We start from the raw sequence: 120887 nt of genomic DNA, 5'->3' as shown, positions 1-120887 counted from the left end.
TGCAGAATTACAGCGGCACGTGCACGCTCAGATTTATCTCCGGAGCGCGACCTCTGGTTTGTTGTGTTAAAGATTCGGGCCTGTCTCTCAGAGCTGGAGGGACGTCTGATGGATGAAGGGAACAGCCGAAGGTTTGAGCTCCTCTCAGCGTTTCAGGGACGGCTCGTTTAAATCGTCAGTTCTTACGTTTAGCAGCTCCGTTTATCCTCGCAGGCAGCAGATAAAACGCATCGTGTCGTTCTCTCCCCTCAAAGGAGTCGGACTCTCCATAAAGCTCCAAAAGTTTGTTCAACACCACAAAGAGAAAGCTGCCCCCTCACCAGCTGCCGGTAACCCGACGCCTGACCAGAGGTCAGAGGTCGCAGAGCAACGCAAACATGGCCGCTGACGGCTCCTGAAAAATGTCTGTTGGTTTAAACCTTCCTGAGGCCGAGTCCATCGGGCTCGTAATGTGTCCGAGGAGCAGAGCCGCGTTACGGCGGGTCGGACCGTAAAACATCTGCAGGCCGATCCTGCTTCCTGCACCTGCTGACATCACACATGATGATGATCTCATCTTCCTCTGATTCTAATTATATCTGATCATCTAATTAATCTCATTTGTACGCAGAATCCAAAAATGAATCCAAAAGTAGCGTATAGCTTTTAGCATTTAGCTTTATTTTAAATGTGCTGCCATATGAATGAAAGTGCCATAACATTTGTTGTGCAAACACACTTTTAACATCAGCATCTTTCTGTAGTTTTTATGTAGAAGCCTCGCTCCACTGTCTGTTTCCTTGAATGACTTGCTGCTATCAGTTGTGTGTTTTGCCTTTAAGTGATATTTTAGACTGGAACTACTACGCTGAGAAGACAATTCAACTTGGCAGTGTTTACAGATGACTTTGGTTCTGTCGACTCCGCCGTCTGGAAGAACTTTAACATGAAAATGGCCGAGTAAAAGTTCCGTACCCTTCTCCATGTTTGGTGGATCCGCCGATTACTTTCTTTTCCTGTTCCACAGCAGACAGCAGCAGACTTTTACAAAATAAAAGCCTGTGAGCAACAGACTTTTACAGAATAAAAGCCTGTGAGCAGCAGACTTTTACAGAATAAAAGCCTGTGAGCAGCAGACTTTTACAAAATAAAAGCCTGTGAGCAACAGACTTTTACAGAATAAAAGCCTGTGAGCAACAGACTTTTACAAAATAAAAGCCTGTGAGCAGCAGACTTTTACAAAATAAAAGCCTGTGAGCAACAGACTTTTACAAAATAAAAGCCTGTGAGCAACAGACTTTTACAGAATAAAAGCCTGTGAGAAACAGACTTTTACAAAATAAAAGCCTGTGAGCAGCAGACTTTTACAAAATAAAAGCCTGTGAGCAACAGACTTTTACAAAATAAAAGCCTGTGAGCAACAGACTTTTACAAAATAAAAGCCTGTGAGCAACAGACTTTTACAGAATAAAAGCCTGTGATCAACACACTTTTACAAAATAAAAGCCTGTGGCTGACTCGTGAACGCTCTTCATCGGGCTTTGACTGAAAAGTTCTTTGAGCCTCAGTACTGACTGTATGTTTAAATCCAGGCTGAAAACGGTTCTATTTCGCTGTGCATATGACAGCTGAAAGTGTTTATCTGCACTCTTTACTTTCAAATCAATTAATTAATGATTATTTTTATGTTTTTTAATGATTTCATTGCCTTCTTGTGATTGTATGTAGCTGCAAAGCACTTTGAATAGTGCTCTACAGATAAATTGCCTTTGGAGGCCCCGGCTGTGGGCTTCCTCCTGCAGTGGCCCTGCTGAGGTGTTAATGAGCCTGCAGTTAATGAGCCTGCAGTTAATGAGCCTGCAGCGGATGCTTTCAGTGTTAATCTCGCCGCTCGGTCCAGAGGAGGCCCTTCTTTTCTAACCGGCCTGCTCTCTGATCCCACTTTATAAATCTGGAGACGTTTAGAGCTGGCAGAACAACATGTGGTCAGAGCTGAAGTTTGTATTTCAAATTCCTCCACAGATGTTTTTCTCTTTGTTTTCTATTAGCTTTGGAGCTTCAGGACTCTCAGTTTCTGGGTTTGTTTCGCTCAGTTGTGTCTTCCGGTGAGTAGAAACAGGGACGTTACGGCAGTGAAATGAGATCCGACTGCAGCAGAGACCAAACTAATTAAAGTTCAGTCTGATTTACACAAGCATCTGCTGTCCAGCGCAGCTCCTCTTTTCCTTATATGGATCCTGTTTGATGGTTAGAAAAAACAGAGAAACATTTATCAAATCAAATCAAATTTATTTATATAGCACATTTCATGTCCAAAACAGTTCAAAGAGCTTTACATAAAATAAAAGCATTGCAGCAGGGAGTGGAAGAAGCATTAAAACATACATAAAAGAATATAAAGAGAAACAAATAAAATCATTTAAATGATTAAAAACCAGCAACAGTCCAGATAAGTTCAAAGATATCGTGCAGATTTCATGCATAGACACATGAGAACAGAAATGTCTTTAACCTGGATTTAAAAATGTCTCCATTTGGTGAAAGTTTAATCTCCACTGGCAGTTTGTTCCACTTGTTTGCAGCAGAACAGCTAAATGCTGCTTCTCCATGTTTAGTCTGGACTCTGGACTGGATTTACAGGAATGAAACCTTCCCATCCGACTCTCTGATGAAGACGTCCTCACTTTGGTTCAGCTTTTACCGTTTTTACTCTCCGGTTTTCAGGCGGATTCGTCCAAAGTTTCCTGAAGCTCTTCACACACGTGATAGCAATCATCATGGTTAAACTTTTCAGATTCGACCTCCTTATTAAACGGGATTTTATATAAGCTGCTGAATGATGCTGATGGAGTTTTATTTGGGAGATTTATGAGAGCGGAGTGCCTGTTTGGCTGCAGTTTGCAGCTCAGAGGAGCGTTTAATGACGGAGTAAATGTGCTCAGGGGGAGACGTCGGTGAAATTACAAATGTCCTCCATCAACATGACGAAGCCTCGGATTCAGGAGCCAGTTCAAGTTGTAAAGCAGAACAAGTGTTGATGGAGATGTTTTCTGCACGGAACTAACGATGTTCTGCTTCCTGGGCAACAACGCCACCTGGTGGACAAACAGCACCAGGGCACAAGATAGATGAGTACTTTATTCATCCCAATTTGGGAAATTATTGTGTTGCAGCAGCGTACAGTAAAATATATGTAAACAATTAAAGGAAAAACAAGCAAATAGAATAGAATAAAAATTGAGAATAAACATCAGCTATATACAAATCTACAGTATGAAAAGTAGGGTAAATAATAATAATAATAATAATAACAATAATAACAATATTAATAATAATAATAATAATAATGATAATAATAATAAACATCAGTAAACTAAATAAAAACAGATTTGTACATTTAACAATAAAAGGTAAAAATAAATTTAACTGAGTAGACTGAACTATAGAAATATAGGGTATTTGGATAATTTACATTATATTGTACTGATGATGATATTTGTGCAAATGTTATTAGTGCATAAACTGGGAGAGCAAACAGAAAGATGATTTAAGTTTATGTTTCAGAGGATGGCAACGAGCAACAAGTTGATCCAGTCGAGGGTTCTGGATGTCCTTCTGAATTCAATATGAGAGTATCAGAGTAAACATCAGCCTCAGCCATTATGATTCGTGTGTGTCACACCTCCGTAATGAACTTTATTTACACAGCCCTTTACAGACGATCCTTACGGTGTACCAAAGTGCTTTACAGCAGGTAATAAATAAAGAGAAGAAGAAGTCAAAACCAAAAAAAACAATAAAAGAATAAATGAAATGAATGAAAGCAATAAAATACAACAAGATAAAATAAGATAAAAGTGTCATCATACTACTGGGTATAAAAGCCATCCTAAATAAGCAGGTTTTTAGCCTAGAGGTAAAGAGGCCCAGGTCAGAAATAAGATGCTCTACCAGGACTGTTAAAAGCTCAGATAAATACGATGGGGCGAGGCCGTTAAAGGGACAGTTCGCCTCTTCTGACATGAAGCTGTATGACATCCCATATCAGCAACATCATTTATGAGCGTACGAAGGGAGAGAAAATAGGGCCAAGAGATTGTGAGCTCTGACTTTGTCCTGGAGAACCATTTTGTGATGCAAATGTATTACTCTGTTGAACGCATATTGTTCTGAGAAGCAAAACGCTTTATTTTTTAAACCCCAGCCAACTAGCCGGACTACCTTCATCAACACCAAAACGAGGCTGGAACTCTGCTCACAGGACGCAGCAGGGGGTAAGAAGATGTTCAGAAATGATGCTGCTGATATGGGATGTTAAACAGCTTCATGTCAAAAGAGGCGAACTGTCCCTTTAAGGAGGCGAACTGTCCCTTTAAGAACAGGAGTGATGTGCACACGTCTGTTGGTGTTGCTTAAAGACGGGCAGCAGCGTTCTGCACCAGCTGAAGGCGGCTGAGAGAAGACTGGGAGACGCCCACATAAAGAGCATTAAAATAATGTCACCTTCCACCTCAGTTATGGATCTGAACACATCAACATCTCCCCTACAGGACACACTGAAACATCTGCCCCCCCCCCCCCCTCCAGCCTGGTGAGAATGGACCAGAACCAGGCTGCAGGTCCAGATGGGGTCGGCTCCAGGGTCCTGAGGACCTGTGCAGAACAGCTGTGTGGGAACCTTAGCCTGAATCAGTTCCTCATCCTGTGCTTCTGCAGTGACTACAGACCCGGTGCCCCGACGTCCCGGGTCCTGAAAGTCCTGCAGAGTCTGTTATGGACTCCCATGGATGAGCGAACACCTCCCAGGACACAGTCCTACAGTTCGCTCATCGTCTGTGTTTGGTGTTTCAGGTGCCGTCACATTCCTGCTCCAGAGGCCCGCTCCCATCTGGGCAGAGCAGGCAGCACTGTAAAGTGGATTTCATAAGTCACTGTATAGATAATAAAGACGTGTTTTAATATCTAAACTCATTCAAATGTTTTTTTTTCTAATCATGCAGTGGACTGATAATTAAATAGTGATTTTATTTTAAAGTGTGATTTAGAGGCTTGTAGAACTTAATTCTTGGAAAAAGGTTTGTTTTTTAAAATGATTTTCAAAGTTAAAATCATCCTTTAATCACTTAAATGTTGAAAAGATGGTCCAGAAGAAGCATCGAGGTTAAATTAGGTGATTTAAATGCCTGATTTGGATCTAAAACTCAGCATTTATAACAGTTTCTTTGACTAGTTTCATATCTAAACTATTTTACAAACATTTTTACCAGAACTGAATAAATAAACCGACAGGAAATGCATTCTTAAATATTCTGTTCCTGTTATTTATGTTTCCTCTTTGATGTAAATAAAGCTAAAATTGTTCGTTTTTAGTGTTTTATTAAAGGCCTACAGAAAGGTGATGTTTTGCACAAAACTGAAATGGCAGATCGATTCCTTATATAGCATGGAATTGTTTTATGATTTTAAAATAATTTTAGGCCCCTGGATAGTCCTGATTAGACCCAATAAACTATCACCACATTTGATTCGAATTTTGGCAAACCGACGATAGGTGCGTGACGTCACGAGTGCACTAAACAATAAACATGTCTGATACCAGTAGTTCCAGTAGCGAAGCCAGCAGTTTGCCAGACCTGGACAGCTTCTTCACGGCAAATTTCGATGTGTGCCGCGGGACGTCGCTTGGAAATATAAAACGTTGGGTTCAGTGCAGTTTTTATTGCGAGTAGATGTACGAAGTGCGTGTGTTGCCCTCAGCAGCAGCAGCTCACACCACCGGGGACAGAGGAAGCAGAGAGACCCAGCCGGCTGATTTCAGGACAACCATCCCGCGGTGTGTCCGCTCTCCGCCAGGTGGATTCCCCCTGAGTGTCCGCACCGCAGGGAGCTGAACACGGCGGGATGGCTCCGGCTGATTTCACCGGAGAGGAGGCAGGCGGACAGGGAGACACAGACACAAGACCGCGGGTCTCTCTGCTTCCTCTGTCCCCGCAACATTTGAAACTTTTCAGGTGAGAAAGTAGTCGTTTAGATCCCCAACGTGTTGAAAACCTGACAAAATACCGGCTGTTTACCATTTTGTTCCCACGAATTCGGCGCTACTAAAGCTAGCCGCAGTGAGCTAACGCACTTCCTGTTATTTTCACAAAATAAAATACCCGTTGCCTTTTATCACAGGGAAAACAGGAAGTGAACCTACCCTCGTTGTAGCTAGCTTGAAACTGCCGTTTTGACAGGAAATGACGGTATGCCGGGTTGCCGCCGTCCTGCAGTGCTTCTGTCTTCTGACAAAGTCGCTAAATTGGCAACACGGCAGCCAGGAAAAACCATGGCACTTGTGACGTCGCACGGAAGCCCCGCCCCCAGTCTGGAATTCCAGGAAGGTTTCCTAGCGGCAAATTCAAAATCGCAAATTTCATGCGTTTATGAAATGTTTTGGTGTAGAGTCCAATGATCATTATTGTTCCTCTGTGTATGTATTATCATTATGTATTGGGTGTAGTGTCAGCTTTCTGTAGGCCTTTAAGTAGCGCTACATGTTTCAGAAGGAGGCGACTGCTACTCCTGCTGTCGGGCCTTTTTGGAATCGCTTTCAGATTAATATATCTTGGAAATTTACCTGGTTGGTCCCAAATCACTTTCTTCTCACTAACAAAGGAAATGTCCTTTAAACTAATTCACAGGATCTACCCTGCTGAAGACCACCTAAAGAAGTTCAACTCTAACATTAATGTAAACTGTACCTTCTGTGACCTTTGCCCTGAGTCCATTACTCATTTGTTCTGGTTGTGTCCTCATTGTAAAGATTTCTGGCAACATTTTTGTAATTTTGTTGACTTAAAAATATCAGCAACTTGTACTGGCAACATGTCCTGTTTGGGTTTCAACTAAGTGGCAAAATGAATCCTGAAGGTTTTCTTTATTCATTTATTAATTATCAAAGCTAAGTTTCACATACACAAATGCAAATTTTTGAAAAGAAAACCAAATTTCTATGATTTTTTTGATTGAATTAAAGCAATACTTGCTCACAATTAAACCTTCAACTAATCATAAAGCAAAAACAACAATATGGACTTGTTCCCAACTTGGGATTATGGACGAACTGTTGTCCTAAATCTTTGTTTTATTTGTTGTTTTTTCCACGAGACTCCTTGGCAAGAGTTTTGTGACTGTCATTCTCTTATTATTATTCTTTTTTTTATAGACTTTCTTTATTGGAAGCAATTTCACAGGTAGAAATGTAGCAGCAGTACAGCGCAACAGAGAAGCCTTCCATTCTATCATTTTTCCCCAGTTTTTATTATCGCTCCCACAGTCCCACCCCACGCAACAGAACAGTTCTACGAATTCAATATCAACATATAAACAGTACACACACAACAAACACATGAATATGGAAAATGACGACGTAAACTAGTAAATTTAAATAAAAATGTTAAAAAAAATAAAATAAATTAAAAAAAATGAATAAATAAAATATAAATAAATAAATATAACTTATTATTATTATTATTTTTATGCTCCACTTGGTTGGATTTTTTAACTTTATCTACACATTTATATCTCGTTATTTTGCTTTGTTGCAAATAAAGTTCTTAAAAAAATAATTAAAAAAAAATTCAAATTAAGTCGCGCTACATTGTTGCACATCCGGGTTACAGGCGCATCTATTTCCGGTGGCACGCGGCGTAAACAAACCCCACGCGGAGACGCGTGAGCGCCCGCAGTTAAAGCAGGAGATGAGCTGTTAAAGCCGTTAGAGCCGTTAGAGCCGTTAGTCCGGAGGAGAAGCAGCAGCCATGGTGAAGTGTGCCGTGTCCGGGTGTCCGAACCGCATGGTGAGCTACAACCGGGGAGTGTTCAGCCGGCCGCCGCGGAGGTTCTTCAGCTTCCCCCGGGACCCGGACCGCGTCAAGGTGCGGAAACAGGCGGCCGGAAAACGTGCCGCCTGAGCGGCTTCTATGGCGGGTTCCCTCCGCTGTGTGGGCGCACTTCCGGGTCTTATTTCAGTGTTAGAAAAGTCTTAGAAAACCTTAAAAATATCGCCCTAAAGTTGTTCCTGAGCGACTCACAGACTGTCAGAAGTCAGATTTTTGTCGTTTTTACGCTTTAGTTCCGGTTTGTTTTCTGCCTCCAAGTGTTTAAAGTTGAACCAGAACAACCAGGAGAGGTTTCCAACTAGCCTGGATCATCCTCTTCATATCATTGGCAAGCATGCCACAGGTATTAACTGCAGGGAAATGGAGACTGTCCAGAATGCGTACAGCATAGAAAGGTATTCAGCCAGAGGTCAGAGACCTGGGGGACACCAGGCTCTCTCTACAGGGACTACTTTCCCTTTCTGTGCCCTCAGCCTGGAGATTTGTGTTTAATTTCTTAAAGACTAAAGGACTTTTTGAAAGGATTTAGTTTATTTTTTATTTAGTGAATAGTTTACTTATTTGTCTATTTATTTTCTTTTTTTTATTTGATTTTGTCACTCCTTCGTCGACGCTCCACACCCGCAGTTACATAATTGTACCGTTGGTGGCGGTAATGCAACATTACGGATGCTAACCGCCAATAAATTACAAGAAGAAGAAGAATGAGGAGAGGTTTCCCCCAGAACTGGGAGTGGGTTCTGTGGTGTTGGGTCAAAGCGTCGTTAGAAATGCGTCTAAGACAGATGCAGTGGCTGTTTCACTTGGTTTAAATTGGTTTAAACCGGTTTCATTCCAGTTTCACTCCGTTTCATTCGGTTTCACTCCAGTTTCACTCCCCCAGTTTCACTCTGTTTCACTCCGGTTTCACTCCCCCGGTTTCAGTCAGTTTCACTCCGGTTTCACTCGGTTTCATTCGGTTTCACTCGGTTTCATTCGGTTTCACTCGGTTTCATTCGGTTTCACTCGGTTTCATTCGGTTTCACTCGGTTTCATTCGGTTTCACTCGGTTTCATTCGGTTTCACTCGGTTTCATTCGGTTTCATTCGGTTTCATTCGGTTTCACTCGGTTTCACTCGGTTTCACTCGGTTTCATTCGGTTTCATTCGGTTTCACTCGGTTTCACTCGGTTTCACTCGGTTTCATTCGGTTTCACTCGGTTTCACTCGGTTTCAGTCAGTTTCACTCCGGTTTCATTCGGTTTCACTCGGTTTCATTCGGTTTCACTCGGTTTCACTCGGTTTCACTCGGTTTCATTCGGTTTCACTCTGGTTTCACTCCCCCGGTTTCACTCTGTTTCACTCCGGTTTCACTCTGTTTCACTCCGGTTTCACTCGGTTTCATTCGGTCGGTTTCATTCGGTTTCACTCGGTTTCACTCAGTTTCATTTGGTTTCATTCGGTTTCATTCGGTTTCACTCGGTTTCATTCGGTTTCACTCCGGTTTCATTCGGTTTCACTCGGTTTCACTTGGTTTCATTCGGTTTCACTCGGTTTCATTCGGTTTCACTCGGTTTCACTCGGTTTCACTCCGGTTTCATTCGGTTTCAGTTGGTTTCATTCGGTTTCACTCGGTTTCACTCCGGTTTCATTCGGTTTCAGTTGGTTTCATTCGGTTTCAGTTGGTTTCATTCGGTTTCACTCCGGTTTCACTCCCGGTTTCACTCCCGGTTTCACTCCGGTTTCACTCCCGGTTTCACTCCCGGTTTCACTCCCGGTTTCACTCCCGGTTTCACTCCCGGTTTCACTCGGTTTCACTCCGGTTTCATTCGGTTTCAGTTGGTTTCAGTTGGTTTCATTCGGTTTCACTCCGGTGTCACTCCCGGTTTCACTCCCGGTTTCACTCCGGTTTCACTCTGGTTTCACTCCGGTTTCTGCAGCCTCTTTTGGTGCAGAACAGTTAACATGATGGATGCAGTCTGAGACTTTATCTGTCCTTTGGAACGACTTATAAGTTAGTTCAGTTAAAAACTAAATCCTGCAGCCATGACTAAATATTTAACTTTAAATATTCTGACTATAAATATTTAACTTTAAATATTCTGATAAACTCTGAGATCCTCGCTGCTGAGAAGTCATGTGACCCGGGTAACCAATGGTAACTGATGTTCAGGTGTGGCTGGCGGCGCTCAGGGAGACGGAGATGGACGCTTCAGAGCAGCATGTGATCTGTGAGGACCACTTCCTGCCCGAGGACATCTCCAGAAAGGGGCTGGTCAGCGACGCCATCCCCCTCATGCCCCCTTTCCTGGACCGGCCGCTGGGTCTGATCAGCCCTGGGGGGCCCGGGACCCCCGAGGAGGAGGAGGAGGAGCAGTGGGTCGCCGAGGAGAGCAGTGATGAGGAGGAGGAGGAAGAGGATCCAACACAGCAGGTCTGGAGACGAGTTTCACCTTTAAACAGTCGCGTGGAAAAGAAAGTGAACCCTCTGATGCTGTTCCTCAGGTGTTAAAACTTAGTGAATCCAACCTCACATGAACATATTCCACTGAGTCATAACCAGAGGTGGGTAGAGCAGCCAAAAACTGTACTCAAGTAAAAGTAAAAAGTAGTCATATAATTAATAAATAAAGAAATAATTACTTGAGTAAGAGTAAAAAAGGTGAAAAAACTACTCAAGTACTGAGTAACTGTTGAGTAACGTCTGATTTATTTGTTAACACAAGCATTCAATCAGACAGACAGAAATACTAAATAATCATCTTTAGGCAAATTAGAGTTCATCCAATTGATAAAATAAATTAAAATGAATTAATTAATTACAAAATAGCTTAAATTAAAATAATCCAGGTAAATTCAAGAACTTCAATAAAGAATAAAAGAGACTTAGGAAATGTTTAAAACATATGTAACCCATATGTAACCTAAAAAACAAACATTCACCTATCCATGGGGGAAAAAACGAGTTTAGGAAACTTAGCGCTACATGTTTCCTCAAGTTAGATGTTGAGTTTCTGCTGAAATGTGCGTTTGTTTTGGTTGAAACAGAAGACACATAATGTAGCTGCTGTTTCTCACTCTTTGTAAGGTAAACATGCTTTCAGTATGAGGCCTCGTCTGCGTCTTCATTTCCCACCGTTGGTTCTGACATTTTTCATCTGTTTCTTTCTTTGTTTGCTACGACTGCTAATGCTAAAGCTAACCCGTCCCGCCGCTGAGATCGAGTACGGTCACGTGACCAGACCGCACGGCTGCGTCTGATTGGTGGAACACAGTCAGGTGGTAGAGCCTTTGGCGGAAGTCTCTCTCTCTGTCAGAATAAAACATTAAAATGAGGCGTACGCGGGGGGATAAAAATAATGAGGCGTAGAATACCAAAGAGGTAAGAAGAAAAGTAACCAGCTCATTGTAGCCTAATGTAGCGGAGTAAGAGGACAGTTTCTGCTGCACACATCTACTCAAGGAAAAGTAAAAAGTATAGAGATTTAAAACTACTCCTAGAAGTGTAATGTTTTCAAAAACTTACTCAAGTAAATGTAACTGGGTACTACCCCCCTCTGGTTATTATTTATGGAATCTCTCTGTGGAGCGATGGACTCCAGATAGTTTGGAAATGGCCTTTAACCCTTCCCAGGTTGATGGGCAGCAGCAGCTGCTGGTGTCTTTCCTCCTTGGCATCGTGTTAACACACCTGGGTGCTGACAGAACTTCTGCTTTTATGGAGCTGCTCACACTGAGTTTTAACACCTGCTGAGGAACAGACTGAACAACAGAAATCTTTCACATGGCTGCAGTGAGTCTGAAACATCTGTACACATCTGTCTCTAACATGCTCTGCCTCCATCTCCAGGATCCAGAAGCTCCGGAGAGTCCTTCAGACCTTCAGAATATCTGGTAAGGCTAATAATGAGTTATATCGCAGCATTGTTGCTCCTTAATGAGTTCCAGATGTTTCAGAGGCGTTTTCTAATGCCTTTTGTCTCTTTTCCAGTGTTGGTCTGCAAAGGAACGAAGCTTCCAGGGAGGATATTACGACAGGTGAGTTCCAGGAGGAGGAGAATGAGGTGTGGTGGGATGAGTAGCACATAAATCTGCTGATATTCCTTCTGAGGGTTGGTGCTATGACCCAGTAACATTAAAGAAAATAAAAAAAATAGTAATAAAAATACCCAGATGCTTTAAAGGTTATAAATAGTTAAGTTTTCATTGTTTAGTTTTCTTTTACAATAATCCACAAGTCAAAAGAGGGTCTTAAAACAACACCCTAAATAAAAGAAAAACTCCAAAACAAATAATTACATCTAAAAGTTAGAGAGGGAATTCAAAACTCCAAACAAAACCAGAACAAAGCCAAAACAAAAATGAAACAAACCAAGAAGCTTCAAAAAACAGTTTTAGTCAAAATAACTTAAAACCAAAAACACAGGACTCTTGAAAAACAACCGATCTACAGACGGGTTCTGGTAGCACATTCAGAACATGAAAAAAAGCGTGTGAGACGGTCCAGAACCTGCAGAGAACGCTGGTTAAACCGCTCTGCTAACCATCAGTGTTGTGTTCAGGCACGCCTCTGTCCCTGCATACTACATACTGCATACTGCATACTGCATACTACATACTGCATACTGCATACTGTATACTGCATACTGCATACTACATACTGCATACTGCATACTACATACTGCATACTACATACTGCATACTACATACTGCATACTGCATACTACATACTGCATACTGCATACTGTATACTGCATACTACATACTACATACTACATATTACATACTGCATACTGCATACTACATACTGCATACTACATACTGCATACTACATACTACATACTGCATACTGCATACTACATACTGCATACTGCATACTACATACTGCATACTGCATACTACATACTGCATACTACATACTGCATACTGCATACTACATACTGCATACTACATACTGCATACTACATACTGCATACTACATACTGCATACTACATACTGCATACTGCATACTGTATACTGCATACTACATATTGCATACTACATACTGCATACTACATACTGTATACTGCATACTACATACTGCATACTACATACTACATACTGCATACTGCATACTGCATACTCCATACTGCATACTACATACTACATACTACATACTGCATACTACATACTGCATACTACATACTGCATACTACATACTGCATATTGCATACTACATACTGCATACTACATACTGTATACTGCATACTACATACTGCATACTGCATACTACATACTACATACTGCATACTGCATACTACATACTGCATACTACATACTGCATACTGCATACTGTATACTGCATACTACATATTGCATACTACATACTGCATACTACATACTGTATACTGCATACTACATACTACATACTGCATACTACATACTGCATACTGCATACTACATACTGCATACTGCATACTGTATACTGCATACTACATATTGCATACTACATACTGCATACTACATACTGTATACTGCATACTACATACCGCGTACTGCATACTACATACTCATCGATCAGACAGTATGCAGAGCGTTTACCCACAATGCATTGCGCTCCTGCCCGAGCTGAAATCAGCCGGCCTGAAGCTGATTTCTCTTAAGCTCTAAACTCTGTAAACTTTAGCAACATTTGAAACATTTTCAGGAGAGAAAGTAGTCGTTTAGATCCCCAACGTGCTGAAAACCTGACAAAATAACGGCTGTTTACAATTTTGTTCCCACGAATTCGGCGCTGCTAATGCTAGCTGCAGTGAGCTAACGCACTTCAGGTTATTTGTGTTCAGGCACGCCTCTGTCCCTGCTGACTCGGGGTCTCCTGGAGCTGCTGCTGGCGGCGCCCGGCGGCGCGGTGGACCTCCGGCGGGCGGCCACGAGCCTGCAGACCCGTGCGCAGCGAGTCCACGGCATCGTGGACGTGCTGGAGGGCATCGGCCTGGTTCAGAGGGAGGCGGGCGGCAGCATCAGCTGGATGTGAGTAAAATAAAATACCCGTTGCCTTTTATCATAGGGAAAGCCATTACCATACAATTGGTGCTTTTGTTTTGAAAACAGGAAGTGAACCTACCCTCGTTGTAGCTAGCTTGAAACTGCCGTTTTGACAGGAAATGACGATCGGCGACGTCACGTTACGTTGCATCTTGGGTAGTTTGAGTATGAGTAGTAACCTCATGATGCATACCCAACATTTAGGAGAATCTAGTATGCATCCGGGAACTTCTGCTTACTCAAACTGCATACTAACTCAGAAAGTTAGTAGGAGTAGTGGGAGAAATACGCGGTTTCGAACACAGCCAAAGTGTTCACTCTGAAAGTAACAGCTGAACTGTTATTAATTAATTATTTAATTATGTCCCTGCTCAGAGGCAGCAGCCCGATCTGCAGCTTCCTCTGGAGGAACCCTCTCAAGTTCCTGACGGCGCTGGAGAAGCTGAAGCTGGTGGAGCACAAGCTGGACCGACTCATCAGAAGCTGCTCGCAGCAGCTGTTCCACCTGACCGACGACGTGCACAACTCTGCATATCCTTCCATGAGGCCCTGAGTTAAAGGGACAGTTCGCCTCTTTTGACATGAAGCTGTATAACATCCCATATCAGCAACAAATACCTGCCAGCTCGGGATTATTTTTGGCAGAAACTTGTTTTGGTTCATTGTAGCAGTGATGAGCAGCAGAAAGGTGTTTTCTTATTGTTTTTTTCAGTGTACAGTCAAAGGTTTAGACCCATGAACCCATCACACTGTGATCTAAATGCCTTACGTTTATGGTTAGGCCCCCTCTGGTGGCCGGAAAGAGAATTACACAAGCAAACTGTGTGAAATATGGAGCATTTAGATAATAAAATGTTTAATGGCTGTAAACTGTCAGGTTAAACTCGTCTTTAAACCTCTTTAACTCGTCTTCACGGCGGCCTACGTGACCTGCGAGGACGTTGTTCGGCTCACGAGCTTCCAGGACCAGACGGTGGTCGTCATCAAAGCTCCGCAGGAAACTAAACTTCACATTCCTGAACCTGAAGAGGTAAACGGGACCCGCACAGCGGACTGAAGTGATGAAATGATATCACTGCACGATTAAAAAGCAGCGTGTGTGTTTGTTGCTTCAGAACAGAATTCAGGTCCACCTGACGGCGGGGAAGGGTCCCATCACGGCGCTGACCTGTGAGGTGGGGGCTGGAGGCGTGGCGACCTCCGACCCCAAAGAGAACGGCGCCGTCTTTTCTGAGCTGCAGGACGGTCGGGTTGGCATGCGCACGTTGATCCCAGGTAACGGGAGGGTGAGCTGCAGATGCAGTCGGGAGGAACCAAAGAAACGGCTTCAGTCACCAAGTGAAGCTTCGTCCGCTGAAGGCTTCACTGGAGCTCCAACGTTTAGATACAAAGCCTGTTTAAAGGGTTTCAGTAATAATATCGACTCATCTTTAATCTGATGGCAGCAACACGTCTCATAAAAGTTGGGTCGCAGACACCCAGGGCTGAAGGTCACAGTGGGGTCACATGGCGCTGAAAGGATCGGATTATTGGCTAAATTCCAATCAGACTGAGTTATTAAGTGCATGTAGACACCTTAATCTGACTAAGAATTGGATCGGATGGGATTCAGACCCCGAGATAACTGGGCTGAAAGTCACTCTAAACCTGCTTGTAGACGCTGAAGCACGTGGTGAATCAGACTTTGCGTTCTGCGCATGCTCCAGATGTTTTCCCGGGGTCGTGACCCGGAAGTCAAAGGAGACGATATTCCTGTTGTTGTCGCCGTCAGAAAGAAACAAACAACGCGATGGAGAATGCTCCGTTGGGCATCGAGTTTGTGAAACAAGCAGCTCATCACAGAGCAAATGTAGAGGGACGTAGCTTCATCTGGCTCTGCGTTCTCCATCTTTCTCCAATGCCTGAGTTTGTTGTTGTTGTTGGTGGTGCAGAGGTCAACAGGAAGTGGCTCTATTAGCAACAGCTGGAATGGGTACAGCGCCACCTATCATACCGGGGTATGGCACGCTTTGTGCCTCTGATCCCATTCATTCACCGACATATATCCAAGGAGAATTACCCTCGCTCAGCTCATTCTTATTGTAATTTAGCCAATAATCTGATCCTTTCAGAGCCATGTGACCCCACTGAGTGATACCCAGGTCTGATGTTCAGCTGAGTCATAGCATAAGATGGTCCATATGTGTACCAGGCCACCTCAGGCCAAAGGCTGACCAGCGTACCTGTGAGCAGACATCGTAGTTTTTCCTCTTGAATCAGGAGGGTGAGATCAGAGGTGTTTGGTTGCAGTTTGTAATCCGCGCCACTAGAGGTCACTAGGGCTCGGTAAAAAAAATCGATTCAATCGATTTTGGATCAATTTCATTTTAAATTTTGCAAAATTGATTTGTAGGGCATGAGATTGATTTATTTATTTATTTATATATATTTTTTTTCTCATGAAGTTAACCCCAGTAGTCTCGTATGTATGTGTGTGTGTGTGTGTGTGTGTGTGTGTGTGTATATATATATGTATATATGTGTATATATATATATATGTGTGTATATGTGTGTGTATATATATATATATATATATATATATATATATAGTCACTGCAAAAAGGAGCTGCCTAACCCCAGATCAGGTCAGTGAGCTCACAATTACCATATGAGAAAAAAGTTACAATAACAGGACTTGACTTTAGATTGTTTAGAAGTTTACTTTTAGTTTTGTTACCATTATTATTATTATCATTTTTGCACATTAAGAAACAATGCCTTAATGCAATTTGCAGTGATGGAATTTTGTAGTTCAAGTACACTTTCACTTGCAATTCCTTTATAGTTTTAAAACGGCACTTTTGAGACAGTTGTGTTCACAGCTGAAGTTTAAACTGTCCAATTCACAAGTTTGCACTTAAAACCTGTTGTTTATGGTAAAAATAATAGATAAAATAAAACACATTAGTATTTTGTAAAACAGTTGAGCCATTTTCATTATTTAAGAGCAGATTGAATTGAATTGAATCGTGATTAATCGATTCAGGACCTTATGAATCGAAATCGAATCGATTTAGGAAATTGGCCATGATACCCAGCCCTAGAGGTCACTACGTTAAAGGATGGGATGAGGAGGCAGCATCAGAATGTGTTCATGATTAAATCTTTAGAAGAATTGATATGAAACCATCTTAAACAAATGTCCCTTTTTCCAGACTTCGTTGACTGTGCTGAGGACTCAGGAGGAGGAGCAAAGTCCAGCTCTGAGCAGACCAGGAGGGCCCAGGAACCGCCGCCGCCCCGTGAGATGGGGCCGCGCTGCCAGTCGCCGGCGTGCCACAGGTCCTCCAAGCATCACTGCAGGAGCATCGGCGAGGCGGAGCGGGAGACGATCTTTAAAAGCTTCTGGGAGAACATGAACCTGGAGCAGAAGAAACGCTACGTGCGCAGTCTGGTGGACATCACCCCGGTGCAGAGGAGGCGGGGCTCCGGGTTCTCAAAAAGGGAATCCAGTCTGGTTTTCTTCCTGAACTTCGGGGGGCAGAGACGGAGGGTGTGCAGGGGTTTGTTTCTGGCCACACTGGGAATAAAGGAGTGGTCCGCTCTGAGATGGATACGAGACAGGTGACGCACGCCCGAGGCTGCTGTGTGGTCCAGGTGGTCCGGAAGAAGGTTTCCTGACTGAGTTATACCCCAGTGAGTTATAACTGACTTAATACCATACTTATACCCGAGTCATACCCCAGTTCTACCCGACTTATACCAGAGTTATAGCTGAGTTATAAAGTCAGACATCAGCCATCGGATGCTGCGTTTCAGAAGCTCTTCTCCCCGTAAAGGCGTCGGTTTGCTTCTCCTCTCTCACCTTCCTCTGACTCACTTCAGCAGGTTCGTTAACCATCTTCCTGAGAGTCGGTTTCCGTGTTAACTCAGATCATGAAGAGACGCTGGAGCTCACAGAGGAAACTCGCTGACTCTGAAAAGTCGTTTAAAGGCAAAGACTCTGAACTTCTGATGGAACTGGAGCCACAGTGCGCTCATCCAGCAGAGGCTGAGAACAGCCGATGTTCACGTCTCCGCGGTCAAACGCCGAAAGGCTTCTCTCAAACATGAATCCTGCTCAGGCAGCCGGCCTGTAGGACACACGAACAACTTATTCTAAAAACTAAGGTTGCTTTTTCTTTGGGACACTAGAACTTCCACCACTTTGGATGTTTTTATTATTCACAATCATGTTTCTGGATTTTATTCTGTGAGGAAACAGTCGAGTCTTCCAATCGTCACCTTGAGATGTGAAATATTTTACTGTTTAATGTGTGAAAGTATCCGCTGCTTTAAAATAAAAACCTTCAAACATTCCTGCTGGTTGTTGGTTCTAATCCCTGAAGAGTCGGTGCTGATGAGGCGTATTCAACTCAAACACGGTTCTTTCCCGTTAAAGACAGACAGGGTGACCTGTCCTTAAAAAGTCGTAAATCAATTTTCCTGAAAATAAGACCTTAAAAAGTATTAAATTGCCTTAACACATTGACTCACGTAAAACTACGTTTTTACTGCCCATGCGTTGGCTCCCACATGGTAAAAATACGTTTTTACGTTTTTTTAATGGATTCTGAATCTATACATTCTTAGAATCCCTCCACCTACCTGGTGGTTTTATGAACATGTAAACTCTGACACAAGGACACGACGCAAATCCTCTGACCCGGATATGTAAGTATCTAAAGTGCGACAGGCTGAAAGAGCGCACGTTTCACAAAAGCCCCGATATCTCAGTTTGTTGTTGATTTTGGTGGATACCCGCCTTGGTGTAGCTAAGGATAGCTCGCTAATGGCGGCACCTAGAGACACGCAGTTTTGACCCACAAAGAGTTTAAAGTCTCAGCTTTCAAACGAGCCATAACATGTTTCAGTGGCCCTATCACATAATATGCTGTGACTGTACAAAAAATGGTTTAGAACGCTGGGATTCCACGACATAATTCCGTAAACACCGCCGGTATTCAATGTGTTAAATTCAGATGGCATGGGTCTTAAATATTTGTGTATTTTTCTTTTTGCTCTAAAGGAACTATTTTTTTAAAAATATATTTACTTGATTTTATAAGCATTTGTTCACGGGACTTAAATGTTCTGAAAATATTGTAATAAATTTAATTTAGGACAGTGATGACACTTTTGTGATCTTTTCGCATGACACACATTTAGCCGATGTTCTTAAACTCAATTGTCATTTTACCATATTACTGTCAGTGTGTTTACTTGGTATTTCCATCGTACGTTTGGTCTTAAATTTAATTTAGAAGTGGTATTAAAAGGTCTTAAAAAGTCTTAAATTTAACTTGTTTATACCTGTATACACCCTGGACCGAGGAAGCTCACAGGTTTAGGTAACGGCATCACTCTGCTGTACAGGAAGAACACCTGAGGAGGAGGTTCAAAGGTCCAAAATAAAACAGGAACTGGACCAGACGGGCTCGGTGAAACCTCATCAGGAACGTTAAAGCCTGCAGGGCGACTGACCCGGCCTGAAACTGTCTTACGGCTGTAATGTTCCATCAGTCTGTTGGTGTCCTCTTTAAAACCAGAGAAGGTGGAGCTGAGCTGTATTAAACATAGTTTGGATTTGATGTGATTCACAAAGACAAAATGTTTATTGAGCTGAAATGAAGCCGTTATTATCACAGAGGCATCCTGCCTGTTTTCAGCCGGTTTGTTCAGCCTCAGCCAGCAGGGGGCAGCAGAGAGCCGCCAGTCAGGTCCTCTGGTTTCCAGTTGCCCCAACAAGCCTCAAACCTGCCTGTTGGGGTAACTCAGTGTTTCTCAGTTCCGGCCCTCGGGACCCACCGCCCGGCATCGACTCGTCATCAAGCTCTGCAGGGTCTGATCAGGAGCCATTCATCTGAATCAGGTGTGCTGGAGGAGGGAAACATCGAAAACATGCAGGGCAGTGGGTCCACAGGTGGGTCCAGAGGGCCGGAACTGAGAAACACTGAGGTAACTGGTGATTGGTGCATGCAGATCTGTTTCTCATCTGTCTCTGCGTTGGACCGCTGACCCGACCGGGTGGACCCACCTGTCGACCTGGGTAAGTTGTCTTCCCATGTGTCTCGGTACCTAACTTACCGCACTTACTCTAGCACTAGTTATGCTCTTAGCTGTTTGGTTTTGGAAGGAAATGCACTTATGATTTCTTGTGACCTGAAGTTCTTTTGCCTCCCGATGTGGAACGCACTGATTGTAAGTCGCTTTGGATAAAAGCGTCTGCTGAATGACCGTAATGTGATGTAATGGACCCACCTGTGGACCTGCGTGGACCCACTTGTGTTCGAGTTCTACCCGAGTTATACCCCACCAAGTTATACCCATCCAAGTTCTACCCGACCGAGTTCTACCCGACCGAGTTCTACCCGATTTCTACCCGACCGAGTTCTACCCGACCGAGTTCTACCCGACCGAGTTCTACCGGAGTTCTACCAGACCGAGTTCTACCCGAGTTCTACCCGACCGAGTTCTACCCGACCGAGTTCTACCCGACCGAGTTCTACCGGAGTTCTACCCGACCGAGTTCTACCCGACCGAGTTCTACCGGAGTTCTACCCGACCGAGTTCTACCCGAGTTCTACCAGACCGAGTTCTACCCGAGTTCTACCCGACCGAGTTCTACCCGACCGAGTTCTACCCGAGTTCTACCAAACCGAGTTCTACCCGATTTCTACCCGACCGAGTTCTACCCGACCGAGTTCTACCCGACCGAGTAATACCTGAGTTCTACCCGACCGAGTTCTACCCGACCGAGTTCTACCCGAGTTCTACCCGACCGAGTTCTACCGGAGTTCTACCCGACCGAGTTCTACCCGAGTTCTACCAGACCGAGTTCTACCCGACCAAGTTCTACCCGAGTTCTACCAGACCGAGTTCTACCCGATTTCTACCCGACCGAGTTCTACCCGACCGGGTTCTACCCGACCGAGTAATACCTGAGTTCTACCCGACCGAGTTCTACCCGACCGAGTTCTACCGGAGTTCTACCCGACCGAGTTCTACCCGAGTTCTACCAGACCGAGTTCTACCCGAGTTCTACCTGACCGAGTTCTACCCGAGTTCTACCAGACCGAGTTCTACCCGAGTTCTACCTGACCGAGTTCTACCCGAGTTCTACCTGACCGAGTTCTACCAGACCGAGTTATACCCGACCGAGTTTTACCTGAGTTATTTTGTCGTTGAACACTCGCTTCCCTCCGGACTTTTATCAGGATGCTTGTTTCCTGGAACCAGGAGCTAACGTGCACTGACTCGGACCTGTGGCCGTTCTTAGGTCAGTAAACAATGCAGAGGAGGGTGTTCCTGAACCTCTCTGGCTGAGTATTCCTGCAGCAGGAACACGTTATCTGACTGAAACTTTGTGAGGATTTAACCCGCTTTATGAACTACGATGTCATAGATGATGTCATAGATGTTGTTCTATGGATCTGAGAGGTTTGGTGTTGTGTAACCGGTTAAATAAGCACTTTGTTTTCCCTTCTCAGAGGTGTGGTCTGCTGCTGGTCCCAGTCCAGCCGGAGGACTCCACCCTCCTGCTGTCAGGAACACGAGTCCGACTCAGCCTCCCCACAACCAGAGAGCAGCAGAGGAAACACCAGCCGGACCGATCGTCCCGGGAGGTGAGTTCCTCTTTCTGCTGTTTACTGCACTGTCCCCTTAAAGCTGCTCATGTTCCCTTTGTTAAAGCACAGCGTCTGCGGCTACTTTAGGAATTTCCTGGGATCTTACTGAGCTCCGTGTGGGTTCATCTGGCCTCAGTGATAACTAACACACCAGATCCTGCAGTAGTGTTGTTTCTGCCCCTTATTGGAGCCTTTCTGCCCCTTATTGGAGCCTTTCTGCCCCTTATTGGAGCCTTTCTGCCCCTTATTGGAGCCTTTCTGCCCCTTATTGGAGCCTTTATGCCACTTATTGGAGCCTTTCTGCCCCTTATTGGAGCCTTTCTGCCCCTTATTGGAGCCTTTCTGCCCCTTATTGGAGCCTTTCTGCCACTTATTGGAGCCTTTCTGCCCCTTATTGGAGCCTTTATGCCACTTATTGGAGCCTTTCTGCCCCTTATTGGAGCCTTTCTGCCCCTTATTGGAGCCTTTCTGCCCCTTATTGGAGCCTTTCTGCCCCTTCTTGGAGCCTTTCTGCCCCTTCTTGGAGCCTTTCTGCCCCTTTCTGCCACTTCTTGGCGCCTTTCTGCCCCTTCTTGGAGCCTTTCTGCCCCTTTCTGCCACTTCTTGGAGCCTTTCTGCCCCTTCTTGGAGCCTTTTTGCCCCTTCTTGGAGCCTCTCTGCCCCTTGTTGGAGCCTCTCTGCCCCTTCTTGGAGCCTTTCTGCCCCTTCTTGGAGCCTTTCTGCCCCTTCTTGGAGCCTTTCTACCCCTTCTTGGAGCCTCTCTGCCACTTATTGGAGCCTTTCTGCCCCTTATTGGAGCCTTTCTGCCCCTTATTGGAGCCTTTTTGCCCCTTTTTGAAGCCTTTCTGCCCCTTCTTGGAGCCTTTCTGCCACTTATTGGAGCCTTTCTGCCACTTATTGGAGCCTTTCTGCCCCTTATTGGAGCCTTTCTGCCCCTTCTTGGAGCCTTTCTGCCCCTTTCTGCCCCTTCTTGGAGCCTTTCTGCCCCTTTCTGCCACTTCTTGGAGCCTTTCTGCCCCTTCTTGGAGCCTTTCTGCCCCTTTCTGCCCCTTCTTGGAGCCTTTCTGCCCCTTCTTGGAGCCTTTCTGCCCCTTTCTGCCACTTCTTGGAGCCTTTCTGCCCCTTCTTGGAGCCTTTTTGCCCCTTCTTGGAGCCTCTCTGCCCCTTCTTGGAGCCTCTCTGCCCCTTGTTGGAGCCTCTCTGCCCCTTCTTGGAGCCTTTCTGCCCCTTCTTGGAGCCTTTCTACCCCTTCTTGGAGCCTCTCTGCCACTTCTTGGAGCCTTTCTGCCCCTTCTTGAAGCCTTTCTACCCCAAACAAAGCCTTGTTGTGTCGCTCTCAGCTTCCAGCTGCTGCTGGACTCGTAAACTTCCTGCTCTGACTGAAACAGATCTCTGATTCTGTGCTTCAGGAGTCCCAAAGAGGCTCCCAGATAAGAATGAGTCCTTTACATCTGCTGATGCCGTAATTAGTGGCCACATTATGAGCTTTGGTCCATGTGTCTGATCAAGCAAAACACTTTAATTCTGCATGAAGTTCACCTCAGACGTTTGCTTTGGGAGCTGGAAAGATGTTCAACGAGTCACTGATGTGTCATAGAGGCGATAAAGTTCATAAAGTTCTCCTGTTGGCCGGTTTAACAGAACCAATAAGAGGTGACAGGACGCTGCCCTGGTTCTGTTAAAATGTGTTTAAATGTGTTTAAATGTGTTCAGGTTGAACTTCATCAGCTCCTCTGCTGCACTCAGCATCCTTTCTTTTTTTAGCTCTTTAAGTAAAGGAGTAAAGAGTGTAAAAAGAGTGTTAAAAGTGTGTATAAAGAGTGTATAAAGAGTGTATAAAGAGTGTTTAAAGAGTGTTTAAAGAGTGTATAAAGAGTGTATAAAGAGTGTATAAAGAGTGAGGACAGGCAGTTTCCCCTCCTTCCTGCCGCAGGACGACACTGATGAGTCGGGATGAGAAAGTGAGCTCTCAGCTCTATCTTCAGTTTGATAAAAGCCGACCGTGTTTCAGCTTCTGTTGTTGCTGCAGCCGCTGAACTCTGATGGAGTCGCTCCTGAAGTCTTTATTTCTGACTGAGGGGTTAACGACCTCTGTGGGTCACATGACTTTAACTGGAGTTTGCGGGTGTTTGAGTGAGACAATCAGAGCGATCAGCTGCTGGTTGTTCAGGTCACATGCACACTTACACACGCACGTACACACGCACGCACATACACACGCACGTACACACGCACGCTTACACACGCACGCACATACACCCGCACGTACATACACACGCACGTACACACGCATGTACACAGGCACGTACACACGCACGTACATACACACGCACGTACACACGCACGTACACAGGCACGTACACACGCACGTACACACGCACGTACATACACATGCACACGCACGTACACACGCACGTACACACGCACGTACATACACATGCACACGCACGTACACACGCACGCTTACACCCGCACGTACATACACACGCACGTACACCCGCACGTACATACACACGCACGTACACACGCACGTACACACGCACGTACATACACATGCACACGCACGCTTACACCTGCACGTACACATGCACGTACACATGCACGTACACAGGCACACTTACACATGCACGTACACGTACACATGCACACAAACACACACACACACATGCACATGCACAAACACATGCACACAAACACACACACACACATGCACATGCACAAACACATGCACACAAACACGCACACACACATGCACAAACACATGCACACAAACACACACACACACATGCACGTACACATGCTCACAAACACGCATGTACACATGCACACTTACACATGCACACATGCAAGTACACGTGCACACTTGCACACTTACACATGCACGTACACGTACACACACATACACATGTAGGTACACATGCACACACGTGCACACAAACACACAAACACACACATGCACACGCACGTACACATGCACGTACACAGGCACACTTACACATGCACGTACACATGCACACAAACACATGCACGTACACATGCACACAAACACACACACACAGATGCACGTACACGTACACGTGCACACAAACACACACACACACATGCACAAACACATGCTCACAAACACACACATGCACGTACACGTACACGTGCACACAAACACACACATGCACAAACACATGCACACAAACACACACATGCACGTACACGTACACGTGCACACAAACACACACACACACATGCACAAACACATGCACACAAACACACACACACATGCACAAACACATGCACACAAACACACATGTACACATGCACACTTACACATGCATGTACACGCGTGCACATGCACATACACATGCACATGCAGGTACACGTGCACACACACGTGCACACAAACACGCACATGCACTTGCAGCTCTTTCTTGGTCGTGATGCGTTCAGGAACCACCCAAACGTTGTCAAACTGAGATTCTTTTCCGTTCGACCTCCCAGTTGAAGCATCTTCTCGGTTGCTATGGTGACCGTCCTGCTGCAGATTTATTCAAATTCAGACTTCTGAGTAAAGCAAACAGGCCGCCGTGTCAGCTCCCTCCTGGGTTTGTGGTTGTTTGTGTTGTAAGCCGAGCGGGGTGCGTGTGTACATGCGTGCGGCTCAGGTGCGGCGCGGCGGCGGGGAAACGCCCGGAGGCGTCCAACACTGCCCGCCTGTGTCCAGTAAACCACACGGAGCTGCAGAGTCTGTGGAAATGAAACCCAAACGTGTTTTACTCAAACACAAACAAACATTCAGAGGAACCCTGAAGCTGAGACGTTTAAAGATGGCCCCCAGAACACATCCCACCGTTTGATTCTCATTCGTGTCGCATGCTGAACACGAATGGTTTCCACCTTTTTAACCCGTTCTGCTGCTGCCTGATGGGAAAATCCACTCTGTTCCACAGTTCTGAACATCCTGAAATCCTCTCAAAGAAGACATTCGTCTCTCTTTTGGGACGCAGACCTCTGGACTCAGAGCCTCAAACGTTCAGCTGGACATGCGGATGCATCTTTATTAGTCTTCTGTGTGTGATTCGGGTTTTTATGGCAGGTTAAAGAGACCCTTCACCCACAAACCTGAAGAGAAAACTGCCGGCTCAGGTTTGAGTTTGGGCTGTTTGAGAGAAAACTGTAAGATGGAGGCAGTCTGGGTTAAAGAGCACTGTCATCTCTAAAATGTCCACGCTTTGATGCATAAACTGTGTGAATAAGATCAATTGTGCTTTTATTTTGTAAAGTCTGTCGCTCACAGGCTTTTATTTTGTAAAAGTCTGTCGCTCACATGCTTTTATTTTGTAAAAGTCTGTCGCTCACAGGCTTTTATTTTGTAAAAGTCTGCTGCTCACAGGCTTTTATTTTGTAAAAGTCTGCTGCTCACAGGCTTTTATTTTGTAAAAGTCTGCTGCTCACAGGCTTTTATTTTGTAAAAGTCTGCTGCTGTCTGCTGTGGAACAGGAAAAGAAAGTAATCGGCGGATCCACCAAACATGGAGAAGGGTACGGAACTTTTACTCGGCCATTTTCATGTTAAAGTTCTTCCAGACGGCGGAGTCGACAGAACCAAAGTCATCTGTAAACTCTGCCAAGTTGAATTGTCTTCTCAGCGTAGTAGTTCCAGTCTAAAATATCACTTAAAGGCAAAACACACAACTGATAGCAGCAAGTCATTCAAGGAAACAGACAGTGGAGCGAGGCTTCTACATAAAAACTATAGAAAGATGCTGATGTTAAAAGTGTGTTTGCACAACAAATGTTATGGCACTTTCATTCATATGGCAGCACATTTAAAATAAAGCTAAATGCTAAAAGCTATACGCTACTTTTGGATTCATTTTTGGATTCTGCGTACAAATGCGATTAATCGCGATTAATCAGGGAAATCATGTGATTAATTAGATTAAACATTTTAATCGTTGCCCAGCCATAGTTTAAAGCTTGAATGATGCAGATCTGTGATGCTGTTCCTGACGGGGTTGGAGGAAAAACAACCAAAAGGGTTAGTTTGTGTTTTATAAAACACATACATACATATCCACGGAGGACATCTGATCCCAACATGCGTCTCTTTGTGAGGAACCAGGAGGAATCAGCATCTGCAGGATGAGCAGCAAACACAAAGGTTTATTCTCTGAGTCTCTGAGGAAGCTTCAGGGATCAATAAGTGTTCCAGCTCAGCGATCAGCGGGACGCGTGGGAGGCCAGAGATCATCTCTTTGTTCCGGCCGACAGGAGCTGGTCCTCAGCTCGCCATATGTCCCGGCCTGGTGTTAATGACTGCTGGTGGAGCTTCACTAATGAGGGTCCGGGCAGCTCTGAGGTCCGACAAACGGCCCGAGGAATAAACTTTATTATATTTAAGAAACAGCGATTCATATCAACCTTTAAAGTGTCCTGATCAGCGGTTCTGCAGCTTCCTGAAGCTCTCTCAGAGTTTCTCTTTGGACATTTTCTGCTTCTTCCCTCATCTTCAGTCCAGTCCTTGTACCTGAGCATCTTCAGAGGAATGTGTTTTTCTTTGTTCAGCCACTTAACTCTGAGCTGTGAACCATTCAGGCAGGAAAAAGGCTCCTAACTCAAGGGATGAACCAGTGCTGTGTCCACACAGAGCAGACAACTTAGTCTAGTGACCCAAAGTCACCAAATAAACCAGAAAAAACACCAAAGAAAATAAATAAAACACAAAAAACACAAAAAAAAATAAAATAAATAAATAAACAAAAACACAAAAAACAGAAAAAAAAAGAAAAAAATAAACCAGAAAAAACACTGCTCCTCCCTGCAGCAGAAACCCAAACACTGAGCAGGAGACTAAGGGTCGTCCATTGTTCCGTCACGTCAACTTAACTCGCCTGATTGGATGCCTAGTGTCGCCGTGTTGCCTGTACAGTGGGCGTGTACAGTGGGCGTGTATACGAAGTTGTAGATAGAACATACCGTAGAATGGCTCCGGGGGAAAGTAAATAACTTGTGATTTTAACCAACCGGAGTTTCTCCCTCTAAAAATTTGAGTTTTGGAGGGAAATTAATGTGTATAAATCGTCAGCAATGGAACATTATTTCATATTGCACCATGGATCCGGATCTGCGAGCGAGGAGAGCTCCTGCTGCTGCTCCTGCTGCTGTGCTGCTGCTGCTGCTGCTGCTGCTCCTGCTGCTGCTGCTGCTCCTGCTCCTGCTCCTGCTCCTGCTGCTGCTGCTGCTGCTGCTGCTGCTGCTGCTGCTGCTGCTGCTGCTCCTGCTGCTGCTGCTCCTGCTGCTCCTGCTGCTGCTGCTGCTGCTGCTGCTGCTGCTGCTGCTGCTGCTGCTGCTGCTGCTGCTGCTGCTCCTGCTGCTGCTGCTGCTCCTGCTGCTGCTGCTGCTCCTGCTGCTGCTGCTGCTGCTGCTGTGCTGCTGCTGCTGCTGCTGCTCCTGCTGCTGCTGCTGCTCCTGCTCCTGCTCCTGCTGCTGCTGCTGCTGCTGCTGCTCCTGCTGCTGCTGCTGCTCCTGCTCCTGCTCCTGCTGCTGCTGCTGCTGCTGCTGCTGCTGCTGCTGCTGTGCTGCTGCTGCTGTGCTGCTGCTGCTGCCTGCTGCTGCTGCTGCTGCTGCCTGCTGCTGCTCCTGCTGCTGCTGCTGCTGCTGCTCCTGCTGCTGCTGTGCTGCTGCTGCTGTGCTGCTGTGCTGCTGCTGCTGTGCTGCTGCTGCTGCCTGCTGCTGCTGCTGCTGCTGCTGCTGCTGCTGTGCTGTGCTGCTGTGCTGCTGCTGCTGTGCTGCTGCTGCTGCTGCTGTGCTGCTGTGCTGCTGTGCTGCTGCTGCTGTGCTGCTGCTGCTGCCTGCTGCTGCTGCTGCTGCTGCTGCTGCTGCTGCTGCTGCTGCTGCTGCTGGTGCTGCTGCTGCTGCTGCTGCTGCTGCTGGTGCTGCTGGTGCTGGTGCTGCTGCTGCTGCTGCTGCTGCTGCTGGTGCTGCTGGTGCTGGTGCTGCTGCTGCTGCTGCTGCTGCTGCTGGTGCTGCTGGTGCTGGTGCTGCTGCTGCTGCTGCTGCTGCTGCTGCTGCTGCTGCTGCGACACAGGAGATCACATGGTCTACTGTCATTGGGTAACGCACTACAGCTGCCGTGGCAAATTTGCATAAACTTCGAGCCCAACTTTTTGACGTGCCGCAGGTCCCCCGCTCGCCGTGCCGGAATCCCAGCATGCTTTGCGAGCACGGCGATAACGATCAGCCGGATTTCATTGAAAATGAACTGAATGCGTTGGATACGGCTTGCGTTGACGGAACAATGGACGACTAGCGTCACTCAGGTCGCCGTGCCCGCCGCCGCCGCAGAAGAAGCCGTTAATTCTACCTAATTAACCTCCGTGTTGGCGTTCTGGACCGCCACTCTCTGCCCCCCGGACAGAGGGGGGTATCTGGGCCTCCCTGAGCCGCTCGGCTCTGAGCGCTCATACAACCGAGAGGCTTAGTTTGAGCATGAGGCCGAGCGCAGCTCCATTAGAGCTCAAAGTCCAGCAGCTAATTAGAGCTAATGCGGCTAATTAGAGCTAATGCGGCTAATCAGATCAGAGTCTCACCCCGACAGAGTCGCATTATTGCCCTGGAGCGGGGCAGGAAGGCAAACTGAGTGTTTCAGATGCTTTAACTGCTCACTGAGACCGTGATCAGCCCTCATTACAGGAGCTGTGTGGGAAGGTCAAAGGTCAAAGGTCACGGACACGATTAAAGACCAACTGTAAGCTCACAGAAAACATGTTTCTTCAGATGCACTTTCTGTATGAAAGAATAAAGATGCAGAGCATGGAGCTCTGGTGCTTCTTCTTCTCTGGTTAAAGCTGCTGCCTGCAGACGAAGAGTCTTCTTCTTTATCACAGGAAGTGGACAGAGTTCTGACCACGTTTCCAAGGCCAACGCTGCTCTTTCTGAACTCTGCTTCTTCTATTTTAAACTGAGGGAAAATCCTGCTTTAGCGTCTTTAATAAAGCAGGAATAAAGAAAAAAATAGCCAGAAAAAAAGAAAAAATTACCCCGAAAAACAAACCAAAAAATAAATTAGACAGAAAAATCTGAGGTTTTACACACTTGCAATACACTTCCATAGATTACAGACCTCAGTGCTACACCTTAAATTCACTTGTTTACCGTCATTAACTTCTAACCTTTGGACTTTTTTGGGGGGGGTCCTTTCTAACTGTGGCTTCGGGCCCTTTCTATCTTTGGCCTCAGGTTTTTCATATGAAAGCTCTCCCGCTGTGCCTCCTCCAGCTCTTTCCCTCCTGAACAGGATCTGTGGAGCTTGGAAAACTTCTATCCTGCCACCCTGTTTCCCAGATCCTGGATGCACCTTTCCCCTCCCTGCAGCTCCTGGTCTTTAGGAAAATCCTGATGCGTTGTGCTCTTTATTTCCACTGCCGCTCGGCCAGTTTTCCGCCGCTGCTCGGTGGGTTTTGGACTCTGTTGGGCTGGAAGATGACGGCTGAGGTTCAGTCACATCTGGCTCGGACTCTAAAACCAGTTCTGAAGTGGAAAAGGAAAATCAGAGCGGCTCGGGGCTTTACTTTGTGCTTCTACGCACCAGAACACCTTTATTCTCCCAGAGATGCCGAGGCTGTGACGGACCTGCAGGCAGGGGTGGAAAGAGTACCAAAACAACACTAGAAGATTTTTTATTAGCCAAAACTTAATAGCTTTTTGGTGCATTTTTCAATGTTTTATAATACACTCATAAGCAATTGTCAACGCATATCATAGCAATATTAGCATAAATTTGTGTGAAATTAAGAAATGAGTCAAATTTGATTGTTTAAAATTAAGCTTACTAGCTTACTACCAACTTAGCTAACGTTAATTAGCACGATAAAGCTGGCTGCTAACACTGACCATACCATGGTTGAGTAAAGTTATTAATTGAATGGATCAATGATTAATAACTTTTTTACTTTTTTTATTACTTTTTTATTTATTTATTTTACTTTGTAACGGAAGCTATTTAAAATGTAGTGAAGTGAAATACTTCCAACAATATTTACTTAAGTAAAAGTAAAATTACTGATTTTAAAAATTACTCAAAAAAGTATGAGTACACAAAAAAACTACTCAATTACAGGAACGAGAGTAAATGTAATTTGTCACTTTCCACCCCTGCCTGCAGGGTAAATAAGTCTGCTGGAGTCAGACATGTTCCCAGGACTGAAAATACTCTGCTTTGGATGTGAGAAGCAGGACGAAAAGTTCTCTGTGGTCACGTAAATTAGTCGTTAACAACCAAGTGCAGCTGCTGGGTTTTAGCTTCGTCTCCTCACTTCTGCAGCCGAACATGCCGAACATACGACCTCCCGCCGAGCCTGCGCTGAAAAAAGTGACTTTTTGGTGCAGTAAACTCGATCAGAGTAACTCATAATCTCTACCTTGTGTTTTTAAGATTCAGTAAGAACTTGAGCTTCTAAAGTAAAATTAAACATTTTATTAACGTAATACATGAATTATGGGGAAAGAGTAAGTTTTACTTAGGTTTCCTCATACAATTTAAATGTTTAATAGTTTTATGTACATAAACCTAGAAATACTACATAAACTTTACTCTGAAAGTGTATCGTTAAAATCTACTAAGTTACTTCATAACAGCAAATACTACAGATATATAACATTTACTTAAAATTCTGAGTAAAATGATGTTCCTGCCTATGTAAAACAAGTAGACTTTACTTCATTTGTTTAAATAAATATAACTTAAAACTTAGATGTAATTAAGTAAATGTTACTTAATATCTTATAAACTGTTATGTTTTATGGGAAGTAACATTTACTTGATATTGCAGCATTAAATATTACTTAAATCATTTGAGTGCAAATACTTTCAAAGGGTTTTTAAAGTAAATCTTATGAGTTATTTTTTTCAGTGTGCAGCAGGAAGCTGGCGCCCTAACGCTGTGGAACAGCTTCTCTCTGATTGGCTGTGGAGCTTCATCGAGTCCTGAACCAGCAGACCTCAAAAACGTTTGGAGTCTGTAATTTGGTTTCTGCAGGATTCTTCTCATACTTGCTCTCCTCGCAGCCTTCCCTCCTTCATTGTTTCTTGCTGTTGTGTAACGGGCGCAGTCGGTCCCAGGCTTCCTGGGCTCTCTGAGGACTCTCGCCCTCTTGGCGTTCCCGGCCTCGCAGCAGCTCTTACGTAAGCTGACAAACCTGCTCTGGATTTAACAAGTTTGTTTTCATGCGACAGCTGCTGTGAAACTGGAGCTCTGAGGAAAATCCAGACTTCATCTGAAGGAACAAAACAACAGATAATCACATCAATGTGAAAGTTTTAGAGGCTCTGAGGCTCCGCTGAACAGGCTGTGGAGCCGATTCATGAATCAAGTCATTTCTAAGGTTTCTGAGGTCACCAGCAGGTGTAAAACTCCTCCTTCCTGTTCCTGGGAGAATATATCAGGGCGTCTGAGGTGTAAAACTCCTTCTTCCTGTTCCTGGGAGCATATATCAGGGCGTCTGAAGTGTAAAACTCCTTCTTCCTGTTCCTGGGAGCATATATCAGGGCGTCTGAGGTGTAAAACTCCTTCTTCCTGTTCCTGGGAGCATATATCAGGGCGTCTGAGGTGTAAAACTCCTTCTTCCTGTTCCTGGGAGCATATATCAGGGCGTCTGAGGTGTAAAACTCTTTCTTCCTGTTCCTAGGAGCATATATCAGGGCGTCTGAGGTGTAAAACTCCTTCTTCCTGTTCCGGGGAGCATATATCAGGGCGTCTGAGGTGTAAAACTCCTTCTTCCTGTTCCTGGGAGCATATATCAGGGCGTCTGAGGTGTAAAACTCCTTCTCCCTGTTCCTGGGAGCATATATCAGGGCGTCTGAGGTGTAAAACTCCTTCTCCCTGTTCCTGGGAGCATATATCAGGGCGTCTGAGGTGTAAAACTCCTTCTCCCTGTTCCTGGGAGCATATATCAGGGCGTCTGAGGTGTAAATCTCCTTCTTCCTGTTCCTGGGAGCATATATCAGGGCGTCTGAGGTGTAAAACTCCTTCTTCCTGTTCCTGGGAGCATATATCAGGGCGTCTGAGGTGTAAAACTCCTTCTTCCTGTTCCTGGGAGCATATATCAGGGCGTCTGAGGTGTATAAACTCCTTCTTCCTGTTCCTGGGAGCATATATCAGGGCGTCTGAGGTGTATAAACTCCTTCTTCCTGTTCCTGGGAGCATATATCAGGGCGTCTGAGGTGTAAAACTCCTTCTTCCTGTTCCTGGGAGCATATATCAGGGCGTCTGAGGTGTATAACTCCAGAGCTATCAGAGCCCAGTGGATAAACTCTATCTGAGGCTAATGTTCCAGCAGAGTTAGCTAAAGACTGTGGTTGTGCAGCAGCCACTTTTCATCCCACCGTTTTAACAACTTGGTGTGTTAACATTTACATTATCTGCATGTTTCTGATGCTCAGGGACTCCACCCAAAACAGAGAACCACTGTGCTTAAACCAATAATTATTCTGACCAAAGTCTGTCTCCTAAATCTCAATAAAACCTCAGAGAACTGTGTCAAATTGTTAAAAAAAAAGGCAGAATATGTGTGTTGGCTTCAGAGACCCGGGGGATGGTGATGTGTGGTCGTGTTTGGGAGACGGTTTGTGCTTCAGGATGCAGATTTCTGAGCTGCAGTTCTTTCCATCAGGAAGGACACTGGCAAAAATCTAAATCTTACCAAGTATATTTGTCTCATTGAGTATCTCATTACACTTAATATAAGACACAGCTGCCTAACAAGTACCATTTCAGCCAGATATAGGAACTTGTTTTAATACAATACATCTGGAATATCTTGTTAAATGAAAAAGTCTTGAAAACAAATTGTTTTGAGTCACATATCATATGAAACAAGCTTTTTTTTTACATTTGAAGAGGTTTTTAAGCTAATTTCAAGATCACTTTTATCTCAAAAGTCCTAAATATCACATTTTATTTCAAGAAATCTTGACAAGCCGATTTTCACTAGTTCCATTGGCAGATTTTTTTGCTTATTTCAAGCAAAAACGTCTTTTATTTGTTGTGTTTTTACTTATTTTTGGAGGGGCATTTTTTCCAGTGGAGATAAATCTAAATAACTGAGGGACGGTTTGGAAACGTCTCAGCAGGAATGGAGACTTTTTTAATGTAAAACCTGAAAACCGAGGCGTGTCTCTGTTCGTGTCTGTTGAGCGACGGCAGGACAGGAAGAGTGTGACGGGATGTTTGACCCTGCAGAGCTCTGTATCTGAGGCAGCTCAGAGGAAGTCTGCCTGTCCTGGGAGTGTTGTTGACGTCACCTTGTTTACAGCCAGGGTGGGAAATTCCTGCCCCGGCAGCCACATGTGGCAGCAGTTAGAGTGCAGGTCGCTTTGGCAGGAAGCCCACGGTACTGTAGGATACTGTTCTGTTTTTAACCATCAGACAGACTGCACCGCCTTTAATGTAGCAGAAGAAGAAGACACGGATCAGCAGATCCTACGAGGAGCATCTCTTCCACTGTTCAGCTGATCTTTGAGAAGCTCTCCAACTTTTTGGGGGCTAAAGCTGAGCTAATCGGTTTCAGCTCCTCGATGCTTCCACACCTCCTGTCTTTAAAGGGACAGTTCGCCTCTTAAAGGGACAGTTCGCCTCTTAAAGGGACAGTTCGCCTCTTTAAAGGGACAGTTCGCCTCTTAAAGGGACAGTTCGCCTCTTCTGACATGAAGCTGTGTAACATCCCATATCAGCAGCATCATTTCTGAACATCTTCTTACCCCCTGCTGCGTCCTGTGAGCAGAGTTCCAGCCTCGTTTTGGTGTTGATGAAGGTAGTCTGGCTAGTTGGCTGGGGTTTAAAAAATAAAGCCTTTTGCTTCTCAGAACAATATGCGTTCGACAAATATCTTTTAACAATATTATTAGCAGCCAGAAAGAAAGCTGTAACCCGGAAATGGCTGTGGGCTTCACCCCCAACAGAGACTGACTGGATAGATGTTGTGACAAATATTCAAAATATGGAAAGGAGGAGCTTTTCGCTGAGTCTACGGAGCGATAAGTTAATACTGGGAAAAATGGATTGTGTTTGTGGCCAGAAGACATGCTGACTGAGCCATTACTGTATGAACTGACGTGTATCATCAGCATAATGTCTGTATGAATGTGGAGGTGACCAACTGTTTGCTCTGTATATTGTGTGTTGTTTCTTTCTATAAAAATAAAGTACAAACCCCCCCCCCAAAAAAAACAATATGCGTTCAACAGAGTAATACATTTGCATCACAAAATGGTTCTCCAGGAAAAAGTCAGACCTTACAATCGCTTGGCCCTATTTTCTCTCCCTTCGTATCACTGCCTGCTGTGCAGACCGAGCAGCAAACACCGTAACAGGCGCGGCTGTCGGCAGAAGTCTGGTCTGTGTCCAAGCAGCCAACAGAAATGGGAGCAAAGAAGCTTTTCTCTGTGAAAAAGCCACTAAAACAGAAGCCCTGCAGCTTCAGACAGGTGCTGCTCTCCTGAAACTCCCACCGGTGGGCTCTGGAGATAATGAGACAGCCACCAATAAATTAGCATGTCATGGTTTAGAGAAGTTAGTTCGGCTTGGGCTGATGAAATGATGCGGTCTGTGTGTGTGCACGTGGTCACACGGAGAGTTTGTGGATGAACCCGTGAGGTGAGATTCTGATGTTATCCGGTGGAAAAGTGTCCTGAAAGCAGCTCAGTTTAAAGGAAAGGTTCCCCAGATGTGAATGTGTGCATCCATCAGCATGTTTCTGGCTGGTGTTTGTTAAGGTGGACTAACTGAAAACAGCCATGACACAACGTGGATAAACTGTGTGAGTGTGAGGAAGCTGGATGTGAGATAAACATTAAGATGGAAGCCATGAAAGACGGGGTTCATGTTTGAACTGCTGCACCTTTTCTGTGTCATAAGATGTGAAATTTCAGTAGAAAACATACGAAGGGAGAGAAAATAGGGCCAAGAGATTGTGAGGTCTGACTTTTTCCTGGAGAACCATTTTGTGATGCAAATGTATTACTCTGTTGAACGCATATTGTTCTGAGAAGCAAAACTCTTTATTTTTTAAACCCCAGCCAACTAGCCGGACTACCTTCATCAACACCAAAACGAGGCTGGAACTCTGCTCACAGGACGCAGCAGGGGGTAAGAAGATGTTCAGAAATGATGCTGCTGATATGGGATGTTACACAGCTTCATGTCAGAAGAGGAGAACTGTCCCTTTAAGTCGGAGGCTTCTGCTCAGAGTTCACTTCTTCCTGATGGAGACGAATGTTTGATGTGAGAGATGCCTTCAGGGCCCGTCAGAATCTTAATCCTGCGTGTTTGCGTCGGCCTCTCTTTGTGTTGGAGGTGTTTTCTCAGCCTCGGCCCGGCTGCTCTGACGGATCAGGATCATTTCCACAGTTCTGCCCACAGAAAACACAGCCGGCCTGTGTTCTGCAGGCTTTGCCCACCTCAGCAGGTTTACTGTAAAAGCTTCGACATTCCTGTGCGGCTCAGCGGCTGCAGGCTCAGACCCGGGCCGGTACGGAGCGCTCAGCCATGGGCGTCAACTGGGTTTGGCAGCTGCCACACCTCGGTTCCAGGGGAAAATGTAAATGTTCGTTTTTGAGACTGCATTTGCACACAGATAAGCTACATAGCAGACTTTTGTGGTGATTATTGTATATTTATTGATTTATTGATACTGTAGTCATGTGACTGTAGTGACCTCGCCGTACCTTAGCTTTGGCTGAACTGACGCCGCTGCGCTCAGCGCCACCTGCTCCCACCCAAACGGGCCTTTCTTTTCGGCCTTTCTCTGGTTTTCAGATCCCCTTCAAAGACTCTGAGCTTGTTTACAGCCGGGAAAAAGCTCTTTAATCAGGGACAGCAGCAGAAACTCTCATGAAACAGACTCAAACAGAGGGGGGAGGTGCCGGGCTTTCTTTAAATAAGCAAACCCAAACAGCCCGAGGCCGTCCGAAGACAAGCTGCACTTAGACTCTGAGCTTTTTCCTTCTCTTTTTCTGCATTCTCTGGGCTTAATTGTGTTCTGGCAGGCTCTCCTATCAGATACGCTGCGGTTTGACGTAACAGCCCCAATGAAACAATGTCTTTAAGAGGTTGGGCGTGGACCGCACCAACGGGCCTTTTGTCCAAAGGCTCGTTTTTTTATGGAGACGAGCTCTGAGTGCAGCCAGCGCTACAGCTTAGATTTAATCAGAAAACAGGTCAAAACCTACACGATTAGACAAAAATAGACCTTTACGGTACCGGTCAGCTTTTAAGAGGACTTTGCTTCACAGTAACTGCAGCAGAAACACTTAATTATGGTTTAATTCTCAGGTTTTATGGATCAGAACTTTATAAAACCCACCATGAGGTCTTGGAGTCTGAGATGTAGCTTTTGGGTTTCTGACCTTGGGGTGACCTTTAACCTTTAACATGCTAACTGAGGCCTGCAGAGTCTGAGATGTTTCCAGATGTTTTTCCAACAATTTTACCATTTTCCCTTTTTTTAATGGACTTCAGTGATTTAAACTCCCATAAAAACAGTCACCTGACCCAGAACATCGTTTCTGCCGTTCTGCCCTCAGGTTGAGCTCCTTCTGCCTCTGTTGACTCTGTGGTTGGATGCTGTTGACACCAGCTTTGGGCTAACCGCTGAATCCTGAGCATTTCTGTGTTTACTTGTGTGTTTGTGGTTCCTGCTGCTGGCCAGGTCTTGATCTCTGGATTTAAACGTAGCACGAACTTGTCTGCAGGCCAACGTGAAGCAGAGAAATCGAAGGAATTAAAAATGGATGAGGCAGCTTTGGCTCATTAAAACTTCAGTTAATGGGGCCATCAGAGGTTGGTGCTCCATCAGATCATTGAAGCTAATCACATAATTTGTTGTTTAAAAGGAGGCCGTTTCCTTCCAAGCAGCCAGACTTTCTTGTAATCTCTTAAAGTGGCTTTCAGCAGCAGTTCTCCAGTTTTTCTTTGGACATTTTCTTGTCCTAACCCAGATAGAACAGATCAAGGCTCCTAACTCAAGGGATGACCCAGTGTTGTGTCCACATTTTAAACTGGATCTTTAGGCACTTTGTTCCCAGCAGCCTGTCACAGAGACACATCATTTGAGCTGTTAGCTGAAAACTGAAAACACAAAATAAAACAAAAAACCACAAAATAAAACAATAAAACAAAAAAAAACACAAAAAAACAAAAAAATCATGAAAAACACAAAACAAAACGAAAAAACAAAAATACACAAAATGAAAAAAACCCACAAAAAACACGAAAAACAAAAAATAAAACAAAAAAAGAACACAAAATACTTTGTTCCCAGCAGCCTGTCACACAGACATCATTTGTTCCCATTTCTTTAGCTGCATCTGTGAAAAACAGCTTCATAGTTTCAACTTTTTTTTACATTTAAGTTAAAACTGCTTTCAGTTACCAAAAGAGTCAAATTAATATAAGAAAATCCTAATCCCAAAATAATGAACGTTATCAAGTCTAAAAGTAGAAAAGTAGCAGCAACATCAGGTGGTAGAGCTTTTGGTGGAAGTCTCTCTCTCTGTCAGAATAAAACATTAAAATGAGGCGTACGCGGGGGGATAAAAATAATGAGGCGTAGAATACCAAAGAGGGAAGAAGAAAAGTAACCAGCTCATTGTAGCCTAATGTAGCGGAGTAAGAGGACAGTTTCTGCTGCACACATCTACTCAAGGAAAAGTAACAAGTATAGAGATTTAAAACTACTCCTAGAAGTGTAATGTTTTATAAAAACTTACTCAAGTAAATGTAACTCGTTACTACCCACCTCTAATTCTGGGTTTATGTTCATGTTGGAACATGTTTCAGTGAATCTCTCCAGCTGTTACCATGGAAACATCTGCAGATATTCACTTTAAAGCTGCTCAGAACTGAACTAACTCTGGTTCTGCCTCAGATTCTGGGTTTATGTTCATGTTGGAACATGTTTCAGTGAATCTCTGCAGCTGTTACCATGGAAACATCTGCAGATATTCACTTTAAAGCTGCTCAGAACTGAACTAACTCTGGTTCTGCCTCAGATTCTGGGTTTATGTTCATGTTGGAACATGTTTCAGTGAATCTCTGCAGATGTTTCCATGGTAACAGCTGGAAACATCATGGAAAAGCAGATATTCACTGAATCAGCTGCTTCCTGTTTTTATATAAAATATAAAGAATTGAGGTCTGATCAGCTGTACATTTACATTCTGTGGAGCTTTGTAAACTCCAGCTTCTGGCAGCCGTTTGTTGGTCTGGATTCATTTATGTGAAGAACAGCAGCATCACTGACTACAGTTTAAACTCATTTTGCTGCCTTTCTGAGGACCTTCTCTGGCTCCGATGAGCTGTTGTGTTCAGTGACTTTCAGGAGGAACCTCCAGACGTTTAACTGCAGAAAGTGTTCCCTTCGGATTCTTCTGAAGGCTGTGGCACTTCTCCTGGTCTCCAGTGGGTGTCTGCGGGCCCCACGGCAGCATCTGGAGGCTAAATGGAGTGAATGACGTCGGGCGCTCTCCTTTGTTTTGTTCGGGCACTCAGAAGGACAAAAGAAGGAAAGTGTGCTCACAGTCGTCTCTCAGATTCTTCCCTCAGAGGCCAGTTGGTGCTCTCTGTCGAGCTAAATGTTGTTATGGTCGGACCATTTAGATAATTTAGACTAAATTTAGACTGCACTGAGAACCGGGGGCCTCCGAGGGGCCCTGAGGGGCCCCAGGGAGCCCCAATAATCCAATCTGAGAGCTTTGAGTTGCAGAACATGTTTGAATTCAGCTGCTGGAGTGAAAACAATGAAAGGTTAATTTATTTGACCATAAAAAAGAGACGCACATCATTCAGTTTTAAATCACTAAAAACTAGGGCGAGTTAATTTGTTACTATCGTGTTAACTCGTTAATTATTTAACGCCGATAAATGTTTTATCACGCGTTAACGGAGGTTTTATTTATTTTTTTATTTTGTAAAAGTCTGTTGCTCACAGGCTTTTATTTTGTAAAAGTCTGTTGCTCACAGGCTTTTATTCTGTAAAAGTCTGCTGCTCACAGGCTTTTATTATTGTAAAAGTATGTTGCTCACAGGCTTTTATTTTGTAAAAGTCTGTTGCTCACAGGCTTTTATTTTGTAAGTCTGTTTCTCACAGGCTTTTATTCTGTAAAAGTCTGTTGCTCACAGGCTTTTATTTTGTAAAAGTCTGTTGCTCACAGGCTTTTATTTTGTAAAAGTCTGTTCCTGTCTGCTGTGGAACAGGAAAAGAAAGTAATCGGCGGATCCACCAAACATGGAGAAGGGTACGGAACTTTTACTCGGCCATTTTCATGTTAAAGTTCTTCCAGACGGCGGAGTCGACAGAACCATTTTTGGATTCTGCGTATAAATGAGATTAATCGTGATTAATCAGGGAAATCATGTGATTAATTAGATTAAAGATTTTAATCGTTGCCCAGCCCTACTATAAAGTCCAGGTCCAGGGATACCTGCTCCCCCGGCCCTCTGGGCCTGTAGCAGCAGAACTCTGGGATCATACGTCGGCTCAGAGATGAACCTCCATCGTTAAACTGACCCGTTTCTCTCTCTTTTCCAGGAAAACTGCAGAAAGAAGAAGAGTTTCAGGTGAGTCCAGTTTCTTATGGATTCAGTTTTCTGTTTTTCTTCCCGAGCTGCATCAACACAGTCGGATCTTTTGGTCCTTTGATTTCCCTTAAGCTCTAAACTCTGTAAACTTTAGCAACATTTGAAACCTTTTCAGGAGAGAAAGTAGTCGTTTAGATCCCCAACGTGTTGAAAACCTGACAAAATACCGGCTGTTTACAATTTAGTTCCCACGAATTCGGCGCTACTAAAGCTAGCCGCAGTGAGCTAACGCACTTCCTGTTATTTTCACAAAATAAAATACCCGTTGCCTTTTATCATAGGGAAAGCCATTAGGATACAATTGGTGCTTTTGTTTTGAAAACAGGAAGTGAACCTACCCTCGTTGTAGCTAGCTTGAAACTGCCGTTTTGACAGGAAATGACGATCGGCGACGTCACGTTACGTTGCATCTTGGGTAGTTTGAGTATGAGTAGTAACCTCATGATGCATACCCAACATTTAGGAGAATCTAGTATGCATCCGGGAACTTCTCGCTTACTCAAACTCGCATACTAACTCAGAAAGTAAGTATGAGAAGAAGGAGAAGTATGCGGTTTGGAACGCAGCCTTTAGTCTTTAATCCGCTTTATTCTCTTCAAAGCGGTTCATAGAATCAGCTCAGCTGTTGGGTTATCACTTCTTATCTGGTACTTTGCCCCTGATGCTGATCCGGATCCTTCAGACCAGCCCGCAGAGGCTGAACGTTCTCCAGAGGAAGCAGCTGGAAGCAGCCAGACCAAACCCAACACTCGGCCCCACCTCGGGTCCCGGGGCTCCGCCCGTCCGCCCTCAGTGCCAGGACAAGGACCCCAGTCAGCCGGGGCAGGAAGCGGACCCCCGCCCACACCTACCCCGGCTTCCCCTGGTGAGGAGAAAGTGGCAGCCCTCCTCCCACCTCCTCGTCCAGGGTCTTTGTGCTTTGGGAGCCCCTCCCCCGCCTGTGTGAGGTCCTTTTTTACGGACCTTTAAGGGTCTTTTCAGAGCCGCCCTGAATGAAACCTGTTGCTGGTTTGTGTTTATCTCAGCTGGAGGAGGAATCTTCTCGGTTTGCACCAGCTGCATGTTTCCATGTTGGACTCTGTCAGAGAGCAGATCCAGTTTCTCAGTCAGACTTTCCTGGCTCAGCAAAGAGGAAATGAGTAAGAAAATTACATTTCTCGACTTTAAGACACGCGCTCGTTTTGTTGTGCTTTCAAAGCTCCACACTTTAGAAGTTCCCCCTAAACTCTGAGGATACTTTAGGAGGTGAGGATGAGCTTCTCAGGCAGGAACAGAAGCTGAGACAGCTCTGAAATCCACACAAAGTGCTCACAATAGCCGCATTCGGACAGAGCAGTTCTAATAGCTGCCCTTCCCCAGCGGAACTGTTTCAGTCTGCATTCCCACATGAGTCGGATCTGATAGGGACTGATGCGGCGCAGCCGTCTGCGACAGCGACATGTTGCTTTAGCGCCATATTCAACAACAAAACAGAACAAAACGAAAAATTCCTACATTGGGAATGTAGCTTTCGGACTGTAGGAACCTTCTGCAGTAACCTTTTAATCCACGGGGCCGTTTTCTCCCGCATTTGGACATACAGGAACTAGGGACCACGGCCCTCAGGAACTAGGGACCAGGGCCCTCAGGAACTAGGGACCACGGCCCTCGGGAACTAGGGACCGCGGCCGTCGGGAACTAGGGACCAGGGCCCTCGGGAACTAGGGACCGCGGCCCTCGGGAACTAGGGACCGCGGCCGTCGGGAACTAGGGACCAGGGCCCTCGGGAACTAGGGACGGCGGCCCTCGGGAACTAGGGACCGCGGCCCTCGGGAACTAGGGACCGCGGCCCTCGGGAACTAGGGACCACGGCCCTTTGTGGTCGGTAGCTCCGCCCTTGGTGGTTGGTAGCTCCGCCCCTTGTCATGCTGTCAGGCTGAAATGTTTCCTCATGCGACACGGACACAACCTTGGCGTGTTTAATAAGTTAAACCTCCACGTGGTCTCCTTTGTCTGCGGCGCTCTGCTCTCCTTCCTCCATGAAACCAAGAAGTATGGCCTGCGCTCCATCCTGCGTCTCCTGACTCTCTCTGTGAGCTCTTCCAGCCTCCATGTTAGACGCCCCATGTGATCGTCCATGATTAATATCACCATCATGCAGACCATGAACACGGTGGCCTCCCCGCTCTCCATGTTAGCTTCTTGGTGCTGTTTTTTCTTCTCTCCTTACTTTTACCGGGTTTTGTTTTGTTCTGTTTTGTTGAATGTGGCGCTAAAGTATGGCTGCGTTGCATCAGTCCCTATCAGTCCCGACTCCTGTGGGAATGCAGACTGAAACAGTTCCCCTGGGGAAGGGCAGTTATTAGAACAAAATTCGAGGAGGACCGCTCTTAGAACTGCTCTGTCCGAAAGCGGCTCTGTGTTTGTGTGATGTCATGGCGCCTTCCTCTGAGGGTTCGCAGCTCTGCTTCCTGTCAGGATTCAGGAGCTGTGAGCAGCATCTTTACAGTTCTGCTCCGTGTTTCAGGCTCTGAGCTGAAGGAGGGTCGCTGTTACACGTTCTGTATCGCACCACGGTTAGCGCCTTCTGTGCATCGTCTGGAGATGTTTGTAAGAGGAGAAACATTCAGCAACACAAATCCTCCCGGGCTGCTGGCAGCAGGAAGCTGATGGAAAACCACAAACACTGACTCGCCTCAGCAGCTATTTTCCTCGTGATGCTGAGCGGAGCTTCTCCATTTCAAGCTTTTCAGGGAGATCTGAGACGGAAAGCTGGAAGGTGACGCTGAGAAGCTCCATAAAAGTTTGGATCCTGCGCAGATGCACAGTTTATTTAGAAAGCAGACGCGTTCGGCCTGTTTGTCATGTGCTGACCCAGTTTTCTGATGAAGTGTAACGCAGAGAAGCAGCTCTGCTTCGCCTTCTGACGGCGTGAAACCTGAGAAACAAACAAACTTCTGGAGCCTTCAGCCCTGGGATGCTGAGCGGCTTTTATTCTTACAGCTGACGTCTGCGTGTTCCCACAGTTTGGAGTTCAATCTGAAAGCCTCAGAAGTATTCCTGCAGACCTTAGCGTGCACATGAAGCCATAACAGCACTGGAAAAATCAGTCTTACTGAGTATATTTGTCTCATTTCTAGTCCAAATATCTTATTACACTTAATATAAGACACAACTGCCTAACAAGCACCATTTCAGCCAGATATAGGGACTTGTTTGAAGACAATACATCTGGAATACCTTGTTCAGTGAAAAAGTCTTGAAAACAAATTGTTTTGAGTCACATATCATATGAAACAAGCTTTTTTTTTTATTTGAAGAGGTTTTTAAGCTAATTTCAAGATCACTTTTACCTCAAAAGTCCTAAATATCACATCTTATTTCAAGAAATCTGGACAAGCCGATTTTCACTAGTTCCATTGGCAGATTTTTTTTGCTTATTTCAAGCAAAAACGTCTTTTATTTGTTGTTTTTTTACTTATATTTGGAGGGGCATTTTTTCCAGTGAGAGAATATAACATGATGATGAGCTCTTTATCATCATTTAAGCCTCCATCGGTCGGTGTTTGTTGCTGTAGCGCCACCATCAGGCTCTGCGAGCAGCAGAACTGGACTGAATCTGATCAGATCTCTTTGGGAGCAGGTGGCATTCCTCCATACAAACCCGCCGGACTCCATCTGCATTAATCACATTTTCTCAATTCAGATCCAATTCACTCTTTTAATATGAGGGGGGGGGGTGAGCGGCGTCTTTGTGCAGAAGAATGGGAGGGGTCGCCGGTGGGGGGGGCGTCCTGCAGCCGGCAGATGGCCGATGGGACGCAGAGACAAAAGTGAGCCGCAGACTTTGTCCTTTCAGAGCTGCTCCTCAGAACACAAAGCAGCTCAGGCCTGAGGGGGGTGGGGGGGCTGTAAGTGGTGGGTGAGGGTCCGCTGCACCCACTCCAAGTTTCTCTGAAGTCTAAGACTCAGCTCAGGTCCGAGGAAAGTTCTGCTTTCATCTGAGTCTGTGGGGAGAGCAGATCAGCTCACAGATCAGCTCAGATTCTTCTTCTTCATCAACCTTGTAGCTCCAAAAGTTGCAGATATGCAACAAGCTTTTTATTTATTTACATTGTATTTTTATTTATATTTTTATTTACATTGCATTATTTGATTTTTTAAATTTCCATACATTATTTACATTCATGTGTAATATTTTTTTACATTACATTTTATGTGCCGACAGTTGTCACAGCATCATTTTCTTGGCTCAGTGAGTTACACTCTGCTCTGCGGTGGTCTGTTCTAGTTCCTTCTGTTCTCGTTTGGTGTGCTCTGCTTTGTCCACCTTTCACAGCGCTAATGGGAGCTCAGCTCTCCAAATTGTATTATTACAAAATTAATCAGGAAAGCCCACAGTTGCAAATATGCAACATTGCCTAAAATGTTCAAAAATAGCCCAAATTGCAAAAATATTGGTTTATTCCCACCCAAAAAGATGCAAGAAGAGCCAAAATGATTTTTTTCAATGATTATTCATATGCTTGGGTGCTACAAGGTTAATCGTCTTTCAGGACGTCTGATCAGTGTTTTCAGGAACTTCTGAAGTCTTCTTCGTCTTATCGATCGGACAGCCGAGGCCGTTCTCCGTTCGAACGTCTCTGAGAGGCCCGGGAGGAAGCTGGAGTCCCTTTAGGGCTGCAGCCCATCACCATTTAACCAAATAATTTACTGTTTTGTCTATAAAACGTCAGAAAACTGGAAATAAAGGTTCAACGTTTCCGCTCTCTAACAGTCTGGTGTTGAACAGATGCTCCGTTGGATGAAGGATTTCCTCCCACTTCCTGTTTGATGTGCAGCATGAACACGCTTCAGGGTTCAGGAGCCAGGATCAGACCCTCGTTGGTCTCAGATCCAGCCTCCAAACGAGGTTTTACGTCAGGAGAAAGTCTGGAGGTGAACTGCGGAAACCCTAAAAGGTCAAAAACGCCACTTTATGTTTGATCAGATAAACGTTGTCTGACATAAAACAATAAAGTCTGATAACAGTGAACAATAATTAGGAACTCGAACATCTAACCTTTAACCCCTTAACGCCTGAATTTATATAGCTGTATATAAAAAAATGTTTTGTGTGTGTTTTAGCCTTTAAGTAGATGGTAAATAATGCTGAAATTATTAATTTCACTTTTGCACAAAAAATAAATAGAAATTTTGGTATGTTGCAAATTTGTGACAACAGGCATGATGTTCAATAATAAGATAACAACAACACAGTAATATAACAGTGAAAAAACAATGTATTTTTATTCACCCTCTTTTTTTTTTTACATATTTATTTATATAAAGGTTCCTAGGTGCTAAGATGCTATCTCAGCTGGTTGATTGAGTCAAACGGTTTGTAGCATATTTGCGACAATAGGCGTTAAAGGGTTAAACTTCTTCTTTTTGTCACTCACAAAGCTTTAATTCATGATCACAGGACCTAAAATGAGCAGCTTTCCCTGAACTCCTCAGATTATTGGTCTGTTATGTAGGCGGGTTTAACTTTCTCCGGGTAAAGACTCCGCCGGCTGCAGCGGCCGATCAGAAAACGATCAGAAAACGATCAGAAAACGATCAGAAAACCAAAGTTTCTGCTGAAGTGAAACCTTCCTGAGAGTCGCAGCGCTCCAGCTGTCCGTCCTCCTCGTCTCATCAGAGGTCAGAGGTCGGCGGTGCGTTCGGGGGTCGGCGGTGCGTCGCGTTCCTCCTGTGGGACGGGATGGGCGGCGCCCCGCTCGAACCGAACCTGCAGTCCACGGTGACCTCTGACCTCTCAGGAAACCAGAGTTTCTTTTCTAGCTCCTCAGAGGACGCCTGATTTCTGATGTTTGATGCTTTAGAAGCTGGAGCTGAGGGAGTTCCAGATGTTCCACCTCTGTCAAATCAAATCAAAATCCAATTCATTTGTAGCACATTTCATGTACAAAACAATTCAAAGTGCTTCACATAAAACATTTTTTTTTATTTGTTTATTTAGTCATTTATCATTATTATTAGTTAGTAGTAGTATTTTTTTTACTAGAATTGGTATTATTATTGTTGTTGTTAATACAATCATTGTAAATATTTTTAAAAAATTTGAGCTACTTGACTAATTTGAAATTCGCCCATTGGGGGATGAATAAAGTATTTTTCTATTCTATTCTATTTCTATAAAATAAAAGCATTGCAGCAGGGAGTGGAAGAAGCATTAAAAATACATAAAAGAACATAAAGAGAAACAAATAAATCATTTAAATGCATAAAAGAATATAAAGAGAAACAAATAAAAGAATTTAAATGAATTTAAAAACCAGCAACAGTCCAGATAAGTTCAAAGATATCGTGCAGATTTCATGCATAGACACATGAGAACAGAAATGTTTTTAACCTGGATTTAAAAATGTCTCCATTCGGTGAAAGTTTAATCTCCACTGGCAGTTTGTTCCACTTGTTTGCAGCATAACAGCTAAATGCTGCTTCTCCATGTTTAGTCTGGACTCTGGACTGGACCAGCTGACCTGAGTCCTTGGATCTCTGTCCATCCTTCTCTTTATTAAGGTCTCAGTCATTCTCACCGTCCAACACCTGCAGGTCTGATTCATCTGGGCAGAGAAGAAGGACAGGAAACAGTCAGAAGGCTTCTGTTTGATTAAAATCTGAGGAAACCCTCGGCCTGACAGGGCTTTATGGCTTGTGTTGCATCTTAAACTTCTCTGTTTGTGAGTGGATCTGCACCTCAGGGCAGATCTCGCCTTCCCTTCGCTCTGTCGCTCCTTCATTTGGTCGGTTTTTAATAGAGATGGGACCAAGTCACACATGTAAGTCACACATGTGCAAGTCTCAAGTAATTTTTTATTGGTCTAGGTAAAGTGAAAACACAAAGATATAAGTAACTGTCAGTAAACATCATTGGCCAACGTGTCCAACCTGTCCACCCCGTATCATATCAAGCTAACGTTAGCTAACTACCGACTAGGCTAACAGGATAATATTAGCTAATTTGACAGCACTTACTGGTCAGAATGGATCTTCAGATGACGAACAAAGTTGGAAGTTATCGTCTGGCTGTCTGAGATGTTGATGCCGCATGTCTTGCACTGTGCTGTTCGTCTTTTGCCGTCAAAATGGTAATTACGAAAGCCGAAGACAACGACTGTGTTCGAAACCGCATACTGCATACTGCATACTACATACTGCATACTGCATACCACATACTGCATACTACATACTGCATACTACATACTACATACTGCATACTACATACTACATACTGCATACTACATACTACATACTGCATACTACATACTACATACTGCATACTGCATACTACATACTACATACTGCATACTACATACTGCATACTACATACTGCATACTACATACTACATACTACATACTGCATACTGCATACTACATACTACATACTGCATACTACATACTACATACTACATACTGCATACCACATACTGCATACTACATACTACATACTGCATACTGCATACTGCATACTACATACTACATACTACATACTGCATACCACATACTGCATACTACATACTACATACTACATACTGCATACTACATACTACATACTACATACTGCATACCACATACTGCATACTACATACTACATACTGCATACTGCATACTGCATACTACATACTACATACTTCCATACTGCATACTCATCGATCAGACAGTATGCAGAGTGTTTACCCACAATGCATTTTGCTCCTGCCCGAGCTGAAATCAGCCGGCCTGAAGCTGATTTCTCTTAAGCTCTAAACTCTGTAAACTTTAGCAACATTTGAAACATTTTCAGGTGAGAAAGTAGTCGTTTAGATCCCCAACGTGTTGAAAACCTGACAAAATACCGGCTGTTTACAATTTTGTTCCCACGAATTCGGCGCTACTAAAGCTAGCCGCAGTGAGCAACGCACTTCCTGTTATTTTCACAAAATAAAATACCCGTTGCCTTTTATCATAGGGAAAGCCATTACCATACAACTGGTGCTTTTGTTTTGAAAACAGGAAGTGAAGCTACCCTCGTTGTAGCTAGCTTGAAACTGCCGTTTTGACAGGAAATGACGATCGGCGACGTCACATTACGTTGCATCTTGGGTAGTTTGAGTATGAGTAGTAACCTCATGATGCATACCCAACATTTCAGAGAATCTAGTATGCATCCGGGAACTTCTGCTTACTCAAACTGGCATACTAACTCAGAAAGTTAGTAGGAGTAGTAGGAGTAGTATGCGGTTTGGAACACAGACAACGACTCTCGGTCCCGCTGACATGTTGATGCATATCTGATATGAGTTTATTCTCTCCAATAAACACTAAGGTATGTAGAGAGGGCATGGCTGATTGACAGGGTAGGGATCCAATCAGGACGCCATTCTCAGCCTGCGCTCCTACCGGGTAATCCATATTATTTTTTGAATTAATTTATTAATTTTATATTCAAACTGAAAACATGAACTGAATAACACTCAAGTCATTCAAGTCATCGAGTCTCAAGTCAAGTCAAGTGCCGAGTCTTTAACTTCCAAGTCCGAGTCGAGTCTCAAGTCTTTTAATTTTTTGTCAAGTCAAGTCATAAGTCATCAAAACAGCGACTCGAGTCCAAGTCACAGTGACTTGAGTCCCCATCTCTGGTTTTTAACGACAGAGTTCCGGCGATCGGCCTCCTGGAGCGGCTTCAGGTCGGAGAAGTTTGAAAATGTGCGTTTTTCCTGAGACCGTCGGCCCTGAGAGCGCGATGAGCTCAGCCTGCAGACTCGTGTTTGACAGGAAGAGAAGCAGCAGCAGGAGGAGAAAAGTGCTCAGAAATTCCAGAAAAACCAAAATAAACAGAAGAGCCAGGAGCTCTGGTTTCAGAGCAGAAACGTCATGGAAGAGGAGGGGGGGGGGTCGCCTTCACAGAAAGGAGGTCTGTGTTACTGAAGCTCACCAAGCCCCGCCCCCTTCTGTTCTGCCCCCACAGATGAGCTGAGGGGCAGAAACGAACAGTGAGAGGGAGGAAGAGGAGGCAGCAGGACGGAGCATGAGGCAGCAGCCGAGGACCTGAGACCACTGACCGGTAAAAGCCTCCATCCTCCTCACACTGGAAAAAATCTAAATCTTACCAAGTATATTTGTCTCATTTCTAGTCAAAATATCTCATTACACTTAATATAAGACACAACTGCCTAACAAGCACCATTTCAGCCAGATATAGGGACTTGTTTGAAGACAATACATCTGGAATATCTTGTTAAGTGAAAAAGTCTTGAAAACAAATTGTTTTGAGTCAGATTTTACATGAAACAAGCTTTTTTTTTTCATCTGAAGAGGTTTTTAAGCTAATTTCAAGATCACTTTTATCTCAAAAGTCCTAAATATCAAATTTTATTTCAGGAAATCTTGACAAGCGGATTTTCACTAGTTCCATTGGCAGATTTTTTTGCTTATTTCAAGCAAAAACGTCTTTTATTTGTTGTTTTTTTTAACTTATTTTTGGAGGGGCATTTTTTCCAGTGCACACCGACCGGTAAAAGCCTCCATCCTTCTGTTGTTTCAGACGCACCAAAGTGTGAAGAAGCTGCCTGATTTGCTCCTTCTTCACACTTTGACTCAATGGGACGATGCTTTCGATGCTTTTATCAGAGTCTCACATCGACTTAAAAAAGAACAGAAACTAAGGAAATCCGAGACGTTTAAAACTCTCTTTGCTGAAGTTCTTTAAACCTGGAACAGTTTGTGTTTGAACCAGTTGTTGTTTTTAAATCGTTTTATTAAAAATCGTTTTATTAAAAATCTGTAATTTAAGAATTTTAAAAACAAACTCAATCAGTGTTTTTTTTTTTTTCGGTTTTTTTTTTGCATTTTAATGAATTTTCGTTGCTCTAAATGAACAAAGTAACAAGATTTCTGAAAGTCCATTTAATGCAGTTCGATATGTTATGAAGAGAACCAGAACTGATCCAGTCACAGTGTCACCGTAACCGGGTCAGAAGATAACTTTAAAACAGAAACATCAGAAGGAACTTATCTAAGAAATGTTGATTTAAAACAAATTCATAGTTTTTTCTTTTAACTTTTAATCATGAGATAAAAGAAAACTTTGATCCGGAGACGTCTACTTCCTGGAAGATGCCTGAAGATGCCCAACAGGTTGGAGTTTAAAACCAGAAGTTTACAAAAGGAAAATCTAATGTAAAGGAAACACGAAACTGTAAAAGTTTTAAGCCTGGTGTGATGTCACTGTGATGTCACTGTGATGTCACTGCGCATGCTTTTAGTCTTTGACTAATCGCTGGTTGCGTGTGGAAAGAAGAAGTAACGGAGCTGGAGCTGGAGCAACTCTTTCTGGAGGAAAACGAAGCAAGTTCTGCATGGTCTTCTTCTTCTTCTTCTTCTTCGGATTGTTAGCATCCTTGTTTGCAACCATGAACGGAGGATCTCTGTGGTGATGAGCATCATCATCACATGATCTGTGACTGAAGAATGGCGCCGTAAGGTCTGCTCAGGTCCCAACATCAACCTCTGCACGCTGGTGCCTCGCCTCGTCTACGTGTAATAGCATTTTTCTGCCACTTGGGGGCAGCATCGTAAAAAGCTGCTCTTGGTTGTGTCGTTGCTGTTGTTGGTCCTTTAGCTTTGCTCTGAGTTTTCGTTTCTTTTTGTTTTTCATCAAAGTTCTGCTAGAATTAGAATCAGATTGTATAGATACATCAGCAGCTGATTCCGACCCGAGGCCTCGTTGTCAGAGCGTCTGGCTCTGATGGCGAAGGCGCTCGGCGTGCAGGTGGTCGTGGTTACGATGCAGGCGTTGAGCCCGTTGGTGGTTCAACGCCTCATAGTTAAAATGTTTCCTGTCAGAATCGCTGACAGCCGACATCGTGCCTCAGCGCCGGCTTTGGTTGATCCCTGCTGTCCTTCACTTCCTGTTTGCCTCGTGTTGATGATGTCATCTCCTTGCTCCTCCTCCAGGTTGTCATGGGAAACGCTGACAGTCACAGCAGCTTCATCTCTCCCGTCAAGCCTTCCTGCTCCATCAGGTTTTCCTCCAGGAAAGAGGAGGTGCCCTCAGCTCGCAGCTGGTGGCGCAGCAGCCAGGGCAGCTGCAGGAGCCGGGGGCGGAGCTACCAGAGCCAGCACGCCGCCGGCACGCCCCACACCTCCTGGCACTATGAGCACGCACCCGTCGGAGGCTCCCCTCAGAGGTTCAGCCGGGCGGAGCGGCCGCAGGGCGCCAGCAGGACTCAGTTTGGATACCGGGGGAGTGGCGGCGAGCGGGCGTCTCTGGAGAGCGGCGGCAGCCCCAAGGTGCTGCTGAGCAAAGATGGCAGCATGAGGGTGGAGTTCACCAACGCCAGGGTGGTCCCCGTGGAGCCTCAGGGGCCGCCACCCAGTGCCGCCGCTGGCCAAGAAGTGTCCCTGCGCACCAGCAAAGGCAGCTCGCTCAGCTCTGACGGCTCCTGGTACGACTCGCCGTGGGGCGCCGGTGGCGAGCTGACCGACAACGTGTTTGTGGACAGCAGCAGCGGCTACAACACCTTCTCCTCCACCCGCACTGAGGAGACCGCCACCAGCAGCAGCGGCTACAACACCTGCTCCTCCGCGCAGGTGGAGGACATCTCACCTGGATTTAGCTCCGCCCTCCTCCTCCACGCCGCTGAGACCGCCGTGGGCTACAACACCTGCTGCTCCGGCCGCACCGAGGACAGCGGCATCGGAGACTCGATGATCCTACAGCCGGACCTCCGAGACCTCAGCCTGGTTTCAGCGTCCAGCGTCTACAGCAGTCGCAGCACGCTGGCCGCCTTCCCCACAGAGCCGGGGACCTTCCTGCAAGAGCAGCCCGCCGCCGCCGCAGCGCTGGATGACATCATCCAGGGGGAGGCGGGTTCAGTGGGAGGCGTGGAGCAGCGGTACTCCTCCCACACGCTGCCCTGCCGCAAGCCGGAGCCGGCGAGCGCCAACTCCACCGGTAACAACCGGAAAGACTTCCTGAAGAGTCGAATCAGACAACTGAGCGACTGGACGGGAAGTTTGAGCCGGAAGAAGAGGAGGATGCAGGTGAGCACGCCAACACGTCAAACACGCCAACACGCCAACACACAAAACACGCAACACGCCAAAACGCCAACACGCCAGCACGTCAGCACGCCAACACGCCAACACACAAAACACGCAACACGCAACACGCCAACATGCCAACACGCCAGCACGTCAACACGTCAACACGCCAACACACAAAACACGCAACACGCCAAAACGCCAACACGCCAGCACGTCAGCACGCCAACACGCCAACACACAAAACACGCAACACGCCAACATGCCAACACGTCAGCACATCAACACGCCAACACGTCCAAAACGCCAACACGCCATCACGTCAGCACGCCAACACGCCAACACACAAAACACGCAACACGCAAACATGCAAACACGTCAGGACACCAACACGCCAACACGCCAGCACACCAACACGCCAACACGCCAGCACATCAACACGCCAACACGCCAGCACACCAACACGCCAACATGCCAGCACATCAACACGCCAACACGCCAACACACCAACACGCCAACACGTCCAACACGCCAACACGTCAAACACACCAACACGCCAACACGCCAATACACCAACACGCCAACACGCCAACACGTCAAACACACCAATATGCCAACACGCCAACACACTAACACGCCGAAAAGCCAACACGCCAACACGCCGAAAAGCCAACACGCCAACACGCCAACACACTAACACGCCAACACGCCAACAGGCCAACACGCCAACAGGCCAACACGCCAACAGGCCAACACACCAATACGCCAACACGCCAACACGCCAACACGCCAACAGGCCAACACGCCAAACACGCCAACAATTTTAACCAGACAAACTGTTTAATCAGGTTTATACTTAAATTCAGTATCTCGCAGTAAATGTGAGATAAAAGTTCTGTTCAGGTAAACGCTGATGAACGGGCTTCGGGCTCGGTTCCATCAGGGGGCGGAGCCTCAGGCCGGCTGCTCTGTGCTGACTCGGCAGTATTTTCACACCCAGTTAAACTGTAATGGAGGGGAACACTGAGCTCAGTAAAATCCACTCATAAACTCCTTAAAAGCAGATTTACGACCCAGCAGCAGTGAGTAAAGGAGCTCATCAGAACCCTTCAGGTTCTGGTTGTAACACGCCAACACGCCAATATGCCAACTCCTCAAACACGCCAATCAGAACCCTTCAGGTTCTGGTTGTAACGTAGAACCGGATCAGAACTGCTGCTGTTTTCTCTGCAGGAGCCCATCAGAACCTTTCAGGTTCCGTTTGTAACACGTCAACACGCCAACACGCCAATATGCCAACTCCTCAAACACGCCAACCAGAACCCTTCAGGTTCTGGTTGTAAGGTAGAACCGGATCAGAACTGTTTTCTCTGCAGGACCCACACGGCAGCGACACCAACGGGCTGAGCTCCTGCACCACGCAGTGGTCCTGCAACCCTCTCCACCCCCTGAACCAGAACCACTTCCCTCCGGTCCACTGTGGCTCCTCCAGGAGCCTGAACCAGAACCAGAACCAGAGCAGCGACGCTCAGAGGCAGAACGTCTACGAAAGCTTCATGCAGGAGCTGGAGACGGGCCGCAGCAGCACGGCCGACCGGACCGAGCCGTCGGAGGGGGACGGAGACGAGGCGGAGGAGGAGGAGGCGGAGGTGGAGATGGACGGGGAGGTGGAGGCGGGCGGAGCGGCGGGGGCGGAGCTGGAGGTGCTGCTGGAGAAGGAGCAGGGCGTGGTGCGGCGGGCCGGGTGGCTGTCCTTCAAAGCTCTGATCAGCGTCAGCAAGGACCGGAAGCTGGAGCTCATCGCCCGCCGCAAGTGGAGACACTACTGGGTGACGCTGAAGGGTGAGTCCCCCCCCCAAAATAATAAATAATAAATAGTAATAAATAATAATAAATTAATTAATTAATAAATAATTAATCAATAATAATAAATAAATAAATAAATGATAAATAAATGATAAATAAATGATAAATAAATAATCAATACATAAATAATAATAACTAAAGACTCGATGGCGGTTTCGTCCCCTCAGGCTGCACGCTGTTGTTCTACGAGACGTTTGGGCGGAGCGGCGCTGAGCAGGAGCTGTCTCCTCGCTACGCCCTGCTGGCCGACGACAGCATCGTGCAGGCCGCCCCCGAACACCCCCGGAGGGAGCACGTCTTCTGCCTGAGCAACGCCTACGGAGACGTCTACCTGTTCCAGGTGAGGAACCGCCTCGCCCTGCGGCGCAGGGTGTCCCTGAACGCACCGCAGGGCAGGTTTCTGTTGGGATAATCTTTCTGGGAACTCGTTCTTTCTCTGCTTTGGCTGTCGGCTGCGTCTCTGAACCGGTTGTTCGGCCTCTTTTTCTCTGCATGCTGAGCTGTTTCCTCCCTCTGCTGCCGGGGGGGGGGGCAGGACAGCGGTGGATCACAGCTGTTTATGAGCTTCTGAGGCAAACAACGCTCACATTTCTGAGCTGAAAGCCGTCTTTGGCTTGTTGTTGGCGTGTTTCTTGGTTAAAACGACGGAGTCAGAGTTTCCCTTCTTCATGCTAAGCTGAGTTAAAGCTCTCCTGGATGCACATCTGCACAGAGATGAAACTCCCTTATTTCTGCTTTCCTTCTCTCAAATGTTACAAGCAGCTGAAAGCAGGACTTCAGGGGTCAGAGGTCGCAGAGTTTTAAAAATAGACGCAGCGCACTTCCTGTTTCCTCCCCGGCGGCGGCTGTGATGACCTGAGAAACGAGCCCAGAGAGCTCTCCTTCCCTCCCAGAGTAGCTGTCTGTTTACAGGGACACAAATCACTGAGCGGAGCGTCCACGGCGCTCCAGAGGGCCGAGGTGTGGAGGAGCTTTTATTAGCAGCTGAGGATGGAGGGAGGAGGGTGGAAGCTCGCTAATGGGAGTCACAACACGCGGCTAATTGCTGCAACAAATGCTCCACTTTACGAGGAAGAGCGAGTAAATCTGAGCGGTTTCCCTCTTAAACACAAGCAGCTGTCGGTGTCAGGAAGTGAAGACGCTTCAGGGAACATTTCAGACCCGAGATGCACGAGTTTTTAGCTTCCACGCTGGTGTCAGGTGTCATTTCTGAACATCTTCTTACCCCCTGCTGCGTCCTGTGAGCAGAGTTCCAGCCTCGTTTTGGTGTTGATGAAGGTAGTCCGGCTAGTTGGCTGGGGTTTAAAAAATAAAGCTTTTTGCTTCTCAGAACAATATGCGTTCAACAGAGTAATACATTTGCATCACAAAATGGTTCTCCAGGAAAAAGTCAGACCTCACAATCTCTTGGCGCTATTTTTGCCTCCCTTGATATCAATGCGTTCAGCCACCTAGCAATAGCCGCGCCTGTTACGGTGTTTGCTGCTCGGAAGCAGGGGACTGCTCACTCTGCACTTCGGTCTGCTGGGTCTGGACAGCAGGCAGTGATACGAAGGGAGAGAAAATAGGGCCAAGAGATTGTGAGGTCTGACTTTTTCCTGGAGAACCATTTTGTGATGCAAATGTATTACTCTGTTGAACGCATATTGTTTTGAGAAGCAAAACGCTTTATTTTTTAAACCCCAGCCAACTAGCCGGACTACCTTCATCAACACCAAAACGAGGCTGGAACTCTGCTCACAGGACGCAGCAGGGGGTAAGAAGATGTTCAGAAATGATGTTGCTGATATGGGATGTTACACAGCTTCATGTCAGAAGAGGCGAACTGTCCCTTTAAAGAGGCGAACAGTCCCTTTAAGGAGAACTTTGGTTAATGACCCAGAAGCAGGAATCACAAACCCCAGCTGACTGGGTTCTGTCCCCTTCAGGCCACCAACCAGACGGACCTGGAGAACTGGGTGACGGCGATCCACTCGGCGAGCGCCGCCCTGCTGGCCAGGCGTCAGGGGAAGGAGGACACGCTGCGGCTGCTGCGCAGCCACAGCCGCTCGCTGCTGCACAAGATCGACATGGACGGGAAGATGAAGAAGATGGCCGAGCTGCAGCTGTCCGTCATCAAGGAGCAGAGGAACCGGAAGGCGGTGGAGAACCAGGTCAGTGAGGCGGGTCGGCAGAACCGAGCTGATGCTCGTTGGACTGATGAAAGTCAGCTTCAATGTTTTCACCCGGTAAAATAATCCAACCTGTTTCATTTCAAACACGGTCACCTGCATCACCGTCCCACCTGAAGTCAGTTTTACTGTTAAAACTAGTATTATTAAGAAACTAAAAGAAAGAAACGATAAAAAACAATATGAAACTAAAAGAAACTAAAAGAAACGAAACGATAAGAAACGAAAAGAAACGATAAGAAACGAAAAGAAACGAAAAGAAACGATAAGTAACGAAAAGAAACGAAAAGTAACGAAAAGAAACGAAAAGTAACGAAAAGTAACGATAAGTAAGGAAAAGTAATGAAAAGTAACGATAAGAAACGAAAAGTAACGATAAGAAACGAAAAGTAAAGAAAAGTAACGATAAGTAAGGAAAAGTAATGAAAAGTAACGAAAAGTAACGAAAAGTAACGATAAGTAACGATAAGTAAGGAAAAGTAAGGAAAAGTAAGGAAAAGTAAGGAAAAGAAACGAAAAGTAACGAAAAGTAACGAAAAGAAACGAAAAGAAACGAAAAGTAACGATAAGTAACGAAAAGAAACGATAAGAAACGATAAGAAACGATAGGAAACGATAAGAAACGAAAAGTAATGATAAGAAACGAAAAGTAACGAAAAGAAACGAAAAGTAACGATAAGAAACGATAAGAAACGAAAAGTAACGAAAAGTAACGATAAGTAAGGAAAAGTAATGAAAAGTAACGATAAGAAACGAAAAGTAACGATAAGAAACGAAAAGTAACGAAAAGAAACGATAAGTAAGGAAAAGTAATGAAAAGTAACGAAAAGTAACGATAAGTAACGATAAGTAAGGAAAAGTAAGGAAAAGTAAGGAAAAGAAACGAAAAGTAACGAAAAGTAACGAAAAGAAACGAAAAGAAACGAAAAGTAACGATAAGTAACGAAAAGAAACGATAAGAAACGATAAGAAACGATATGAAACGATAAGAAACGAAAAGTAACGATAAGAAACGAAAAGTAACGAAAAGAAACGAAAAGTAACGATAAGAAACGATAAGAAACGAAAAGTAACGAAAAGTAACGATAAGTAAGGAAAAGTAATGAAAAGTAACGATAAGAAACGAAAAGTAACGATAAGTAAGGAAAAGTAATGAATGTTAACGATAAGAAACGAAAAGTAACGAAAAGAAACGAAAAGTAACGAAAAGTAACGATAAGTAAGGAAAAGTAATGAAAAGTAACGAAAAGAAACGAAAAGTAACGATAAGTAAGGAAAAGTAATGAATGTTAACGATAAGAAACGATAAGAAACGATAAGAAACGAAAAGTAACGAAAAGTAACGATAAGTAAGGAAAAGTAATGAATGTTAACGATAAGAAACGAAAAGTAACGAAAAGAAACGAAAAGTAACGATAAGAAACGATAAGAAACGAAAAGTAACGAAAAGAAACGAAAAGTAACGAAAAGTAACGAAAAGTAACGAAAAGAAACGAAAAGTAACGAAAAGTAACGAAAAGTAACGATAAGTAAGGAAAAGTAATGAAAAGTAACGAAAAGTAACGAAAAGTAACGAAAAGAAACGAAAAGAAACGAAAAGTAACGAAAAGTAACGAAAAGTAACGATAAGTAAGGAAAAGTAATGAATGTTAACGATAAGAAACGAAAAGTAACGAAAAGAAACGAAAAGTAACGATAAGAAACGATAAGAAACGAAAAGTAACGATAAGAAACGAAAAGTAACGAAAAGTAACGATAAGTAAGGAAAAGTAATGAAAAGTAACGATAAGAAACGAAAAGTAACGATAAGTAAGGAAAAGTAATGAATGTTAACGATAAGAAACGAAAAGTAACGAAAAGAAACGAAAAGTAACGAAAAGTAACGATAAGTAAGGAAAAGTAAGGAAAAGTAACGAAAAGAAACGAAAAGTAACGAAAAGTAACGAAAAGAAACGAAAAGAAACGATAAGTAACGAAAAGAAACGATAAGAAACGATAAGTAACGAAAAGAAACGATAAGAAACGAAAAGAAACGAAAAGAAACGATAAGTAACGAAAAGAAACGATAAGTAACGAAAAGAAACGAAAAGTAACGATAAGAAACAAAAAGTAACGATAAGTAACGAAAAGAAACGAAAAGAAACGAAAAGAAACGATAAGTAACGAAAAGAAACGATAAGGAACGAAAAGAAACGAAAAGAAACGATAAGTAACGAAAAGAAACGAAAAGTAACGATAAGAAACGAAAAGTAACGAAAAGTAACGATAAGTAAGGAAAAGTAATGAAAAGTAACGATAAGAAACGAAAAGTAACGATAAGTAAGGAAAAGTAATGAAAAGTAACGAAAAGTAACGATAAGTAACGATAAGTAAGGAAAAGTAAGGAAAAGTAAGGAAAAATTAACGAAAAGTAACAAAAAGTAACGAAAAGAAACGAAAAGAAACGAAAAGTAACGATAAGTAACGAAAAGAAACGATAAGAAATGATAAGAAACGATAAGAAACTAAAAGTAACGATAAGAAACGAAAAGTAACGAAAAGAAACGAAAAGTAACGATAAGTAACGATAAGTAACGAAAAGTAACGAAAAGTAACGATAAGAAACGAAAAGTAACGAAAAGTAACGATAAGTAAGGAAAAGTAATGAAAAGTAACGATAAGAAACGAAAAGTAACGAAAAGTAACGAAAAGTAACGATAAGTAAGGAAAAGTAATGAAAAGTAACGATAAGAAACGAAAAGTAACGAAAAGAAACGAAAAGTAACGAAAAGTAACGATAAGTAAGGAAAAGTAACGAAAAGTAACGAAAAGAAACGAAAAGTAACGAAAAGTAACGATAAGTAAGGAAAAGTAATGAAAAGTAACGATAAGAAACGAAAAGTAACGAAAAGTAACGAAAAGTAACGAAAAGTAACGATAAGAAACGATAAGAAACGAAAAGTAACGAAAAGTAACGAAAAGAAACGAAAAGTAACGAAAAGAAACGAAAAGAAACGAAAAGTAACGATAAGTAACGAAAAGAAACGATAAGAAACGATAAGAAACGATAGGAAACGATAAGAAACGAAAAGTAACGATAAGAAACGAAAAGTAACGAAAAGAAACGAAAAGTAACGATAAGAAACGATAAGAAACGAAAAGTAACGAAAAGTAACGATAAGTAAGGAAAAGTAATGAAAAGTAACGATAAGAAACGAAAAGTAACGATAAGTAAGGAAAAGTAATGAATGTTAACGATAAGAAACGAAAAGTAACGAAAAGAAACGAAAAGTAACGAAAAGTAACGATAAGTAAGGAAAAGTAATGAAAAGTAACGAAAAGAAACGAAAAGTAACGATAAGTAAGGAAAAGTAATGAATGTTAACGATAAGAAACGATAAGAAACGATAAGAAACGAAAAGTAACGAAAAGTAACGATAAGTAAGGAAAAGTAATGAATGTTAACGATAAGAAACGAAAAGTAACGAAAAGAAACGAAAAGTAACGATAAGAAACGATAAGAAACGAAAAGTAACGAAAAGAAACGAAAAGTAACGAAAAGTAACGAAAAGTAACGAAAAGAAACGAAAAGTAACGAAAAGTAACGAAAAGTAACGATAAGTAAGGAAAAGTAATGAAAAGTAACGAAAAGTAACGAAAAGTAACGAAAAGAAACGAAAAGAAACGAAAAGTAACGAAAAGTAACGAAAAGTAACGATAAGTAAGGAAAAGTAATGAATGTTAACGATAAGAAACGAAAAGTAACGAAAAGAAACGAAAAGTAACGATAAGAAACGATAAGAAACGAAAAGTAACGATAAGAAACGAAAAGTAACGAAAAGTAACGATAAGTAAGGAAAAGTAATGAAAAGTAACGATAAGAAACGAAAAGTAACGATAAGTAAGGAAAAGTAATGAATGTTAACGATAAGAAACGAAAAGTAACGAAAAGAAACGAAAAGTAACGAAAAGTAACGATAAGTAAGGAAAAGTAAGGAAAAGTAACGAAAAGAAACGAAAAGTAACGAAAAGTAACGAAAAGAAACGAAAAGAAACGATAAGTAACGAAAAGAAACGATAAGAAACGATAAGTAACGAAAAGAAACGATAAGAAACGAAAAGAAACGAAAAGAAACGATAAGTAACGAAAAGAAACGAAAAGTAACGATAAGAAACAAAAAGTAACGATAAGTAACGAAAAGAAACGAAAAGAAACGAAAAGAAACGATAAGTAACGAAAAGAAACGATAAGGAACGAAAAGAAACGAAAAGAAACGATAAGTAACGAAAAGAAACGAAAAGTAACGATAAGAAACGAAAAGTAACGAAAAGTAACGATAAGTAAGGAAAAGTAATGAAAAGTAACGATGAGAAACGAAAAGTAACGATAAGTAAGGAAAAGTAATGAAAAGTAACGAAAAGTAACGATAAGTAACGATAAGTAAGGAAAAGTAAGGAAAAGTAAGGAAAAATTAACGAAAAGTAACAAAAAGTAACGAAAAGAAACGAAAAGAAACGAAAAGTAACGATAAGTAACGAAAAGAAACGATAAGAAATGATAAGAAACGATAAGAAACTAAAAGTAACGATAAGAAACGAAAAGTAACGAAAAGAAACGAAAAGTAATGATAAGTTACGATAAGTAACGAAAAGTAACGAAAAGTAACGATAAGAAACGAAAAGTAACGAAAAGTAACGATAAGTAAGGAAAAGTAATGAAAAGTAACGATAAGAAACGAAAAGTAACGAAAAGTAACGAAAAGTAACGATAAGTAAGGAAAAGTAATGAAAAGTAACGATAAGAAACGAAAAGTAACGAAAAGAAACGAAAAGTAACGAAAAGTAACGATAAGTAAGGAAAAGTAACGAAAAGTAACGAAAAGAAACGAAAAGTAACGAAAAGTAACGATAAGTAAGGAAAAGTAATGAAAAGTAACGATAAGAAACGAAAAGTAACGAAAAGTAACGAAAAGTAACGAAAAGTAACGATAAGAAACGATAAGAAACGAAAAGTAACGAAAAGTAACGAAAAGAAACGAAAAGTAACGAAAAGAAACGAAAAGAAACGAAAAGTAACGATAAGTAACGAAAAGAAACGAAAAGAAACGAAAAGTAACGATAAGTAACGAAAAGAAACGATAAGAAACGATGAGAAACGATAAGAAACGATAAGAAACGAAAAGTAACGATAAGAAACGAAAAGTAACGAAAAGAAACGAAAAGTAACGATAAGTAACGATAAGTAACGAAAAGAAACGAAAAGTAACGAAAAGTAACGATAAGAAACGAAAAGTAACGAAAAGTAACGAAAAGAAACGAAAAGTAACGATAAGTAACGATAAGTAACGAAAAGAAACGAAAAGTAACGAAAAGAAACGAAAAGAAACGAAAAGTAACGATAAGTAACGAAAAGAAACGAAAAGAAACGAAAAGTAACGATAAGAAACGAAAAGTAACGAAAAGTAACGAAAAGAAACGAAAAGTAACGATAAGTAACGATAAGAAACGATAAGAAACGAAAAGTAACGATAAGAAACGATAAGAAACGAAAAGTAACGAAAAGTAACGAAAAGAAACGAAAAGTAACGAAAAGAAACGAAAAGTAACGATAAGTAACGATAAGAAACGATAAGAAACGAAAAGTAACGATAAGAAACAAAAAGTAACGAAAAGTAACGAAAAGAAACGAAAAGTAACGAAAAGTAACGATAAGAAACGATAAGAAACGAAAAGTAACGAAAAGTAACGATAAGTAACGAAAAGTAACGAAAAGTAACGATAAGTAAGGAAAAGTAACGATAAGAAACGAAAAGTAACGAAAAGAAACGAAAAGTAACGAAAAGTAACGATAAGAAACGAAAAGTAACGAAAAGTAACGAAAAGTAACGAAAAGAAACGAAAAGTAACGAAAAGAAACGATAATAAACGAAAAGAAACTAAACGATAAGAAACAAAACGATAAGAAACTAAACTAAAAGAAACGAAAATAAAAGAAACGACAAGAAAGCAAAAGTAACGATAAGAAACGGTATGCAACCGGCATTCCGACATCCCGTCACTCAGACTTGACGCCACTGCGACATCCCGCCATACTGACAGTTTGGTACCACCATTCCGACACTTTGATACCACCATTCCGTAAAAATAAAAATAAAAAACGAGCACAGACCGCTCAGTCAATGGCATGTACCCATAGAAAAAATACACACACATCACACAACCTGACTATCGACTGCTAACAAGTCCACAGTCGCCTCAGGCACGCCGCTCAGGCCGGGAGATTGGACCGAAAAACAAAAAGTTTTCAGTGCAATCTGTTGGTTTTCTTAGCTAGGAAATTGTTTTTGAATTGGCTCTATATGAACGAATTGGATTATTTTATGAATTATGATTATTATTAATTAATTGAATTCCAATTGGCTTGAATTGGACTTACTATCTAAGTGCCTTGAGATGACATTTGTTATATTTGGCGCTATATAAATAAAAATGAAAAAAAAATGAATAACAACCATGATCAGTAACCTACACAAACCCAGACACATAATGGCTCAGCGGCCAGCAATCGGATAAACCAATGAAGTGAATCAATCCTGTGAAAGAATGAAAACAAGTGAATGAAACCTGCACTCACCCATTATGAAGTTAACTCTGCCAGCCCCTCCATAACCTGCTCAGCCAACTCCTTGACGTCGGGTATGGTTGGTAACGTTACGGCGGCTAGCATTAGCAACGAGGCTGCTAGGCTTGCTAAATCGGTAAGCATTAGGCTACTGAAGAAAGCTAGTCTTTTTAGCTACGTTATATTATCATCTTTCTTCTCGGCTATAAGTTAACCTTTGTTTACGGCCACTGGCCCTAACCTGACGCGCTAGCTGTCAAATCACTGGAAGTTTTCACCGGAAGTACTCGCGCACACACAAAAGCTCTCTCCAGACATGTCTTTCTTTCATTCCGCCCAGATGAAATTTAATGCCACTCTTTGAAAATCGGCGAAATTTAAGACATTTTATCTGCCGGTGAACCCAAGTGTCCATTGTCCTGATAAAGATCTAGCCTACCAGCTGTTGTGAGGCTTCACTTTGACAGCATTCTCAGTGGTTTAAGGTAAAATAAATTGAGGCAATTGTCACAAAAACAAATAGCATCCGTTTTACACTGCCAAATGAAATATTGGCTACACAACGAGCCCCTCGTCAGCCCTCATCATCAGTAAATTTCTGAGTGGGTGCGATCAGTCTTGCTTGACTTGCGTGTTGGAATGTCTCTCGGGCATTTGTAGCTGGTGCAGCCCTATTATTGCATGGCGAGCTGTCCACGCGTGTGGTGCTGAAATCGCGTGTCGGAATGGTGGTATGTTGAAAAGAAAAAATCATACCGCCATTTCGACAAAAGAAAAAATGAAATTCGGAATGACGGGACGTTTCATTTCTTAAAAAAATGTCACCATTCCGACAATTGAACGTCACTGTCGGAATGTCGGTATGTCGGAATGGCAGCATGTAACCATAAGAAACGAAAAGAAACAATAAGAAACCGTTCACCTGTTCGTAAGTAACTAAAGGGTGTAGCACACAGCTCTTAACCTGCCTCCCTGTATCTGTTCGCTGCTGTTAGAACTGAACCGTTCACCTGTTCATCTGCAGCTTCTTTGTGCTCAGATCCAGCAGTGGGAGCAGAACCTGGAGAAGCTGAACCTGGATCTGTTCAGGCTCAGGTGTTACCTGTCCAGCCTGCAGGGCAGCGAGCTCCCCAACCCCAAGAGCCTCCTCGCCGTGGCCAGCCGGCCGTCCAAGAGCATGCTGGGACGTCTGGGCGTCTTCTCCGTGTCCTCCTTCCACGCTCTGGTCAGAAGCCTGAAACGCCTCCAGCTGTTAGACGGGTGAAAGCGTTCGCATCATAACCTGTGAATCTTTGGGCTTGTGCAGGTGTGCAGTCGGGAGGAGGCGCCGCTGCGCCGCCGCTGCCGGTCGCTGTCAGGAGGAGGCGGCAGGAAGAGAGGCCTGCCGTTGTCTCTGAAGGTCCTGAGCGGGCTGAGCAGACCCAGACGGGACGGAAAGCCCTCCGATGCCCAGGTAAAAGACCGCACCGCCAACACCTCAGGTTCCAGAGAAGGTAAAAGTCTTTAAAAACCTGCTAAGATCCGTCTCTCTGAGGCTTCTCTCCCAGCTGAAGCTCCATCCTCCATGCTCCTAGGAACAGGAAGAAGGAGTTTTACACCTCAGACGCCCTGATATATGCTCCCAGGAACAGGAAGGAGTTTTACACCTCAGACGCCCTGATATATGCTCCCAGGAACAGGAAGAAGGAGTTTTACACTTCAGACGCTCTGATATATGCTCCCAGGAACAGGAAGAAGGAGTTTTACACCTCAGACGCCCTGATATATGCTCCCAGGAACAGGAAGAAGGAGTTTTACACCTCAGACGCCCTGATATATGCTCCCAGGAACAGGAAGAAGGAGTTTTACACCTCAGACGCCCTGATATATGCTCCCAGGAAAAGGAAGAAGGAGTTTTACACCTCAGACGCCCTGAGATATGCTCCCAGGAAAAGGAAGAAGGAGTTTAACACCTCAGACGCCCTGATATATGCTCCCAGGAACAGGAAGAAGGAGTTTTACACCTCAGACGCCCTGATATATGCTCCCAGGAACAGGAAGAATGAGTTTTACACCTCAGACGCCCTGATATATCCTCCCAGGAACAGGAAGAAGGAGTTTTACACCTCAGACGCCCTGATATATGCTCCCAGGAACAGGAAGAAGGAGTTTTACACCTCAGACGCCCTGATATATGCTCCCAGGAACAGGAAGAAGGAGTTTTACACCTCAGACGCCCTGATATATGCTCCCAGGAACAGGAAGGAGTTTTACACTTCAGACGCCCTGATATATGCTCCCAGGAACAGGAAGGAGTTTTACACCTCAGACGCCCTGATATATGCTCCCAGGAACAGGAAGAAGGAGTTTTACACCTCAGACGCCCTGATATATGCTCCCAGGAACAGGAACCTCCAAACTGTAGCTTCATGATCAGGTTTCTTTATTTTAGTTTCCTCCGGTCTGCAGCCGTCAGAAACTCGCCGGCTTCTTGCTTCCTTCTCTGACTGACGGAGGTTAAAGTGTCGGAGGTCAGATTGTTGCTCTTTCTCAGCTGGTTTCTGCCCCCCCCACACTGGACCACATTCTTCCTCGTGGATACAGAATTTAGTAAATAAAGGCGAGAGAAGAAGAAGAGAGGAGGAGGAGAAATGATAATAAGGAGAGGAGTGAGGGTTTGTTTAGCTGGACAGATGTTTGCTGTGTGGGGGTGTCTGAGGATTAGAAACTTTCAGGGTCTTTTATTCTGAATTCTTTTGTTAATCCCCCCACAGATGACCTCCTCCCTCTTTCTTCAGCTCCTCTTTAACCTCCTTCCACCTCCTCAGCGTCCTGCTGCTTCTCTCCTTCCCTTCCTCCCCCTCTTATTTTTGTGACCTGATCATAATTAACTTCAGATTTTTAAATCTCTTTCTTTCCTGTTTACGTGCTAACAGATATTTTCCTCCTGATTCGCTGCTTTTCTTCATAAAACACGGGTTTAGATTGAAATGTTCCCATCGTCTGTTTTTCCTGCTGCAGAATCTGGACTGCGTGTCCAAACAGAGGGATGTGGCGCCCTCTGCCGGCCGAGCTGCTGCACTGCAGGTACGCTCACGTCTGTCTTATTGTTGGAAAACTCACCACTGATTTAATATGTAATATTTTCTCATCAAACAAACAAGTGACTGTAAAATATGTCTCATGAACGGTTTGTCATCAACCAGATAAAGAAAAAGAAGAAATAAATGTTAAATGGGTTGAATTAAAGCTGAATTATGGTGATAAATATGTGGTAAATGCTGCGTTTGCTCTTTCAACACAACGACTCTAACAAGATCTGTATGATTTTATGAATAATGACTGTGTTTATGTAGTTGGTTGGTTCAGCCCACTGATTAATAATAGCCTGTCTGCTGGTTTCATGTCGGCAGATTGAATAGAACCGACTTTATATTGTTTTATGTCATGTAAACACAGAAATTAATTCCAGCTATTTGTGCAACTTAAAAGTAATTCTAACATTAAGAAGTGTTTGTGATGTGCTGAGCTTCAGCTTTAGCTTCAGATTCAGCTTTAGCTTTAGCTTCAGATTCAGATTCAGCTTTAGCTTGAGCTTCAGATTTAGCTTTAGCTTCAGTTTTAGCTTCAGATTCAGCTTTAGCTTCAGATTCAGCTTTAGCTTTAGCTTCAGATTCAGATTCAGCTTTAGCTTTAGCTTCAGATTTAGCTTTAGCTTCAGTTTTAGCTTCAGATTCAGCTTTAGCTTCAGATTCAGCTTTAGCTTTAGCTTCAGATTCAGATTCAGCTTTAGCTTCAGATTCAGCTTTAGCTTTAGCTTCAGATTTAGCTTTAGCTTTAGCTTCAGCTTTAGCTTCAGATTTAGCTTTAGCTTAATTTCATCACATATCCTCTTCTCATCTGTGTGGTGGAGTTCATTCACTCTGATGATGTCCCACTGGGTGTAAAAGTTAACAGGATCCCTGACTCTGTTTTTCAGCTGTGTGTTGAGCAGCAGCCTCCAGCTGTTGGAGTTTTCTCTCTGCACATCTGCCGACCCGACGCTGAGCAGAACTTTGGTGAGAACGGCACCAGATGAGACGGTTTACATCAGTGCTTGTTGGGTTTGAGCCCTTTTAAAGTGGTTTAACACCCACCTCACCTGCTTCTTCTGGTCCACCTGCAGGTTTTGCAGTGAACGGTCTGGTGGACGGAGCAGGTCAGAGTCACGTCTTCGTCAGCGAGGTCGACCCGCTGGGACTGTCGGCCCGAGAAGGTAAATCATCTGGGGAAAAGTCTCAGTTTCTGATTCGTTACAGGGAAAATGATTCATCAGACCAAACAAAGATCTGATCTTGTGACGTCATCGGTGTCCTCACCATCAGGTCTCCGGGCCGGTGACGAGGTCCTGGCTGTGGGCGGAGCCTCTGTGTCCGGACTGGACCTGGACCTCCTGCAGAGTCTCTTTGGACACCAGAACCTGCAGCTGCTGCTGCGGAGAGACGAGTCACCCGACCCCGAGGAGCCCGCCGGCGTCTGGCCCGGCCTCGGCCTCCCTGCTGACCTCCTCACCTGGACCTCAGGTACGCCAGGCCGCTGGGACGGCTCCAGACAACAAGACGCACCTGATGTTTGAAGGCTTTGGTCCTCCCAGAGGATTCTGGGTAAACACTTCCTGTCAATGTCACAGATTCGCTGCTCGTCTCTGAGGCCGCCTGCTTCCCGCCTCCTGGCGTTGATGATGTCATGACGCCGCCTGAGGACGCCGGGCCACCCGAGCAGGTGAGGTTCAGTCTGTGAAAACACTTTTCTAAATCCTTTCTTCTGCCTCGTGTATTTACAGAAACTAAGGCTGGGCAAGTTAACGCGTTAATTATTTAACGCTAATATTTTTACGCGCATTAACGCATGTTTTATTTTTTTTACAATTTTTATTTTTTTTCATGAAAAAAAAAAAAATTTGAGGGCTTTTGTGCCTGTAATGGAAAGCTCAGAGAGACAGGAAGCAGGGGCCAGAGAGAGGGGGAACAACACGCAGCACAGGGCTGTCCGATGCGGGACTAAAGCCGGGTTTTTATTTTGGCTTTTATTCTGTAAAAGTCTGTTGCTCACAGGCTTTTATTTTGTAAAAGTCCGTTGCTCACAGGCTTTTTATTTAGTAAAAGTCTGTTTCTCAGAGGCTTTTATTCTGTAAAAGTCTGTTGCTCAGAGGCTTTTATTCTGTAAAACTGTTGCTCACAGGCTTTTGTTCTGTAAAAGTCTGTTGCTGACAGGCTTTTATTTTGTAAAAGTCTGTTTCTCAGAGGCTTTTATTCTGTAAAAGTCTGTTGCTCACAGGCTTTTATTCTGTAAAAGTCTGTTGCTCACAGGCTTTTATTTTGTAAAAGTCCGTTGCTCACAGGCTTTTATTATTGTAAAAGTCTGTTGCTGACAGGCTTTTATTTTGTAAAAGTCTGTTTCTCAGAGGCTTTTATTCGGTAAAAGTCTGTTGCTCAGAGGCTTTTATTCTGTAAAACTGTTGCTCACAGGCTTTTATTCTATAAAAGTCAGTTGCTCACAGGCTTTTATTTTGTAAAAGTCTGTTGCTCACAGGCTTTTATTTTGTAAAAGTCCGTTGCTCACAGGCTTTTATTATTGTAAAAGTCTGTTGTTCACAGGCTTTTATTTTGTAAAAGTCTGTTGCTCACAGGCTTTTATTTAGTAAAAGTCTGTTTCTCAGAGGCTTTTATTCTGTAAAAGTCTGTTGCTCAGAGGCTTTTATTCTGTAAAACTGTTGCTCACAGGCTTTTGTTCTGTAAAAGTCTGTTGCTGACAGGCTTTTATTTTGTAAAAGTCTGTTTCTCAGAGGCTTTTATTTTGTAAAAGTCCATTGCTCACAGGCTTTTATTATTGTAAAAGTCTGTTGCTCACAGGCTTTTATTTTGTAAAAGTTTGTTTCTCAGAGGCTTTTATTCTGTAAAAGTCTGTTGCTCAGAGGCTTTTATTCTGTAAAACTGTTGCTCACAGGCTTTTATTCTGTAAAAGTCTGTTGCTCACAGGCTTTTATTTTGTAAAAGTCCGTTGCTCACAGGCTTTTATTATTGTAAAAGTCTGTTGCTGACAGGCTTTTATTTTGTAAAAGTCTGTTTCTCACAGGCTTTTATTTTGTAAAAGTCTGTTGCTCAGAGGCTTTTATTCTGTAAAACTGTTGCTCACAGGCTTTTATTCTATAAAAGTCAGTTGCTCACAGGCTTTTATTTTGTAAAAATCTGTTGCTCACAGGCTTTTATTTTGTAAAAGTCTGTTTCTCAGAGGCTTTTATTCTGTAAAAGTCTGTTGCTCAGAGGCTTTTATTCTGTAAAACCGTTGCTCACAGGCTTTTATTCTATAAAAGTCAGTTGCTCACAGGCTTTTATTTTGTAAAAGTCTGTTGCTCACAGGCTTTTATTCTGTAAAACTGTTGCTCACAGGCTTTTATTCTATAAAAGTCTGCTGCTCACAGGCTTTTATTTTGTAAAAGTCTGTTGCTCACAGGCTTTTATTTTGTAAACGTTTGTTTCTCAGAGGCTTTTATTCTGTAAAAGTCTGTTGCTCAGAGGCTTTTATTCTGTAAAACTGTTGCTCACAGGCTTTTGTTCTGTAAAAGTCTGTTGCTCACAGGCTTTTATTTTGTAAAAGTCTGTTGCTCACAGGCTTTTATTATTGTAAAAGTCTGTTGCTGACAGGCTTTTATTTTGTAAAAGTCTGTTGCTGACAGGCTTTTATTTTGTAAAAGTCTGTTTCTCAGAGGCTTTTATTCTGTAAAAGTCTGTTGCTCAGAGGCTTTTATTCTGTAAAACTGTTGCTCACAGGCTTTTATTCTATAAAAGTCAGTTGCTCACAGGCTTTTATTTTGTAAAAGTCTGTTGCTCACAGGCTTTTATTTTGCAAAAGTCTGTTTCTCAGAGGCTTTTATTCTGTAAAAGTCTGTTGCTCAGAGGCTTTTATTCTGTAAAACTGTTGCTCACAGGCTTTTATTCTATAAAAGTCAGTTGCTCACAGGCTTTTATTTTGTAAAAGTCTGTTGCTCACAGGCTTTTATTTTGTAAAAGTCTGTTTCTCAGAGGCTTTTATTCTGTAAAAGTCTGTTGCTCAGAGGCTTTTATTCTGTAAAACTGTTGCTCACAGGCTTTTGTTCTATAAAAGTCTGCTGCTCACAGGCTTTTATTTTGTAAAAGTCTGTTGCTCACAGGCTTTTATTTTGTAAAAGTCTGTTTCTCAGAGGCTTTTATTCTGTAAAAGTCTGTTGCTCAGAGGCTTTTATTCTGTAAAACTGTTGCTCACAGGCTTTTATTCTATAAAAGTCAGTTGCTCACAGGCTTTTATTTTGTAAAAGTCTGTTGCTCACAGGCTTTTATTCTGTAAAAGTCTGTTGCTCAGAGGCTTTTATTCTGTAAAACTGTTGCTCACAGGCTTTTATTCTATAAAAGTCAGTTGCTCACAGGCTTTTATTTTGTAAAAGTCTGTTGCTCACAGGCTTTTATTTTGTAAAAGTATGTTGCTCACAGGCTTTTATTCTGTAAAAGTGTCGCTCACAGGCTTTTATTTTGTAAAAGTCTGCTGCTCACAGGCTTTTATTTTGTAAAAGTCAGTTGCTCACAGGCTTTTATTCTGTAAAAGTGTCGCTCACAGGCTTTTATTTTGTAAAAGTCTGCTGCTCACAGGCTTTTATTTTGTAAAAGTCTGTTGCTGTTGAACCGGAAAAGAAAGTAATCGCCGGATCCACCAAACATGGAGAAGGGTACGGAACTTTTACTCGGCCATTTTCATTTTAAAGTTCTTCCAGACGGCGGAGTCGACAGAACCAAAGTCATCTGTAAACACTGCCAAGTTGAATTGTCTTCTCAGCGTAGTAGTTCCAGTCTAAAATATCACTTAAAGGCAAAACACACAACTGATAGCAGCAAGTCATTCAAGGAAACAGACAGTGGAGCGAGGCTTCTACATAAAAACTACAGAAAGATGCTGATGTTAAAAGTGTGTTTGCACAACAAATGTTATGGCACTTTCATTCATATGGCAGCACATTTAAAATAAAGCTAAATGCTAAAAGCTATACGCTACTTTTGGATTCATTTTTGGATTCTGCGTACAAATGAGATTAATCGTGATTAATCAGGGAAATCATGTGATTAATTAGATTTTAATCTCTGCCCAGCCCTAACAGAAACATTTGATCATTTTCTAAAATAAGTCGGTGAACATCCAACAGGTGAGAGTCTGAACGGATACGAGACGTTTAGGTCTGTTGTTTATCTGAAGGACGAGGAACAGCTCAGCTGCTCTAACCTCCTCTGAACCTGAACTCACCTGCAGAAATCTTTTCCCACAATCCACCTGGGTGTCATATGACCCGCGGTCAGCCTGATAATCTGAGCTTACACCGTTGGGAGCGTCTGACGGAGTCGGGCGGACGGATTAATGGCTGCCGCCTGTGAGAGCTGTAGATGTTTGTGAGCAGCTCCTCGCCTGCAGGCAGCAGCAACAGACCCAGGAGGCGCCCTCTGAGGCGACCTCTGACCCCGGCCCAGACCCTGAACATGGGGGCTCTGTGCTGGGTGCTGCCGCTGGAGGAGGACGAGGAGACGCTGGAGGAGCAGGAGGAGGAGGAGGAGGAGGAGGAGGAGGAGGCAGGGGCGGGGCTGGTGGAGCAGGTGGTGGAGCTGATGGACGAGGCGGCCTGCTGCCTGTGCTGCCAAGAACCTGCGGACAGCCGGGTTCTGCTGGTAAACAGGAGGGTTCTGCTGGGTTCTGCTGGTAAACAGGAGGGTTCTGCTGGGTTCTGCTGGGTTCTGCTGGTAAACAGGAGGGTTCTGCCGGGTTCTGCTGGTAAACAGGAGGGTTCTGCTGGTAAACAGGAGGGTTCTGCCGGGTTCTGCTGGTAAACTGTTCTGTTGGTTAACTGTTCTGCTGGTAAACTGTTCTGCTGGTAAACTGTTCTGTTGGTTAACTGTTCTGTTGGTTAACTGGAGGGTTCTGTTGGTTAACTGTTCTGTTGGTAAACTGTTCTGTTTGTTAACTGTTCTGTTGGTTAACTGTTCTGCTGGTAAACTGTTCTGTTGGTAAACTGTTCTGTTGGTAAACTGTTCTGCTGGTAAACTGTTCTGTTGGTTAACTGTTCTGTTGGTTAACTGGAGGGTTCTGTTGGTTAACTGTTCTGTTGGTAAACTGTTCTGTTGGTTAACTGGAGGGTTCTGTTGGTTAACTGTTCTGCTGGTTAACTGGAGGGAACTAAATGATCCGGCTGTTAAAAAGCTCTTTTTCAGTCCACAAGCAGAACCATCAGAAACTGAAGCTAAAGACTTTTTGAGCCCAAAGAAAAACTGTGGAACCGTCTGATGACAGAAACAACACGATTTTTCATCTTTAATCGAACTGATTGGATGGAAACTAAAGGAATCTGTTTCCGTTCTTATCTCCAGAAGCAGCTGCTGTGATGATTGATGGGAAACATGTTCTGATCTGATATTTATGAGAGAATTTGAATGTTTTTTAGGAGCCTGGTGGCTGTCAGTGGTACTGCATGTGAAGCAGCCTGTAACTTATCAGTACCTCCGCCAAAGGAGGTTATGTGATCGCCCGAGTCTGTTGGTTTGTCTGGATGTTTGTCTGTTCGGATGTTTGTCTGTCTGTTCGTGCTGCAATCTTGCGACCTGCCACAAGGTGGCGGGGCTTGGTTGTTTCGTTGTCGTTGAGGGAGGGGTAGGAGGGGGTGCGCAGGGGGAAAGCTTACACTAAAGGGCCGTGTATACTCTCGTAGCAGTGTGTCTGCGCTATGTTAATTCCACGCCACAACGCAAGAGGGACAATCACGAACACCAGAGTGTCTGCGTAAGGGGCAGGGACATGTCTGCGTTAAAGGATAAGACCGGTTTTTTGACATTGGGCCCTTGATTTCACATTATAACATGATGTTCTACTCACCCCTGCTTGTTGTTGGTCATTTGGAGCTGTTCCGAAGATATTCGAGAGGCGTCTGGCTGCTCTCTTGAGATATTCGGCCATGAAACGGTTTCCTAAGGGCAACGTCATACAGGCACAAACTACGCTGTTTATAATTTATTAATTACTGTACACTAGCACTGATAACGTGGAGGTGCGTCGCTTACTTAAAAAAATCCGGGTTACTGTAATTTTGAATTTTTGTCGTAAAGTGGGTGTTACTGACGTCATCGTCGTGCTACTACCACAGACAGCCCACAGACCTGCTGCCTATTTATTCATTCGGCTAAAATTCAAAATTACAGTTCCACGTTATCAGTGCTAGTGTACAGTAATTAATAAATTATAAACAGCGTAGTTTGTGCCTGTATAACATTGCCCATAGGAAACCGTTTCATGGCCGAATATCTCAAGAGAGCAGCCAGACGCCTCTCGAATATCTTCGGAACAGCTCCAAATGACCAACAACAAGCAGGGGTGAGTAGAACATCATGTTATAATGTGAAATCAAGGGCCCAATGTAAAAAAAAACGGTCTTGTCCTTTAACTGCGACACACACGCAGACGACCTGGTTTCCGACCATAAATCAGCCTTAACTGCGCAGGGGGGGAAGGTAAACACAAATGGAAGCCGTCTTTGCCGTTTCTGAGAAGTCGCATCTGAAAGATAGCATCTTAACTTTGTAAACCTTTTCAATCGGAACACGAGCCAGCTGAATCTATGCACAACTTTAAGCAGACGCATCGCTTTCTCTCGGACTCTCGGACAGTTTCTGAGTGCGTTTCTAGTTTAATCTACAAACAGAACAGCACTTTCTGTTTTCTGCTTCTCACATTATAAAAACTGGTTTCTGTGTCTCATCTGAGGGTTTGTTGAGTTCCTCAGAGTTCAGGGAACCAGATTCAGATCTGGGGGAAGTCTCAGTGGTCTGCTGTTAGAAGCTCTGCAGCCGCAGGGCGAACAGTTTGTCAGCCGTTCATTAGAGGCTGGCAGCTCGGAACATGATGATGATGAATGAGGCGGCCGCTCTGTTAACACCTCGTCCTCCAGCAGCAGAGATGCTGCTCTCAGACCGGTGAAATGTTCGGATCTGTGTTGTAGCGGGTCGTGTCTGAGCCTTGGTTCCTCTGTGCTCTCCCCCAGAACGTGGACAGGGTCTGTTCGCTGTATCAGACCTTCCCGGAGAGCCGAACTCCGGAAGCCGACATCCCCAAGAACCCGTACAGCCGGGAGGCTGGTCTGCAGCCGGCGAGCCCCGCCCACCTGAGCGCATGTCAGCGCCTGAGGAAAGTCATCCAGGAGCTGGTCGACACCGAGAAGTCCTACGTTAAGGTGAGTACTTCAGGGACACACTGTGCAGTACTGCTGGTAGTATCATCAAAGTGCTCCTCTCAGGGAAGGGAACCAACAGCTGTTACTTTCCAACATTTATGGGAAAATAACAACAAAGACTTTTATTTTCATATATCCTGAAACTCTGAGATATGATAAAGAAAGACAATTACTAAACATTCGTCTGAACTTGGACACGTTCTGCGAACTTGTTCTAAAATGTGTGTTTAAACGAGGAAAACTAGCTTTATATAAACACTGTTTCATTAAATTCTGCAGTTAAAACTCAACTGATCAAATAAAGCAATAATAAAAACTGGAAAGCTGCAAGCAGCTGTGGGCGGGACCGAGATGTGCGCACGTTGGGCATGTGCTGGATGCCGTAGTCACGCAGCTCTGCCCACACGCACGATACCCTTTACATACGTACGTACAAGCACATAACCCCAATGCGTAGGGGTTTTTGAAAATCTCTAGGGGGCGCCACTGAGCCATTTTTCTCCGCCCACACACAATACCCTTTACATACGCACAAGGCGGTCAGGGTGGACGTGTGTGCCAAGTTTCATGACTTTGTGATGATGATAAGGCTTTCAAATCACAAACGCTATAGGTGGATGTCACTATGATGTGCGCGTTCAGGCTGGGTCCAGCATTCACCGTATGAAGTTTGGGACAGTTTGGAAAATGTATGCGGGAGTTATAAGCAACTTCATTTTTTGTGGCTAGTGATGGCGAGTCATCGAACTTTGAGGCGTTGCCACGGCCACGTCCTTTAAGTTTTGAAAAAGTTTCCCCATGAATTTTTCCCCCCATGTCTTAAGCAAGTCTGTAGTCTGTAGTCTGTAGCATTAAATCTGTAGGACAAGTTCGATCATATGCAAGGCGTGGAATCGGTCAAAAATGGCATGAAAACTCACTTTCCATCCAAAATGGCCGCCTTCCTGATGACGTGGGACCATGGCGACCCCAGACTTTTTTTGTGTGTCTGGGCATGATGAAGGAGTGTACCAAATTTTGTCTTTCCACGTGAAACTAACCCCAATGGGGGGACCCTTTTTAAGCATCGTAGGGGGCGCTACAGAGTCAATGAGCGACTCCCAAAAATATAAAGTTTAGATTCTTTCATGTCGTTGACTGGCAGGTGGCGCTCGCAAAATTTCCTGAGTTTTCGAGCACCTTTTGCAAAGAATAATAATAAGAAGAAACCTTATAGATACAATAGGGTCCTTGCAGTTTCACTGCTCGGTTTTTAATTAAGAGATTTAGTCCAAAGAAAAGTTTCAGCTGAGTTTGCTCTTCTCTGTCAGGATCTGGTGTGTCTGTTCGACATCTATCTGTCGCCGCTGCAGAGGGAAACGTTCCTCAGTAAAGACGAGGTGAGAACCCACCGACACCAAGCGAGCGCTCGTGTGGTTAGACGTCAGCTTGTGTCTCACACTGTCGCCTCCCCTCAGATGGAGGCGCTGTTCGGCAGTCTGCCCGAGATGTTGGACTTCCAGAGAGTTTTCCTCCAAACGCTGGAGGAGAGGATCGCCGCCTGTCCAGACTTCAGCAGCCTGGAAACTCCGGAACAGTTCAAGGTGAGAATCCATCAGCTGCTTCTGTCGGTTCAGTTTCATGTATTTCACTTTAATAAATTATTTAATGACTCAATTTTTCACCCTTTTCTCTCTCAGAAGCTCCTTTTCTCGTTGGGTGGATCGTTTCTTTACTACGCCGACCACTTCAAGCTCTACAGTGGCTTCTGCGCCAACCACATCAAAGTCCAGAAGGTTCTGGAGAGAGGTGACCATCCGTTTTAACTCTTTACTCACTCTGAAGTCCTCAGAGAGTCGCCTCCTGTGTGATGATAGTAGATCTGAACAGGTATTTAACCTGTAAATCATCATTTCTGATGCAGCAAAAACAGACGCAGCATTCAAGCACTTCCTGGAGGCCAGGAATCCGACCAATCAGCACTCGTCCTCTCTAGAGTCGTACCTGATCAAACCGGTTCAGAGAGTCCTCAAGTATCCACTGCTGCTGCGAGAGCTGGTGTCCCTGACTGATGTGGAGAGCCCTGAACACACACACCTGACAGGTAACACACACACCTGACAGGTAACACACACACCTGACCGGTAACACGCACACCTGACAGGTAACACGCACACCTGACAGGTAACACACTCACCTGACCGGTAACACACACACCTGACAGGTAACACACACACCTGACAGGTAACACACACACCTGACAGGTAACACACTCACCTGACCGATAACACACACACCTGACGGGTAACACGCTCACCAGACGGGTAACACGCTCACCTGACGGGTAACACACACACCTGACCGATAACACGCTCACCTGACGACACGACACAGCTACCTGGATGTAAACCCACACACACACACCTGACAGGTGTACCGCTGTAATACACCCCGCGGGGGCTCATTGCACACCTGAGAATGTGTCATCACCGACTGCACTTCCTTCTCTGTCCACTCAGAGGCGCTCAGAGCGATGGAGAAGGTGGCGAGCCACATCAACGAGATGCAGAAGATCTACGAGGATTACGGCTGCGTGTTCGACCAGCTAGCGGCAGAACAGAGCGGACGCGACAAACAGGTACGAGCTCACGAACACAGACCAGCACACAGATAGACCAGCAACACCTGCAGGTTTACATCCTGCTGCTCTGCCGTCTCTCTCCCAGGTGACGGAGATCTCGATGGGGGAGTTCCTGGTCCACTCGTCGGTGGTCTGGCTGAACCCTCTGCCGTGTCTGCGGCGCTTCAGGAAGGAGCCGCAGCTCACTCTGTTCGGTGGGTCCAGACTCGCTCCACCTGCACCTTCAGCTGTATGTTCGGTGTGTTCAGGGTGTGTAGAATAACACGGCTGCTGTTGTTGTCCTCAGTGTTCAAACGAGCCGTCATCCTGGTTTATCGAGACAGCACCAAACTGAAGAAGAGGATGGTGAGTCCACTTCTACTCTTCATCGGGGTTTAAGCCTGAAACCGTCTCATCTGGTCTCTGCAGACCTGCATGCTGGCTCGCTAATGTTTAAAAACTAATTATACCTATGGAAGCCCGTGGAAGCCAACACGAGTCTGGGTAAAGTGTCTTCTAATTGGTTGACATTCTGGAGGCTTTCTGAGGAGGCCTGCACGGCCAGCGTCCTGCTGGTTCCTGTTCAGTTCCTGGAAAAATCTCTGAAGCAGAACTAAAGTTCCTGCTCTGAAAGTACTGATGGATCACTGGTTCCTTACTGCATGATAACGTTTGCTTTTAAAATGCTTGTGTTGGATAACGTGCACGCTGTAGCAGTCCTGCCTTCATTTACTGCAACATGTGAGTAAAAAGGTTGGAGAACAAAAGTCTCACAAGTGAAAGTTTGAGAGATTCGGATAAAACGAGTTCCTTCTGCATAAAAACACAAAAACATGCTTAAGATGAAAAAACATCATTTTAACACTGCAGATGAGACAGAAAACATGTTCACGGGGAAATATTGGCTCTAAAATCAAGTTCCGAGGCCAAAATGCTTCAGTTAATCATCAAAACTGAGACATAAAATCAAACCTTTAAGTTAAAACGACCAAAAGTAACTACATTTGAAACTTAAGACGTTGCTGATGCATCCCTGACTGATGAAGTGGAGCTTTTTATTCAGACGGCTGGAGGAAACCTGATGTTTTATGTGTTCTTTGACAGACGAGCTCCCGTTCAGCTGATCTGGACCCCTTCAGGTTCCGCTGGTTGATCCCGGTTTCAGCGGTTCAGGTCAGACTGGCCAACGTCACAGGTCAGTGAGGGAAGGCGGTGTGCTACTGCAGACATGGTGGCGTGTGTTTGTGTGTGTGGTCAGCTGACCCGGCTGTGTTTCCAGGTTCAGACGACCCGTGTGTTTGGGAGCTGGTCCACAGCAGGTCGGAGGCGGAGGGCCGACCCGAGACGGTGTTCCAGCTATGCAGCAGGTACGAACATCTGCTCATCAGTTCACATGGGATTTAACTAGGGCTGGGTGAGTTAACTCGTTATTATCGCGTTAACTCGTTAGTTGTTTAACGCAGATAAATACTTTATAGCGCATTATTTATTTTTTTATGTTGTTTTTTGGGGCTTTTGTGCCTTTAATGGAAAGTTCAGAGAGACAGGATGCAGGGGACAGAGAGAGGGGGAACGACATGCAGAACAAGGCCATCCGATGCAGGACTCGAACCGGGGCAATCTGCAGCGAGGACTATAGTCTATAGACCAGTTCCTAGAAAAGCTTCAGTTGGAGGAGGAACTGGGAAAAGCTTCGGTTAGAAGAGGAACTGGGAAAAGATTCAGTTAGAGGAGGAGCTGGGAAAAGATTCAGTTGGAGGAGGAACTGGGGAAAGATTCAGTTGGAGGAGGAACTGGGAAAAGATTCAGTTAGAGGAGGAGCTGGGAAAACATTCAGTTGGAGGAGGAACTGGGAAAAGATTCAGTTGGAGGAGGAGCTGGGAAAAGATTCAGTTGGAGGAGGAACTGGGAAAAGATTCAGTTGGAGGAGGAACTGGGAAAAGATTCAGTTGGAGGAGGAACTGGGAAAAGATTCAGTTAGAGGAGGAGCTGGGAAAAGATTCAGTTGGAGGAAGAACTGGGGAAAGATTCAGTTGGAGGAGGAGCTGGGAAAAGATTCAGTTGGAGGAGGAACTGGGAAAAGATTCAGTTGGAGGAGGAACTGGGAAAAGCGTCAGTTGGAGGAGGAAATGGGAAAAGCGTCAGTTGGAGGAGGAACTGGGAAAAGATTCAGTTGGAGGAGGAACTGGGAAAAGATTCAGTTGGAGGAGGAACTGGGAAAAGATTCAGTTGGAGGAGGAACTGGGAAAAGATTCAGTTGGAGGAGGAACTGGGAAAAGATTCAGTTGGAGGAGGAACTGGGAAAAGATTCAGTTAGAGGAGGAGCTGGGAAAAGATTCAGTTGGAGGAAGAACTGGGGAAAGATTCAGTTGGAGGAGGAGCTGGGAAAAGATTCAGTTGGAGGAGGAACTGGGAAAAGATTCAGTTGGAGGAGGAACTGGGAAAAGCGTCAGTTGGAGGAGGAAATGGGAAAAGCGTCAGTTGGAGGAGGAACTGGGAAAAGATTCAGTTGGAGGAGGAACTGGGAAAAGATTCAGTTGGAGGAGGAACTGGGAAAAGATTCAGTTGGAGGAGGAACTGGGAAAAGATTCAGGAGAGGAGGAACTGGGAGAAGATTCACTTAGAGGAGGAGCTGGGAAAAGATTGAGTTGGAGGAGGAACTGGGAAAAGATTCAGTAAGAGTGGAGGAACTGGGAAAAGATTCAGTGAGAGTGGAGGAACTGGGAAAAGATTCAGTTGGAGGAGGAACTGGGAAAAGATTCAGTTGGAGGAGGAACTGGGAAAAGATTCAGTTAGAGGAGGAACTGGGAAAAGATTCAGTTAGAGGAGGAGGAAATGGGAAAAGATTCAGTTGGAAGAGGAACTGGGAAAAGAGTCAGTTGGAGGAGGAACCGGGAAAAGATTCAGTTAGAGGAGGAGCTGGGAAAAGATTCAGTTGGAGGAGGAACTGGGGAAAGATTCAGTTAGAGGAGGAACTGGGAAAAGCTTCAGTTACAGGAGGAACTGGGAAAAGCTTCAGTTACAGGAGGAACTGGGAAAAGAGTCAGTTAGAAGAGGAACCGGGAAAAGATTCAGTTCGAGGAGGAGCTGGGAAAAGATTCAGTTGGAGGAGGAACTGGGGAAAGATTCAGTTGGAGGAGGAACTGGGAAAAGATTCAGTTGGAGGAGGAACTGGGAAAAGCGTCAGTTGGAGGAGGAACTGGGAAAAGATTCAGTTGGAGGAGGAACTGGGAAAATATTCAGTTGGAGGAGGAACTTGGAAAAGATTCAGTTAGAGGAGGAACTGGGAAAAGCTTCAGTTGGAGGAGGAACTGGGAAAAGATTCAGGAGAGGAGGAACTGGGAAAAGATTCAGTTAGAGGAGGAGCTGGGAAAAGATTCAGTTGGAGGAGGAACTGGGAAAAGATTCAGTAAGAGTGGAGGAACTAGGAAAAGATTCAGTAAGAGTGGAGGAACTGGGGAAAGATTCAGTTGGAGGAGAAACTGGGAAAAGATTCAGTTGGAGGAGGAACTGGGAAAAGATTCAGTTAGAGGAGGAACTGGGAAAAGATTCAGTTAGAGGAGGAGGAACTGGGAAAAGATTCAGTTGGAAGAGGAACTGGGAAAAGATTCAGTTAGAGGAGGAACTGGGAAAAGCTTCAGTTACAGGAGGAACTGGGAAAAGATTCGGTTGGAAGAGGAACTGGGAAAAGATTCAGTTAGAGGAGGAACTGGGAAAAGATTCAGTTAGAGGAGGAACTGGGAAAAGATTCAGGAGAGGAGGAAATGGGAAAAGATTCAGTTAGAGGAGGAACTGGGAAAAGATTCAGTTGGAGGAGGAACTGGGAAAAGATTCAGTAAGAGTGGAGGAACTGGGAAAAGATTCAGTTGGAGGAGGAACTGGGAAAAGATTCAGTTGGAGGAGAAACTGGGAAAAGATTCAGTTAGAGGAGGAACTGGGAAAAGATTCAGTTGGAAGCGGAACTGGGAAAAGATTCAGTTACAGGAGGAACTGGGAAAAGATTCAGTTGGAGGAGGAACTGGGAAAAGCTTCAGTTACAGGAGGAACTGGGAAAAGAGTCAGTTGGAGGAGGAACTGGGAATAGGTTCAGTTAGAAGAGGAACTGGGAAAAGATTCAGTTAGAGGAGGAGCTGGGAAAAGATTCAGTTGGAGGAGGAACTGGGAAAAGATTCAGTTGGAGGAGGAACTGGGAAAACATTCAGTTAGAGGAGGAGCTGGGAAAAGATTCAGTTGGAGGAGGAACTGGGGAAAGATTCAGTTGGAGGAGGAGGAACTGGGAAAAGATTCAGTTGGAGGAGGAACTGGGAAAAGATTCAGTTAGAGGAGGAGCTGGGAAAAGATTCAGTTGGAGGAAGAACTGGGGAAAGATTCAGTTGGAGGAGGAGGAACTGGGAAAAGATTCAGTTGGAGGAGGAACTGGGAAAAGATTCAGTTGGAGGAGGAACTGGGAAAAGATTCAGTTGGAGGAGGAACTGGGAAAAGCGTCAGTTGGAGGAAGAACTGGGAAAAGATTCAGTTGGAGGAGGAACTGGGAAAAGATTCAGTTGGAGGAGGAACTGGGAAAAGATTCAGTTGGAGGAGGAACTGGGAAAAGCTTCAGTTGGAGGAGGAACTGGGAAAAGATTCAGTTAGAGGAGGAACTGGGAAAACATTCAGTTGGAGGAGGAACTTGGAAAAGATTCAGTTACAGGAGGAACTGGGAAAAGATTCAGTTGGAGGAGGAACTGGGAAAAGATTCAGTTGGAGGAGGAATTGGGAAAAGATTCAGGAGAGGAGGAACTGGGAAAAGATTCAGTTAGAGGAGGAGCTGGGAAAATATTCAGTTGGAGGAGGAACTTGGAAAAGATTCAGTTAGAGGAGGAACTATGAAAAGATTCAGTTGGAGGAGGAACTGGGAAAAGATTCAGGAGAGGAGGAACTGGGAAAAGATTCAGTTAGAGAAGGAACTGGGAAAAGATTCAGTTGGAGGAGGAACTGGGAAAAGATTCAGTAAGAGTGGAGGAACTAGGAAAAGATTCAGTAAGAGTGGAGGAACTGGGAAAAGATTCAGTTGGAGGAGGAACTGGGAAAAGATTCAGTTGGAGGAGGAACTGGGAAAAGATTCAGGAGAGGAAGAACTGGGAGAAGATTCACTTAGAGGAGGAGCTGGGAAAAGATTGAGTTGGAGGAGGAGCTGGGAAAAGATTGAGTTGGAGGAGGAACTGGGAAAAGATTCAGTTAGAGGAGGAGGAACTGGGAAAAGATTCAGTTGGAAGAGGAACTGGGAAAAGATTCAGTTAGAGGAGGAACTGGGAAAAGCTTCAGTTACAGGAGGAACTGGGAAAAGAGTCAGTTAGAGGAGGAGCTGGGAAAAGATTCAGTTGGAGGAGGAACTGGGAAAAGATTCAGTTGGAGGAGGAACTGGGAAAAGATTCAGGTGGAGGAGGAACTGGGAAAAGATTCAGTTAGAGGAGGAGCTGGGAAAGGATTCAGTTGGAGGAGGAACTGGGGAAAGATTCAGTTGGAGGAGGAGCTGGGAAAAGATTCAGTTGGAGGAGGAACTGGGAAAAGATTCAGTTGGAGGAGGAACTGGGAAAAGATTCAGTTGGAGGAGGAACTGGGAAAAGATTCAGGAGAGGAGGAACTGGAAAAAGATTCAGTTAGAGTGGAGGAACTGGGAAAAGATTAAGTAAGAGTGGAGGAACTGGGAAAAGATTCAGTAAGAGTGGAGGAACTGGGAAAAGATTAAGTAAGAGTGGAGGAACTGGGAAAAGATTCAGTTGGAGGAGGAACTGGGAAAAGATTCAGTTGGAGGACGAACTGGGAAAAGATTCAGTTAGAGGAGGAGCTGGGAAAAGATTCAGTTGGAGGAGGAACTGGGGAAATATTCAGTAAGAGTGGAGGAACTGGGAAAAGATTCAGTTGGAAGAGGAACTGGGAAAAGATTCAGTTAGAGGAGGAACTGGGAAAAGATTCAGTTGGAGGAGGAACTGGGAAAAGATTCAGTTGGAGGAGGAACTGGGAAAAGATTCAGTTAGAGGAGGAGCTGGGAAAAGATTCAGTTGGAGGAAGAACTGGGGAAAGATTCAGTTGGAGGAGGAGCTGGGAAAAGATTCAGTTGGAGGAGGAACTGGGAAAAGATTCAGTTGGAGGAGGAACTGGGAAAAGCGTCAGTTGGAGGAGGAAATGGGAAAAGCGTCAGTTGGAGGAGGAACTGGGAAAAGATTCAGTTGGAGGAGGAACTGGGAAAAGATTCAGTTGGAGGAGGAACTGGGAAAAGATTCAGTTGGAGGAGGAACTGGGAAAAGATTCAGGAGAGGAGGAACTGGGAGAAGATTCACTTAGAGGAGGAGCTGGGAAAAGATTGAGTTGGAGGAGGAACTGGGAAAAGATTCAGTAAGAGTGGAGGAACTGGGAAAAGATTCAGTGAGAGTGGAGGAACTGGGAAAAGATTCAGTTGGAGGAGGAACTGGGAAAAGATTCAGTTGGAGGAGGAACTGGGAAAAGATTCAGTTAGAGGAGGAACTGGGAAAAGATTCAGTTAGAGGAGGAGGAAATGGGAAAAGATTCAGTTGGAAGAGGAACTGGGAAAAGAGTCAGTTGGAGGAGGAACCGGGAAAAGATTCAGTTAGAGGAGGAGCTGGGAAAAGATTCAGTTGGAGGAGGAACTGGGGAAAGATTCAGTTAGAGGAGGAACTGGGAAAAGCTTCAGTTACAGGAGGAACTGGGAAAAGCTTCAGTTACAGGAGGAACTGGGAAAAGAGTCAGTTAGAAGAGGAACCGGGAAAAGATTCAGTTCGAGGAGGAGCTGGGAAAAGATTCAGTTGGAGGAGGAACTGGGGAAAGATTCAGTTGGAGGAGGAACTGGGAAAAGATTCAGTTGGAGGAGGAACTGGGAAAAGCGTCAGTTGGAGGAGGAACTGGGAAAAGATTCAGTTGGAGGAGGAACTGGGAAAATATTCAGTTGGAGGAGGAACTTGGAAAAGATTCAGTTAGAGGAGGAACTGGGAAAAGCTTCAGTTGGAGGAGGAACTGGGAAAAGATTCAGGAGAGGAGGAACTGGGAAAAGATTCAGTTAGAGGAGGAGCTGGGAAAAGATTCAGTTGGAGGAGGAACTGGGAAAAGATTCAGTAAGAGTGGAGGAACTAGGAAAAGATTCAGTAAGAGTGGAGGAACTGGGGAAAGATTCAGTTGGAGGAGAAACTGGGAAAAGATTCAGTTGGAGGAGGAACTGGGAAAAGATTCAGTTAGAGGAGGAACTGGGAAAAGATTCAGTTAGAGGAGGAGGAACTGGGAAAAGATTCAGTTGGAAGAGGAACTGGGAAAAGATTCAGTTAGAGGAGGAACTGGGAAAAGCTTCAGTTACAGGAGGAACTGGGAAAAGATTCGGTTGGAAGAGGAACTGGGAAAAGATTCAGTTAGAGGAGGAACTGGGAAAAGATTCAGTTAGAGGAGGAACTGGGAAAAGATTCAGGAGAGGAGGAAATGGGAAAAGATTCAGTTAGAGGAGGAACTGGGAAAAGATTCAGTTGGAGGAGGAACTGGGAAAAGATTCAGTAAGAGTGGAGGAACTGGGAAAAGATTCAGTTGGAGGAGGAACTGGGAAAAGATTCAGTTGGAGGAGAAACTGGGAAAAGATTCAGTTAGAGGAGGAACTGGGAAAAGATTCAGTTGGAAGCGGAACTGGGAAAAGATTCAGTTACAGGAGGAACTGGGAAAAGATTCAGTTGGAGGAGGAACTGGGAAAAGCTTCAGTTACAGGAGGAACTGGGAAAAGAGTCAGTTGGAGGAGGAACTGGGAATAGGTTCAGTTAGAAGAGGAACTGGGAAAAGATTCAGTTAGAGGAGGAGCTGGGAAAAGATTCAGTTGGAGGAGGAACTGGGAAAAGATTCAGTTGGAGGAGGAACTGGGAAAACATTCAGTTAGAGGAGGAGCTGGGAAAAGATTCAGTTGGAGGAGGAACTGGGGAAAGATTCAGTTGGAGGAGGAGGAACTGGGAAAAGATTCAGTTGGAGGAGGAACTGGGAAAAGATTCAGTTAGAGGAGGAGCTGGGAAAAGATTCAGTTGGAGGAAGAACTGGGGAAAGATTCAGTTGGAGGAGGAGGAACTGGGAAAAGATTCAGTTGGAGGAGGAACTGGGAAAAGATTCAGTTGGAGGAGGAACTGGGAAAAGATTCAGTTGGAGGAGGAACTGGGAAAAGCGTCAGTTGGAGGAAGAACTGGGAAAAGATTCAGTTGGAGGAGGAACTGGGAAAAGATTCAGTTGGAGGAGGAACTGGGAAAAGATTCAGTTGGAGGAGGAACTGGGAAAAGCTTCAGTTGGAGGAGGAACTGGGAAAAGATTCAGTTAGAGGAGGAACTGGGAAAACATTCAGTTGGAGGAGGAACTTGGAAAAGATTCAGTTACAGGAGGAACTGGGAAAAGATTCAGTTGGAGGAGGAACTGGGAAAAGATTCAGTTGGAGGAGGAATTGGGAAAAGATTCAGGAGAGGAGGAACTGGGAAAAGATTCAGTTAGAGGAGGAGCTGGGAAAATATTCAGTTGGAGGAGGAACTTGGAAAAGATTCAGTTAGAGGAGGAACTATGAAAAGATTCAGTTGGAGGAGGAACTGGGAAAAGATTCAGGAGAGGAGGAACTGGGAAAAGATTCAGTTAGAGAAGGAACTGGGAAAAGATTCAGTTGGAGGAGGAACTGGGAAAAGATTCAGTAAGAGTGGAGGAACTAGGAAAAGATTCAGTAAGAGTGGAGGAACTGGGAAAAGATTCAGTTGGAGGAGGAACTGGGAAAAGATTCAGTTGGAGGAGGAACTGGGAAAAGATTCAGGAGAGGAAGAACTGGGAGAAGATTCACTTAGAGGAGGAGCTGGGAAAAGATTGAGTTGGAGGAGGAGCTGGGAAAAGATTGAGTTGGAGGAGGAACTGGGAAAAGATTCAGTTAGAGGAGGAGGAACTGGGAAAAGATTCAGTTGGAAGAGGAACTGGGAAAAGATTCAGTTAGAGGAGGAACTGGGAAAAGCTTCAGTTACAGGAGGAACTGGGAAAAGAGTCAGTTAGAGGAGGAGCTGGGAAAAGATTCAGTTGGAGGAGGAACTGGGAAAAGATTCAGTTGGAGGAGGAACTGGGAAAAGATTCAGGTGGAGGAGGAACTGGGAAAAGATTCAGTTAGAGGAGGAGCTGGGAAAGGATTCAGTTGGAGGAGGAACTGGGGAAAGATTCAGTTGGAGGAGGAGCTGGGAAAAGATTCAGTTGGAGGAGGAACTGGGAAAAGATTCAGTTGGAGGAGGAACTGGGAAAAGATTCAGTTGGAGGAGGAACTGGGAAAAGATTCAGGAGAGGAGGAACTGGAAAAAGATTCAGTTAGAGTGGAGGAACTGGGAAAAGATTAAGTAAGAGTGGAGGAACTGGGAAAAGATTCAGTAAGAGTGGAGGAACTGGGAAAAGATTAAGTAAGAGTGGAGGAACTGGGAAAAGATTCAGTTGGAGGAGGAACTGGGAAAAGATTCAGTTGGAGGACGAACTGGGAAAAGATTCAGTTAGAGGAGGAGCTGGGAAAAGATTCAGTTGGAGGAGGAACTGGGGAAATATTCAGTAAGAGTGGAGGAACTGGGAAAAGATTCAGTTGGAAGAGGAACTGGGAAAAGATTCAGTTAGAGGAGGAACTGGGAAAAGCTTCAGTTACAGGAGGAACTGGGAAAAGATTCAGTTGGAAGAGGAACTGGGAAAAGCATCAGTTAGAGGAGGAACTGGGAAAAGCTTCAGTTAGAGGAGGAACTGGGAAAAGAGTCAGTTGGAGGAGGAACTGGGAAAAGATTCAGTTAGAGGAGGAACTGGGAAAAGATTCAGTAAGAGTGTAGGAACTGGGAAAAGATTCAGTTGGAGGAGGAACTAGGAAAAGATTCAGTTAGAGGAGGAACTGGGAAAAGCTCCAGTTAGAGGAGGAGCTGGGAAAAGATTCAGTTGGAGGAGGAACTGGGAAAATATTCAGTTGGAGGAGGAACTTGGAAAAGATTCAGTTAGAGGAGGAACTGGGAAAAGCTTCAGTTGGAGGAGGAACTGGGAAAAGATTCAGGAGAGGAGGAACTGGGAAAAGATTCAGTTAGAGGAGGAGCTGGGAAAAGATTCAGTTGGAGGAGGAACTGGGAAAAGATTCAGTAAGAGTGGAGGAACTAGGAAAAGATTCAGTAAGAGTGGAGGAACTGGGGAAAGATTCAGTTGGAGGAGAAACTGGGAAAAGATTCAGTTGGAGGAGGAACTGGGAAAAGATTCAGTTAGAGGAGGAACTGGGAAAAGATTCAGTTAGAGGAGGAGGAACTGGGAAAAGATTCAGTTGGAAGAGGAACTGGGAAAAGATTCAGTTAGAGGAGGAACTGGGAAAAGCTTCAGTTACAGGAGGAACTGGGAAAAGATTCGGTTGGAAGAGGAACTGGGAAAAGATTCAGTTAGAGGAGGAACTGGGAAAAGATTCAGTTAGAGGAGGAACTGGGAAAAGATTCAGGAGAGGAGGAAATGGGAAAAGATTCAGTTAGAGGAGGAACTGGGAAAAGATTCAGTTGGAGGAGGAACTGGGAAAAGATTCAGTAAGAGTGGAGGAACTGGGAAAAGATTCAGTTGGAGGAGGAACTGGGAAAAGATTCAGTTGGAGGAGAAACTGGGAAAAGATTCAGTTAGAGGAGGAACTGGGAAAAGATTCAGTTGGAAGCGGAACTGGGAAAAGATTCAGTTACAGGAGGAACTGGGAAAAGATTCAGTTGGAGGAGGAACTGGGAAAAGCTTCAGTTACAGGAGGAACTGGGAAAAGAGTCAGTTGGAGGAGGAACTGGGAATAGGTTCAGTTAGAAGAGGAACTGGGAAAAGATTCAGTTAGAGGAGGAGCTGGGAAAAGATTCAGTTGGAGGAGGAACTGGGAAAAGATTCAGTTGGAGGAGGAACTGGGAAAACATTCAGTTAGAGGAGGAGCTGGGAAAAGATTCAGTTGGAGGAGGAACTGGGGAAAGATTCAGTTGGAGGAGGAGGAACTGGGAAAAGATTCAGTTGGAGGAGGAACTGGGAAAAGATTCAGTTAGAGGAGGAGCTGGGAAAAGATTCAGTTGGAGGAAGAACTGGGGAAAGATTCAGTTGGAGGAGGAGGAACTGGGAAAAGATTCAGTTGGAGGAGGAACTGGGAAAAGATTCAGTTGGAGGAGGAACTGGGAAAAGATTCAGTTGGAGGAGGAACTGGGAAAAGCGTCAGTTGGAGGAAGAACTGGGAAAAGATTCAGTTGGAGGAGGAACTGGGAAAAGATTCAGTTGGAGGAGGAACTGGGAAAAGATTCAGTTGGAGGAGGAACTGGGAAAAGCTTCAGTTGGAGGAGGAACTGGGAAAAGATTCAGTTAGAGGAGGAACTGGGAAAACATTCAGTTGGAGGAGGAACTTGGAAAAGATTCAGTTACAGGAGGAACTGGGAAAAGATTCAGTTGGAGGAGGAACTGGGAAAAGATTCAGTTGGAGGAGGAATTGGGAAAAGATTCAGGAGAGGAGGAACTGGGAAAAGATTCAGTTAGAGGAGGAGCTGGGAAAATATTCAGTTGGAGGAGGAACTTGGAAAAGATTCAGTTAGAGGAGGAACTATGAAAAGATTCAGTTGGAGGAGGAACTGGGAAAAGATTCAGGAGAGGAGGAACTGGGAAAAGATTCAGTTAGAGAAGGAACTGGGAAAAGATTCAGTTGGAGGAGGAACTGGGAAAAGATTCAGTAAGAGTGGAGGAACTAGGAAAAGATTCAGTAAGAGTGGAGGAACTGGGAAAAGATTCAGTTGGAGGAGGAACTGGGAAAAGATTCAGTTGGAGGAGGAACTGGGAAAAGATTCAGGAGAGGAAGAACTGGGAGAAGATTCACTTAGAGGAGGAGCTGGGAAAAGATTGAGTTGGAGGAGGAGCTGGGAAAAGATTGAGTTGGAGGAGGAACTGGGAAAAGATTCAGTTAGAGGAGGAGGAACTGGGAAAAGATTCAGTTGGAAGAGGAACTGGGAAAAGATTCAGTTGGAGGAGGAATTGGGAAAAGATTCAGGAGAGGAGGAACTGGGAAAAGATTCAGTTAGAGGAGGAGCTGGGAAAATATTCAGTTGGAGGAGGAACTTGGAAAAGATTCAGTTAGAGGAGGAACTATGAAAAGATTCAGTTGGAGGAGGAACTGGGAAAAGATTCAGGAGAGGAGGAACTGGGAAAAGATTCAGTTAGAGAAGGAACTGGGAAAAGATTCAGTTGGAGGAGGAACTGGGAAAAGATTCAGTAAGAGTGGAGGAACTAGGAAAAGATTCAGTAAGAGTGGAGGAACTGGGAAAAGATTCAGTTGGAGGAGGAACTGGGAAAAGATTCAGTTGGAGGAGGAACTGGGAAAAGATTCAGGAGAGGAAGAACTGGGAGAAGATTCACTTAGAGGAGGAGCTGGGAAAAGATTGAGTTGGAGGAGGAGCTGGGAAAAGATTGAGTTGGAGGAGGAACTGGGAAAAGATTCAGTTAGAGGAGGAGGAACTGGGAAAAGATTCAGTTGGAAGAGGAACTGGGAAAAGATTCAGTTAGAGGAGGAACTGGGAAAAGCTTCAGTTACAGGAGGAACTGGGAAAAGAGTCAGTTAGAGGAGGAGCTGGGAAAAGATTCAGTTGGAGGAGGAACTGGGAAAAGATTCAGTTGGAGGAGGAACTGGGAAAAGATTCAGGTGGAGGAGGAACTGGGAAAAGATTCAGTTAGAGGAGGAGCTGGGAAAGGATTCAGTTGGAGGAGGAACTGGGGAAAGATTCAGTTGGAGGAGGAGCTGGGAAAAGATTCAGTTGGAGGAGGAACTGGGAAAAGATTCAGTTGGAGGAGGAACTGGGAAAAGATTCAGTTGGAGGAGGAACTGGGAAAAGATTCAGGAGAGGAGGAACTGGAAAAAGATTCAGTTAGAGTGGAGGAACTGGGAAAAGATTAAGTAAGAGTGGAGGAACTGGGAAAAGATTCAGTAAGAGTGGAGGAACTGGGAAAAGATTAAGTAAGAGTGGAGGAACTGGGAAAAGATTCAGTTGGAGGAGGAACTGGGAAAAGATTCAGTTGGAGGACGAACTGGGAAAAGATTCAGTTAGAGGAGGAGCTGGGAAAAGATTCAGTTGGAGGAGGAACTGGGGAAATATTCAGTAAGAGTGGAGGAACTGGGAAAAGATTCAGTTGGAAGAGGAACTGGGAAAAGATTCAGTTAGAGGAGGAACTGGGAAAAGCTTCAGTTACAGGAGGAACTGGGAAAAGATTCAGTTGGAAGAGGAACTGGGAAAAGCATCAGTTAGAGGAGGAACTGGGAAAAGCTTCAGTTAGAGGAGGAACTGGGAAAAGAGTCAGTTGGAGGAGGAACTGGGAAAAGATTCAGTTAGAGGAGGAACTGGGAAAAGATTCAGTAAGAGTGTAGGAACTGGGAAAAGATTCAGTTGGAGGAGGAACTAGGAAAAGATTCAGTTAGAGGAGGAACTGGGAAAAGCTCCAGTTAGAGGAGGAGCTGGGAAAAGATTCAGTTGGAGGAGGAACTGGGAAAATATTCAGTTGGAGGAGGAACTTGGAAAAGATTCAGTTAGAGGAGGAACTGGGAAAAGCTTCAGTTGGAGGAGGAACTGGGAAAAGATTCAGGAGAGGAGGAACTGGGAAAAGATTCAGTTAGAGGAGGAGCTGGGAAAAGATTCAGTTGGAGGAGGAACTGGGAAAAGATTCAGTAAGAGTGGAGGAACTAGGAAAAGATTCAGTAAGAGTGGAGGAACTGGGGAAAGATTCAGTTGGAGGAGAAACTGGGAAAAGATTCAGTTGGAGGAGGAACTGGGAAAAGATTCAGTTAGAGGAGGAACTGGGAAAAGATTCAGTTAGAGGAGGAGGAACTGGGAAAAGATTCAGTTGGAAGAGGAACTGGGAAAAGATTCAGTTAGAGGAGGAACTGGGAAAAGCTTCAGTTACAGGAGGAACTGGGAAAAGATTCGGTTGGAAGAGGAACTGGGAAAAGATTCAGTTAGAGGAGGAACTGGGAAAAGATTCAGTTAGAGGAGGAACTGGGAAAAGATTCAGGAGAGGAGGAAATGGGAAAAGATTCAGTTAGAGGAGGAACTGGGAAAAGATTCAGTTGGAGGAGGAACTGGGAAAAGATTCAGTAAGAGTGGAGGAACTGGGAAAAGATTCAGTTGGAGGAGGAACTGGGAAAAGATTCAGTTGGAGGAGAAACTGGGAAAAGATTCAGTTAGAGGAGGAACTGGGAAAAGATTCAGTTGGAAGCGGAACTGGGAAAAGATTCAGTTACAGGAGGAACTGGGAAAAGATTCAGTTGGAGGAGGAACTGGGAAAAGCTTCAGTTACAGGAGGAACTGGGAAAAGAGTCAGTTGGAGGAGGAACTGGGAATAGGTTCAGTTAGAAGAGGAACTGGGAAAAGATTCAGTTAGAGGAGGAGCTGGGAAAAGATTCAGTTGGAGGAGGAACTGGGAAAAGATTCAGTTGGAGGAGGAACTGGGAAAACATTCAGTTAGAGGAGGAGCTGGGAAAAGATTCAGTTGGAGGAGGAACTGGGGAAAGATTCAGTTGGAGGAGGAGGAACTGGGAAAAGATTCAGTTGGAGGAGGAACTGGGAAAAGATTCAGTTAGAGGAGGAGCTGGGAAAAGATTCAGTTGGAGGAAGAACTGGGGAAAGATTCAGTTGGAGGAGGAGGAACTGGGAAAAGATTCAGTTGGAGGAGGAACTGGGAAAAGATTCAGTTGGAGGAGGAACTGGGAAAAGATTCAGTTGGAGGAGGAACTGGGAAAAGCGTCAGTTGGAGGAAGAACTGGGAAAAGATTCAGTTGGAGGAGGAACTGGGAAAAGATTCAGTTGGAGGAGGAACTGGGAAAAGATTCAGTTGGAGGAGGAACTGGGAAAAGCTTCAGTTGGAGGAGGAACTGGGAAAAGATTCAGTTAGAGGAGGAACTGGGAAAACATTCAGTTGGAGGAGGAACTTGGAAAAGATTCAGTTACAGGAGGAACTGGGAAAAGATTCAGTTGGAGGAGGAACTGGGAAAAGATTCAGTTGGAGGAGGAATTGGGAAAAGATTCAGGAGAGGAGGAACTGGGAAAAGATTCAGTTAGAGGAGGAGCTGGGAAAATATTCAGTTGGAGGAGGAACTTGGAAAAGATTCAGTTAGAGGAGGAACTATGAAAAGATTCAGTTGGAGGAGGAACTGGGAAAAGATTCAGGAGAGGAGGAACTGGGAAAAGATTCAGTTAGAGAAGGAACTGGGAAAAGATTCAGTTGGAGGAGGAACTGGGAAAAGATTCAGTAAGAGTGGAGGAACTAGGAAAAGATTCAGTAAGAGTGGAGGAACTGGGAAAAGATTCAGTTGGAGGAGGAACTGGGAAAAGATTCAGTTGGAGGAGGAACTGGGAAAAGATTCAGGAGAGGAAGAACTGGGAGAAGATTCACTTAGAGGAGGAGCTGGGAAAAGATTGAGTTGGAGGAGGAGCTGGGAAAAGATTGAGTTGGAGGAGGAACTGGGAAAAGATTCAGTTAGAGGAGGAGGAACTGGGAAAAGATTCAGTTGGAAGAGGAACTGGGAAAAGATTCAGTTAGAGGAGGAACTGGGAAAAGCTTCAGTTACAGGAGGAACTGGGAAAAGAGTCAGTTAGAGGAGGAGCTGGGAAAAGATTCAGTTGGAGGAGGAACTGGGAAAAGATTCAGGTGGAGGAGGAACTGGGAAAAGATTCAGTTAGAGGAGGAGCTGGGAAAGGATTCAGTTGGAGGAGGAACTGGGGAAAGATTCAGTTGGAGGAGGAGCTGGGAAAAGATTCAGTTGGAGGAGGAACTGGGAAAAGATTCAGTTGGAGGAGGAACTGGGAAAAGATTCAGTTGGAGGAGGAACTGGGAAAAGATTCAGGAGAGGAGGAACTGGAAAAAGATTCAGTTAGAGTGGAGGAACTGGGAAAAGATTAAGTAAGAGTGGAGGAACTGGGAAAAGATTCAGTAAGAGTGGAGGAACTGGGAAAAGATTAAGTAAGAGTGGAGGAACTGGGAAAAGATTCAGTTGGAGGAGGAACTGGGAAAAGATTCAGTTGGAGGACGAACTGGGAAAAGATTCAGTTAGAGGAGGAGCTGGGAAAAGATTCAGTTGGAGGAGGAACTGGGGAAATATTCAGTAAGAGTGGAGGAACTGGGAAAAGATTCAGTTGGAAGAGGAACTGGGAAAAGATTCAGTTAGAGGAGGAACTGGGAAAAGCTTCAGTTACAGGAGGAACTGGGAAAAGATTCAGTTGGAAGAGGAACTGGGAAAAGCATCAGTTAGAGGAGGAACTGGGAAAAGCTTCAGTTAGAGGAGGAACTGGGAAAAGAGTCAGTTGGAGGAGGAACTGGGAAAAGATTCAGTTAGAGGAGGAACTGGGAAAAGATTCAGTAAGAGTGTAGGAACTGGGAAAAGATTCAGTTGGAGGAGGAACTAGGAAAAGATTCAGTTAGAGGAGGAACTGGGAAAAGCTCCAGTTAGAGGAGGAGCTGGGAAAAGATTCAGTTGGAGGAGGAACTGGGAAAAGATTTACTTAGAGGAGGAGCTGGGAAAAGATTCAGTTGGAGGAGGAACTGGGAAAAGATCAATTTCGAGGAGGAGCTGGGAAAAGATTCAGTTGGAGGAGGAACTGGGAAACGATAAATTTCGAGGAGGAGCTTGGAAAAGCTTCAGTTGGAGATGGAACTTGGAAAAGCTTCAGTTGGAGGAGGAACTGGGAAAAGCTTCAGTTGGAGGAGGAGCTGGGAAAAGATTCAGTTAGAGGAGGAGCTGGGAAAAGATTCAGTTGGAGGAGGAACTGGGAAAAGATTCAGTTGGAGGAGGAACTGGGAAAAGATTCAGTTGGAGGAGGAACTGGGAAAAGATTCAGTTGGAGGAGGAACTGGGAAAAGATTCAGGAGAGGAGGAACTGGGAAAAGATTCACTTAGAGGAGGAGCTGGGAAAAGATTGAGTTGGAGGAGGAACTGGGAAAAGATTCAGTAAGAGTGGAGGAACTGGGAAAAGATTCAGTGAGAGTGGAGGAACTGGGAAAAGATTCAGTTGGAGGAGGAACTGGGAAAAGATTCAGTTGGAGGAGGAACTGGGAAAACATTCAGTTAGAGGAGGAGGAAATGGGAAAAGATTCAGTTGGAAGAGGAACTGGGAAAAGAGTCAGTTGGAGGAGGAACCGGGAAAAGATTCAGTTAGAGGAGGAGCTGGGAAAAGATTCAGTTGGAGGAGGAACTGGGAAAAGCTTCAGTTACAGGAGGAACTGGGAAAAGATTCAGTTGGAGGAGGAACTGGGAAAAGCTTCAGTTAGAAGAGGAACCGGGAAAAGATTCAGTTAGAGGAGGAGCTGGGAAAAGATTCAGTTGGAGGAGGAACTGGGGAAAGATTCAGTTGGAGGAGGAACTGGGAAAAGATTCAGTTGGAGGAGGAACTGGGAAAAGCGTCAGTTGGAGGAGGAACTGGGAAAAGATTCAGTTGGAGGAGGAACTGGGAAAATATTCAGTTGGAGGAGGAACTTGGAAAAGATTCAGTTAGAGGAGGAACTGGGAAAAGATTCAGTTGGAGGAGGAACTGGGAAAAGATTCAGTTGGAGGAGGAACTGGGAAAAGATTCAGGAGAGGAGGAACTGGGAAAAGATTCAGTTAGAGGAGGAGCTGGGAAAAGATTCAGTTGGAGGAGGAACTGGGAAAAGATTCAGTAAGAGTGGAGGAACTAGGAAAAGATTCAGTTGGAGGAGGAACTGGGAAAAGATTCAGGAGAGGAGGAACTGGGAAAAGATTCAGGAGAGGAGGAACCGGGAAAAGATTCAGTTAGAGGAGGAGCTGGGAAAAGATTCAGTTGGAGGAGGAACTGGGGAAAGATTCAGTTGGAGGAGGAACTGGGAAAAGATTCAGTTGGAGGAGGAACTGGGAAAAGCGTCAGTTGGAGGAGGAACCGGGAAAAGATTCAGTTAGAGGAGGAGCTGGGAAAAGATTCAGTTAGAGGAGGAACTGGGAAAAGCTTCAGTTACAGGAGGAACTGGGAAAAGATTCAGTTGGAGGAGGAACTGGGAAAAGATTCAGTTAGAGGAGGAGCTGGGAAAAGATTCAGTTAGAGGAGGAACTGGGAAAAGCTTCAGTTACAGGAGGAACTGGGAAAAGATTCAGTTGGAGGAGGAACTGGGAAAAGCTTCAGTTACAAGAGGAACCGGGAAAAGATTCAGTTAGAGGAGGAGCTGGGAAAAGATTCAGTTGGAGGAGGAACTGGGGAAAGATTCAGTTGGAGGAGGAACTGGGAAAAGATTCAGTTGGAGGAGGAACTGGGAAAAGCGTCAGTTGGAGGAGGAACTGGGAAAAGATTCAGTTGGAGGAGGAACTGGGAAAATATTCAGTTGGAGGAGGAACTTGGAAAAGATTCAGTTAGAGGAGGAACTGGGAAAAGATTCAGTTGGAGGAGGAACTGGGAAAAGATTCAGTTGGAGGAGGAACTGGGAAAAGATTCAGGAGAGGAGGAACTGGGAAAAGATTCAGTTAGAGGAGGAGCTGGGAAAAGATTCAGTTGGAGGAGGAACTGGGAAAAGATTCAGGAGAGGAGGAACTGGGAAAAGATTCAGGAGAGGAGGAACCGGGAAAAGATTCAGTTAGAGGAGGAGCTGGGAAAAGATACAGTTGGAGGAGGAACTGGGGAAAGATTCAGTTGGAGGAGGAACTGGGAAAAGATTCAGTTGGAGGAGGAACTGGGAAAAGCGTCAGTTGGAGGAGGAACTGGGAAAAGATTCAGTTGGAGGAGGAACTGGGAAAAGATTCAGTTGGAGGAGGAACTGGGAAAAGATTCAGTTGGAGGAGGAACTGGGAAAAGATTCAGTTGGAGGAGGAACTGGGAAAAGATTCAGTAAGAGTGGAGGAACTAGGAAAACATTCAGTTGGAGGAGGAACTGGGAAAAGATTCAGGAGAGGAGGAACTGGGAAAAGATTCAGGAGAGGAGGAACCGGGAAAAGATTCAGTTAGAGGAGGAGCTGGGAAAAGATTCAGTTGGAGGAGGAACTGGGGAAAGATTCAGTTGGAGGAGGAACTGGGAAAAGATTCAGTTGGAGGAGGAACTGGGAAAAGCGTCAGTTGGAGGAGGAACTGGGAAAAGATTCAGTTGGAGGAGGAACTGGGAAAATATTCAGTTGGAGGAGGAACTTGGAAAAGATTCAGTTAGAGGAGGAACTGGGAAAAGATTCAGTTGGAGGAGGAACTGGGAAAAGATTCAGTTGGAGGAGGAACTGGGAAAAGATTCAGGAGAGGAGGAACTGGGAAAAGATTCAGTAAGAGGAGGAGCTGGGAAAAGATTCAGTTGGAGGAGGACCTGGGAAAAGATTCAGTTGGAGGAGGAACTGGGAAAAGCGTCAGTTGGAGGAGGAACTGGGAAAAGATTCAGTTGGAGGAGGAACTGGGAAAATATTCAGTTGGAGGAGGAACTTGGAAAAGATTCAGTTAGAGGAGGAACTGGGAAAAGATTCAGTTGGAGGAGGAACTGGGAAAAGATTCAGTTGGAGGAGGAACTGGGAAAAGATTCAGGAGAGGAGGAGCTGGGAAAAGATTCAGGAGAGGAGGAACTGGGAAAAGATTCAGTTAGAGGAGGAACTGGGGAAAGATTCAGTTGGAGGAGAAACTGGGAAAAGATTCAGTTGGAGGAGGAACTGGGAAAAGATTCAGTTAGAGGAGGAACTGGGAAAAGATTCAGTTAGAGGAGGAGGAACTGGGAAAAGATTCAGTTGGAAGAGGAACTGGGAAAAGATTCAGTTAGAGGAGGAACTGGGAAAAGCTTCAGTTACAGGAGGAACTGGGAAAAGATTCGGTTGGAAGAGGAACTGGGAAAAGATTCAGTTAGAGGAGGAACCGGGAAAAGCTTCAGTTAGAGGAGGAACTGGGAAAAGAGTCAGTTGGAGGAGGAACTGGGAAAATATTCAGTTATAGGAGGAACTGGGAAAAGCTTCAGTTACAACAGGAACAGGGAAAAGATTCAGTTGGAGGAGGAACTGGGAAAAGATTCAGTTAGAGGAGGAACTGGGAAATGATTCAGGAGAGGAGGAAATGGGAAAAGATTCAGTTAGAGGAGGAACTGGGAAAAGATTCAGTTGGAGGAGGAACTGGGAAAAGATTCAGTAAGAGTGGAGGAACTGGGAAAAGATTCAGTTGGAGGAGGAACTGGGAAAAGATTCAGTTGGAGGAGAAACTGGGAAAAGATTCAGTTAGAGGAGGAACTGGGAAAAGATTCAGTTGGAAGCGGAACTGGGAAAAGATTCAGTTAGAGGAGGAACTGGGAAAAGCTTCAGTTACAGGAGGAACTGGGAAAAGAGTCAGTTGGAGGAAGAACTGGGAATAGCTTCAGTTAGAAGAGGAACTGGGAAAAGATTCAGTTAGAGGAGGAGCTGGGAAAAGATTCAGTTGGAGGAGGAACTGGGAAAAGATTCAGTTGGAGGAGGAACTGGGAAAAGATTCAGTTGGAGGAGGAACTGGGAAAACATTCAGTTAGAGGAGGAGCTGGGAAAAGATTCAGTTGGAGGAGGAACTGGGGAAAGATTCAGTTGGAGGAGGAGGAACTGGGAAAAGATTCAGTTGGAGGAGGAACTGGGAAAAGATTCAGTTGGAGGAGGAACTGGGAAAAGATTCAGTTGGAGGAGGAACTGGGAAAACATTCAGTTAGAGGAGGAGCTGGGAAAAGATTCAGTTGGAGGAGGAACTGGGGAAAGATTCAGTTGGAGGAGGAGGAACTGGGAAAAGATTCAGTTGGAGGAGGAGCTGGGAAAAGATTCAGTTGGAGGAAGAACTGGGGAAAGATTCAGTTGGAGGAGGAGGAACTGGGAAAAGATTCAGTTGGAGGAGGAACTGGGAAAAGATTCAGTTGGAGGAGGAACTGGGAAAAGTGTCAGTTGGAGGAAGAACTGGGAAAAGATTCAGTTGGAGGAGGAACTGGGAAAACATTCAGTTAGAGGAGGAACTGGGAAAACATTCAGTTGGAGGAGGAACTTGGAAAAGATTCAGTTACAGGAGGAACTGGGAAAAGATTCAGTTGGAGGAGGAACTGGGAAAAGATTCAGTTGGAGGAGGAATTGGGAAAAGATTCAGGAGAGGAGGAACTGGGAAAAAATTCAGTTAGAGGAGGAGCTGGGAAAATATTCAGTTGGAGGAGGAACTTGGAAAAGATTCAGTTAGAGGAGGAACTATGAAAAGATTCAGTTGGAGGAGGAACTGGGAAAAGATTCATGAGAAGAGGAACTGGGAAAAGATTCAGTTAGAGAAGGAACTGGGAAAAGATTCAGTTGGAGGAGGAACTGGGAAAAGATTCAGTAAGAGTGGAGGAACTAGGAAAAGATTCAGTAAGAGTGGAGGAACTGGGAAAAGATTCAGTTGGAGGAGGAACTGGGAAAAGATTCAGTTGGAGGAGGAACTGGGAAAAGATTCAGTTAGAGGAGGAACTGGGAAAAGATTCAGTTAGAGGAGGAGCTGGGAAAACATTCAGTTGGAGGAGGAACTGGGAAAAGATTCAGTTGGAGGAGGAACTGGGAAAAGATTCAGTTAGAGGAGGAGCTGGGAAAGGATTCAGTTGGAGGAGGAACTGGGGAAAGATTCAGTTGGAGGAGGAGCTGGGAAAAGATTCAGTTGGAGGAGGAACTGGGAAAAGATTCAGTTGGAGGAGGAACTGGGAAAAGATTCAGTTAGAGGAGGAGCTGGGAAAGGATTCAGTTGGAGGAGGAACTGGGGAAAGATTCAGTTGGAGGAGGAGCTGGGAAAAGATTCAGTTGGAGGAGGAACTGGGAAAAGATTCAGTTGGAGGAGGAACTGGGAAAAGATTCAGGAGAGGAGGAACTGGAAAAAGATTCAGTTAGAGGAGGAGCTGGGAAAAGATTCAGTTGGAGGAGGAACTGGGAAAAGATTCAGTAAGAGTGGAGGAACTGGGAAAAGATTCAGTTGGAGGAGGAACTGGGAAAAGATTCAGTTGGAGGACGAACTGGGAAAAGATTCAGTTAGAGGAGGAGCTGGGAAAAGATTCAGTTGGAGGAGGAACTGGGGAAATATTCAGTAAGAGTGGAGGAACTGGGAAAAGATTCAGTTGGAAGAGGAACTGGGAAAAGATTCAGTTAGAGGAGGAACTGGGAAAAGCTTCAGTTACAGGAGGAACTGGGAAAAGATTCAGTTGGAAGAGGAACTGGGAAAAGCTTCAGTTAGAGGAGGAACTGGGAAAAGAGTCAGTTGGAGGAGGAACTGGGAAAAGATTCAGTTAGAGGAGGAACTGGGAAAAGATTCAGTAAGAGTGTAGGAACTGGGAAAAGATTCAGTTGGAGGAGGAACTAGGAAAAGATTCAGTTGGAGGAGGAACTGGGAAAAGATTCAGTTGGAAGAGGAACTGGGAAAAGATTCAGTTAGAGGAGGAGGAACTGGGAAAAGCTTCAGTTAGAGGAGGAACTGGGAAAAGATTCAGTTGGAGGAGGAACTGGGGAAAGCTTCAGTTAGGAGGAGGAACTGGGAAAAGCTTCAGTTGGAGGAGGAACTGGGAAAAGATTCAGTTACAGGAGGAACTGGGAAAACATTCAGTTAGAGGAGGAGCTGGGAAAAGATTCAGTTGGAGGAGGAACTGGGAAAAGCTCCAGTTAGAGGAGGAGCTGGGAAAAGATTCAGTTGGAGGAGGAACTGGGAAAAGATTCAGTTGGAGGAGGAACTGGGAAAAGATTCAGTTGGAGGAGGAACTGGGAAAAGATTCAGTTAGAGGAGGAGCTGGGAAAGGATTCAGTTGGAGGAGGAACTGGGGAAAGATTCAGTTGGAGGAGGAGCTGGGAAAAGATTCAGTTGGAGGAGGAACTGGGAAAAGCTTCAGTTGGAGGAGGAACTGGGAAAAGATTCAGTTGGAGGAGGAACTGGGAAAAGATTCAGGAGAGGAGGAACTGGAAAAAGATTCAGTTAGAGGAGGAGCTGGGAAAAGATTCAGTTGGAGGAGGAACTGGGAAAAGATTCAGTAAGAGTGGAGGAACTGGGAAAAGATTCAGTAAGAGTGGAGGAACTGGGAAAAGATTCAGTTGGAGGAGGAACTGGGAAAAGATTCAGTTGGAGGACGAACTGGGAAAAGATTCAGTTAGAGGAGGAGCTGGGAAAAGATTCAGTTGGAGGAGGAACTGGGGAAATATTCAGTAAGAGTGGAGGAACTGGGAAAAGATTCAGTTGGAAGAGGAACTGGGAAAAGATTCAGTTAGAGGAGGAACTGGGAAAAGCTTCAGTTACAGGAGGAACTGGGAAAAGATTCAGTTGGAAGAGGAACTGGGAAAAGCTTCAGTTAGAGGAGGAACTGGGAAAAGATTCAGTTGGAGGAGGAACTGGGAAAAGATTCAGTTGGAGGAGGAACTGGGAAAAGATTCAGTTGGAAGAGGAACTGGGAAAAGATTCAGTTAGAGGAGGAGGAACTGGGAAAAGCTTCAGTTAGAGGAGGAACTGGGGAAAGCTTCAGTTAGGAGGAGGAACTGGGAAAAGCTTCAGTTGGAGGAGGAACTGGGAAAAGATTCAGTTACAGGAGGAACTGGGAAAACATTCAGTTAGAGGAGGAACTGGGGAAAGCTTCAGTTAGGAGGAGGAACTGGGAAAAGCTTCAGTTGGAGGAGGAACTGGGAAAAGATTCAGTTACAGGAGGAACTGGGAAAACATTCAGTTAGAGGAGGAGCTGGGAAAAGATTCAGTTGGAGGAGGAACTGGGAAAAGATTTAGTTAGAGGAGGAGCTGGGAAAAGATTCAGTTGGAGGAGGAACTGGGAAAAGATCAATTTCGAGGAGGAGCTGGGAAAAGATTCAGTTGGAGGAGGAACTGGGAAACGATAAATTTCGAGGAGGAGCTTGGAAAAGCTTCAGTTGGAGATGGAACTTGGAAAAGCTTCAGTTGGAGGAGGAACTGGGAAAAGCTTCAGTTGGAGGAGGAGCTGGGAAAAGATTCAGCTAGAGGAGGAGCTGGGAAAAGATTCAGTTGGAGGAGGAACTGGGAAAAGATTCAGTCAGAGGAGGAACTGGGAAAAGATTCAGACAGAGGAGGAACTGGGAAAAGATTCAGTTACAGGAGGAACTGGGAAAAGATTCAGTTACAGGAGGAACTGGGGAAAGATTCAGTTGGAGGAGGAACTGGGAAAAGATTAAGTTAGAGGAGGAAGAACTGGGAAAAGCTTCAGTTAGAGGAGGAGGAACTGGGAAAAGATTCAGTAAGAGTGTAGGAACTGGGAAAAGATTCAGTTGGAGGAGGAACTGGGAAAAGATTAAGTTAGAGGAGGAACTGGGAAAAGATTAAGTTAGAGGAGGAACTGGGAAAAGATTAAGTTAGAGGAGGAACTGGGAAAAGATTCAGTTAGAGGAGGAAGAACTGGGAAAAGATTCAGTTAGAGGAGGAGGAACTTGGAAAAGATTCAGTTGGAAGAGGAACTGGGAAAAGATTCAGTAAGAGTGTAGGAACTGGGAAAAGATTCAGTTGGAGGAGGAACTGGAAAAAGATTCAGTTGGAGGAGGAACTGGGAAAAGATTCAGTTAGAGGAAGAGGAACTGGGAAAAGATTCAGTTGAAGGAGGAAATGGTGAAAAGTTTCAGTTAGAGGAGGAACTGGGAAAAGCTTCAGTTACAGGAGGAACTGGGAAAAGATTCAGTTGGAGGAGGAACTGGGAAAAGATTCAGTTAGAGGAGGAGCTGGGAAAGGATTCAGTTGGAGGAGGAACTGGGGAAAGATTCAGTTGGAGGAGGAGCTGGGAAAAGATTCAGTTGGAGGAGGAACTGGGAAAAGATTCAGTTGGAGGAGGAACTGGGAAAAGATTCAGTTAGAGGAGGAGCTGGGAAAGGATTCAGTTGGAGGAGGAACTGGGGAAAGATTCAGTTGGAGGAGGAGCTGGGAAAAGATTCAGTTGGAGGAGGAACTGGGAAAAGATTCAGTTGGAGGAGGAACTGGGAAAAGATTCAGGAGAGGAGGAACTGGAAAAAGATTCAGTTAGAGGAGGAGCTGGGAAAAGATTCAGTTGGAGGAGGAACTGGGAAAAGATTCAGTAAGAGTGGAGGAACTGGGAAAAGATTCAGTTGGAGGAGGAACTGGGAAAAGATTCAGTTGGAGGACGAACTGGGAAAAGATTCAGTTAGAGGAGGAGCTGGGAAAAGATTCAGTTGGAGGAGGAACTGGGGAAATATTCAGTAAGAGTGGAGGAACTGGGAAAAGATTCAGTTGGAAGAGGAACTGGGAAAAGATTCAGTTAGAGGAGGAACTGGGAAAAGCTTCAGTTACAGGAGGAACTGGGAAAAGATTCAGTTGGAAGAGGAACTGGGAAAAGCTTCAGTTAGAGGAGGAACTGGGAAAAGAGTCAGTTGGAGGAGGAACTGGGAAAAGATTCAGTTAGAGGAGGAACTGGGAAAAGATTCAGTAAGAGTGTAGGAACTGGGAAAAGATTCAGTTGGAGGAGGAACTAGGAAAAGATTCAGTTGGAGGAGGAACTGGGAAAAGATTCAGTTGAAAGAGGAACTGGGATAAGATTCAGTTAGAGGAGGAGGAACTGGGAAAAGCTTCAGTTAGAGGAGGAACTGGGAAAAGATTCAGTTGGAGGAGGAACTGGGGAAAGCTTCAGTTAGGAGGAGGAACTGGGAAAAGCTTCAGTTGGAGGAGGAACTGGGAAAAGATTCAGTTACAGGAGGAACTGGGAAAACATTCAGTTAGAGGAGGAGCTGGGAAAAGATTCAGTTGGAGGAGGAACTGGGAAAAGATTCAGTTGGAAGAGGAACTGGGAAAAGATTCAGTTAGAGGAGGAGGAACTGGGAAAAGCTTCAGTTAGAGGAGGAACTGGGAAAAGATTCAGTTGGAGGAGGAACTGGGGAAAGCTTCAGTTAGGAGGAGGAACTGGGAAAAGCTTCAGTTGGAGGAGGAACTGGGAAAAGATTCAGTTACAGGAGGAACTGGGAAAACATTCAGTTAGAGGAGGAGCTGGGAAAAGATTCAGTTGGAGGAGGAACTGGGAAAAGCTCCAGTTAGAGGAGGAGCTGGGAAAAGATTCAGTTGGAGGAGGAACTGGGAAAAGATTCAGTTGGAGGAGGAACTGGGAAAAGATTCAGTTGGAGGAGGAACTGGGAAAAGATTCAGTTAGAGGAGGAGCTGGGAAAGGATTCAGTTGGAGGAGGAACTGGGGAAAGATTCAGTTGGAGGAGGAGCTGGGAAAAGATTCAGTTGGAGGAGGAACTGGGAAAAGATTCAGTTGGAGGAGGAACTGGGAAAAGATTCAGTTGGAGGAGGAACTGGGAAAAGATTCAGGAGAGGAGGAACTGGAAAAAGATTCAGTTAGAGGAGGAGCTGGGAAAAGATTCAGTTGGAGGAGGAACTGGGAAAAGATTCAGTAAGAGTGGAGGAACTGGGAAAAGATTCAGTAAGAGTGGAGGAACTGGGAAAAGATTCAGTTGGAGGAGGAACTGGGAAAAGATTCAGTTGGAGGACGAACTGGGAAAAGATTCAGTTAGAGGAGGAGCTGGGAAAAGATTCAGTTGGAGGAGGAACTGGGGAAATATTCAGTAAGAGTGGAGGAACTGGGAAAAGATTCAGTTGGAAGAGGAACTGGGAAAAGATTCAGTTAGAGGAGGAACTGGGAAAAGCTTCAGTTACAGGAGGAACTGGGAAAAGATTCAGTTGGAAGAGGAACTGGGAAAAGCTTCAGTTAGAGGAGGAACTGGGAAAAGATTCAGTTGGAGGAGGAACTGGGAAAAGATTCAGTTGGAGGAGGAACTGGGAAAAGATTCAGTTGGAAGAGGAACTGGGAAAAGATTCAGTTAGAGGAGGAGGAACTGGGAAAAGCTTCAGTTAGAGGAGGAACTGGGAAAAGCTTCAGTTACAGGAGGAACTGGGAAAAGATTCAGTTGGAGGAGGAACTGGGAAAAGATTCAGTTGGAGGAGGAACTGGGAAAAGATTCAGTTGGAAGAGGAACTGGGAAAAGATTCAGTTAGAGGAGGAGGAACTGGGAAAAGCTTCAGTTAGAGGAGGAACTGGGGAAAGCTTCAGTTAGGAGGAGGAACTGGGAAAAGCTTCAGTTGGAGGAGGAACTGGGAAAAGATTCAGTTACAGGAGGAACTGGGAAAACATTCAGTTAGAGGAGGAACTGGGGAAAGCTTCAGTTAGGAGGAGGAACTGGGAAAAGCTTCAGTTGGAGGAGGAACTGGGAAAAGATTCAGTTACAGGAGGAACTGGGAAAACATTCAGTTAGAGGAGGAGCTGGGAAAAGATTCAGTTGGAGGAGGAACTGGGAAAAGCTCCAGTTAGAGGAGGAGCTGGGAAAAGATTCAGTTGGAGGAGGAACTGGGAAAAGATTTAGTTAGAGGAGGAGCTGGGAAAAGATTCAGTTGGAGGAGGAACTGGGAAAAGATCAATTTCGAGGAGGAGCTGGGAAAAGATTCAGTTGGAGGAGGAACTGGGAAACGATAAATTTCGAGGAGGAGCTTGGAAAAGCTTCAGTTGGAGATGGAACTTGGAAAAGCTTCAGTTGGAGGAGGAACTGGGAAAAGCTTCAGTTGGAGGAGGAGCTGGGAAAAGATTCAGTTAGAGGAGGAGCTGGGAAAAGATTCAGTTGGAGGAGGAACTGGGAAAAGATTCAGTCAGAGGAGGAACTGGGAAAAGATTCAGACAGAGGAGGAACTGGGAAAAGATTCAGTTACAGGAGGAACTGGGAAAAGATTCAGTTACAGGAGGAACTGGGGAAAGATTCAGTTGGAGGAGGAACTGGGAAAAGATTAAGTTAGAGGAGGAAGAACTGGGAAAAGCTTCAGTTAGAGGAGGAGGAACTGGGAAAAGATTCAGTTGGAAGAGGAACTGGGAAAAGATTCAGTAAGAGTGTAGGAACTGGGAAAAGATTCAGTTGGAGGAGGAACTGGGAAAAGATTAAGTTAGAGGAGGAACTGGGAAAAGATTAAGTTAGAGGAGGAACTGGGAAAAGATTAAGTTAGAGGAGGAACTGGGAAAAGATTAAGTTACAGGAGGAACTGGGAAAACATTCAGTTAGAGGAGGAACTGGGGAAAGATTCAGTTGGAGGAGGAACTGGGAAAAGATTCAGTTGGAGGAGGAACTGGGAAAAGATTCAGTTGGAGGAGGAACTGGGAAAAGATTCAGGAGAGGAGGAACTGGAAAAAGATTCAGTTAGAGGAGGAGCTGGGAAAAGATTCAGTTGGAGGAGGAACTGGGAAAAGATTCAGTAAGAGTGGAGGAACTGGGAAAAGATTCAGTAAGAGTGGAGGAACTGGGAAAAGATTCAGTTGGAGGAGGAACTGGGAAAAGATTCAGTTGGAGGACGAACTGGGAAAAGATTCAGTTAGAGGAGGAGCTGGGAAAAGATTCAGTTGGAGGAGGAACTGGGGAAATATTCAGTAAGAGTGGAGGAACTGGGAAAAGATTCAGTTGGAAGAGGAACTGGGAAAAGATTCAGTTAGAGGAGGAACTGGGAAAAGCTTCAGTTACAGGAGGAACTGGGAAAAGATTCAGTTGGAAGAGGAACTGGGAAAAGCTTCAGTTAGAGGAGGAACTGGGAAAAGATTCAGTTGGAGGAGGAACTGGGAAAAGATTCAGTTGGAGGAGGAACTGGGAAAAGATTCAGTTGGAAGAGGAACTGGGAAAAGATTCAGTTAGAGGAGGAGGAACTGGGAAAAGCTTCAGTTAGAGGAGGAACTGGGGAAAGATTCAGTTGGAGGAGGAACTGGGAAAAGATTAAGTTAGAGGAGGAAGAACTGGGAAAAGCTTCAGTTAGAGGAGGAGGAACTGGGAAAAGATTCAGTTGGAAGAGGAACTGGGAAAAGATTCAGTAAGAGTGTAGGAACTGGGAAAAGATTCAGTTGGAGGAGGAACTGGGAAAAGATTAAGTTAGAGGAGGAACTGGGAAAAGATTAAGTTAGAGGAGGAACTGGGAAAAGATTAAGTTAGAGGAGGAACTGGGAAAAGATTAAGTTACAGGAGGAACTGGGAAAAGATTCAGTTAAGAGGAGGAACTGGGGAAAGATTCAGTTAGAGGAGGAGGAACTTGGAAAAGATTCAGTTGGAAGAGGAACTGGGAAAAGATTCAGTAAGAGTGTAGGAACTGGGAAAAGATTCAGTTGGAGGAACTGGAAAAAGATTCAGTTGGAGGAGGAACTGGGAAAAGATTCAGTTAGAGGAAGAGGAACTGGGAAAAGATTCAGTTGAAGGAGGAAATGGTGAAAAGTTTCAGTTAGAGGAGGAACTGGGAAAAGCTTCAGTTACAGGAGGAACTGGGAAAAGATTCAGTTAGAGGAGGAAGAACTGGGAAAAGCTTCAGTTAGAGGAGGAGGAACTGGGAAAAGATTCAGTTGGAAGAGGAACTGGGAAAAGATTCAGTAAGAGTGTAGGAACTGGGAAAAGATTCAGTTGGAGGAGGAACTGGGAAAAGATTCAGTTGGAGGAGGAACTGGGAAAAGATTAAGTTAGAGGAGGAACTGGGAAAAGATTCAGTTAGAGGAGGAAGAACTGGGAAAAGCTTCAGTTAGAGGAGGAGGAACTGGGAAAAGATTCAGTTGGAAGAGGAACTGGGAAAAGATTCAGTAAGAGTGTAGGAACTGGGAAAAGATTCAGTTGGAGGAGGAACTGGGAAAAGCTTCAGTTAGAGGAGGAACTGGGAAAAGATTCAGTTAGAGGAGGAGGAACTGGGAAAAGATTCAGTTGGAAGAGGAACTGGGAAAAGATTCAGTTAGAGGAGGAACTGGGAAAAGCTTCAGTTGGAGGAGGAACTGGGAAAAGATTTAGTTGAAGGAGGAAATGGTGAAAAGTTTCAGTTAGAGGAGGAACTGGGAAAAGCTTCAGTTACAGGAGGAACTGGGAAAAGATTAATTTAGAGGAGGAGCTGGGAAAAGATTCAGTTGGAGGAGGAACTGGGAAAAGATCAATTTCGAGGAGGAGCTGGGAAAAGATTCAGTTGGAGGAGGAACTGGGAAAAGATAAATTTCGAGGAGGAGCTTGGAAAAGCTTCAGTTGGAGATGGAACTTGGAAAAGCTTCAGTTGGAGGAGGAACTGGGAAAAGCTTCAGTTGGAGGAGGAGCTGGGAAAAGATTCAGTTAGAGGAGGAGCTGGGAAAAGATTCAGTTGGAGGAGGAACTGGGAAAAGATTCAGTCAGAGGAGGAACTGGGAAAAGATTCAGACAGAGGAGGAACTGGGAAAAGATTCAGTTGGAGGAGAAGCTGGGCAGGCTTTTGGGTCGTGACTCTTTCTGTTTGTGTTTCAGTGGTTTGGAGACGAAGGCCAGCGTGCTGCGAGCTCTTCGCTCCCTCCTCAGGAACCGAGCGCCCAGCGGCTCCCTGAGGAGGACCAAGCTGTCGACAGCTGAGAGGAGCGCCTCCTGGAGGAGGAGGCAGCAGCATGGACGCCCCGACCCCCAGAGGACGCCTCCTCATCAGCCAGAGGAGAGCCGCAGACCCGATGGCGTCCTGGGAGAAACCTGCTCGGAGCCTCTGCTGCCAAGCCGCGCCGTCAACACCGCCGCTTCAGGGAGGCGGACCAGACTCTGCTCCCTGACCAGCGAGCTTGAGGCGCAGCTTCAGAGGCTCAACTTCGCCGAGGAGGAGCGTGGAGCCACGCCAGACGCCGCACACCGGAGCTCCAGCCTGCGGAGGAGTCCTGGGGGAGACCCCCTGGACCTGAGCAGCCTCCTGGAGAGAGACTTCAGCGTTCAGAGCATGACCTCCGTCATCAACGAGGACTTTTTCTACGACTCGGTGCTAGGGATCCAGGCGCCAACCATCCCTGCCACCATCCCTGCCCTGCAGGGACACAGCTGACGGGGAGGTTCCGAGTCGGACTGAACACCTGGAAGCTCAGAGGTGAAGAACAAATGGGGAGGAGCAACAAGAACACGAAGGTGAAGAACACGAAGAAAAACTGAGATCGAGATTCTGAAAACTTTTTTTTTTTTTTATAATTTTTTGGGGGCTTTTATGCCTTTAATGGACAGGAAGTAGGGGGCAGAGAGAGGGGGAACAACACGCAGCAAAGGACTGTAGCCTATATCGTATATGGGGTGCCCACTACGCCACTGACCACCTGAAAACTATTTTTAAACTAATTAAAAATTTTACAAGAAAAGAAATTCCTTTAAACAAATAAAACTACAACTTTTATCAGTAAAGTTTAATTTATGGAATAAATTTATTAACAATAAAAACTAAATTCTTCAGAGATTCACAGATACGATCAAAGAAAATAAATACAGTTTTCTGCCATTGATCCACAAACTTTCCTCCTAAATTTCTGCTTTTGAATTTTTTTAAATTCTAAACAATCTTTCTTCCAAACTTTACTCATGAAAATAGGAATTTAAAGTCAACAATATTTTAAACCATGCTTCATCTCTTCAGACCATACAGAATTAGTTTAAAGTTTCGTCTCCTCAAACATTTCATTCACGAAATCCCGTTTTTTCCTGAAAATGTTTCGGATTTATTTCCAGAAGTTTTAACTGAAACCAATGAAACATTTGAGGAAGCAGCCGGAGGACAAACGGATTATTTCGGCTTCAGACACGAATTTCAGGCCTCAGAAAGATTTCCTCTCCTGGAGGAGGATGAAGGACCGACGTGGATCATACGTGACCTCAGGAACACGGAGCGTCTCTGTCATACATCTCTGTTGTGTTGTAAATATTCATCAGTGTACAGTTTATTTTCCAGTCCAAGTTTCTTGACAAAAGCAGTTTCTGGTCAGAAATCTGGAGCTGCTGCATCAAATCGAAGCCTTTTGTGTTTTCTCACTTTATTTATGTTTTCTGTCATGTTTACGTCTGTTGGAAGATGTTTGATTTTTAATGAACTTCAACTTATGAATGTTTAAAGTATTTGGTAATTTATTTTCTTAAATATTCGTGTACGTCTTTGTATGACGTGACGATGAGAATGATCAATAAACTGCTACATGTTTAAGAGATTTTTCATCCCGACTGTTCAGCCTGAAGCTCTCTTCGTGGGATAAACATTGGATTAATGGGACCAGACATCGGATGGATTTTATCTGGATATGAAGCGTCTTCGTGTGTTTTATAGACACGTGTACTTCCTCATGTCGAACACCAGGGGGCGAAGTCCACGTAGATTTCGTTTGCCATCACAGCTGGTCCTTAACCACCCTTTCCTCCAGCCAGCAGCTCCCACCGGCACATCCATCCATTCTTTTTCTTCACCTTCTTCATCCCGTTCAGGGCTACAGGGAACTGGTTCCTGTCCCAGCTGCTAATGGGCCACAGGCAGGGTAAGAGATATAAGTGCCCTCCAGTGCTGAAAAGCTCACTCTTAATCTTGAATTTATCCAGTTCGTTCCAGTATGGAGTCTGTGGTGTTCACCTGAATGGTGGAGCATGAGCGGCACTTTTAAAGGGACAGTTCGCCTCTTCTGACATGAAGCTGTGTGACATCCCATATCAGCAACATCATTTCTGAACATCTTCTTACCCCCTGCTGCGTCCTGTGAGCAGAGTTCCAGCCTCGTTTTGGTGTTGATGAAGGTAGTCCGGCTAGTTGGCTGGGGTTTAAAATAATAAAGCGTTTTGCTTCTCAAAACAATATGCGTTCATAAGAGTAACCCTTGTGCGGTCTTAACATTGTGTTTACTCCCTTTGTCCTACGGGTCAATAATGACCCGCCCTACCAAAGCCCCAAAATAAAGCAACTTAATTGAATTTTAAATCCAAAATCTATTTTGTATGATGAAACCACCTGTAATTTATCTATTCAACTCAGTTCAACACTGTATTTTTTGTTACACAATACAAAAAGACAATCACCAGTTTCCAGGATTACACTTTTTTTTTTTTTTTTACCACAAACCAACTGTCAGTTGGACCAACAGTTTTCTTGTTTTCTCAGTTTTCTTTTACATAATAAAGGTTTATTATTGCTATTATATAAATGTGAAGTAATTACTTCTGAATTAATTATATTGAAAGGGAAAAAAACAGTGAACTTTTTTCTGATGTTTAAATGTTTTTATAATTCACGGGTCAAAAATGACCCATAAGACAATCTTTGTACCCTAGTGGTGTACAGCCCACATGGAGACATGAACCCTTTAGGAAAAGTCATAAAATTTCAAGTTGGAAAAAGATAGTTTAAGGTATTTTTTCTACAGCTAAACATGGTGGTGGCTCACTTTGGACCCGCAAGACAACAGGAGGGGTAATACATTTGCATCACAAAATGGTCCTCCAGGAAAAAGTCAGACCTCACAATCTCTTGGCCCTATTTTCTCCCCCTTCGTATCACTGCCTGCTGCAGACAGCCGCGCCTGTTACGGTGTTTGCTGCTCGGTCTGCACAGCAGGCAGTGATACAAAGGGAGAGAAAATAGGGCCAAGAGATTGTGAGCTCTGACTTTTTCCTGGAGAACCATTTTGTGATGCAAATGTATTACTCTGTTGAACGCATATTGTTCTGAGAAGCAAAACGCTTTATTTTTTAAACCCCAGCCAACTAGCCGGACTACCTTCATCAACACCAAAACGAGGCTGGAACTCTGCTCACAGGACGCAGCAGGGGGTAAGAAGATGTTCAGAAATGATGTTGCTGATATGGGATGTTACACAGCTTCATGTCAAAAGAGGCGAACTATCCCTATAAGGAACCAGTAACATGATCTAAAACATTCACAGCTTTTACTTCATATCTTCTTTTTTTAGCTCTTTAAGACGGTTCTCACCCTGGTAGTTGATATAATCAGTAAAAAAAACATAAGAATGGTGATTTATCCTTAGATGTAAACCCCACAGGCTGAGAAGCCTCACTTTGCTTTATCAGTGTCTCAGTGTATCATCGTTCTTCGTATTCATGGACGTTCACTTTTCTTCGTGTCGGTTGTGTCTGTGATTCTAAGTATTCGGGGTCTCCCAGAGTCTGATATTCTGACCTGAACTGCAGCTTCAGATCAGATTTCAGCTCCTCTTACAGTCGAGGTGGATGAATCAACTGTTCCTCCTCAGAGGAAGCTTAAAAGAAAATAGAAAAATGTTTTCAACACTACTGTTTTGTTCATTTGTTTCTATTTTTTAAACTTTAATGGGTTTTTAAAGCTTTAAATAAGTTTTTTTTTTTTTTATAAATGAGTGTTAAATATTTTGGTCTTTTTGTCATCAGGAGCCATTGTGCTAAAAATGAAGGTCATTAAGTATACCAAATGTAGCTAAACATGCATGTACAAAGCAGTAAAATGATTGATTTGCTTTGGTTAGACCGCACTTCTACAATAATTAAGGTTTTGTTGCATCCTTTTACTGCTTTAAAATGGTACAAAAAGCTTAATAATGGAAACCCTTCAGAGCACAAAGCCCTGCCGTTATTCCACGTGTCCTTGCTGCAGCATGCTTGATTGGAAAAAGCTCTTCAGCAGATTGTTGAAGAACCATTCATTTAAATCAGGTGTGCTCGACCAGGGTAGCATAGAAAATTTGCATTTAGCTGCAATGATAGGCTGTCACTACACACTGTCTGAAGGTTAATGTGAGATATGCACCGGGCTATATGCTACTCCTGTTTAACCGGTTCAAATCGGTTAAATGCAGCAAACATTGTGCCTGGATTATAACGCACTAAAGCTGCAAAGACCCTGACTCGTGGTGCAACCAGTCTCTGCCCACAAGTCAATGATTATCTAATCATTTTATAGCTTTAATCTATTTTTTAAATGCTAAATAACTATAAAGATTTTTGCTAACACCAAAAGTCATCGCACCCATCTTCTGAATAAGCTGAATATTTTGAAATTTGAATGGCTGAAATGGCACCAAGTGTGCAGGAGTAGTGCCACGAAAATAACACAATGATTGTTTTCAGCACTGGAGCCAGCAGGTTTCTGGTTTGACTCCACTACTGAGACATGGATAGAAATGTTTTTTAGTTGAGTTTTAAACAGAAAACAATTTGAGCATTAACGAATTGCCTGGGTAGAAGCTTGTTAGCCACTCCTGCTAGCTTGGTTCACCCTGTTTGTTACAATATTTTGGGCACGTAAGTCAGAGCAACACTTCTGGTAAAACATTTAAGCTATGACAGGATTAAATTACGTCCTCTATCATATTTTTTTTTCTTTCTTTTTTTTTTTTTACACTGAATATTTTTAACTGGATGTACTTGTAAGACGTTAAAGAATATCGTTGCAGTTATGCTCTCTGGCCACTAGATGGCAGTGAAAAAGCCCTAAAGGAAAACTAACCTTAAGGGAAAGAAGACTGACATTACATGGGATCAAATGAGCTGGGACCTTTGTTGCAGGTCTTCCATCGATCTCAACCCCTCATCCCAGCAGGATGCACCTAAAAGTAAGTGAATAAATGTTTCCATATCTTATATTCTAATTAAAGGGTGTGTTTACATCCAAACGAAGTGACGGCACCAGTAAAATGTATCGATGGGCAGGATACAAACACGGGCTCAAATAATCACACTCCTTATTTACACATAAGCAAATTAAACAAAGAAAAATAGATCTTTACATATGAGGACGGTGAAGCTCTGAGGAGTCAAGGGGTCAAATTAAGTCCCCACTGGGATCAGTAAACCTGAACAATGTGACACTGCTAATGTTTATTATCCCCTCTGGGATAGAGTGGACTGTTTTTTCAAGGGTTAAGACTTGGTATCAGGGTCAAGGGGAGGACCGAGTTTGGGTCGGGTATCCAGCTGTGATGGTTTAGGTTGAAGTTCGAGGCGAAACAAAGCCTAAAAACTAGGGCTGGGCGAGTTAACTCACTAATTATTTAACGCTGATAAATATTTTATCGCGCATTAGCGCAGGTTTTTTAAAATTTTTATTATTATTTTTTGGGGCTTTTGTGCTTTTAATGGATAGGAAAGTTCAGAGAGACAGGAAGCAGGGGGCAGAGAGAGGGGGAACAACACGCAGCACAGGGCCGTCCCACTGTACCACGGACCACCCCTGTTTTATTATTTATTTTTTGATTTTTATATTATCATTTTTAAAAGTCTGTTGCCGTCTGCTGCGGAACAGGAAAAGAAAGTAATCGGCGGATCCACCAAACCTGGAGAAGGGTACGGAACTTTTACTCGGCCATTTTCATGTTAAAGTTCTTCCAGACGGCGGAGTCGACAGAACCAAAGTCATCTGTAAACACTGCCAAGTTGAATTGTCTTCTCAGCGTAGTAGTTCCAGTCTAAAATATCACTTAAAGGCAAAACACACAACTGATAGCAGCAAGTCATTCAAGGAAACAGACAGTGGAGCGAGGCTTCTACATAAAAACTACAGAAAGATGCTGATGTTAAAAGTGTGTTTGCACAACAAATGTTATGGCACTTTCAGTCATATGGCAGCACATTTAAAATAAAGCTAAATGCTAAAAGCTATACGCTACTTTTGGATTCATTTTTGGATTCTGCGTACAAATGCGATTAATCGTGATTAATCAGGGAAATCATGTGATTCATTAGATTAAACATTTTAATCGTTGCCCAGCCCTGGTTTAAACATAAAGCTAAACCAAGTCCTGATCCTGAACTGTAACAGTCTGCCTTATGAGGACCGTCTATGAGTCCCCAGAAGGACGTGGAGTCCCCACAGTGTGTGTTTGTGTGTACGTGCACGTGTGCGTGTGCATGTGCATGTGTGCAGCAGAGATGAGGCACTTCATTTATATTCCCATCTGACTGATGGCTGATGGAGCCCGGGGGGGGGTTGTTTCTGCCAGATGGTTTGATTCAGCCCCAGACTATTATCACCACAACAGAGAGGGGTCAGAGGTCAAACCGTCTGCTTTAATGTGAAGCTAATTTCAGCCATTTTGGATTAAAGCTTCAGGATTCACAGGTCTTACAGTCGGTGTTAATAACGGGAGGAAGAAGGAGGTCTTCATGTTGAAACAAAACATCACGTTTGGCTTTTATTATTTCTATGAAAGGAAATCTTATTATTTTACCTAAAAAATTAATCAGAATATGAAAGAAAACACATGAACACACCAGTCTGATATTATTCATGTTAAACAAACCAACTTTAAACGTCAGGAAGAGAAAATCTTAAATAATAAGAACAAACGGCCTGAAAAACGTCTTAATTATCTCCTTAAAAGGCAAAGTCCTCGATCAGTTCTGCCCATTTAATCTGTAAATCCACTAGAAGGTTCATTAATATCCAACATTGATCAGACTGATCAGTCTTCAGTTGAAAAACAGGAAAACTGGATTCGTGATGCAACAATATCAAAGGCTTCAAACTGCAAACTGATTCAAAATAATACACATGATAGTAAAAACACTGAAATATCACAGATAAAAACACAAAAATAACTCATTTAAAACAAAGAAACAAAGAAAAAGTAAAACTGACACAATCTTTTAAAATAAAATATAAAGACAAATACAAACATAAATAAATAAATAAATAAACATGTAAGAAGATAAATAACAACGTTATCTCAAAATATAAACCAAATGTCAACAAATCTTCTCATTAGTTTATGAAATATTCAAGCAGCAAATAAACACAGCAAATTAAAAATAAGGACAAACGCACAATTTATTAAAACTAAAACTTCAAGAAACGGAAATAAAACAATAAATACGTTAAAAAAAAACATCTGTAAAATAACTGTGAAAGAGACCAAAAAGAAACCAAAGATTGAAAGAAAATGAGAAACAAAGAAAAAGTAAAACTGACACAATCTTTTAAAAGAAAATATAAAGACAAATACAAACATAAATAAATAAATAAACATGTAAGAAGCAAAATAACAACATTATCTAAAAATTTAAACCAAATGTCAACCAATTAAAAATAAGGACAAAAGCACTATTTATTAAAACTAAAACTTTAACGAACCGGAAACAAAACCTGCAGAAATAAAACAATAAATATGTAAAATAACTGTGAGAGAGACCAAAAAGAAACCAAAGATTGAAAGAAAATATAAAGACAAATACAAACATAAAAATAAATAATAAATAAATAAATTAACATGTAAGAAGCAAAATAACAACGTTACCTCAAAATTTAAACCAAATGTCAACAAATCTTCTCATTAATTCATGAAATTTTGAAGCAGCAAATAAACGCACAATTTATTAAAATTAAAACTTTAAGAACCGGAAACAAAACCTGCAGAAATAAAACAATAAATCTGTAAAATAACTGTGAAAGAGACCAAAAAGAAACCAAAGACTGAAAGAAAATGAGAAACAAAGAGATGAAAATGAAAAAGCATAAAATCAGCAGCTGTGATGAAACATCAGAGGAATGTTCCACATTCAGGTAGCGGTGAAATGAGAAGCTGTTCCTTCGTCCTCTGCGTGTTCGGCAGCGTTCAGGCCGCAGGCGGCGAGTCAAACCTCCAGAGACGTGTTCTGATTGAGCGCCGCCGCCTCGTCGCACACGGCCGAGCGGCGGCGGCGGCCTGCAGCTGATGTTCAGGATGTGGGGCGAACACGACACGCTGGACCCTGCGGCTCCTTCACACCAACAAATCTAATTCTTTAGATATTTATATAAATTCTAAACAGATTTTTTTTCTCCTCAGATTCTAAACCAAACAAATATTTATGAATAAACGTTTCCTGGAAAATGTTTTTGCTGCTTTGGTCCAGAATCAGAACCTCACACGGAGACTTAATGTCACATAATCGGTGCTTTATTAGAATAATAATTATTGACGGGATCAGAATAAATAACTGCCTGCAGCTGGTGTCACATTAAGGAGTAAATTCTCACGTTAATGTGCTGAAATTCAACCAGAAACTTCAGCAGAATTTAACATTTAACATCTGGCTGCTGATGTGCAAAAAAGCATCTGATAATATTCCGTTATTTATCAGAGATGTGCTGATTAAACCGTATCTTTATTTATTGATTACTCAGCACATTTTTAAAATATTATATTATGCAAAAACACCCTTTTTTTTGCTCAAGGATGCATTATTTTAGTGCCCATTTTATTTATTTTCTAGCATTTGTTTTTGTTTTAACTCTTTACTCCCAAAATAAATGTTGAGTTATCTTCAGTATTTGTCTCAGGCTCTCTGTTATCCCTGTCAAGCCACAAAGTCTTTTGAAATGAAGAGGTAAAAATTGAATGTTGTAGGGGAAAACACTACTCAAAGCAAAACTAATACGGCTCCAAAATTTATAAATGTACTAGTTCGCCTCAATTAGTGAGAAATAATGTGCCTCTGTGAGCACTGGGGGGGCTGGGCCCCCCTAAAGACCAGATCCTAAAATCACCCCTGATTACAGGACAATAATGGAATGATTTGGATTGCTTCTTTCAATATAGGAAAAAAAAAATCTACATTTCACTGATGGCTTCTCTTGTTTTGGTGGGAGAAATCCTGCAGAACCGGAGAATCCAGCCCAGATAATCGCTTTAAAAGAAGCACAAACTCAAACGGCTGCTGCAGAACCTCCAGCAGAAGCTCCGGTGATGACGTCAGCTCTGCGTCTGCGGTGGGAAACTCAGCCGCCTGTGATGGGTTTCCATTCGTTGGGAGAGTTTTTGCATCAACACAACAACATTAATTAGACGCAGACGATGGTGGAAGCGGCGCCGGCTCTCCAAAGTTCTCACAGTGTTTACAGTTTGCAGCTCGTGCCCGAGCAGGTCTGCAGGATTATGGTAATAACAGGCTGCCGGGTCCCACCACCACGCAGCCGGGGGGGCGGGCGGGCGGGCTGCGGACCTTATCAGCGCGTTGCAGTGGCCGACTCTTCACACGCTCACATGACGGGCGCCACCTTGATTCACAGCTCAGCGGCTTTATCACCAAAAACCAGATTTTAGGAGAACAAATGATGCTGTCGGCCGCCTGAAGACCTGCAGATACCATCAGGAGAACCCGGTAATGAGCTTTTACCTTCGCGCTCAATAACTCCAGATGTGGCGTCAGGGTTTTTTTTTTTTAAACGGTTTGGTGAAAGTCTGAAAGGCCGAAACAACCGAAATACGGGTGAGGAGGCGCCACGTTTCGGCAGCGAGCTGCGGCGACGCGCTCGCCATCATCTCATCAGATAAGAACGCCGCTCTGCGGGAACGCTCCCTCCGTGGGAGCCGGTGACCTTCAGGTTGGAACCAGAACCCGGAGAGTTCCCATGTTCAGGCTGCGGGGGGACGCAGCAGAAAGGACCGCCGATGCTCTGAGGGCGCAGAATGGGATGAAACTATGTACGGTTGCCAAGGAGACGGCCGGCAGAGGGGCATTTAGAGGCTGTTGACCCGCACGCCCTGTGGTTTCCTCCAGGAGACGCAGCTCCATCAGGAGCTTTTCTGCGGGGGGAATAACTTCTCTCAGTTTCTGCTCTGTTGTGTGTTTCTGGCAGCTCGCAGGGAGCGCCGCTCAGGGACGTTGCAGCTTTAAAAGGACATAATTGAGTGTCAATGATCACCACATCAGCTGCAGAGTAACTCTCATCGGGCTCGCACATGCTGGAGCTCCGTCAGGATCTGGGGGGGGGAGCAGATTCCCATCAGCAGCCTCAGCTGTGCGCCCGTCACGCTCCCACGCTCACTCCACCTCTCGTTTCTGCTCCGGTCGCAGCCCGCTGGAGCCTGCGCTGAGGAATTATCCGCCAGCCGGGACGCCGACAGGCCAGCCCGGACCGGCGCCGGACCGGGGCGCCCGGCCATGCTGTCCGCCGCCATTCAGATCCTGGCGTTCGCCCTGGCGCTGCTGGGCGTCCTCGGCGCCACGGTGGCCACTCTGCTGCCCAACTGGAAGGTGAGCATCAACGTGTGGACCAGCATCATGACCCCCGTGTCGCAGATGCAGGGTCTGTGGATGGACTGCGTGTGGTACAGCTCCGGCGTCTTCAGCTGCACCATGAAGAGCTCGCCGCTGGCGCTGCCGGCGTCCCTGCAGCTCCTGCGGGCCGCCATGGTCCTGTGCTGCCTGGTGGCCACCTTCGGACTCTGCCTCGCCTCCCTGGGGCTCAAATGCACCCGCTGGGGGGGCAGCCACAGAGCTAAGGGGCACACGGCCATAGCCGCCGGGGGCTGCTTCGTCCTGGCGAGCCTCCTCTGCCTGGTTCCTGCGTCCATGTTCACCAACGAGGTCATCACCACCTTCCTGACCACGGACCTGCCCGACAGCAGCAAGTACCAGCCCGGGGGGGCTCTGTGCGTCACCTTCCTCTCTGCCGGGTTCCTGCTGGCCGGAGGCGTCATCTTCTGTCTGTCGTGTCCCGGAAACAGATCCAGGCGGCCGGACTTTGCCTCCTCCGCCGACTCCGACAGATTCGAGCCGAACCGGGATGAGCGGCGTGGGTGGGAGCGCGAGAAGCCGAAAAGCAGGAAAAGCAAAAGTGTCAAGCTGCAGACGGACGAGGTGAAGCCGGAGGAACCGAAAGTGGGTCTGAGGTTCTGCTCGTCCCTCAAACTCCCTCAAAAAGACATCAAGGACAACTACAGCCTCCAGGAGTACGTTTAACCTCAGCGCCGGGTGGGGAAATGTGGAGCTTTCAGCCCAGACTTCTGGCTCATGTGGAGGGGGAGGTGGGCAGGGAGAGGTGTGTGTGAGGGGGGGGGGGGTAATTACTAAATGTTGGAAATGACAGATTGTAGATTCAGCCGAATGCCTCAGAAGCAGAGAGCGGCAACTCTGTGAGGGGAAAATCAACTGCAGAGGCACCAAAGCCCGTAAATCCTTTAAAAAGTGTCCACTGAACTGCTGCAGCTTCGCTAAACCAAAGGTCTGAAGGCAAAAAAACAAAACCTGCTGATCGCACTCACGTTTAAAATCTCAAAGCCATCATTTCTCCAGCTGCAGACGCCATCTGAGATTAGCTGGCGCTCTAACAGGGCCGGCTCAAAGCTTTCTGGGGGCAGGGGCACCGTCTGAATAACAACACCTACATTTTAAACACTGTTTTATGAACACATTTAAAAATGCAAAAGGCAAGTTTATTTGTACAGCACAATTCAACATCAAGGCGATTCAAAGTGCTTTACAGATACATTAAAACAGTAGAAATAAAAAGCATGATTTAAATTTAAACAAAAAAGAAAGAAATAAGAACAATAGATAAAATCAGGAGTTAAAATGTGTTTAAAAGAAAAAGAAGATGTAACTGTACGATAAACACTCATTTTATTTGTGTCCAGAGCCTAAAATCCCACAAATTTCAAAATTTCAAAATTTCTACTTCTGGAGACCCCGAACTGCACCTTTAACAGGCTCCATCCAGTGGTTGTTGACACATTGTAGTTTGGATCAAACTGATGGACTGACGTCACCTTCCACATTTCAAATTGTTTTGAGAACCTTAGAGCTGCCAGATCTTGTTAAAAAAAGAACCCATAAATGATGTTCTGCTTGCTGCAGAATGGTATAAATGTTCGATTTTCACATTTATGTGAATTAAACCACAGGCTTAAAATTAAACTGCGACCTCTAGGTTTTATGAGCAGTGAGAGCCATAACTGGAACATCCAAAGCCGGTATTTTACAGCCAGCATCACTCCAAATTAACTCTAAAAGCTATGTAACTGTGACATGTCTATAAAACATTTAAAAGTTGTAAAAAATTACTTAACAATTGTTGAACAAATGGCTAAAATCACAAAGAAATCTGTCCAACACTCCAAAAAAATAGTTGAAAATGTTGATGACTCATCCTGTACTCGGGGTACCAACTTTTTGTCCAATTAAAAGCATGTTCGCACATCAGGCCACTGGAGATGGCCAATCAGAGCAGACGGGGCCTTTTTGGGGAGGGGTCAGCATCATTAGCTTTTGTTTTTACAGAAAAATAGAAACATGCAAAGGCTGCGGCACAGCCCTTTTACAGACAGCCGTTCCACTTCCTATTCGCCCCATTGTAAAAAATTTGGCTGCAGTTCAGTTGATTTTCTCTGGGGGCGCTGGCGAGCGAGTGCAGAATGACCATTTTCCATAGGGCTGGCGCTAATAACTCAAAAAATGTCCCCGCTAGCGGCTGAAACCTGAAAATAATACTGTGATTTCTGACAGAGGGATGTGGATTTATATCGAAAGTACAATAACCTGGGAGTTATAGCTTTCTGTTTTCTTACAGGTCTGGCATTTGCGAGTCAGTATCTGCTAGCATCTAGCTAACGAAATCTGAAGAACGCACGGCAGATTACGACCGGCTGCTTTACGGCACACGTCCACCGTGCCAGAGTGCTAACCTGGTGCCGCTAACAACAACCAAAGCTAAACCAGAGGCTAGTCAGAGAGTATGTAAAAGGGCTGTGCTGAAATCTGTAACTATTTGAGCTAACCCCTCTCTGCTAGCTCAGCGCTAGGACTGACCATGCCGTAAAGTGATGCCACATGCGTGACGTCACTCGGAATGCAATACTGACAATAAATGTGTATTTTAAACAAATCTAGTGAGTCTAAAAAAATCAAACCAAGTGCCGTTTGAAAGGATAATTTATCCTGCCTTTAGGAAAATTAAAATGAAAAAATATGAAAAATTATATCCAAAGCAATGGCTGCATCTAAGGTGGATTTCATAGTACCACCATAGAGTTCGGCGTGCTTTGCACTGCTTCGTTGGCGCCCCTAGAGTGCAGTACCACCCGGAAATAGCCGCCAGTTTTCCCTCTCCTCATATAGAGACTCTCTGGGCTGCGGTGACTTCACAAACTGTTTCAGGGAGTTTTAGGAGTACTAAAATTCCAAAGTAAGCAAAAAGGACCTCGACTCAAAATAACAAACAATTTCAAGCTTATGCATATGCAGAAACAATTGAATAAAAACAACAATAACTTCATTTATTAAATCATTTCTTTACACCGTTGCTTTAATTTAATTATTATCTTGTGCTACATGTTAGCTGAACTGCCCTCTCAATGTCTTATATTTATTTTTATGTACCAAATCAAGCAGAGATGTGTTTAAAATATACTGTATTTTATAGCAAATTGTGAGGAAATTCTGAGGAAAAGTTAGATTTGACAAAATGTTTGAGCTACAATGTTCTGTGCCGAACTCCAGGAAATTCCCGGAGTGCATGTTGCATCTAAAGCTGGTGGCGTTTCTCTCACGTCTGCTTTGGGCTGGGCCTGAAACCATCAGTGCATGTTGCCTGTGCTTCAGATGCTGTTTACAGCCCACATTGAAGAAAGCCTGTTATTAGCCACTGCGTCTGATGTGATCAAAACATAACTGAGCTTATTTAACTCCGTGTTGTTGGAGATTTAAGGCGAGACGCTACAGGTGAATAGGGTAATATTTTAAGATAATGGATATCACCAAGAAACTTCCTCAGTTGATTACTTA

General features: G+C 44.4%; 3 protein-coding genes across 5 annotated transcripts; all 3 read left to right on the top strand.

The window, feature by feature from the left end:
- Positions 1 to 7664: 7664 nt before the first annotated feature.
- LOC142374954 (uncharacterized) lies at positions 7665 to 18206 on the top strand. 2 transcript variants are annotated; one of them, XM_075458837.1, is made up of 9 exons: positions 7665 to 7898; positions 10014 to 10274; positions 11691 to 11734; positions 11832 to 11878; positions 13667 to 13853; positions 14244 to 14399; positions 14784 to 14898; positions 14984 to 15143; positions 17063 to 18206. In XM_075458837.1, exons 1-9 carry the CDS (start codon positions 7782 to 7784, stop codon positions 17473 to 17475), a joined length of 1500 nt encoding a protein of 499 aa, XP_075314952.1. In that variant the 5' UTR covers positions 7665 to 7781; the 3' UTR covers positions 17476 to 18206. The 2 variants fall into 2 exon arrangements, with proteins under 2 accessions (XP_075314952.1, XP_075314951.1); XM_075458836.1 differs by having other exon boundaries at positions 13652 to 13853.
- A 3235-nt stretch (positions 18207 to 21441) lies between these two features.
- tiam2b (TIAM Rac1 associated GEF 2b) lies at positions 21442 to 108580 on the top strand. Of its 2 annotated transcripts, XM_075459213.1 has the most exons (25): positions 21442 to 21511; positions 40093 to 40121; positions 49117 to 49212; positions 51105 to 52193; positions 53570 to 54035; positions 54227 to 54399; positions 55988 to 56212; positions 63871 to 64056; positions 64138 to 64284; positions 65832 to 65897; positions 66790 to 66868; positions 66976 to 67065; positions 67175 to 67372; positions 67480 to 67571; positions 73894 to 74082; positions 75393 to 75461; positions 75540 to 75665; positions 75762 to 75870; positions 75986 to 76165; positions 76581 to 76699; positions 76788 to 76896; positions 76989 to 77047; positions 77786 to 77876; positions 77961 to 78048; positions 106887 to 108580. In XM_075459213.1, the coding sequence occupies exons 4-25, from the start codon at positions 51111 to 51113 to the stop codon at positions 107437 to 107439; spliced, it is 4497 nt and encodes a 1498-aa protein (XP_075315328.1). In that variant the 5' UTR covers positions 21442 to 21511; positions 40093 to 40121; positions 49117 to 49212; positions 51105 to 51110; the 3' UTR covers positions 107440 to 108580. The 2 variants fall into 2 exon arrangements, with proteins under 2 accessions (XP_075315328.1, XP_075315329.1); XM_075459214.1 differs by lacking the exon at positions 49117 to 49212 and having other exon boundaries at positions 21448 to 21511.
- An 8632-nt stretch (positions 108581 to 117212) lies between these two features.
- Positions 117213 to 118073, top strand: LOC142375334 (claudin-20-like). The gene has a single exon (XM_075459329.1). The coding sequence runs from the start codon at positions 117267 to 117269 to the stop codon at positions 118065 to 118067; it is 801 nt and encodes a 266-aa protein (XP_075315444.1). The 5' UTR covers positions 117213 to 117266; the 3' UTR covers positions 118068 to 118073.
- The last annotated feature ends 2814 nt before the right edge of the window (positions 118074 to 120887 follow it).

Source organism: Odontesthes bonariensis, chromosome 24, assembly GCF_027942865.1.
Source record: "Odontesthes bonariensis isolate fOdoBon6 chromosome 24, fOdoBon6.hap1, whole genome shotgun sequence".
Classification (NCBI taxonomy): Eukaryota; Metazoa; Chordata; class Actinopteri; order Atheriniformes; family Atherinopsidae; genus Odontesthes; species Odontesthes bonariensis.
Note: the sequence above shows the minus strand (reverse complement) of the source record. Positions and strands in the feature narration are given on the sequence as shown.

Coding starts and splice junctions, on each gene's coding strand:
- tiam2b (XM_075459213.1), top strand. CDS start 51,111: ATGGGAAACGCTGACAGTCACAGCAGCTTCATCTCTCCCGTCAAGCCT. Junction 65,898..66,789: donor GCCGAGCTGCTGCACTGCAG/GTACGCTCACGT, acceptor TCTGTTTTTCAG/CTGTGTGTTGAGCAGCAGCC. Junction 77,048..77,785: donor CCAAACTGAAGAAGAGGATG/GTGAGTCCACTT, acceptor GTTCTTTGACAG/ACGAGCTCCCGTTCAGCTGA.
- LOC142375334 (XM_075459329.1), top strand. CDS start 117,267: ATGCTGTCCGCCGCCATTCAGATCCTGGCGTTCGCCCTGGCGCTGCTG.
- LOC142374954 (XM_075458836.1), top strand. CDS start 7,782: ATGGTGAAGTGTGCCGTGTCCGGGTGTCCGAACCGCATGGTGAGCTAC. Junction 10,275..11,690: donor AAGAGGATCCAACACAGCAG/GTCTGGAGACGA, acceptor CTCCATCTCCAG/GATCCAGAAGCTCCGGAGAG. Junction 15,144..17,062: donor CATGCGCACGTTGATCCCAG/GTAACGGGAGGG, acceptor CCCTTTTTCCAG/ACTTCGTTGACTGTGCTGAG.